This window comes from Pongo pygmaeus, chromosome 8 (genome assembly GCF_028885625.2).
Source record: "Pongo pygmaeus isolate AG05252 chromosome 8, NHGRI_mPonPyg2-v2.0_pri, whole genome shotgun sequence".
Taxonomy (NCBI): Eukaryota; Metazoa; Chordata; class Mammalia; order Primates; family Hominidae; genus Pongo; species Pongo pygmaeus.
This window is the reverse complement of record NC_072381.2, coordinates 63,572,463-63,716,641: the sequence shown is the minus strand read 5'-3', so window position 1 is coordinate 63,716,641 and position 144,179 is coordinate 63,572,463. Positions and strand designations below refer to the sequence as shown.

Below are 144,179 nucleotides of genomic sequence, written 5' to 3'. Positions count from 1 at the left end.
TGGCCTTGAACTCCTGACCACATGATCTGCCCACCTTGGCCTCCCAAAGAGCTGGGATTACAGGCGTGAGCCACTGCGCCTGGCTGAAAAGTTTTAAAAGGAAAATGGAAACCTCTTCCACCCATAGAGTCGTAATCATGGTTAATATTTCAGCACAGGGGCTACTGTGGATTTGGACACACCTGGAGTCACACCCCACCTCTGCCAGCCACCTGTACCATATAAAACTTAGTCCTGGAGCTGTGAGTAGGGAAGATAATACTCAGTCATAGGGTGAGAACTAATTAACTGAGGGTGCTCTGCAGTGAGTGCCAGGAGTGTTCAGTAAATACAAGTACTCACTGTGCGCTAGTTGGCAGCGTCACACCTTCATATATGTTTTTCCACCAAATTGGGATCATACAATATATGTTGTATTTATCCCGTTTATCTGATATTTTAACATGCACACTTTTAATGTGGGCACTCTTGAGTCCTTGGGGACACAAATTGAGCTGTGCCAGGCCAACTTGCAGAGCTGGTGGTGAGAGCTGTGTCCTGTACCTGCTCTGAAGCCATTCATGGCTCCCTGCTGCTGCCAGAATAAATCTAATTTACTTGGAGTCTGTCTGGGTTCTTCAGACTCTGGCCGTATGCTGGCTGCCCTGCCTTTTCCCCATCTGCTTAGCCTGCTCCCTTTGCATCCAGATTCCCCTGAGTGAGTCATCCTGACACCTCCCAGCCTCCAGCCCCATGCCCGGAACTCCACCTTTCTCCTTGTGTCCATTCAAACCCAGTCTCTCCATTGGGGCTCTTGTCCTCATTGTTCAGGTACAATAATCCCCTCAATTTCTCAGTTCCACACTTTCCAGAGCACTGGTGTGACCCAAACACTTTCGACCTCAATCAGTCAACTTCATTCACTGTTTGGTATTCATTTTTCTCTCCTCAGCTACATTGCATGTCCCTAAAGACTGGGGTGTTGCAATTTGCCACTTTTCTTTTTTTAATTCTAAAAGTTACCTAGGACTGTGCTGAACACATAGGAAACACCCAGATACGTGTTGGCTGGTGTTTTTGCACCAGATAATGAGTGACTGGGTGTTTTTTGTTTGTTGCTTTTCCTAGCCTCAGGAATGTCTCCTGGCTGGGTCAGCTGTCAGCTAAGAAACACAGACCTTGTCTCGTGGCATGGATATCTGCAGTTGTTATCTTTCCAGCAGCCATACCCCTGTTTTTTCATAACCCTTTTCCCATTCTCTGTCCACGTGTTTAGCAATGAAATGGGGTCAACCCTGGCTTAGGGATTGAGTCTCATTCCTGGTCACAGTGATTGGTTTAGGATGGACAGAGGACATATACAGTCCAACAAAATACCACCCTGGAACTTTTACTACACAAAAAGGGAGAAATATAAAGGACTCTCCCTCCTGGTCTTTGTTTTAGAAGATAAGGAATTCTGGGCCTGCCAGCAGCCACCATATGGAGGAATTTTACCTGAGAGCAGAGCCACTACTTGGGAAAACAGTCAAGATATGAAGGGAGTGTTGGATGTGTTACTATTAAGTGGTGGTGTCTGAACCCTGGATCCAGCCAAACCTGCAGCCAAATCCTATCCTTGTTATTTTTAGCTATATGACCCAAAATGTTTTTGGTTTTATTAAATCAGTTTGGCTTAGCTTTTCTGTCACTTATAACTCAAAGACTCTAGGCTTGCCTCAGCCCCTAGTTCTAAGACTTCTCTTATCTGAACTCCTTTTCCACAGAAACTGAACATCTTGGAGCAGCCATAACAGACCCCGGAGTCCAAGTCCATCCTCCTGGCTCTTACCTCCCAAGACCACACAAGGAGCTGCAGAACTGGAGCTGGGACTGAATGTCTCCAGGACAGGGCTGTGCTGCTCTCCTGAGCCTTTGAGAGGACTGTGGGCGCTCACACAACCCATCACAGCTGTAGGTCTCAGGAAAACAGAGTGGTAATTGTATTACAAGGGCTTCCATGGGAAGCTGCAAGGGACTTGAAGTGAGCAATGCACACAGCCTGCTTCCAGGTACCTTCTAAGAAGCCCAAGGAAACCACATTCTTCTTGCTTTTGTGATTACTGTAAGATAGCAGAGGATGTGCTCCTGGGTGTCAGGTGTGCTGAAACTGGGCAGAAAGCTCTCAGTGCCAGGAACAGCCAAGGGTATCTGCCTCAGCTCCACAGGGATACCTGTTAAACAGGCAACCCACAAGCATGACAGTCACATACACTGCAGGCACCTGTCCCAGTGGACAGCAGTTACCTCAGGGGGCCAAATCAGAGGGCCCCCACTCCCTAACCCCTGGGACCATCAACCATGCCACTCGTTCTTGCCAAGCTTGGACACAGCCTTGGTCTCTTTCTCAAGGCAGCTCTGGATGACCACAACCAATGTTGGAGAATTTGAAAGTGAGGTTAAACATTTTTATCAGCTATAGGAAAGGAATTCTGATATGAAACACTGCAATACCTACTATAGTCACTCAACAAACTCGAGCTTCTAATATCTGAACTGGGGAGGCAGTTAAACCAGGAGGCATTTAGTGTGACTACCATGTTTCATAGGTTATGGAACTGAGGCCCAGAGAGGGAAAGTGATCAGCCAAAGGTCACTTAGAGTATTCATGGCAGATCTGAGTCTGCAACTTGGGTCTCCTGACTCCCAATAGAGTGTCCTTTCTACTCCCCTTCAGCTTCTCAAACCTCACCCCTAACTCTGGTCCACAGCTGAACGGATTCTTCCCACAGATCCAGGAGTTCTTGAGTCATCACAGACCATCGCTATGGGAGAATGCACCATGTTGGTGGAGGCAGCCACACTCTCTTAATACAAAGGACAAGATGCATTAGTCAGTAATGGCCACAACAGTGCTATGTAACAAACCACCCTGGAACTCAGGGGCTTACAATAGCAAGGATATAACCTCACGTTCATGGGTCTGCAGATGAACAGAGAATTAGGTGACCCAGGCTGGACTTGGCTGGACAGGCCTCCTTTGGAATGCTGGTTGGCTGAGCTTGGCTCCAGGGTGAGGATTGGAATGCAAGTGGCTTAACATGTGTTCAATCTGTAGCTCAAGCTACAGCCTAGAAGGCTTTTATTGCAAATCAAGGAAGCACACAATAATGAGTGGAAATTTGAAGCCTTTTGAAGCCTTGGCTCAGAACTAGCATGTTATCACTTCTACCTACACTCTGTTGGTCAAAGAAAGTCATCCTAATGATATGGATCAGAGGAATAGACTCCATCTCTAGTAGGAACTACAGAAGTCTCATGACAAAGAGCATAGATATGTATTCTCATACACAGGAGCGAGGAAGACTTGAGAGCAAACATCTAATCTACCATGTGAAGTTTCAGTCTCCCCACATTGTCCTATCTCCATTCTTGAGTCAATGTGCTGCCATCATCCTACATCTTTGCCTCCACCTCCCTTCATTAGAGATGCACAAAGTTGCTTCTTGTAAGTGAGTCTCAGTTAAACTCCTGCATGTGCCATTTAATGCTCCTTCTAGAACAGAGCCAATGAAAGGGCTCCTCCCTGCTTTCAGTTTTTCTCAGCTCCAGCCCATCATGGCTAAAGAGCCAGATGAATCTTTCTGAGGTCTGGATTTTTATCAGTCCATACCAGTGTGAAAGGCTTTAATGGCTTCCACCACCCACAACATTAAGCTTTAACCCCCAAGCCTGGCGTTCTAATCCTAAAGCATTACACTGCTCTGTCCAACTATTGCCTACTGTTAGGTACTGACTGTCCTGGCCTAACTGGACAGAGTGTCCTTCATTTGTCTGCATTTTTTGGTCTCTGTGACCCACCTCATAATATCTCATGGCTTTCTCCCCAGCCCCTTACACTGGCTGAGCTCCATGTATTCTGTATCAGTAGGGTTCAACCAGAGAAACAAAATCAGTAGGAGAGACATATTAAAACATTTATTGCAAAGAAATGGCTAATCCAATTCTGGAGGTTGGCTAGACAAGTCTAAAATCTGTAGGACAGGCTATCCAGGAATTCTGTCTCTGGACTACAGCCTCAGAATGTGCCTGGTGTCTCCAGGCACAGGCTGAGGCTGTAGTCCAGAGACAGAATTTCTTCTTCTTCTGGGAAGCCTTAGCTCTCTTCTTAAGGTCTTTAAACTGATTGAACCAGGCCCACCCAGACGGCCTAGCGTAATCTCCCTTACTTAAAGTCAACTGACTATGGACTTTAATCACATCTACGAACCCTTTCATAGCAGCACCTAGATTAGTATTCGATTGAATAACTGAGGACAGTAACCTAGCCAAGCTGGCACACAAAACTGACGATCACATAAAACAGTCTACTCCTTGTCAACTTGGAATCTAAGTACATATCCTGAACCCATGCTTAATCTCCCAGTAAAGATAATAACAAAGTCATACTCCCATCCAACATAACACATCTGTCCTTCATACAACTGAAAACGTGCTAACCCTTCTGCAGAAGAGAATGTGATGTACTTGGGTGATGCCCACTCTTCTCTTGTGATATCCTGTAACTTAAATACTATGACATAAACCTAACTACTATTAATATATATGTGTGATGATAAGAGGCTAAGAGAGAAGAAAACAAAAATCATTTAATTAATACATGTATATATATACATAAAGATATATTTATAACAAAATAAAGAAGTATACTCATAATTATAGTCCCCACTTCTGCAACCGGCTACATGATCTTAGCTGCTCTTTATAACTTCTTCCATCACCCATTTCCTTTGTCCTCAGCAAGCACCCCAGCTGGTCATGGTTCTTTGCCTGGTGAAGTGACCCAAATATTTATTCCTGAAGGATCTGGGCTGTTAGCAGTCCTGTCTGAATTGAGCGTCGTAGTTTTCCATTGACTTTGATTCCAGGACATGGTAATACTAAGACACATCCCAAGGGATCTCCTGTGTTCCAGACATACTCTTCCTAATCCCCATTGTGTGGTAGCAACCCAGTTTCCCCTTGGCAGTCAGGGCCCATCACCCAGCCAGCCCTGTAACTCCCTTTCTGCCTGTTGATTCAGAGGCATGAGGAGTCCAAGGTGGCTGAGAGACCATATTAACTTCCAGTTCAAAGGGATCATTGTTATGACTCCTGATGGAAGCATTTCTCCCTCTGGAACTAAGACTTCTAGGTCAACAGAGTATAAAGGGGCAGAGATAGAAAGCAAAGACTATGCTAGAGAATCACTAAGGATCAAGGAGAACCTCTTAGAGGATCTGGAGATCAAGGAGTTGGGGTAGCACCCCTTACTCCCATTGTAGTCCCATTTCCACTCCTTGATCCCTGGACCCATGAATCTCGGCAATGGAAGAAACAGCACCATGTACTGGATGCTGATTTAGAGTAATTTTGCCATTACTTTTAATGGCAAAAACCTCAATTACATTTTGGCAATAACCGCAATTTCTTTTGCACCAACCTAATATCAAGCCAGCTGCTTCAAAATGGCAGGAACATGGCAAGACCAGTGAATTCTGCAAGTGAGTGCTCATGCCTGTACTTCACTCGCTGTGAGGTGAGTTCCTTAACCAGAAGCAACTGTGTGGAATACCATGACAAAGAATAAGGTTGTCTCTAAGTCCATGCATGGTAGTTTTGGCAGAAGCATTGAGTGCAGGGAAAGCAAGTGTATATCCAAAGTAATTGACCATTGAGGAGTTCAGTCTCATCCATCACAGCCCAGGTCACGTTTCGTCTCCTCCATAAAGACTTTAGTAACCTCTCAGACCAATCCAGTGCCCATTCATTTGACCAACATTTATTGAGTGCTTTTGTGTGCTGGACACCCTGCTGGGTGCTGGAGGAAAAAAACATGATCTCTGCTTTGAAAGAACTTAGTAAATTGTGAAATTGAACAAACAAGTTGCTTTTCTGTGTCCTTGCAACCCAGGAGCCATGGGTTTGACCTCAGGACTGGGCAGTTTTCTGTGCCTGGCAGACTGTGGGTGTCCTGAGGGCATGCTCCACATTCTCATCCCCAACTTGCATAACACTCAGGTCATGAGATGTGCTGGAGAATCACTGGCAAGGCCTGGAAAACATGCAACTAATAGTTTCACAGAAGCCACTTCTTGGGATGTGGCCGATGGGGATTCTGCCCTCTCTAGGGAGGTAGCAAATGTGAGTGGTGCTGTGGGCAAGGCCCTTCCTACCGCCTGCTTGCTGGGTCAGGCTGCACTGGCACTCAGCTCATCAGTCCTTCCACTCAGGCAAAATCTACCTCATCTTGTTTAGGACCACATTGTTTCCAGCCAATGCACATAATCAGAGCCAGTCTCAAAGAGGGCAGAGAAAGCCGCATGACCCCACAGGCCACCTACAAACCATACCCTCCTGTCCTGGCTCCTGGAGAAAGTCTTCCCAAAGCCAGTGTTGGTTCCTGCTCCCCCTACCATGCCACCTTTCCTGCCTCTGAGCAGCCACCGTACTTTATTGATTAATATTGGCACTATCCATCGGGCATTGCATAGCTACTATATGCCAGGTATTACAAATTTGTCATCTTCTCAAATTCTCATAACAACCAAATATGTAGTCATCCTAAGCTTCATTTACATTTGATTTCCATTCACCTTTAGTCCCTGTACTTTGTCTCAGAGGTGTAGCAAGCCCAGCTGACCTCTGGCACTGCAGGGGAGGAGAAGGAACATTGGGTCGAGAGCTGGATCTAGGCAGGGTAAGCTTGGGCAAGCCATTTCTCCTTTCTGGGCCATGGATTTTCAGACTGTGAAATAAGATAATATTTGGGCTGAATGATGCCTGAGTCATTTCCCAGGTAAGTTATAAATTTTTAGGTACAGCATAAAAGCCAAAGTGCTGATGCTGTGCCCAGCAAAGATTAACACAACCAAAACTTCTGCATTCTACAGAGAGCACTGGTTTCTTTATGAGCCTGCTTTTGAAACAATGTTGTTTGCTTGGAAGCTTCCCACTTACTCCTGTCTTTGCAAACCTATTTTGTGGGTGTGTGTGCAACAAAACTGACATAATAGCCATGTGGTAGACCACAGTATCGGACCCAATTTTTTTGCCCTTAACTGTGTCCATGAGAGGCGCAGGCTTCCTTGTCTCTTTGGGTTCATCCATGGGACTTGCTTTGGGCAGTGGGCAGAGGCAATGGTGTCACCAGAGGCCATGCACTCTTCTGCTTGCATTCTTGCTCCTCTGCCATCACAATGAGACAAATAAACCCAGGCTTATCGACTGGTCCCAGGAGGAGGATGAGGATCTTATGATACAGAGCTACTCTTAGCCAATCCAGCCTGGACCAGCTGCCCCAGCCAACCTGCAGACGCATGAACCAAATCAGTGCTTTGTCATACATGGCTGAGAATATCTGATGGTTTGTTACTCAGCCTTTTTGTGGCAGTAGCTCACTGAAATGGACACCTAGAAAGGTATTTATAATCCAGCCCCTCACATCCAGATGAGCTTTAGTGTGGATCTTAGCAATAACTCCCCCACATCACCAATCTAACATGTAATTCTGTCTGTTGGCCCCACTTTGCATGCCTGCAAGGGTGAGGAGCTCACTGTTTCCTGAGGCAGCTGCACATTTGGAAATATAACTGCTGAGCTTCTTCATAAGAAGTCAACTCACTCTCTCTTAACTTCTGCTTGTTGGCCCCCAGGGCCACACAGAATTGAATACTCCTCTTTTCTTCCTGACAGCTGTTCAGAGGTGTGAAAAGTGCTCTCACATTCTCCCATATATTTGCTGTTAGTGCTAAACATCCCCTTGTTGCTGGCCATCTCTCACCCCTGTTAAAAAGCTCAGCCCTGGGCCATTCCTGCAGCTCCACCAAACTGGGTCGGCTCCATCTTTCTCCTGCTTCACATGCCCAGAGAAAAACAGAATAGCACAGGTGCATCCATCAGAGCAGAACAGCAAAGGGCTGTCCCTGCCCTCTCCCTGGACACTGCTGACGTCCCGTGCAGTAAGAACTCTTTGGACTGCCACAGAACATCAATCACATCGATCCTGAGCTGGCCCCAGACAACAAACCAAAGGCATTCTCACACATGCTGTCACTACACCATGCCTCTGCCCTCCTGAAATTTCAGATTCCCAAGTGTCCAAGGCATTTGGAAGAAAGAAAAGTCTACACTTTCTAACCACTCTTATCTGCCAGTGTTCCTAGGAGTGGGAAACAGTTGGAAATCATCTCCAAAGCAGGCAGCAGGGATTGAGCCATTTATGTAGGAGCCCTCCAGTCCCTGGGAAGTGGGAGCCAAGCTGGGCCCTCTCAGGTCAGTTGTATACCACTTGTCTCAGAGCCTCTCGCCCCTGAACTGATGGAGAAGGATCCTCTTAGGACCTGTTGGGGCTTAAGATTTGAGCTGCAATGAGCTCAAACCAGTTTCAGGGAGAAGTTTTCTCAGTTTAATTCCTGACATTCAGGGCCTTGTCATCAATTACTTGGCCACTTGGCTGGAGCATGGCAGCACTGTAAATGTGTGCAGACCCTAGGTGCCTGCCTGGAGGCCTACAGATCACAAGGCACAGGCCATTTGGCCCACAAGCCAAGCGGAGCCTTGTTTACATAAGCGCCTGTGGGCGAGTGGGCATCCCATGTCCCAGTGGCCTAGAACCAGGAACCCAGTGACTGCCTGGCCCAAGATGGCCCTCTTGCCTTAGCAACAGCTTGGGTAATTTCATTCCTTTGCCGTAGTGGCTGTTTAATTATTCATTATCCAACTTGGTCAGGGAGGGGTAGCTTCTTCTGCACCCAGGCTATATCTGTGAAGTCACAGAATCCAGGGCTGGAAAGGAAGTGAAAGATAGTCTTGTCTAATTCAGGTTGGATTTTTTTTTCTGCAAACTGTCTCTTACATTCCTCCTGTCAAAGGAAGCTCATGACCTGCCCAAAACAGCTTATCATGACGTGAAATCTCCTTCCTATGGCTTCTACCCACTGTGCCCATATCTGCCTCCTGCAACCCATAAACCAAATCCCAATCCTGTAAAGAGCCCATTGGTGAAAATATTACCCACTGTTCTATACTTGTCTTCTTTAAGCCAAATAGCTCCAGTCCCTTCAGCTATCTGCACTGTCCTCCGTGGCAGGGTTTCTGGCCCACCATACCCAGGACTCTCCTCTGTGGATGTTTCAGGAGAAAATAGCATCACCCAAATGCATCATGGAGACTGGTGTGGCATGTAGATCATCAGACAGGGAGCAGGACAAGGCAGCTGTGTTGCCCACAATCTTTCTTATGCCATTTGTCTCTTAAGCCTGTCCCTCCACCTGGAAAATGAATGGTCCACTCACTGTCAGTGACATAATTCAAGTGAGATGACCAGCATGGGGGTGAGTCTCAGCACACACCAGTGACTTTGTTGACACCAGGATCCCATGACTACTGTTGAACAAGAAAACCATGCTTTTGTGAACAGTGCCATGAATACGGGGCTGGCCAGTCTTGCAGACCTGCTCTTCCTAAGAGTCACAGCCCAATACAGGGAGCCAAGACTAAGAGGAGGGGTCTTTACCCAGCGCATTAGTCAGAGCACTTCAGAAAAAGAGAAGCAATAGCACGTGTGGGTATATAGAACCAGATTTATTTTAGGGAATTGGCTAATGTGATTCCAAGTCCAAAATCTGATCGGGGAGGTCAATAGGCAGGAGACTCAGGAAAGGTTGACAGTTTGAGTCCACAGGCAGTCTGCTGGGGAGGAAGGAAGACGCAATGTTGTAGAGGAGGAACCAAGGCCTCTGCTGATATAGTTCTCCCTGGAGATCAGTCTTCCATTCTACCCAGGCCTTCAACTGATTGGATAAGGCTCACCCACATTATGGAGGGTGGTCTGTTTTACTCAAAATCCACCAGTTTAAATGTAAATATGATCCAAAACATCCTCACAGGAAGATCCAGAATAATATGTGACCACATATCTGGATCCAACTAAGTTGACACATAAAATTAACCATCACACCCAGGAAGCCTCTTATCCAGTGACAGCGCACACAGAATGCAGGAGGGACTTGGGATGTTCTTGCCAAGAACAACAATAAGAATGCCACCAAAAGCCTTATCAAATGGCAGTCCGTTGTGTCACGTTTACATTATCTAAAGACAACACCTGATGTTCACCATACCATTGACTACAATAAAAATGGTTACAAAGTATAGCACTGCCATTCAGCCATCAAAATTGATATGGTGTAGTATATGAATACTTAGTCAAGTGGGAAGATGTTTATATATGTATATATATGTATATGTATATATTGAAGCATCACAAGATATATATGTAATTGATAGCCATGTATAGTAAAGGTATTGATTTTATTCACCAAGATGGTAGCAGCGTTTCTTTCCAGATATGTAAATGATGGGTTTCTTCCTTTTTTTCTCTTGCATGTATTATGCAGCATCCCCATTAATATCCTGCACCACTTGCCAAAGAACACAATAAATACAAGTTTTTGAAGTAAACAAAATGATTTTATGTAGTCATTTCTGTCAACTAACAATGCAGAAAACTCCAATATATTTATATAGCATTTGTCTGAGTTATGTTCCGGCAAAATTTAACTAAACTTTTACATGCCACAGCCTGTCGGTTTTGTTGTTGATGTTGCTATTTTGGTTAAAAAATGTTTTTGATCAGATGTAACAAAGCACTCCATAAAAGCTATTAAGTACTGTGCACATATCAGTTATTTCTAGAAGACATTCTATCCTTAAACAGTGGCTGTCTTGTTCCACTCCTGCTGCTATAACAAAACACCTTAGACTGAGTAATTTACAAAGAACGGAAATGTATTGCTCACAGTTCTAGAGGCTGGGCAGTCCAAAATCAAGGCACTAGCAGATTCAGTGTCTGGTGAAGGCTGATCTCTGCTTCCAAGAGGGTGTCTTATGACTGCACACTCTGAAGAGGATGCAGCTGTGTTCTCACACGGCAGAAGGAATGGAAGGACAAAGGGACAGATAGCTCCCTAGACCTCTTTTATAAGGTCATTAATCCCATTCATGAAGGATCTGCCCTCATGACTTCATCATCTCCTAAAGGCCCTACCTCTTAATACCATCATATTGGTGATCAAGTTTCAGCATATGAGTTTAGGGGTAACACATTCAGACCACAGCACTGGCCATAGTTAACTCCTTCGCAGGCATATTTACAAATAATCATCCCACATTTTCTGCTCTTAGCTGTCATTTCTGGTGAATCTTCAGGGCTCTTATCTTTAATATTTTTTGCAACAACTGTGTGTCCATGGGAAGAAACATCTCACCTCTTATCTGGAGTCACATGCATGGTCTTTATAAATGCTGTTTCTCAACTTCTGGTCACTAAGGCCTCACCGTGTATGGGTTTCTCAACCTTAGCACTGTTGACATATTGGGTTGAAGAATTCTTGTGAGGGCCGTTCCTGTGCACTGTAGGATCTTTAGCAGCATCTCTGGCCTCTACACACTAGACTCCAGTAGCAAACTTCAAATTGTGACAACTAAAAATGTCTCTAGACATTGACAAATGTCCCCTGGGGGAGCAAAATCACCCCTGGTTGAGAACCGCTGCTGTATTTTATTAATGATCCACATACTCTAGAGCAACAAGGGAGGAAAGAATGATCAGATAGGCATGCAGAAGGACATAGAAATGCCTTTGCCCATGTAGCACCCCCACTCCTCCCTATGCCCATCTGATTGGATCTGACTGACCTGTGCTCTCTGCAGTCCAGCTCAAAGCTCTTTTGGAGAGACCCACACTGCTGTAACCAGGGCCACCTAGGCCACCTACCTGCTAGCAGCATTGGTCTGAGGCCATATCAGCACAAAAGCCAGTGGAGAGAGGGTGCTGGGAAGAAGAAACCATGAGCTCATGGGGGAGTGGGAAGATGCAGACACATTTACAAGGCATTCAAACAGCCAGAGGAAACTCGAAGTAGACAAGAAGGCCATGGGGATGGGGATGTCTCTCTTGCTGGGTCTGGATCTCAGAGGGTCTCGTCTCCTAAGTCAGCCAGATCACAGGTCCTCCTTCCCCCTGTTCCCTAAGAGCTGGGCCTGCAGGCGGGGATGCCATTTTAACCATACAGGGGTTGGGGGAAAAGGAAAGGAAAATTCCATTCCAGATCTCCTTCACACCTGCCTCTGTAACTTTTGTGCTATTTTCAGTTTTGGCATGGAAAAAAAAAAAAAAAAACACCCTGATCAGAGCCTAGGGAGCAGATGAAGGGGGTCATGCTTGACATGTAATCAGTACAGCTTCATGGCTCTGAGCTGTACCCTTGATCTGGCCTCTAGCTTTTCTTGGCTCATTCAGAGCCTGGGAGCAGTCCATTCCACATACAATCTCAGAACACAACCCCCTCAGCTTGGAGCTCAAACACCTTCAGTGGCTCCCTGCTTTCTGCAAGATAAATCTCAACTGCACGGCATGGTCTTCGTGTGAGATTCCTGCAGCTGCTGTAATGAATGACCAACAGCAGTGTGGCTTAAAGCAACAGAAGTGTATTCTCGTACACTTCTGGGGGCCATAAGTCTAAAATCAAGGTGTTAGCAGGACTGGCTCTTTCTGGAGGCTCTGTGAGAGAGGGATCCAGGCCTCTCTCTTGGCTTCTGAGGTTGCTGGCCATCCTTGGCATCCTTAGCTTGCAGCTGCATCACCTGACCTCTGCCTCCATCCTCACATGACCTTCTCTCCATTGTTTTGTCTTCTCTCCTCTTTTTCTTAAGAGGACATTAGATTGTCATTGCATTTGGAGCCCACCTGGATAATCCAGGATGATTTCATCCTTACCTTAGTTATATCTACAAAAACCTTTATTCCAAATAAGGTCACATTCACAGAGTCTAGCTGGGCATTTTTTTTTTGGCAGGGGGCACTATTCAACTCAGTACAGTCTTCAAGGGCCTCCAAAGGAGGCTTCATTCATTTGTTCACTCACTGATCCATTGATTCAGTTGATGACCCATGCTTGGCACATACCCTTCTGGGCCAACCTCCTGCCTGCTTTTCATGGATCCTGTTCCATTTCCCTTTTCCCCTGTTCTCCACCCCTTCTCAGGGCTCAGCTATATTCCCATCCCCTCCAGGAAGTCTTCCTTGACTTTTAGCCGACACTGACGCACCCTTTAGCAACATAACTCCATTCAGATCCCTGTCTAGCTTACTGCAATCTGATGACTGGCTGGGCTGTCTTTGCAAGGCCTCCTGCAAGTCACTCACCAGACATGTATTGACCTCAGCTTAGCTAGAATTAGAAATAATCCACTCTGAAGTACAAACTGTGCCTGCCCGGGTGTGTTGGGGGGTAAGGGACAGTGTGGGGAGGAAGGTCCCTGCCACCAGTAACTTACAAAGCATAGCCACTGTGAGTCTCTCTTTTCTCCTCACCACCCTGCAATTCCCACTTCACCTATGAGATAACAGGATCTGCAGTTCCTTGGCTTATTCAAATTCATGAAACGAGTCAGCAGCAGCCCTAGGACCAGAGACATGTTTACATGTAATCCCATCACCAGACCTCAGAGAGGATGGCTGGGACAGAAGTCCCTGCACACTGACTTCAGTTATTGGCACTTGTCACGCTGTTTCATTTACGAACACTCCTCCTTCCACATAGATTTCCTTCCATCTTCTGAGTCTGCTGTCACTGTTTGTTGGCAAAGGCCCCCGGTCAAATGCCAGTGACTACAGAAGCAGCCCCCAGGTAGCCTTGAGTGGTCCTCGCAGTGTGGTTCATGGGCAGGGCTTCAGATGGGACAGGCTCCTCCACTTACCAGCAGAGGGACCTCCCACCCCCAGAGGCTGCACAGAGGCATAGGAAGACCTTCCCACTCCTGAACCCCTTCCTTCTCCAGCCTCCTCGCATTGCTCGCCAGGGTTCATCATTGCACCATTCATTGCTGCCATGCTATTCCTTCTGCCCAGAAAGCAACCCCTCCCTATCAACCCTACTCACTGTCAACATTCATAGCACATGCCATCTTCACTGCCATCCCTGCCTGTCCCAGGTTCCCTCCACTCTGTGTTCATGCTCCCACTGTAAGCACTCAGCCCATTGTGTTACAAAAGGAGAGTCCCTTCTCGATCTCCTTCACACGTGCCTCTGCAATTCTGTGTTAGAGCTGACCCCTCAGCCACACCTAGCACCCAGAGAGTTGGACGATGCTCATTCATCTTTGTTACCTGGCCCCAAGATGGGGCCAACAAGCCATAGAGGTGGCTCTTCTTGTTTCCGGCAATTTACTTGTTCCAGGCTATGACTTCATAGCGATCTCTGTTTATCAAAATCATTCGTGCATTTATTACAAGCACCTAGGGTCTCAAAATAAGCCTCGGCTGCAGGCTCCCTCCCTTCCACCTTCCTGTTCCTAACTGTGGCTAAAGACAGGACAGTTGAGGAAAACATGAGGGATACATGTCCGCAATAATACGTCTTCCCAGACACATTCTTTAATAGCAAAGTCAAGAAACACTTCCACCAGTTTCACAAAAGACTGAATCTGCCCCTTGACTCTAGCTCTGTGAGTAGTACCTTTACTTTATGGATAAAAATGTGGATAGACTAGAGAAGATTCCAAGAAAAACAAATGAAATTTCAAGAATGCATGATGGTAACCAAAAGCATTTACTTATTTGCTTACCTATTTATTTATTTAAACAGTTTTTTTGGGGTAAAATTGCCACACAGTAAGCTACACAGATTTAGAGTAAATAATTTGATAAGTTTTGACAAACGTACACACTGTAAAGCCATCAAGATAGTGAATATTTCCACTGCTCTCCCACCAAAGTTTCCTCTGGCTCTTCCATAGCCCTCCTAATCCCGCCCCCGCAACCACTGAAGCACTGTGACTACAGATTAGTTTGCATACCTTAGAATTGTATACAAATGGATCATTGAGTGAATACACACTTTTGTCTGGCTTATTTTAATCCTCATAATTATTTTAAGATTCATCCAGGTCATGGTGTGTATCAATTATTCATTCCTTTTTATTACCGAGTAGTATGCCATTATAAAGATACATCATTGTAAAGATATACCATTCATCTGTTGATTGACATTTGGATTTTTCCCAGTTTGGGTCTATAGTTAATAAAGCTGCTATGAACATTAGTTTACAAGTTTTGTAAAAACATGTGCTTTAATTTCTCTTGGGTGAATATCGAAGACTGAATGGCTGGGTCACATTGTGTGTGTATGATTAGCTTTCCAAGAAATTTACAAACTGTTTTCCAATGTGATCGTGCCATTTTATATACCCGCCACTGTGTATGAGGGCTCTGGTTCTTTCCCATAGTCACCGACGGTGTTTTAGTTTTACCTACTCTAATAAACAGCAGTATCTTATTATGGTTTTAATTTGCATTTCCCTAGTTACTAATGATGATGAGCATCTTTTCATGTGTTTGTTTTCCTTCCATACATCTTCTTTGGTAAAGCCATTATTCAAATAGTTTGCTCAGTTTTTTTATTGGGTTGTTTTCTTATTATTGATTTTTGGAAGTTCTTCAAATATTTGGATACAAGTTCTATATTTCCTCCAAGTGAGTGCCTTGTTTTCCTTTCTTTCATTTTCTTAAGAAAAAGAGCAGAAGTTTTTAATTTTGCTGAAGTTCCATGTATCAGCTTATTACTTCATAACTGTAAGATTATTGATTTAAAACAAAGAAAGCTGAGTGGCTTAGAGTATCTAATAATTAAATGTTTATGCCAAGCCTACTATGTGCCAGGAGCTGCTTGGCCCCAAAGAGAAAAAAGTACAAGACATGATGCCTGATTACACAGAGCTCAATGCACAGTAGGGGAGGTGAAGGGAGAACCTGATTAAATTCGATCCACATTATCAGCACCAGGAGAGAGGGACAAAGAGGGTCATGGAGTTCATGGGAGGCAATGGAAGGAAAAAGGTATGAGAAAGTAAAGTGGGCATTTTTAGCTGGGTCCCACCCTAAGTTTAGGCTTTAGGAAGAAAATTTTCCTTGGCTTTTGGTTTGTTTCTGGGAAGGCCATCCTGATCATTTGCTTTGTTCATTTCCAAGGAGGATGAAATGTTGAGCAACAGACCTCAATGAAAACAAGAGAGGTTTGGACCAAATATGGAGCAGAGCTTGATAAAGAGGATGTCAAGACAAGGGGAAAAAAAAAGACCAAGAAAGAAGGGGGAAGAAAGATTAGTGGCAAAGAAATATCAAGGGAAGTCTCTACTCATAAAATAGAAATTAATGGATTACAGAGCAAGGACATTAAGAAAGATCTTTAAGAGGTTGCAGGAAATGGGGGAATTAGGGCAAAGCTGAGCTGTCATGTGGAACATTTTACATAACAAACTACTGGTTAAAGCTAATATAAGCTTTATATTATAAAGGGTAAGAGACAGCATGTGCCCAAGAGAGGAGAAATGAGAGACAGGATAATAGTCAGGATCCAAGCCCTGACTCGGAGGCAGCTCACTTGGCTGTGTACTCAATACTCCTAGAGGCCAGGCTATTGTCATCTGGAACTTGGGTCTCTTACATGGGCTTGGAACAGAATCCACCAGTCCAGGATGATTTGGTGGATGGAGGGCAGATTTTTTTTACTGCAGCACCTTCAGAAGGCCTTTTCAGGTAGTATTTACCTTGGAAGTTGCTTCTTTCCCAAGAGGAAACATAAAAAAATCAGGAGCTACAAACATCTTATCTTCTGCTGTAATGTAGCTCGGAACTGCAGCAGAGTGCCAGTGGAGAATGGAGAGGGGCTCAGCCAGAGAAATTGCTCCTCGCATATACACTCAGTGAACTGTGTTGCAAAGGGTAAGTCTTCTCAGTTCCAGCATCTGATGGTCATGACGCATGCTGACCGGTAGGAATGGGGAAAGCCAGGGTTAGAGACAAGGAGTTGGTGGAGAATTTCCACCTAACATGTAAACTGTGTGTGATAACAGCTGAAGACGCCATCTGCAGTTGGAATAAAAATCGAGACATGGCCATTCCAACACAAGGCATTGGGGAACATGGGACAGCGAGGGGTACAGGGGATGAGAAGATGACACCAAACCAAAGATGGGAAGCAGACAATCCCATGGCCCTCCTGAGGTCTTTTGTTTTTCTGTCTCTACAACATTAACCCCGGAGCTGTCAATGTCTCTGTTTCCTCTGTGCAATTGAACACAAGGGAACACATACTCCATCTCATGCAGCATCCTCCATCATTCTCAACTATTTTAGTGGGGATTAAAACTGCAGCTAACTGGAAGGTAAAATAAGACAGTGGCTTAAATAAGAGAAAAGCTTGTTTATTTTTTATATAAAAGTCTGGGCAGGCAAATCAAGGACCAATATTGGGTCCCATTGGGTCAGGGACCCAGGAACTTTCTAGATCTCTATCTCGCCATCTCTGCAGTGCGGCCCTTGCTCTCATAGTCCAAGGCATTTATGTTCCAGGAGAGAGAAAATGACGAAGAAAGAGGTAAAGGGTGCACTCCAGGTCTCTCAAGGAAAGGACCTGGAAGTTATCACAGGACAAGCACTTCTGCTAACCTCCCACTGACCGGGACTTAGTCACATGGCCATGCAATGTGACTGGGAAGCATAGTCCTGATTCAGAGCAGCCACGCACCCTAATAAACATTCTAATCCAGCGGGAGAAGGGGAAATGGATCTTGGACAACTAGTAGTCTGACATGTTGACTAATCAGTCACAAAGTCCTAAATAAGGGAAAACACAAAGACATCATCATGTATTGACCTGCACGCTAATTGGCAATTGCCTTGAAGTTTCTGGCACCCAGAGTGGGCACACCAAATAAATAATTCCCCATTAGAGGGGTCTGGGAGGGCAAAGCGGAAGCTAGGACTTGAAAGGGAGTTTATAGGACAGAGTTAAAAAGGAAAGGGGCAAAGCGAGGGTGGAATCATGCTCTGGGGGCTATGTTCTCCAGTGTAGCTGAGAAGCTGGGAAACCTGGGGGAATAATGAGGAGAAAAGCAGCAATTTGAGTGTGCACATTGGGAGAAAAGTCGAGAGAGAGAAAGAACAGAATTGGAGTATGGCACATGAGCCGAGTGATGGGTTGGGGTTTTTGTCTTTTGATGGTAGGGAAAGAACTTCACATTGAATAAGTTCTTCTTAAATACTTGCTCTATGCAAGGTCTCATATTGGGACCATGAAATAAAGGAGGAGAAACAAGACAGAGTCCCTGCCCACAGGGAAGTTCCAGTCTCAGCATGTAAACTTGTATACCTTACAATCCTAGATAGTACTTTTGAACCGACCTCTTCAAAAATTTCATCTCAGTTTATAAACATGGTAGCTGAAATATTTACCAAACAGATATTCAATAGATATTAATAGCTCAAGATCTGACATCAGACACTGGCTTTTAACTCATCCTCTGTGTGGGAAAGTCATGGTGACTTTCCCAATTTTAGCACCAAAAGTTCCATATCCTGGACAAACTGAGATGGTTGGTCACCCTTGCTATGTATAAGCTTCATGTTCTTGGGCAAGTTACTTGACCTCTTCTGATCTCAGTTTCTTCAAGTGGAAAATGGGAATAATAATCATTTTGACCTTTCATGACAGTCGTGGACATTAAATGGGAATATGTTAATCGGGCTTAGCAGAGTGCCTAGCACAAGTACTAATATTATCCTTTATGGTTACTCTTAATAGAACTGTTATGGAGCTGATGGAGTCACATACATTTTACCCACAACCTTCTGGATGAAAACTACATGCTGCACTGGAATAAGTGAACTTGAGTATTTATGATGGTTTTGTAACATATTTCTCAGGAATGGCAAGGAGCTACTGTTACTGGAAAACTTTCTTTTCAAATTTAATATACATCTCCAATTTCCCTTCTTTCATCTTCTCTGTATACTAGTCATTTTTCCCATTGTCATGGGATCTGAAATAAGAATATCTTGTGAACTTCCATGTAAAGTAGTTGTCTGAAATGTTATAATAAATTTGCTTTTAAAAGGCAATTTCAAGTAGGTTATAGGAACAATAGGAAAATCTTTTTTAAACTTCCTGTTTTTATTCACTCCTTCTTTCAATGAGTATTTAATCGTGCTATTATTTGCTGTCAAGCAACATGCCAGGCACTGGGTACACAAGAATAAAAAGCCCCAATCTCTGCTTTTAAGGATATCCCCTGAAGAGATGGATCATATATTGCATAGGAGCAATAAATACAGAGATGCAGGTGCTCACCAGCCTGATGAGAATCCCTCAATGTACTTGACAGAGTCAGATAGAATTTCTAAAAGAAGTATTGGATGAGCTAACTCCTGCATTCCAGGTGAACAGAGAAGGTGCATAATGGGAAAGGCACTGAAGTAAAAAGCCCCAGTGCCATTCAGGTGACTATTGGGGTTCAGATGATGCAGAAGAGGGTGGTGGAGACTTTGTTGGCAAATTCATCCAACAAATATTTGCTGAGCACCTATTATATGAATAGTATCATTGAATACGCAAGACACAGATGGTGTCCTTGGAAAGCTTAGGACTTAGAAGGGGAAATAAGATGCACACGCAAACAACTAATGCAAGATACCTGTTATGGACTGAATGTTTATGCGTCCCTCAAGTTCATATGTTGAAGCCCTAACCCCCAGTGTGGCTGTATTTGGAGACAGAGGCTCTAAGGAAGTAAATAAAATTAATTGAGGCCATAAGGGTGGGGCTGTGATCCCATAGGATTAGTGTCCTTGTAAGAAGAGGCACTAAAGAGTGCTTCCTACCCCACACCCCAAACTGAGCATACACTGAGGAAAGTGAGAAGGTGACTGTCTGCAAGTCAGGAAGAGAGCCTCACCAGACACCAAACTGGCTGGAACCTTGTTCTTGGACTACCAGCTTCCAGATGTGAGAAAATTAACCCCTGTTGTTTAACTCATCCAGTCTGTGGTATTTTGTTATAGCAGCCTGAGCTGACTAATACCAATAGCCATGATGTGACACAGGGGGAAGGAAAAAAGTAGTACTGAACTCAGAGGAGTGGAGATATCTGCTGCCTCGGGGAGCCAGAACCAACTTGCAGGTGTTTAGGTGAACTTGATAGTAGAAGAACATTCCAGCTATTGGAAGTGTCCTGGGCTAGTTGGTAGCACGAAAACTCACAGCTTTCACTTGTTTGGAGGATCTGGCATGTGTGATGCAGAAGCATGCAGGACACACTGAGGTCGTGTTGTGAAGGGCTTTGAAAGTCAAGATGAAGAATCTGGGCTTCCTTGAGGGGCATGAGGGCACATTGGTGGTTTTAAACAAGCAGAGTTTCATTTAGCACTATTCCTTGGGCAGAGTAACCTGGAGGTTCCTGGAAAGGCTCAACCCTAAAAGTGATTGCAGCAACGCAGGTGAGGATGCAGCATAGGGCAACAGAGGTGGCATGTGACAAGAGAGATCCAGGAGGTCGGATAAACTACATTTGGCAACTTTTAGATTTGGCCCAGAGAAAGGTGGAAAATAAATGTTAATAATAAGAGAGTTGAAAACAAGGTAAGCTCATAAAATCAACTTGCTGACTTGTCAATTTGTAGATCACTTACTCCTAGAGTAGTCCATGTGAAACTTAGGCTGAATGGTTGGCACCAGGCAAAGACTTCACTTCCTTCTGTTATGCCTGGCTGTTGTCCAGTCTGGAACCTGAGCAATGAGGCTACTAAAAGTGAGCATGCAACCAGGAGTAGAATGAGCTCTAGGGCAAGGGTGATGTTTTCCTTCTAGATTATTTCAGTCTGAAGTGGGACCAAGCAGTTGAAAAGTACCACTGCCTCTCAGAGAGATGGAAGCCAAGAGAGTGGATCTGGAAGTCCAAGTGCTTAGAGGAACACTCTTGTGATGGAGACAGAAAAAGACAGCAGAAGATCTGGGAACAGCCTGCATTTAGAATGTTAGAGAAGGAAGGAGAAACATAAAAGGAGACTGAAGCCTTTAGAATAATTGGGCTACCAACCAGGATAATGTTTAGGGACCATTGGAGGAGGGACCCACTGGAGGAGGGAATTTCAGGAAAGAATCATGGTCAGTCATTTGCAGTGCCAATGACTGCAAATTCTAGGAAATGAGGAAAGGAAAAATATTACATTTATGATGAGACTCAGCAGCCCCATTCCTGGAGAAGAGAATAAACAGCTCTCTGTACTGGACAGCTGAACTCTCCCCCTGCTGAGGAAGAGTTTCGAACAGACAAGCCCCAGGGCCCCTGGGCTGAGCCCACACACTTTGGTCTCTCATACTCTGATGGGACTTTTTTCTTTCCTGGATTCAATGAAAGGTGTACACAGGAGGTACAGTGAGCAAATCCGTACTCAGAGAAAATGCTAGAGATATCTCAGCCCATTTCAAAGACCTTGAGGGTTCATTGCATTGCCTCCCAAACTTCAAAATGCATAGGGAGAATCCAGTTTATGATTTAGGGGATCTGGGGCAAAGGCTGAGAATCCTCATGCCTCGCAAGCTTCCAGCAGCTGCTGCTATACCTGCTCACCCAACTGCACTTGAAATCACAAAAGTCTAGAGCACAGCAACTAACTGGTGGTCCTGGCACCACTTGCTTCATCCAAATGTGTTTCTTTGACCAGCATAATCTTCTAAAAAATTAGATTTACTTGAAAACATCTAAAAATGTGCAGATTTCACGTTTTAATAATTCAAAATTCTGTCTTCTCTTGAAACCCTCAGGAGCTGTGGCCATCCTGCCCCTACATGCTGGAACCCAGCAAGTGCTGGAGCTGACCCGTGGTTGCCCATTTTAGATAGGTTCAATGCCCTCCAGCCTGCCCAAGTCCTCACGCCCAGGCCCACTGCACACCCCCATTGACACTGTCTCCTGGCCCACGAGACCCCAGAGTTCCACTTCTCATCTAGAGCCAGCCCCCCACTCAACAGAGGAGAAATGAACCCTAGAGAGGGCATGGGATGAGCGGGTGCTGCCACTGTTAAAAGCAGCACTGTGTTTCTGCACCCCGGGGTTTGTGAGCTCCAAGAGGTGCTCAGTAACTGTTTACTGAATGACCAAATACCCTTTCCCAATATTGTGCTAGGGTCAACAGCTGATGCTGGTGTCCACCCACGGTGCCCTCCTACCTTGGCCACAGCACACCCCCCCCTTTATCCATCTCCTTGATTAATAAACAGTCCATGTCAGAGAACAGGAACCTAAATCATACATCTCTTTGTGCTCTTCTCCAGATTTCTTCTTTTGTTTCTTGGGGAGAGGCTGAGGCAAGTCAACTCACAAAAATGTGCTTCCACTGAATGGGATCCTGGAGTTTATCTAATAGGCAGGTTGGGAAAAATGAAAACGCTAATTACTTCAGGGAAAGATGGAAAATGAGTCAGCTGATTGGGCCACCAGGCAGCCAGTAGGAGCTGATTTTTCTTTTTTTTTTTTTTAAGAGGATAATGACTTATTCTAGGGGATTTCAGTTGTGCACACACAACAAAAATAATTCCAAGTGTCTGCTAGCAAAATCCCATGCTGCCGAACATCACGTTTGAAAATTAATGTGACAAGCTGGAGGCCTGTTTGCCCCAAGATCAGAAGACAATGAAAGCTTCCTCCCCAGGAAGTTTCAGGGTAGAACCAGAAATCCGGAACTGGAGAACCCAGAGGGCAACGCCCCACAGGGGCCAGTGGACTGGAATCAGCTAGGACACCATGCTGCCCTCCTTTGTCTGGGAGATCAGGCCCAGCCTCCCGAGTTACTGATGATCCATATGGAAGCTGGTGGGGCTGCACAGTAATTGCCTTGTTCATCCCATCATTAAAATGATACGTCTCGCCTTCGGGAGCGGTGCTGGCTGGCGGCGAGTTGGGCACACCTCCTGGGTAGAGAGGTCTCCCAACAGGGCCCTACACACGCTTCTTTCTCAAGAGCTGCACGGTGATTTGGGGTTCATGCGGGTGCCATTGGACTCTAGGAACCAAGGACCCCAGGGCCCTTGCTCCCACTCTCCTTTCTAGCGGGCAATGGAATTAATGAACCCCGGGCAGCCCTGGATGCAGGGCACACTCGGTGCTTTACAGCTCTTTGTCTGCAGCCAGGCTCTTGTCTTTCAGAGCTGGCTGCCGCCCCGTCTCTGGGGCTGATGCGGCAGCCAGATAATGAACAGTGTATCAGCGGAGACGGCGGAGGGGGGCGACGGGGAGAGAGGCGAGCGCCCGAGCGAGCTGGACTGACTTATTATTCCTTCACTCTCAAACAAAACAAAATCATTGGCCTGCCAGGGTCATTAAGGACCCCGGGGTTGTCATAGAAACGACCTTTGGGGCCTGGTGGTTGTTAATGCATGAGTGACTGCCTGCATTGTGTGTGTGGGGAGAGGTCAGAGTTTTGTTGGTGGCTTAAGAAAGAAAGAAAGAGAGTGAGGAAGAAAGAGAGCCAGCACAAAGCCCAGGATTGGGCGGCTGACATTCAGAAAGAAGGTTGTCCGCCGTGGCATTGATTAGATGTCTGGGATGGTGAACGTCCTGTGCCCGGCACATAGTAGGTGCTCAGTAAATGTCTGCAAAGGTGAATAGACACATTTCTCTGGTTAAAAGTGCCCTCCTATGCCCACTCGGAATTCCATCTCCCCGTACCCCAGAAGCCACTCTGCCAATGCTCTCCCTGAGAGTACTTCGACAGGTAATTGCCCCATCATTGTTCCAGCCGAGAGTAACAAACTCACGTACAAGTTTCAGGAGGCACTTCTATGCCTTCAACTTGGACAGGACAATTTTCATGGCTCCCAGGGACCCAGGAGGAACTCATTGGGGTGGGTGGGCAGGGGCTTTTACAGAGGAGAAATATAGGACAACAGGGCCTCCTCTGTCAGCCTTGGATTTACAGATGCGCCTTCAACCCACTTCCTAACCAGGGCACTGTGTCCCCTGCCAGGAGACACTGAGCACCACCCGTGAGACGGAGCTCCCCCTACTGGCTGGTGTTCAGAGAGCTCAATCTCCAGGGGTTGACTCTCCAGCTTGTCGGGTTTCAGAACCAGCCCTGCTACTAACTCACTGTGTGTCCTCTTGCAAGTCCTCCTTCCTCAGTTTCCTCACCTGGAACATTAGAGATGGTCCAGATGACATCTACAGCCCATCCAAAGCCTGCTGTTTTGATGCCTTTGGGTGGGGCGGGGTTGGGGGGTGTGTCTTTTCTGAATTTAGGATTTTACTTTCCAGGTTGGAAGAAAACATTCTAGCCACCTTTTGGGGGTGATTATAGAACCATTTGATCTCCGAGATGTCTAAACCTGGTTGCCTTCTCTGGTGTCACCGTAGAAGTGAGGAGGCCTGGGCCTTTCAAGATCCTCTAACACTGTACTGCTTATGTTAACTGTAACACCATGTCCCCTGATAGCCTCTTGAAGTCTCCTTGTCACATTTGGAGGCCAATCCCAGGACCTGCCCACTGGAGACACACTCACTTAGCATTTACTACTAGAGTAGCTTCTTCTTAAAAATAGTTTCAGGAATCTGTCTGAAACCTTACCTGGCAGATTCTCGGATCTTTGCTCAAACAAACCAGACTATCACTCACAGAATCCCTTCTTCAGCTCATGGACCCCAGAACACAATGGCTGCAAAACCCAGGTCTCTGATGTGGGCCCAGAACAAACAAACACCTCATCTCAGTGAATCGCAAATGCCTGCATTGCACACCTGTGCTGTTTTGCAAGGATTTTGCTGGAATTCATGATGAGCACACCTATTACAGAATCTGGAGTGAGAGTGCCCAGTACAGCAGGGATGGGGGCGTCCCTTGTGGGCAAAGGACCATCACATTCATCTACAGCACTGAGCCTGGTTCCTGCCCTGGAGTAGGAATAAGATATTGGAGTGAATGTTTGGTTCCAGTCTTTCATTTAATTTTTATAAAAAGGCAAGCAGCTATATCCCCCACAGAGCAGAAGAGGAATCAGACAGGAGGAAGTGTGACTTGTCCAAGGTCACAGGAGGAGCAACTTTAGAAGCCAGGCCCACAAGCTCCAGTCTGTTATGGCTCCACCCACAGTGCTGCCCAAGCTGTCACCTGTGTGAGTACCAGAGAGTAAGAAGCGAATAATCTTGTTATTTATGCTCATGTTGCATAAAATGTTATGCTCAGATAGAGTCAGTTTACCTTTGTTTTTGTTTTTAAAATCTGCACAACTGATTTGCATAACTGTCAGGGCCATGGCCTGGCACCTGTTCCCCTGTGTGTACAACAGAAAGGAGAATTTCGCCTACAGTCGAGCATGTTTTGCTTCTTTTCTCATTAATTGCAGAAAGAGAGAGGTCTGTGCCCAGCTTGGACTCCAGTTCAAACCCCACTCAAACATGCTGAATCCTCTGTTTGGCATAAAACACCCAACTCAGATTGTTGACATATATTCTCTTTTCAACAAACTGCATCTTCTCAAATAAGTGAGAAGACAAAAATCCCTCAGAGTTTCCTGGTTTCCAGGGGTAAGAGAATTCAAGAGCAAACACTTCAGCATGCTGGAGCTTAAGTTTCCAAGAAAAGAAATGAGGAGTTGCTGATTTGGAGAAAAGGCCCCAGGCTAGACATGACTAGCTTACCTGGGGCTGCAATTGCTTCTAGCTCATGTGGTAACCTTTCACAAGTCACTTCCCCTTGTAGAGTCTATTTCTACTTTTCTAAAACATAAGGGAGCCCAAACTTTGAAATGCTCTAATTCTGAAGCTTAGGTTCCTATAAAGGATGATAAACTCCAGAGTATTTGTATTTAATGAAGTTTAACACTAGGTTATAAAATAGAAGAGCTTCCTGGGAGAACGCGGCATCATCTAAACCAGCAGAATTGAACAGTGTTTTACTTTGCATTAATATGTTCCCTTAGGGAAAAGGACAAAACCCATCATTATAAAAAATGTCTTGAATATTTGCATATTGCATATAGAATATTTGCATGCAGTATTTATGTAAAGCATGATGCTTATTTTTCAGGGTGGGAAGGCGGAAATCTAGTATCAGTTGCTTTTCATACAGCATTGAATCTTCAGGTTCAGGTTCAGGTTGCTCAGTATCAGGTGCTTTTCATACAGCATTGAATCTTCAGCAACCCAAAGATGCATGGTATTCATTGAACCTCTAGAGAAACTGAAGGCCAGAGTAGGGACTTGCTCATAGTTACCTGGTAAAGTGCAGGGATTTCCTTATTCCTTTACAGCAGTTTTCTCTCCTACAACTTAACGACATTCACAGTGTAAGAGATATGCCTGGAATAATGTCAAAGAAATGAATTTAGCTCAGTGGGTTTTTATTCATATTCCTCTCGAGGTGGAAGTTTAGACAAGGTGGCCTCTAAGATCCATTTCACATTTTTTTTTTTTTTTTTTTTTTTGAGGTGGAGTCTCGCTCTGTCACCCAGGCTGGAATGCAGTAGTGCGATCTTGGCTCACTGCAATCTCCGCCTCCTGGGTTCAAGCGATTCTCCTGCCTCAGCCTCCTGAGTAGCTGGGATTGCAGGTGCGCGCCTCCATGCTCAGCTAATTTTTGTATTTTTAGTAGAGATGGGGTTTCACCCTGTTGGCCAGGCTGGTCTCGAACTCCTGACCTCGTGATCCACCTGCCTCAGCCTCCCAAAGTGCTGGGATTACAGGCGTGAGCCACCGTGCCTGGCCCAATCCATTTGACTTTTAAACCCTAACTTTCAGTTACTCATTTAAACAGTATTTACCAAAATGAATTCTGAAACATAACACACCCAAGAAATATTCCAGGGAAATCATATTTTGTGGTCAAATATGTTTGGAAAATATTACAAGTTGTATCCTCAATGAGAGACTTACAGTGCACATTACAAAATATCAAAGGCTCTGATAAGACCTGCAACAAAAGCTTGCATAACTGTTTGATCCATTTGCCAGAATTATTGCATTCTGAACCCACATAACACTTATTAACATTTAATGAAATGACTTTGCTATTTAACACACTTGGAAAGCATTAGAATAATTGTAAAGTTTATGAATCTGCATCTCCCTCGCGTCTTGCCTTCTATCCTCTCTGTGAGCAGAGAAACAGTGGCCCTCAGGAAGGGTCATGGGCAGGGAGAGGGGATGAGGGGAGAGAGTCCATTTAAGGTTAACCAGGGCTCATGTCCAGCTTCTGCTCGGAAGACCGACTCACCCGCTGCTCTTAAAATGCTGGCAGAGTCCACTCATGAAAGCAAGAACCTGGATCAAGTCTGATTTCCTCCACGAGAAATAGTCATTGCTCCAGCAGTTTCGGAAACTTTGGTACGATAAATATTTTGATGTTCTCTGTATATTTATATAAGCCCATTTATTGATGAAAACAAACTGTGTCACATTTCTGTTTTGATCAGCCCTTTTAAGGAATTTCCCCACTCCTTTACACTCTAAGCTGGAAACACCCAAATCTATACACAATAGAGTCTCACTGGACATGTCATTTATAGAAGTTGTTCCCTTGACTTGACTTAGTTAATTCCAGTGCATCCTTTATATCACAGCTTATATGTCACTTCCTCCTGGACTGGTTCCCTCCCTGCAGACTAGATCTAGTCTGCTTTTTCTGCTTCTAGGACAGCCTGGGATAGTCCATGAGAGCAGTCATTAGGGCTGATAATTATATAGTCCTAAGCGTTTCTTTATAAATGTCTGATTCTCTCACTAGACTGTCAACCTCATGAGGACAAGGGCCATGCCTATTTGTTCATACTGCTTGCCAAATACTTAGCATGGACTGGCTAAATAGGCACTAACTAAATATTTGTTGGATGAGTGAATGAATGAACAAATTTCCATGTGAAGAAACGGGCTTCATCTGCCTGGACCCTACATCAATCTCTTGAGCTCCTGTGCTACCAACTGTGATGTTGCTCTTCTATTTAAACTCTATTTCACCCGTCAAGTTTGATACACGATCTTATGTCTCTCAATGCCTGGCCTTGCCTCCCTCTCTTGCCACCTCTCTTGGGCACATCACTCACCAGCTGCTAGGCAACGCCCACCCATCATAACCCTTCTTCTACCCCGTTGGGCTGACCCCAATCAGATTTCCTGCCCATAGGAAGACCACCAGAGGGGTTTATCATTTGTTACCTACAAATAAAATCATTGACTTTTCAATATCAAAGCTACCTTAAAGGACACTTGTTCAATTTCACCTTTTGTCTGATGAAGAGAGTGGGAATCAGACAAGATAGGTGAATTGTCCTTGGACAGAGAGCGGGAAGAAAAAGGAGTCCTTGGGATCCATTCCATGTCAGCATTCATTTCAAAACAGTGTCTGCTTGTTCATTTTTTAAAGTAAAAATTTAAATTGGTACATGCATGACATTCAAGAAGGATTCTAAAATGCTATGCAAAGAGTGCTCATTATACCACATGTTTATACTGTCACTTACTCCCATTTTACAGATGAGGAAACTGAGCCTTATAATTAGTAAGTAGTGCCTCTAGGACTGGAACTCAAGCCTGCCTCTTCAGAGTCCTTTACCTTACTGAACCCTAAACACATGTAATTGGTTCAAGCTAAAGTGGCCTTCTATAAGCTCTATACCCTGAGCTACTTAGAAACAAGATCACAGCCTGGCACGGTGGCTCATGTCTGTAATCCCAGCACTTTGGGAGGCCAAGGCAAGTGGATCACCTGAGGTCAGGAGTTCAAGACCAGCCTAGCCAACTTCGTGAAGCCCTGTCTCTACTAAAAATACAAAATTTAGCCAGGCATGGTGGCAGGTGCCTGTGATCCCAGCTGCTCAGGAGGGTGAGGCAGGAGAATCACCTGAACCCAGGAGGCAGAGGTTGCAGTGAGCCGAGATTGTGCCACTGTACTTCAGCCTGGGTGACAGGAGTGAAGCTCCATCAAAGAAATAAAGAAAGAAAGAAACAAACAAACAAGACCACATACGCCTTATTTATCTTTGGCAACACCAGTTCCTAGCTCAATATGTTGTCACATAATAGGTCCTAAATAAACATTTAAAGGATGAATAAATTAATGAGGAAATTCACAATAATTAAAAGGTTGAAGCAGCAGTTAGCATAGCATGATTTTCATGAAAGACGGGCAGGGCAAAGAAGACAAGGCTATACATTTATCTCAAAAATTCATAGTGGCTAGAGAGAAACATTTGCCTCCTTAAGCTGAATGAACTTGTAGAGAATAATTTGTTTTGCTGCAAATGCTTAGGATATAAAAAATCTGTATATATCTTGTTGAAACAGCCTAGATATGAGCATAATTGCAGTAATGTGTTACTCTCCAAATTAGAAACTAGAAATGGTGGTGGAAGGAAGGTAGGAATCATGGAGGGACACATGTCCTCTTCTTACCATTAAAGTTGATATAACCATTAAACTCTATATAATCATTACACACATATGTATGTATGGTGTGTATGTACAGTATTAACCAACTGCTTTGAGAAAATTGTGTGAAAGGTTACACTGTTGAGAATCTGCATGCATGAATTTGAATATATGGGAGGAAGTATGATTTTAATGCTTTTGGATATATATCTTAACCCTGCCTTGGAGGTTTTCAAGAAGTGGTTTCAATAAATGTAATTTGCCTTGTAATTAACACATTGAGTGCTTCTAAAGTGCCCTCTTTGTCTTTTTTTTTATAGTTTTAAGCCATCCTTTGTCTTGACATTTGTCACTTGCTGAAATAATCCCTCTTTTCCATTTATACCACAAAGGTGAACCTCACCCAAGCCCCGGCATGGTGAAACTCAGAAATTCCAGGAGGAGAGGATATTTCAAGTGAAGTCATGTGATATGTACAATTGTAGCCCCTGCCCTGCAGGACTTTGCAGACTATAAATGTTAAAGTATGATATATGTCAGCTAGCAACTTGGTTGGCATGCAGTCCTTGCTCAAAACCCAGCAACTATGTATTGAAGCTGAGTGGGGTGGGGGGTGAACCAGGCTGAAAATGGGGAAGACAAGGTGGAAGAACGGGCTGTTGACCAGATAATGTTCATTTTCCCCAGGGCTCCTGGGATTGTTTTGGTAATTACTCCAGCTTCTTCAACAGCTTGTGATTTGTCCAGTGCCAGGGAACCTGAATTTGCATCGCACAATGCATAATTCATATGGCACGGACAGCAATTATGAGCTAATTGAGGGGTGTAATGTTTAAAGAAAGGATTCATTATGAGGAACATAAGGGATGTTGGGAGGGGAGAAGCTCTGGAGTCCATGGAGGCTCGTTCCCTCTAATTCCGCTTTCCTTAAGATGACTGTAATTGTCTCTTGAAGGGCACTGAAGTTCTGTCCTAGAAGAGGTTCTGGAAGCTGGGCAGTGGTAGCTGCTCCTCCTACTAGAAGAGGACTGAAAGTGGGCTAGGATGGGCTCCTCCTTCTAGTGCTTTTGTTTGCCTGGTCTTCCACTTTGCCATGTTGACACAGTTATCTGGATTAATGTGATTAGAGGGGTGTGATGTTCCCATAACTACAATTTCCACTTCCTGGGGGTAGGGACAGTCTGGGAAATATAATTTGGTGCAGAACTTATGGAATTTCCAATAGAAAATCATCTCTTCCAGAAATTATAGGACAGTCCATTTAAATAGAAACTTCATTGGAAAATCCAGGAGCTGGGCTATGAAATTATAAGGAACCCTGGGCTGGTAGCAATAAGCTTTGAATCTACTCATGACTAGGTTAACCTCTCACTGAAAGACTCTTAGGACATTACCACCCCTCTCTGGCCCTCAGTTTCTCCATCTGTACAATGAGGAAATTGAGTGAGACGGCTTTCTATGATCCTCCCAACTCTGATATGCTGTTTCTGTGCATCACACCTCATCCTTCTGACTCAAGGTTTTAAAGTATCTTGACAGGTCAGCCTTTTTTCTTTGGAAACCAACTGTATGCTCTTTAAAACTCAGAGGACACAGTGTGATTGTTACATGCAACAGAAACATTTTTAAGTTGGTTGTATAAGAATATAACCAAACAAATCACTTTCCATTGGCTTTCATTACAAAATTAGATATGGTGCATATCTCAAAATACTGAATCAAAGATATTTTAAGTGTTTGTATCAGCATTTACTCCCTCTGGTGTGTGGGAAGTTGTGGTAAGTTGAGTCATGGTGTGCTGTTTATGTTTTGCCACCTTTTCAGAACTCCACAGATCTTAGCATATCCCTCATTTAAGGATTGTTTCAGCATAGACTTTTTGGCCTTTACTTTTTATTCTCAACCAAATGTTTTGATATCCTATGAAGTACTCCCCTTAACACGCTTGCTGTAATTACCACAACTACTTGAGCTGGGCTGCAATATCATACCTCACCAGTAGAGGCCACTTTCTGATACATGATACACACAGCCTGAAGTCCAAACAATCATGGGCTAATACTGAGGGTAGAAGAGGTCTTTAAGATCATTTTGTCCAAATAAGCCTTATAAACAGTTCCATGCCTTATCACATCTGAAAATTAGACATTTTGTAAAACTAACGTGCTTAAACTGAAGAGTGCCTGTCATTGACTTTCATGTAGCTTGCACAGTGTCTCTTCATTTAAACAGAGCACCTGGCCAGTTTGCATGCCTTTTGAATAATGAGAACATTTGGCATATTCAAGGTGGAGATTGTGTTATTCTCTGCCTGTGGTGCTAACGCAGCTATTTATACTAGGAGCCAAAGCAGATCTTTCACCGGAAAGTTGGGCTGTCATGTCTGTTTAAGCATTCAAACCAGCTCCACAGCTTATTTGAGAAGACTTTCAAATGGGTTTTTGCCCAGGGTAATTGATCACCTGCAGGCTAAGGATTTCTTTCTTTTCTTTCCTTTTTTTCTTCAAATAGCTTTTCCAACAGTTTAAGAAACTCTTCCTTAAACCTCAAGAAAAACAGAAAGACAACCTTAAGAAAGTGAGTGTCTACTTACAAGGTCTAGTTTTGGGAGCTTCAGGGTCAACAGTCAGGATACATCAGACAAAGGAAACTCTTATTTACCTTGGAGAATGGGCAGCAATAAGTTCACAGCTGACTTTTCAGATCATCTTTCTCCACTGCAATCATAGGCAGCAGCTCCAGAAAACAAACTCATCCCCTTAGCAAACAGCAGAGATGTTCTGGTTGGCCCCAGTTGGCTTCTTTGGGCAGGAGGATTGATGGCCTCTGCTGTTATATCCTGGTGAGAATAACCACTCATGAACACCCCATATTTAATCTTTATTTTGGAGTCTTCCTAAGCGAGAAATTGCAGTAAAACAAAATTGCCATGTTGCTCCAAGGGTTAATTAGACATAGCCCAGAAAAAGCGATTTCCCTCTTTCTGCCTTAAATTTTAGGCTTTTCATGCTGAGTGACTGTTGGCTTCTGCCCAATGGAATAAGATAAATGGGAGCTCCTGATTCGGATTCCCCTCACTCTATTCCCAGCTGTTATTTCTCAGTTTTCTAAAAAGGGCGAAACTCTTTGAACCTGCTGCTATTCACAAACCTGGGACTTGACTCTCTCCCCTTTTGGTTTAGGTCCCGTTATCTTTCGGAGGAGATGATCAGGGTCCCTCTCTCAATGGACTTCTCATGCTGATGTTAAAATAATTTCCATCTCCTTTCTCCCTTCCTCAATCAGGCTGAACATTGTAATTATGAAATTGGCCACTGTGTTCTGGCTTTTTCATTGAGTTGTGAGTTGTCCAAAGTGACATCAAGATCTTTTCTCTTTTTTCCCTCAAAGGTTATAACTAATTCAAATCCATCAGTTCTTGCAAACACTTTGAATTGTTCCCTTAAACTTAAAACAAATTTACAAGAAATAAACAACCCCATAAAAAAGTGGGCAAATGACATGAACAGACACTTCTCAAAAGAAGACATTCATGAAGCCAACTAACATGAAAAAAAGCTCATCACTGATCATTAGAGAAATGCAAATCAAAACCACAATGAGATACTATCTCACACCAGTTAAAATGGTGATTACTAAAAAGTCAAGAAACAACAGATGCTGGCAAGGTTACAGAGAAAAAAGAAAGCTTTTACACTACTGGTGGGACTGTAAATTAGTTCAACCATCATGGAAGACAGTGTGGCAATTCCAGAAAGATCTAGAAGCAGAAATACCATTTGACCCAGCAATCCTATCACTGGACATATACCCAAAGAAATATAAATCATTCTATTATAAAGATACATGCATGCATATGTTCATTGCAGCACTGTTCACAATAGCAAAGACATGAAATCAACCCAAATGCCCATCAATGGTAGGTTGGAAAAAGAAAATATGGTACATACAGGTGGCTAGCAAGATGACTGAGTAGGAACAGCTCTGGTCTCCAGCTCCCAGTGAGATCAACACAGAAGGCAGGTGATTTCTGCATTTCCAACTGAGCCTCCACTGGTGATACCCAGGCAAACAGGACCTGGTGTGGACCTCCAGCTAACTCCAGCAGACCTGCAGCAGAGGGGCTTGACTGTTAGAAGGAAAACTAAGAAACAGAAAGGAATAGCATCAACATCAACAAAATGGACATCCACACAGAAACCCCATCCGAAGGTTACCAACATCAAAAACCAAAGGTAAATAAATCCACGAAGATGAGGAAAAACCAGCGTAAAAGGCTGAAACTTCCAAAAACCAGAATGCTCTTCTCCTTCAAAGGATCACAACTCCTCGCCAGCAAGGTAACGAAACTGGATGGAGGATGAGTTTGACGAATTGACAGAAGTAGGCTTCAGAAGGTGAGTAATAACAAACTCCTCCGAGCTAAAGGAGCATGTTCTAACCCAATGCAAGGAAGCTAAGAACCTTGAAAAAAGGTTAGAGGAATTTCTTACTAGAATAACCATTTTAGAGAAGAACATAAATGACCCGAAGGAGCTGAAAAACACAGCATTAGAACTTCGTGAAGCATACACAAGTATCAACAGCTGAATCGATCAAGCGGAAGAAAGGATACCAGAGATTGCAGATCAACTTAATGAAATAAAGCATGAAGACAAGATTAGAGAAAAAAGAATGAAAAGGAACAAAAAAAGCCTCCAAGAAATATGGGACTATGTGCAAAGACTAAACCTACATTTTATTGGTGTACCTGAAAGTGACAGGGAGAGTGGAACCAAGTTGGAAAATACTCTTCAGGATATCATCCAGGAGAACTTCCACAATCTAGCACGACAGGGCAACGTTCAAATTCAAGAAATACAGGGAACAGCACAAAGATATTCCTCGAGAAGAGCAACCCCAAGACACATAATCATCATATTCACTGAGGTTGAAATGATGGAAAAAATGTTAAGCACAGCCAGAGAGAAAGGTCGAGTTACTCACAAAGGGAAGCCCATCAGGCTAACAGCGGAGCTCTTGGCATAAACCCCACAAGCCAGAAGAGAATGGGGGCCAATATTCAACATTCTCAAAGAAAAGAATTTTCAACCCAGAATTTTATATCCAGCCAAACTAAGCTTCATAAGCGAAGGAGAAATAAAATCCTTTACAGACAAGCAAATGCTGAGAGATTTTGTCACTACCAGGCCTGCCTTACAAGAGCTCCTGAATGAAACACTAATTATAGAAAGGAAAAACTGGTACCAGCCACTGCAAAAACATACCAAAGTGTAAAGACCATCGACACTATGAAGAAACAGCATCAACTAATGGGCAAAATAACCAGCTAGCACCATAATGATAGCATCAAATTCTCACATAACAATACTAACCTTAAATATAAATAGGCTAAATGCCCCAATTAAAAGACACAGACCAGCAAATTGGATAAAGAGTCAAGACCTATCGGTGTGCTGTATTCAGGAGCACAATAGCCATCTCACTTGCAAAGACACACATGGCTCAAAATAAAGGGATGGAAGAATATTTACTAAGCAAATGGAAAGAAAAAAAAAAAAGCAGGGGCTGCAATCCTAGTCTCTGATAAAACAGACTTTAAACCAATAAAGATCAAAAGAGACAGAGAAGAGCATTACATAGTGGTAAAGGGATCAATGCAACAAAAAGAGCTAACTATCCTAAATATACATGCACCCAATACAAGAGCACCCAGATTCATAAAGAAAGTTCTTAGAGACCTACAAAGAGACTTAGACTTTCACACAATAATAGTGGAAGACTTTAACACCCCACTGTCAATAGTAGACAGATCAACGAGACAGAAAATTAACAAGGATATTTAGGATTTGAACTCAGCTCTGGACCGAGTGGACCTAATAGACATCTGCAGAACTCTCCACCCCATATCAACAGAATATACATTCTTCTCAGCACCACATTGCACTTAATCTACAATTGACCACATAATTGGAAGTAAAATACTCCTCAGCAAATGCAAAAGAACGGAAATCATAACAAACAGTCTCTCAGACCACAGTACAATCAAATTAGAACTCAGGATTAAGAAACTCACTCAAAACTGCACAACTACATGGAAACTGAACAACCTGCTCCTGAATGACTACAGGGTAAATAACAAAATTAAGGCAGAAATGAGTAAGTTCTTTGAAACCAATAAGAACAAAGATACAACATACCAGAATCTCTGGGACACAGCTAAAGCAGTGTGTAGATGGAAATTTATAGCACTAAATGCCCACAGAAGAAAGCAGGAGAGATCTAAAATCAACACCCTAACATCACAATTAAAAGAACTAGAGAACCAGGAGCAAACAAATTCAAAAGCTAACCGAAGACAAGAAATAACTAAGATCAGAGCAGAACTGAAGGAGATAGAGACACGAAAAATCCTTCAAAAAAAATCAGTGAATCCAAGAACTGGTTTTTTGAAAAGATTAACAAAATAGATAGACCACTAGCCAGACTAATAAAGAAGAACAGAGAAGAATCAAATAGACACAGTAAAAAAAATGATAAAAGGGATATCACCACTGATCCCACAGAAATACAAACTACCATCAGAGAATACTATAAACACCTCCACGCAAATAAACTAGAAAATCTAGAAGAAATGGATAAATTCCTGGACACATACACCCTCCTCAGACTAAACCAGGAAGAAGTCGAATCCCTGAATAGACCAATAAGAAGTTCTGAAATTGAGGCAGTAATTAGAAGCCTACCAAACAAAAAAAAGCCCAGGACCAGATGGATTCACAGCCAAATTCCACCAGAGGTACAAAGAGGAGCTGGTACCATTCCTTCTGAAACTATTCCAAATAATAGAAAAAGAGGGACTCCTCCCTAACTCATTTTATGAGGCCAGCATCATCCCAATACCGAAACCTGGCAGAGACACAACAAAAAAAGAAAATTTCAGGCCAACATCCCTGATGAACATCGATACGAAAATCCTCAATAAAATACTGGCAAACTGAAATCCAGCAGCACAAAAAGTGTATCCACCATGATCAAGTCAGCTTCCTTCCTGGGATGCAAGGCTGGCTCAACATATGCAAATCAATAAACATACTCCATTACATAAATAGAACCAATGACAAAAACCACATGATTATCTCAATAGACACAGAAAAGGCCTTTGATAAAATTGAACATCCCTTGATGCTAAAAACTCTCAATAAACTAGGTATTGATGGAACATATTTCAAAATAATAAGAGCCATTTATGACAAACCCACAGCCAATATCATACTGAATGGGCAAAAACTGAAAGCATTCCCTTTGAAAACCAGCACAAGAGAAGGATGCCCTCTCTCACCACTCCTATTCAACATAGTATTGGAAGTTCTGGCCAGAGCAATCAGGCAAGAAGGAAGAAATAAAGGATATTCAAATAGGAAGAGAAGAAGTCAAATTGTCTCTCTTTGCGGATGACATGATTGTATAATTATAAAACTCCATCATCTCATCCCTAAATCTCTGTAAGCTGATAGGCAACTTCAGCAAAGTTTCAGCATACAAAATCAGTGTGCAAAAATCACAAGCATTCCTATACACCAATAATAGACAGAGAGCCAAATCGTGAGTGAACTCTCATTCACAATTGCTACAAAGAGAATAAAATACCTGGGAATACACCTTACAAGGGATGTGAAGGACCTCTTCAAGGAGAACTATAAACCATTGCTCAAGGGAATAAGAGAGGACACAAACAAATGGAATAACATTCCATGCTCATGGATAGGAAGAATCAGTACCATGAAAATAGCCATACTGCCCAAAGTAATTTATAGATTCAATGCTATCCACATCAAGCTACCATTGACTCTCTTCACTGAATTAGAAAAAATTACTTTAAATTTCATATGGAACCAAAAAAGAGCCTGTATAGCCAAGACAGTACTAAGCAAAAAGAACAAAGCTGGAGGCATCACACTACCTGACTTCAAACTATACTACAAGGCTACAGTAACCAAAACAGCATGGTACTGATACCAAAACAGTTATATAGACCAATGGAACAGAACAGAGGCCTTAGAAATAACACCACACATCTACAACCATCTGATTTTTGACAAACCTGACAAAAACAAGCAATGGGGAAAGGATTCCCTATTTAATAAATGGTTTTGGGAAAACTGGCTAGCCATATGTAGAAAGAAAACTGAAACTGGACCCCTTCCTTAAACCTTATACAAAAATTAACTCAAGATGGATTAAAGACTTAAATGTAAGACCTAAAACCATAAAAACCCTAGAAGAAAACCTAGGCAATACCATTCAGGACATAGGAAAGGGCAAGGACTTCATGACTAAAACACCAAAAGCAATGGCAGCAAAAGCCAAAGTTGACAAATGGGATCTAATTAAACTAAAGAGCTTCTGCACAGCAAAATAAACTATCTTCAGAATGAACCTACAGGATGGGAGAAAATTTTTATAATCTATCCGTCTGACAAAACAGCTAATATTCAGAATCTACAAGGAACTTAAACAAATTTACAAGAAAAAAAAGCAAACAACCCCATCAAAAAGCGGGCAAAGGATATGAACAGACACTTCTCAAAAGAAGACACTTATGCCACCAACAAACTTATGAAACAAAGCTTATCATCACTGGTCATTAGAGAAATGCAAATCAAAACCACAATGAGATACCATCTCATGCCAGTCAGAATGGTGATCATTAAAAAGTCAGGAAACAACAGATGCTGGAGAGGATGTGGAGTAATAGGAACGCTTTTACACTGTTGGTGGGAGTGTAAATTAGTTCAACCATTGTGGAAGACAGTGTGGCGATTCCTCAAGGATCTAGAGTCAGAAATATCATTTGACCTAGCAATCCCATTGTTGGGTATATACCCAAAGGATTATAAATCATTCTACTATAAAGACACATGCACACATATGTTTATTACAGCACTGTTCACAATAGCAAAGACTTGGAACCAACCCAAATGCCCATCAATGATAGACTGGATTAAAAAAAAATGTGGCATGTATACACCATGGAATACTATGCAGCCATAAGAAAGGATGAGTTCATGTCCTTTGCAGGGACATGGATGAAGCTGGAAACCATCATTCTCAACAAACTAACACAGGAACAGAAAACCAAACACCACATATTCTCACTCATAAGTGGGAGTTGAACAGTGAGAACACATGGACACAGGGAGGGGCCTGTCAGGGAGTAGGGGGTTAGGGGAGGGGTAGCATTAGGAGAAATACCTAGTGTAGATGATGGGGCAATGGGTGCAGCAAACCACCATGGCACATGTATACCTATGTAACAAACTTGCATGTTCTGCACATATATCCCAGAACTTAAAGTATAATAAGAATAAGTAAGTAAATACATAAATAAATAAAATATGGAAAAAAGAAAATGTGGTACATATACACCATGGAATACTATGCAGCCACAAAAAAGGACAAGATCATGTCCTTTGCAGGGACATGGATGGAACTAGAAGCCGTGATCCTCAGCAAACTAATGTAGAAACAGAAAACCAAACACCACGTGTTCTCACTTATAAGTGGGAGCTGAACAATGACACCATATGGACACATGGTGGGGGAACAACACACACTGGGGCCTGGCAGGGGGCATGGCAGCAGGGACAGCATCAGGAAGAATAGCTAATGGATGCTGAGTTTAATATCTAGGTGATGGGTTGATCTGTGCAGCAAACCACCATGGCACATATTTACCTATGTAACAAACCTGCACATCCTGCACTGTACCCCCGGAATTTAGTTGAAGAAAGGTAAATAATAAATTGTTCCCTTATACCAAAATTCAAATGCTGCCATGTTACTCAGTTTTCCAAGCCTCCTCTTGGTTTCCTCATACATAAAATGCCCTCCCCTTTGCTATCTTACTAATGCTGAATCATCAGCAAAATTATGAGCTGTGAGTTAACTGCGTTATGCAGGGATGTCTTTACAATTTTGTATTGGTTTCATCCATTCAAGCATTCACTCAACTTGTAATGAGCATCAGTTACAAATCAAGCACAAAGCAAAGAGCTGGGCCGTGAGTGGGTGAGGCATAGAGCTGCCTTCAAAGAGTTTGTGGTGTCGGAACAGCAAAGCTGTTACCGTTGTTATGATCCTGACTGAGGGCTGGGACGAAGATGGACAGGGACTACAAGTGGGCAGAGAAGGGAGGTGCCAACAGCTCTGTCCTTTGAGGGAGGTCTCCTTCCAGTAACCCTCTCCTTGCCTACCTTCTACTTTTCCTCATTTTAAAAAATTTTGTTTTCCCCTGACACCATGTGAGCCAACTAGAAGTTGTGTTTCCTCTGAAAGCTAGATAGTGAAAAGGAGCTCATTCCAACAGCTTCCATTGAGAGTAAATGCTGGGAGATTAAATAGGCTCCCTTTTTTAGGTCACCTACTGGCACCCATCTTTGGGATTCATATCTTTTTCCAGCTTTGCAAACACAGGGGGCTTCTCAGCAAACTGCTTGTTAGGTCCCCCTTTAGGGAAACCCACCCTAAAGGTGGAGAGAAGAGATGGATAAGTGTGGCCAGTTCCTTTCTAGCCAGGTTCACAGGTGTCTCTAACTACCTCTGAAATATGTCTTAATTTATAAAATAAGCCATTTAGTGCTTTGCGGTTTAAAAAGTGCTTTCATATATGTATATGCCTCACAACAAGCCTGCCAGCTGTTATTAGCCATTTTTTCATCTTTACCATGCTAATAAGCACAGTGGCCAAAGCCACACAGTCAGCAAGCAGTGGAGCTGGAACCAAAACCCCAGCCTTTTCCCTGACCTACCGATATCTGACTTTCAACTGCACCTTACTGCATTTTCCAAGCTTATCTGTGAGGTGGATGTTATACCCATCTCACTACATCAAAGACCGAGGCTCAAAGAGTGGTGAATGGTTTACAGAGGCCACATAGTTATATATAAGTAGAGGAGGGATTTGAGTCCTGCCAGCGTCACTACATGGACATTCTTATGCTGGGGTTCTCAGATGCATTCTCTGGAATCCATGAGTTCATAATGCGAAGGCTTTAATTTTTATGATAATCTGTAGCAAGTGAATATAAGCTTATTCCGATCATTTAAGTTGATGGTTCTCAAAATGTGGTCATCTGACCAGCAGCATCAGCATCACCTGGAAGCCTGTGAGAAATGCCAATTGTTCAGGCTCCCCCACCCCCAAAACTACACAATCAGAAATTCTGGAGCTGGGGCCCAGCCCTCTGAGTTTAAACACATTCTCCATGGGTTCTGAGGCATGTTTAAGCTTGAGAAATGGATCTAGATCATTTGCTCTCAACTTGGCTGCCCCTCAGAATTACCCAGGGAGTGTTTTAAAAGATTCCAACTTAATTGGTCTGGAGTATGGCTGAGTATGGCATTTTTAAAGTCTCTCCAAGTGATTCCACTGTACTACGGAGTCTGAGAGCCACTCATCTAAAGGACACCTTGCCCCCAAAGTGTCCCCTTACACATTCATGTCCTGTTTGTGTTACAGTCATGCTGGCACCAGATAAGCTGCTGCAGACTCATGAAGAAAGAGTCAAGACAGGCTCTTTGAAGCCTCCCTCTCCAGGCATGCCACGTGAACAGAAGTTCCAGGAGACAGAAGAGAGGGGTGACAAGAAATTTCCCTGGTCAAACTGCCACAGTGACATGCCATGAAAAACACACAGAGATTGGCTCTATGGCGATGGCATCATACCCAGGTCACAGGTGCAAATTTGGTGCAGCAAAGCAGCATTAAATATTTTGCATTAAATCGATGTTAATTTGCTTTTGCTGGTTTTGTGGCTTATTTTTATATCTGGAATGATGTTTTTGTTTCCCATTATATATAAACTATAAGCAAAGGAAGTTTATTCCTACCTTTGGTTTGTAAAAATTTAAGTAGTATTCAAATACAATCATTAAGTCAATATTGGGGTCTGCAGGAATCAGTTTCTTTTAAGGTTCCTAGGCTGTTCTAACTTTGGGGAATTATAGCCTAATGCCTTCTGCGCAAGTTGGTTTCCTGTGCCCAGACTCGAGTCCATAGATCCCCTCTTGATATGTGGGAGTTTAAGGGCTCCCTCTTTGGGGGTGCTGACAGGCCCAAGGCACCTCACCCCTCTTTAGGGCACCTGGGGACTCGGGCCTGTCCTCCATCCCCTGGACGGAAGTAGAAGTTATCTTTGAAGATTTCCAGGCAATAATTAACTGTAGTTTCAGGGGAAGGAAATTTGGTCAGTTTCTAGGCAGTGCAAATTGGCCTCCCCTATCTATCTTAGAGGGAGCTTTGTGTTCGGCTCTGTTATCGGGCTCTTTCCTGGAAGCATTGTTTCCTGTTTCAATATAATTGCTTCAAAATAATGTGAAGAGATCAATTGCTGCTTGTCAGCTGTAATTTTCTGCCACTGAAAAAAAAGAATGTGCGGAGGAAAGTAAACTATGGGCTGGCTTATTAGCCAAGATGGAGGGAGGCAGGATGCCTGCCGCTGCCTCAGAGGGCGGGTCTACCTGGGCAGAGGTGCCTGGCTCCTGCTGCCCTCCCTGCCTTGAACCCTTCCTTGCACCTTCTCTTGCTAGCCAAATTCCACCCATCCTGCCAGGGCCAGCTCTAGTTCCAGACCCAAATGAGAAGACTTCTTGGTCACTCCAGCCCAGAGAGACTGCTCCTTCCTCTCATCTCATTGGTTCATCAAATCCTTAATGCATTTATTCAACAAATATTGATTGAGCACCTAAGTAAAGGTAGGAAAGCTTTGGGCTGCAAGGAATCCAAAACCTCATTTGCAGGGGTTCAAACAAATAGGTGTTTATTTTCTTCCTATAGCAAGAAGGTGACTTCTGGCTGGGTTAGAGTCAACATCTCAGGAACTCTCTTGAACTTGCCAACGTATTTGTTACTCGTGGTTATCAGGGAGCCACCAGACTTCAGGAATTCTGTGAAGCTTCCTTTGATTAGGAAAACCAGTCTTCCCCAGAGACCGGGCAGGGTTTTTTAAAACAGCATCATTGAGATATAATTGACATACAACCAACTGTACATATTTAAAGTATACAGTTTGATCAGTTTTGATACACATATGCACACATGAAGCCATCACCACAATTAAAATGGTGAGTGAATTCTTTACCTCCACAAAATCTTTGCCAGAATCCCACCCCCAACCCTGCAGATTTTTTTAAAATTTTTTATTTATATTTCATTGGCCAACACTTGATCCTGCAGCCACTCATGGCTGCAAGGGCAACTAGGAAAGGCAGGGCTTTGATTTCTTTTTTTATTATTATTTTTATTTTTATTTATTTTGTATTATTATTATACTTTAAGTTTTAGGGTACATGTGCACAACATGCAGGATTGTTACATATGTATACATGTGCCATGTTGGTGTGCTGCACCCATTAACTCGTCATTTAGCATTAGGTATATCTCCTAATGCTATCCCTCCCCCCTCCTCCCACCCCACAACAGTCCCCGGTGTGCGACGTTCCCCTTCCTGTGTCCATGTGTTCTCATTGTTCAATTCCCACCTATGAGTGAGAACATGTGGTGTTTGGTTTTTTGTCCTTGCGATAGTTTGCTGAGAATGATGGTTTCCAGCTGCATCCATCATCCCTACAAAGGACATGAACTCATCATTTTTAATGGCTGTGTAGTATTCCATGGTGTATATGTGCCACATTTTCTTAATCCAGTCTATCATTGTTGGACATTTGGGTTGGTTCCAAGTCTTTGCTATTGTGAATACTGCCGCAATAAACATACGTGTTCATGTGTCTTTATAGCAGCATGATTTATAATCCTTTGGGTATATACCCAGTAATGGGATGGCTGGGTCAAATGGTATTTCTAGTTCTAGATCCCCGAGGAATTGCCACACCGACTTCCACAATGGTTGAACTAGTTTACAGTCCCACCAACAGTGTAAAAGTGTTCCTATTTCTCCACATCCTCTCCAGCACCTGTTGTTTCCTGACTTTTTAATGATCGCCATTCTAACTGGTGTGAGATGGTATCTCATTGTGGTTTTGATTTGCATTTCTCTGATGACCAGTGATGATGAGCATTTTTTCATGTGCTTTTTGGCTGCATAAATGTCTTCTTTTGAGAAGTGTCTGTTCATATCCTTTGCCCACTTTTTGATGGGGTTGTTTGTTTTTTTCTTGTAAATTTATTGGAGTTCATTGTAGATTCTGAATATTAGCCCTTTGTCAGATGAGTAGGTTGCAAAAATTTTCTCCCATTCTGTAGGTTGCCTGTTCACTCTGATGGTAGTTTCTTTTGTTGTGCAGAAGCTCTTTGGTTTAATTAGATCTCATTTGTCAATTTTGGCTTTTGTTGCCATTGCTTTTGGTGTTTTAGACATGAAGTCCTTGCCCATGCCTATGTCCTGAATGGTATTGCCTAGGTTTTCTTCTAGGGTTTTTATGGTTTTAGGTCTAACAAGTAAGTTTAATCCATCTTGAATTAATTTTTGTATAAGGTGTAAGGAAGGGATCCAGTTTCAGCTTTCTACATATGGCTAGCCAGTTTTCCCAGCACCATTTATTAAATATGGAATCCTTTCCCCATTGCTTGTTTTTGTCAGGTTTGTCGAAGATCAGATAGTTGTAGATATGCGGCATTATTTCTGAGGGCTCTGTTCTGTTTCATTGGTCTATATAACTGTTTTGGTACCAGTACCATGCTGTTTTGGTTACTGTAGCCTTGTAGTGTAGTTTGAAGTCAGGTTGCGTGATGCCTCCAGCTTTGTTCTTTTGGCTTAGGATTGACTTGGCAGTGCGGGCTCTTTTTTGGTTCCATATGAACTTTAAAGTAGTTTTTTCCAATTCTGTGAAGAAAGTCATTGGTAGCTTGATGGGGATGGCATTGAATCTATAAATTACCTTGGGCCATTTTCACGATATTGATTCTTCCTACCCATGAGCATGGAATGTTCTTCCATTTGTTTGTATCCTCTTTCATTTCACTGAGCAGTGGTTTGTAGTTCTCCTTGAAGAGGTCCTTCACATCCCTTGTAAGTTGGATTCCTAGGTATTTTATTCTCTTTGAAGCAATTGTGAATGAGAGTTCACTCATGATTTGGCTCTCTGTTTGTCTGTTATTGGTGTATAAGAATGCTTGTGATTTTTGCACATTGATTTTGTATCCTGAGACTTTGCTGAAGTTGCTTATCAGCTTAAGGAGATTTTGGGCTGAGCCAATGGGGTTTTCTAGATATACAATCATGTCATCTGCAAACAGGGACAATTTGACTTCCTCTTTTCCTAATTGAATACCCTTTATTTCCTTCTCCTGCCTGATTGCCCTGGCCAGAACTTCCAACACTATGTTGAATAGGAGTGGTGAGAGAGGGCATCCCTGTCTTGTGCCCGTTTTCAAAGGGAATGCTTCCAGTTTTTGCCCATTCAGTATGATATTGGCTGTGGGTTTGTCATAGATAGCTCTTATTATTTTGAGATACATCCCATCAATACCTAATTTATTGAGAGTTTTAACATGAAGCGTTGTTGAATTTTGTCAAAGGCCTTTTCTGCATCTATTGAGATAATCATGTGGTTTTTGTCTTTGGTTCTGTTTATATGCTGGATTATGTTTATTGATTTTTGTATGTTAAACCAGGCTTGCATCCCAGTGATGAAGCCCACTTGATCATGGTGGATAAGCTTTTTGATGTGTTGCTGGATTCAGTTTGCTAGTATTTTATTGAGGATTTTTGCATCAATGTTCATCAAGGATATTGGTCTAAAATTATCTTTTTTTGTTGTGTCTCTGCCAGGCTTTGGTATCAGGATGATGCTGGCCTCATAAAATGAGTTAGGGAGGACTCCCTCTTTTTCTATTGATTGGAATAGTTTCAGAAGGAATAGTACCAGCTCCTCCTTGTACCTCTGGTAGAATTTGGCTTTGAATCCATCTGGTCCTGGACTTTTTTGGTTGGTAAGCTATTAATTATTGCCTCAATTTCAGAGCCTGTTATTGGTCAATTCAGAGATTCAACTTCTTCCTGGTTTAGTCCTGGGAGGGTGTATGTGTCAAGGAATGTATCCATTTCTTCTAGATTTTCTAGTTTATTTGCATAGAGGTGTTTATAGTATTCTCTGATGGTAGTTTGTATTTCTGTGGGATCGGTGGTGATATCCCCTTTGTCATTTTTTATTGCGTCTATTTGATTCTTCTCTCTTTTCTTCTTTATTAGTCTTGCTAGCAGTTTATCAATTTTGTTGATCTTTTCAAAAAACCAGCTCCTGGATTCATTGATTTTTTGAAGGGCTTTTTGTGTCTCTATTTCCTTCAGTTCTGCTCTGATCTTAGTTATTTCTTGCCTTCTGCTAGCTTTTGAATGTGTTTGCTCTTGCTTCTCTAGTTCTTTTAATTGTGATGTTAGGGTGTCAATTTTAGATCTTTCCTGCTTTCTCTTATGGGCATTTAGTGCTATAAATTTCCCTCTACACACTGCTTTGAATGTGTCCCAGAGATTCTGGTATGTTGTGTCTTTGTTCTTGTTGGTTTCAAATAACGTCTTTATTTCTGCCTTCATTTCGTTATGTACCCAGTAGTCATTCAGGAGCAGGTTATTCAGTTTCCATGTAGTTGAGTGGTTTTGAGTGAGTTTCTTAATCCTGAGTTCTAGTTTGATTGCACTGTGGTCTGAGAGATAGTTTGTTATAATTTCTGTTCTTTTACATTTGCTGAGGAGTGCTTTACTTTCAACTGTGTGGTCGATTTTGGAATAGGTGTGGTGTGGTGCTGAAAAAATGTATATTCTTTTGATTTGGGGTGAAGAGTTCTGTAGATGTCTATTAGGTCCGCTTGCTGCAGAGCTGAGTTCAATTCCTGGATATCCTTGTTAACTTTCTGTCTCGTTGATCTGTCTAATGTTGACAGTGGGATGTTAAAGTCTCCCATTATTATTGTGTGGAAGTCTAAGTCACTTTGTAGGTCGCTAAGGACTTGCTTTATGAATCTGGGTGCTCCTGTATTGGGTGCATATATATTTAGGATAGTTAGTTCTTCTTGTTGAATTGATCCCTTTACCATGTAATGGCCTTCTTTGTCTCTTTTGATCTTTGTTGGTTTAAAGTCTGTTCTATCCGAGACTAGGATTGCAACACCTGCCTTTTTTCGTTTTCCATTTGCTTGGTAAATATTCCTCTGTCCCTTTATTTTGAGCCTATGTGTGTCTCTGCATGTGAGATGGGTTTCCTGAATACAGCACACTGATGGGTCTTGACTCTTTATCCAATTTGCCAGTCTGTGTCTTTTAATTGGAGCATTTAGCCCATTTACATTTAAGGTTAGTATTGTTATGTGTGAATTTGATCCTGTCATTATGATGTTAGCTGGTTATTTTGCTCATTATTTGATGCAGTTTCTTCCTAGCCTTGATGGTCTTTACAATTTGGCATGTTTTTGCAGTGGCTGGTACCGGTTGTTCCTTTCCATGTTTAGTGCTTCCTTCAGGAGCTCTTTTAGGGCAGGCCTGGTGGCAAATGCTGGTGGCAAATGCTGACAAAATGTTTCCATGTTTAGTGCTTCCTTCAGGAGCTCTTTTAGGGCAGGCCTGGTGGCAAATGCTGACAAAATCTCTCAGCATTTGCTTGTCTGTAAAGTATTTTATTTCTCCTTCACTTATGAAGCTTAGTTTGACTGGATATGAAATTCTGGGTTGAAAATTCTTTTCTTTAAGAATGTTGAATATTGGCCCCCACTCTCTTCTGGCTTGTAGAGTTTCTGCCGAGAGATCAGCTGTTAGTCTGATGGGCTTCCCTTTGTGGGTAACCCGACCTTTCTCTCTGGCTGCCCTTAACAGTTTTTCCTTCATTTCAACTTTGCTGAATCTGACAATTATGCGTCTTGGAGTTGCTCTTCTAGAGGAGTATCTTTGTGGCGTTCTCTGTATTTCCTGAATCTGAATGTTGGCCTCCCTTGCAAGATTGGGGAAGTTCTCCTGGATAATATCCTGCAGAGTGTTTTCCAACTTGGTTCCATTCTCCCCGTCACTTTCAGGTACACCAATTAGATGTAGATTTGGTCTTTTCATAGTCCCGTATTTCTTGGAGGCTTTGTTCGTTTCTTTTTATTCTTTTTTCTCTAAACTTCTCTTCATGCTTCATTTCATTCATTTCATCTTCCATCACTGATACCCTTTCTTCCAGTTGATCACATCAGTTACTGAAGCTTATGCATTCGTCACATAGTTCTCGTGCCGTGGTTTTCAGCTCCATCAGGTCCTTTAAGGACTTCTCTGCATTGGTTATTCTAGTTATCCATTCATCTAATTTTTTTTCAAAGTTTTTAACTTCTTTGCCATGGTTCAAACTTCCTCCTTTAGCTCAGAGTAGCTTGATCTTCTGAAGGCTTCTTCTTTCAACTCGTCAAAGTCATTCTCCATCCAGCTTTGTTCTGTTGCTGGTGAGGAGCTGTGTTCCTTCGGAGGAGGAGAGGTGCTCTGATTTTTATAGTTTCCGGTTTTTCTGCTCTGTTTTTTCCCCATCTTTGTGGTTTTATCTACTTTTGGTCTTTGATGATGGTGACATACAGATGGGTTTTTGGTGTGGATATCCTTTCTGTTTGTTAGTTTTCCTTCTAACAGTCAGGACCCTCAGCTGCAGGTCTGTTGGAGTTTGCTGGAGGTCCACTCCAGACCCTGTTTGCCTGGGTATCAGCAGCGGTGGCTGCAGAACAGCGGATATTGGTGAACCGCAAATGCTGCTGGCTGATCGTTCCTCTGGAAGTTTTGTCTCAGAGGAGTACCCGGCCGTGTGAGGTGTCAGTCCGCCCCTACTGGGGGGTGCCTCCCAGTTAGGCTACTCGGGGGTCAGGAACCCACTTGAGGAGGCAGTCTGCCCATTCTCAGATCTTTGTTTACCTACTCAAGCCTGAGCAATGGCGAGCGCCCCTCCCCCAGCCTCACTGCCGCCTTGCAGTTTGATCTCAGACTGCTGTGCTAGCAATGAGCGAGGCTCCGTGGGCGTAGGACCCTCCAAGCCAGGTGCGGGTCCTAATCTCCTGGTGTGCCGTTTGATAAGCCCATTGGAAAAGCGCAGTATTAGGGTGGGAGTGACTCAATTTTCCAGGTGCCGTTTGTCACTCCTTTCTTTGACTAGGAAAGGGAATTCACTGACCCCTTGCACTTCCTAGGTGAGGCGATGCCTTGCCCTGCTTCGGCTCATGCACAGTGCGCTGCACCCACTGTCCTGCACCCACTGTCCAGCACTCCCCAGTGAGATGAACCCAGTACCTCAGTTGGAAATGCAGAAATCACCCATCTTCTGCATCACTCATGCTGGGAGCTGTAGACTGGAGCTGTTCCTATTTGGCCATCTTCAGGGCTTTGATTTCTAACCCATATGGGAAAAAGGAATGGAGAGTGAATTTGAGCAGCTATTGAATAGTGTCTCCCAGCCCACAGCTCCAGGATTGGGGAAAGAAGTGTGAGCAGACAGCCTGGCTTCTCTCATCGTGCAGTTAGCAGTCAGTACTCTCAGCCACTTAGCTGGCATGATCTGGTTACATCTGGGTTCTGATGCTGTCAGTAAACGGATAGGCTGCCCTCCTCTCTCCCTAAACTTAAAAGAACTGACTCCCTCCCCTGCCCCAGCTGCCCAGAAACTAAGATGAAGAAAGGGAACAAACTCATTACATTTATTGTGCCCCTACTGTTTGCTGGGTGTCTCCTGTGTGTCTACTCCTCACACAGATGTTGTGTGGTATGTGAAGTGTGCATTCTCTCAGCCTTTCTCCACATGTGGGAAATGAGACCCAGAGAGAAACAGCAGAGCTTGTAAGTCACCAAGCCAGGACTCAAGGCCAGCCTGAGGCCAACCCCTGTGCTTTCTTTTAAAAGAGAGCACAGCACCAGGTTTGGGATAATGCAGGAAAAATGGATTCAAGCTCTGACTCCAACAGGCTCAGAGCGGTGCAGCCAGAAATCCACAAATCTTAGGCCAGAATCCTCTCCTGCTGGTCTCCTGATCCTTGTTCATTCCACCACGTCCAGGACAGGTCATTCTTGGAAATGTGATGCGGGAGGAATGGAAGGGAAGGGGCAGTAAGTAGAAAATCCTGGGGAAAGAGGACTCTACCATTTAATATAATTTGGAGGTATGAACTAGCTGCAGGACTTTGAGGGCCCTTCAGCACTCTGACCCCAGAGAGTCACTCTCCAACATAGGAATCCCTCAGAGGCTCCTGGAGGCCGTTTGTGCCAAGGTGGTTCCTGAAACTGCTTCTGGAGAGACAGCAGTGCAGAGAGTTGGAATCAGAGTGGATTCCCTGAGTTGGAATCCTGACTAGCTGTGTGACCTTAAGCAAGCCATGCAACTTCTCTGTGCCTACTTTGTCCATCCGTGAAATGTGGAAGAAGTCCTGTTGCCTCGTGGGTCTGCTGTCCCATGGGAGGTAATGCATTCATGCATGTCTGCTTTCTCAGTACAGGTGAGCCATTGCAGTGAACCCTGGTGAGTAAGAACTCCCCTGGTGAATTGGGGAGCAGTTCATTCACTGCTGGCTCTTGCTGGAGGTTAAGACACCACTGATCTCCACAGGTGGCCAGGTCCACATATCCAGGCACCCTCAAGTGACTGTCCTGGGGCTCTTACTACTCTGCTGCCACAAAACCCTATGGCCATTACTTGCCTAGGGAGTCCCACCCCACCTGGGTTTTCTGGTCATGACCAGCCAGCACCCTACTACCCACTGGCTTTAGCCTGAGTCTAAGGACAGTGGCCTAGGCCCTGAGGCCTTTGGGCACAAAAATCAGAAGAGTATAGACATCCCATGAGCTTCAGGACATGTGTATATTGCCAGCAACTGTGCCTGCCCATCCACTGGGGTCTTTTTAGGAAATCCAAGATTCTCAAAGAAGATAAGCCCTTAATAAAGGAAGACAGGTGGAATCTCAATCTCTGAACAGCCTGTAGAAGCAAGAAATTGCTCATGATGGGAATAGTCAGGATACATCAAATGGGGGAAACTTTCCAGGTTGGTAAATCCCACACTTTGCACAAACTAAAATACAGAATGTTGATTCTTTGAAACAGACCAGGTGTTGAGATGGAGAGAGAGAGAGAGAGGAGATCCAAGGTCAAAACAAGTTTGAACAGATTCCCTTCTTTCTCAGGGTCTTTGCTATGCTAACATGCCATGACTTTTCAATACTGTGGAGCTAGGGGGTGTGAGGGGGTGTGTCAGGTGCAGCAACCCCTTTAGGGGGCCATCTCTCCACACTAGAGTTTGGGGGACACTGATGTCTCATCAGCCTCCGGTCATCAGCCGGCTGGTTGGTGAGTGAGACTAATGAAGGCATGTTCGTTCTCTGCCTTCATTTGCCCCTCTGGATAATGGGGGTGGTCTTCATGGTGGCCAAATTGAGCCCAGGAGCCTGAAGCAGAGCCCTTAATGAGGGCTGCTTGGTGATGAAAGGCCCCCTTAAGCTCCAGCCACCATTATTGCATGATGGAATAAATGTGACCAGCCTAGGAGACGCGTACGAATAAATTTGAATAGCAAGACACAAATGCCGCCCTTAACTCCGACGAGCAAATAGAGTTTAATAAAGAGGTAAACTGAGACCGCTTTTATTTATTGCTGTGTAAATGTATTTAAAAAGGTATTGGCTTTCTGCAGCTGCAGAGGCCAGTTCCTCTGCAGCCTGGTGCTTTAATGCCTGCCGCTGTTATTAGAGCCGTAATGAATAAGCTGCTGTGAGTGCGCTCTTCAGAAGGACTGCAGAGGTACAAGATTAATGAGATGAGAGCATTGAAAGGTACAGATGGCCCCTGTTTCCCAGCCGCCGCGCGATGTCTGCAGCAGCACCTCTGGCTTTGTTTGCACCACAGTGGCTGGGAGGCTGCAGCATGGAAACGTCCAGGGAACCTGGCACAGGGTTGTGAAGGCATACACCTCCCGCCAGCTTTCATCCCTGAGCCCTCTACCTTCTCCCTGTTGGAGGGGGCCCCTTTGCCTGCCCCCCAGGGCAAGCTTTCCGTGCAGCTGCCTTCCCATTCTGGCTTGGATTTGGTCCTGGAGCCTCCTCCTTCTGTTGGGGTTTTATTCCAACCCCATCACCACCCCACACAGCCTTCTTTGGGGAGGTTGTGGAATCCTTTGATTGGATCCCCAAACCCAGAAGCCACTTCTAGGGTGGGAAATCAACCATGCTATAGGACAGCTTCTAGGGAAAAGGCGTGGCACTTTTCTTTGCCTGCTAAATCCCCATGGGGCTGTAGCGCAGGGTGACTGCCTAGTAAAGCAAAACAAATCCTGGGGGGTGATAAAGGGTCAATTGGTGAGTTGGAGTTCCCTGAGTCAGGAATTTATAAATTATTTACAGAAAGATTATTTGTAGGCTGGAACAAATCAACTATGCTGTTTCACAACTACCTTGGAGGTAGATATTAACCCCATTTTATAGATACGGATACAGAGGCTCAAAGGGTAAAACAATATGCCCCAGGTCACATGGTCAGGAAGTGGCAGATGAGAGATCCTCTTGTGAAAATCCACTCTTCGGTGGGATTGAAGTCTCTCCTCGGGTGTCAAATGTGATGATGCTCTCTTGGCCGACAAGCAGGGCGTTTGTGCTTATGACTCACACTTCAGACATGGCCTAGGCTGGTTGCAAAAAACTGGGTGCTTGCTACGAAATAGAGATCACCACCCACTAGGGAGAGAGGGTATAAATAGTGCAGGTGGTGGGGTCTAGCAGAAAGGGCGCAGGAAGGTAGAGGCTGTGTGACCCAGGTGAGTCATTTTACCTCTCTGAGCTTCAGTTTGCTCATCTATCAAATAAGGATAAAAATAGTACCTATTTTTACCTCTAGAAGGCCTTGTAGACCCCCCCCCCACACCCAATCCAGGAGTCACAGAGGCATAAGTGGAAGCTGACCCAGCTGATGCCTAGGTTGGAGCCCACTCCCAGCCCTCCCGGCCCCACATGAGGGCTAATTAGCACATCTTCTAACTTCATTGCATTTTTTGTGAGCAGCAAATCAGATAATGCATGTAAAATACTTTAAGAGCACATGAGAAGTTCAATATGCTCAATAAAAAAGAAATCTGGGTTTGTTCTCTGGGTCAACATGCAGCAAGAACCCTCAACACATGTTTGGAGTACAAAGGAAAAAGCGTTCAGCTCCTTTTGCCAGCCTATGATGGACTTAGAAATAGGCTGTTTTGGAGATGGGCTGGGAAGTGGAGTAGCTTCTAAGTCCCTGGTTTCTGTCAGGTTCAGGAGATACAGCAGTGACCGAAACAGCCCCAGCATTTGCCTTCCTGAAGCTCACTCTCTAGTAGCACACACAGTGGATGTGGGTCAGGGTCAGGGTCAGGTGGTGAGAAGGGCTCCAGGGGAGGATGTGGAAGGGCAGGAACCAGGGGCAGGGTGCCAGTTTAAACAATGTGGTCAAGCATAACCTCACGGAGGTGACATTTCAGGGATGACCTAGCAAGGTGGGAAGTGAGGCATGTGGACAGCTGGGTGGAGAACTTTCCAGGCATTAAGAAGAGCAAGTGCAAAGGCCCTGCTCTGGGGGTTTGCCTGGAGCATTTGAGGGCAGCCAGTGTGGCTGGAGCAAGTGGACAAACAGGGACAACACCAGAGGCAACTCGGAGCAGCCAGGAAGCCAAAGCCATTAGGCCTTGCAGAGCCCCATCCCGCAGGTACATGGACCCCTCTTCCCTGCAGTGGGAGCTAATGGAGAGTGTGGAAACTTCTCGGATCCACTGGTGGGTAGGCCAAGGTGCGGGACCAGGGCAAGCTCAGGAAACAATGACCAGTGCTGTTGGATCAGCAAAGAGGGTACAGCAGAGAACTAGTGGAAGTTGATGCTAGACAGGCTGGCCACAGAGAAGAAGCCTTAGCACCAGACTGAGAAATTCCTGCTGAATCCTGTAGGCCATATGTTGTCTCAAATGCTTCTGCCCATGGAAGGTTTGGGTGTTGTCAGAGGAAAGAAGTTCGGGGTCAACATAGACTCTCTGGAGAGAGACAGGAGGGTCTGGACTGGAATGAGGTGGCAGTGCCTGGGGAGAAGAGCATGCCAGGGTTGGGGAATTGTGCCAGTTTGCTTGTCAGAGACTGGAGACGGAGGAAGAGGAGGATCCAGGGGTCACAGAGGCAAAAGTGGAAGCTGACCCAGCTGATGCCTAGACTGGAGTCCACCCCCAGCCCTCTCGGCCCCACATTAGGGCTCATTAGCACGTCTTCTAACTTACCAAGAAATTCAATTTCCTACAAAATAACCAGCCGAGTCCCAAGGGAGCCAGAAGCCCTATTCAACACAGCTGGAGTTTCCAAGGACCTCACTGTCTGTCCTGTGGATTTCATCCTGTGAAGAAGCTGGCCCACCATGGGAAGAGAGACTAATTGGTATCTCCATAGCTTGGAGTATTTTTTCCACTGGGTCTGCAGTTTCTGGGTAAACAGGCATCAAATCAGCATTCTGCATGAGCCAAAGGAAAGTTTGCACACTCGCCATGTGGCTTAAATTAAGTGAGTGGTGCAGTCAGTAAAGCATGTGTGCTAAAAAATAAACATTTAAGATGTCAGGGTTGAAGATACTCTTGTGGCCTTTTAAGGAAGGAGATGTCAATTTCTTTTTTTAAAATTCCAAATAAAAATGTCACTAACAATATTTCTGATATCACTTCACAAGTGTCAGCCCATGCAAGCAATAGTGTGTGTGCTTGTGTGTGCATACATACAAGGGTGCGTGTGTGTGAGAGAGAGAGAATGAAAAGGCATGTACATACACATGCACAATAGATATGTGGATTTCCGTACGTTTGTGATTGTGACAGTGAGTTAGTGGGTATGTGAGTGCATGTGCGTGTGTGTGCGTATGAATGTGAATGTGAGCATTTGAGTGTGTGCCTTTTTATGTATTGTGTGTGAAAGTGTGAGTGTGTGCACGTGCACATGGGTGTGTGTATGAGTGGGTGTAAGTGTGGACATGCTCCTGTGGGTATATTGTGTGTGTGAAGGTGTGTGTACACATGCACATGTGCATTGTGTAGATGTGTGAGGGTGTGTGTGTGAGGGCAGGGGCTGCACGCCTGTGTCCCTGAGAGTATCTGCACACCTATGTGTGCATGTGTGCCACTCAGGACAGCATGCACACATGGCTGCTCTGTCTCCTAGCAGCCTGCCTATCAGCTCCTCCCTGCATTCTTCCATGGCAGGCCCCAAGGCTGTGGCCAAGAAAGCAATCAGGCATCCCATTTGTATCTTGCCTGTCATCCACCCAAGCAGCGGGCAGGCAAGGGCAAAGGGAAGGTGCCAGCCCTGCTCCTCAGATGCCCAGGCCTCCCCTACAATGGAGGAGGACTTGGCCAGGCTGGGGGGCTGGCCCCACTCTTCTACTGCACTCCCAATTACTGGCACTTTCTGAGTGGCTTATGGAAAAGGCACTGGTTGCCATGAGGAAGATATTCCACTGGAGCATTCCCATTCTCCACAAAAAGAACCTTCCGCATATTATACACATTTCTCAATGTGATTATCCCCAGCCCACACACACAGCTTGCAGGATTAAAACATAAAATACAGTCTGCTCCCCACACATGAGACCAACACTACAACTAGCATCATAATAAATAAATGAAGTGGCCTCTCCTCCTCCTTTCCCTCTCCTCTCCTTCCTCCTCCTCCCCCTCTTCCCTCCTCCTATCCTCTCCTCTCCCTCCTCCCTGGTTCTCCCTCCTCCCTTCTCCCCTCCACCTCTGCCTAGTGCTGGGCTTGTTTTGCTTCTTGTCTTCCGGATCCCATCTATCCCCTCCTGCCCCTCCCCACACAGCCTACGGCGGGCAGCATCACCGCAAGGGATGTCACCCCATGCTGCTGCTGCCACCATGGAATGAGGGCTTTGTTCAACAAGCCACCCAGGGTTCTGTTTGCTGCCTTTGCCACGGAGGGTTCACTGCACTAAATGCTGGCAGAAGGGCGGGGGTGAGGGCAGGAGGAGGGAGGAAGGAAGATTTTATAAGCAAATGGCTTTGTGGATCATTGAAGGGACATTAGGAAGCATCCCGGAGCACCTAAAACCAAACGCCTCAGTGCAAATGGATGGAAGGGCGTCAGCTGTGGAAACTGGAGCTATTGTGAGCAGCTTGGGTTGCTAGGGAACAGCCCTGAGAACGTTTTGTCTTCAGGCTGCAGATCCTGGATCCTCCTGGGATTTCCAGTTCTAGAGCCACTGCCAGCCAGTGGTGCCAGCATCAGCAGGCGATGAGGCTAGGAAATCTGTGCAGCCCCAGGCGGCTGTGGGCCAGGCAGAGGGACCCCAGGCTGGCTCTGAGATTGAGTGTGCATTAGGGGACAGGTTTGGGGAGCAGCCCATGCTGGTGATTTTCTTTAAACAAAAATGCTGGTGCCCAACTTGGAACAGAAAGCCTGGGCGACAGGGGTTTCAACTTCCTGATAACAGTCCTCCAATTTGGAGCCCAGATCTGGTTAGTTCTGAGCTCAGCAACCCCACCCTGTGCACACTGTCCCCTCACATTCCTTCCTCTGGGCTTTCTCTCCACCAGCCCAGCCCCAGGACCACTCTTTTAAGAGCTCGTGTCAAATGCAAGTCAATCAATTGAAAAAAAAAAAGAGCTCATGTCAGCCCAACCGAATTGACCTCAGCTCTTTGGGGAGCAGGAGACTTTTTTTTTTTTTGAGACTGAGTTTTGCTCTTGTCACCCAGCCTGGAGTGCAGTGGCGCAATCTCGGCTCACTGCAACCTCCGCCTCCCAGGTTCAAGTGATTCTCCTGCCTCAGGCTCCCAAATATATGGGACTACAGGCACTGGCCACCACGCCCAGCTAATTTTTGTATTTTTAGTAGAGATGGTGTTTCACCATGTTGGCCAGGCTGGTCTCGAACTCCTGACCCCAGGTGATCCTCCCGCCTCGGCCTCCCAAGGTGCTCAGATTACAGGTGTGAGCCACCACACCTGACTATGGCACCTTTGATAGTACTTATACACCAGATAAACAATAAGTGATGTGCAGTGGTTCTTGTCTGTACAGATTAATTAGGCTGTGGGGGAGGGACAAGGGCTGGCTCTGTTCTCATTGCTTCGCTAGCTATGGATAGTTCTAGGTTTTGGCTCAGAGTCCAGTTTTTGTTAAGGTGCTGATGGAACACCGGCCAATGGCCTGGTTCAGTGCTGAATAGGAAGAAGAGCCGGCCAACTTCAGTTATTACATCTCTGCCACTCAAGGTGATGTCAGGTAAGCTGTTGACTCCAGCTGATCCTCAGTTTTTCTATCTGTAAAATGGGCTCATGATTAGCCAAAATAGCGTGCAGAAGGTACAGAGCACAGTAAATGTTCCCACCCCTTGCAGCCTGGGCCCCAGGGCTGTTTAGAAACCCCATGAATGGCGCTGATATGTTTCATGCACCGCTACCTGCTCACCTAATTTCTGCCCCACCAGGCCCCACCCTCAAGCCTTCAAGCCCAGGAAGCTGCCTAGATTTTCCATTCTGAACTTGGGCCACATCTTAACCTGCTGGTAAAGCACTGGCTGAGGGTTTAGACTTTCAAGGAATTTGAGGCTGTTTTCCCTGCCTTATTGCAACCCAGTGGCTGGCTACTGAGACCAGAGGCTTGGGCCACTCAAGGGATGCCTTGCCTGATGGTGCTGGCCTGAGATTTTGCTATGTACACTTGCTCTTGTGGCAGTGGCGCCAAAGCTATGCTGGACACAATTTCCCCTCCAGCACTGTCCAGAAGACCAGAATGCAGAGTCATTTTGTCAGCTCCTTCTTGCAATCTCTGTAGTCTTTTTTGTATGAAAGGAAGGGACGTAGGAAAGCAAATTATCAGCTAGGTACCTACTGTGCTCCTGGCTCAGGACCTGGCATGTAGAGCTGCCCCAAAATATTGATTAAATAAAAGAGTAGACACCTTTAGGCCATAATTTCGTCTAAGACTCTTGGTAAACAAAAGAGGTGAATTAGCAGCCCCACTTTGCAGATGGGAAAACCAAGATTCAGGGAGGTAAGATGTCTTGCCCACAGTGTACAGTCAGCTCCTGGGGCTCAAATCTAAGCCATGGTGACCCTTGAGTTCCGATCACTCCTATGGGTGTCTTCATCACACTGGGCTGTTTCCCTGGCACCAAAGTGACACAGGGGTCAGGAAATGTAGTTTTGGGACATCTGCCAAATGGCCCAGCCTAAGGGCCTGATCAGGACTGGGATTGCCAGGATTGGAGCTTTTCCCAGCCATGTTTGATATTGTCAACAAATCCAGGAGGACCAGCAGGGTAGAGTGGGTAGATGGAAGATGGAGTGGGAAGTAAGAAGTAGGGAGGAAAGGTACAGCCTCGGGTCAGCTGGCCTGATTCAAAGGCTCAGTCAGAGAGGGCAAGGCCACTTCAGCCATTCTGAGACTACAGGGAGGTTTGAAAGCCAGGCCAGCTGGACAACAGCATAGAGTGCCAATCTATGAGGAGCCCTAAGCCATCCCTGGCAATGCAACAAGATACAGGAAATACTGCTTCCTGGACTTCTCCCTGGGGCTAGTGCCTGTGGTTTGGGAAGATAACTTTGAGCACCTGTGAGCAGTGGGGAGTTGGAGCAGAGAGAGCCCCCAGGGTAGGCCTGGGTAGTCACATATCCTCGCTCCCCTGCCTTCTAAGGAGGGCCCGCACAGCATTAGCAGCAGAACTTATGACTGCTAAGGGGAATGTGCAAGTTTGGACTAGAGCTGAAAACGAGGCAAGAGAGTTCAAAAAACTAATGCAACCTCTGTCTTCTTCCTCTGCATTCTCTGCCCTACAGAGTTCTGCCTTGCCTCCAAATTCCCATTAGGTCAATATTTGAAAAGCACTGGTGTGAAATTACACTACTTATGATCTGCCTGGATTTCTCAATTGGCTCAGGGAGGTGTTTGGGGAATCAGGCTTCCATAAGATCAGTCACCCCCAGACTCCCTCACATATTCAACCTCTGCCTATGAGACACTTATGGTTATAGTAAATAGATGTAACGAAGGTCTGTGGCCAACCCAAAATATCTGGGGTGGCAACACACAAGGGAACAGAGGCATAGACCTCAAACCAGGGCCCAGCTTCTGCTGCTGGTAATATAGGTGACAGCCCAGCAAAGTGGTAAAATTTGTACAACGAGCTGTCCCAGAAAAACAAAAAGGCTGGATTCGTAGCATTTGCCAATTTCTGTGGTGTAAACACTTTCACTATTGGGCTTTATGTTGCTGACTATGGAGTTGAAAGAAGTGCTCTCACAAATCTGTATGAGCCAGCCCCATCACACACCTGCAACAGGACTGGGTCCTGTCCCCACTATCTGGAGGGAAACCAGAGAGAAAGAGGGAGACACACACAAGGAGAGAAAGAAGGAGAGAGAAACAGACAAGTACACTCTGCTGGGAGGATGTACATCTGAAAATGAGTTGTTAAAATGGTAAAAAAAAAATTTTAAACCCAACTTCATTAGGAGATAGAGGTGAGTTGGTGATAAAGCATTGTAGCCTTCAATTCCAACTTCAATTTCAAGCTTTATTTGCTTAAGGAAGCTTGGAGAAGAAACACCATGCAAGGTGCGTGTGCATATTTGTGTCTGTGCACACTTGCACACATAGGTGTGGGGCGCTGTGTTCTGCAGGAAAACTTGGTATTTGACTTCTACAGAGAGGGCTTGCTTTTATTGACCTGCATGAAGCCTCCGTGCTCAGGGGTGAGAGGCATATCAGAATGGATCCATGCAGCAAGCTCTCTACCAAGCACCTAGAACCCTATGCTACCTGTTTGCATAGGCAATTTATACAAGCGTCTTCTGCACGACCCATGAGGAGGGCTGCATGGTCCACGGGTGAGTCCTCTTCGAGGAGCAGAGGTCAGCTCCCCCACCTGACCCAGACTTCTCCCCTGCCCCACTGGGTCCCCACTTGGGGACTTTGAATCAGGAAGAGAGTCCCAAACCCTGACTGCCACACTGGGGACCAGCTCAGAATTTTCTAGTGACCTGTAGCAAGACCCTCTGATGCATCCTTCACAGCTGAGGGGATAGGAGAGTTTTCAAGGCCTAGCTCCAGTGCAACCTTCCAGGATTCTACCTCCTCAACTCTCAGACCTCTTATCTGTGCCCCTCCCTTTCTCCTTGTCAAAGATGGAGCCTATATCTGAGTCTTCTCCACATCCATCACACTCACCAATGAAGAATGAACAATGTGTCAGCAGGGAGATCAGCTGATTCAAACATCCCATGTGCAGATGGGAAAATTGAGGGCCATGGCTCCTCCCTTCTTCACACCCTATTTTAGACCCTACAGTTTCCCCAAGTGTTTTAACTCCTTCTGGTTCCTGGATGCTTGTCTACCTGGAATGCCCTTCTTCCTCTTGTCTATCTGGCAGGTTCCTGTACACCCATCAAAACCAATCCCAACAATCCCCTCCTCTGTGAAGCCTTCACTGATCTGCTCCTTTCCCTGACCTCCTGCCAGTAGAGTGATTTCTCATCCTCTGGGTCCCAAGTCACTTAACACCCACCTTTGCAAATGACCCTGAGACATGAACTGCAATACTGCATCTCTGTCCACGCTGAGGTATCCCTCTGGGAGGACTGTGCCTGAGCCTGGAAAGAATGGTCCTGGAGCCCTGGGATGGGGGAGTCAGGGGAGAAGGAGGCTGGACTTCTGAATCCCAGATTTTATGTGCTGCCTGGAGGAGTTGTTCCTCTCTCCACCAGTCTTCCCTAAGCACCTCACTCCTCGATACCACACACATACCTGGCAGGGCCTGAGGAGGAAGGAGGGTGAGCTAGTTTAACTTGGGACCTCCTGGGTAGGACCTTCTAGCTGGAACCTAGAATTGGAATCTTCCTGATTTTACCCTTCACCTTCACAGTCTTTTCAGTTTAATTCTTTAAGAGAATAAAGGTTGGAATATTCATTTATGAAGAAAAAAATGGAAATGTGGACCTCATAAAAATGAAACCTTCTCCTTATCAAGAGACACTATGAAAATTCTGAAAAGCCAAGCCATGGAGCAGCAGAAAGCATTCACAATAAGCATATCTGACAAAGGCCTTCTATCTAGAATATATAAAGGACTCCTCCAAATCAATGAGAAATGATAGCCCACAGAAAAAACTGGGCAAAGATTAGAATAAACACTTCAGAAAACAGCGCATTTAAATGGCCAATAAACATAAGGGGCTCACTTTCAATAGTCGTTAGAGAAATGTGATATAACCTAACAATAAGATACACCTGTTAGAATGACTAAAATTCAAATGGCTGACAATACCAAGTGTTGACAAGGATGTGCAGCAACCAGAATGCTTATACACCACTGGTGGAAGGATAAAGTGTCCAAGAAGCTTGACAAATTGTCAGTATCTACTAAAGTGGAACACATGTGTACCATATAAATCAACAGTTCCACTCGTATGAATCAACACAGTGTAAATGTATACCTTGTTCACCAAAAATGTGCAAGAATGTTCACAGCTACATCATTCATAATAGCTAAAAAGAGAAAACAACCAAAATGCACACCAATGGGAGAACGGATACAGAAAAAATGGAATTCTGTATAGCAGTGGAAATGAACAAATCCCTTCTCTACACAGAAACACAGATGAATCTCAGAACTGTAATGCTGAGCCAAGAAATCAGATATAGGCTGGGCATGTTGGCTCACACCTGTAATCCCAGCTCTTTGGGAGGCCGAGGCAGGATGATCACTTGAGGTCAGGAGTTTGAGACTAGCCTGGCCAACATGGTGAAACCCTATCTCTACTAAAAAATACAAAAATTAGCCAGGCATGGTGGTGCACACCTGTAATCCCAGCTACTCGGGAAGCTGAGGCAGGAGAATCACTTGAACCTGGGAGGCAGAGGTTGCAGTGAGCCAAGATCATGCCACTACACTCCAGCCTGGGCAACAGTCAGAGATTCTGTCAAAAAAAAAAGAAAGAAAGAAAGAAACAAGATACAAAGATCTTGTTTGTGTGATCTTTGTGATCTCATTTAAATAAAGTGTGATCTCATTTAAATAAAGTCCAAAAACAAGCAAAACTGAAAAAGCTCAAAGAAGGAAGATAACCTTAAGAAAATAATAGCTGGGATGAAATAGCCTCTCTCTTTCTCTATATGTGTATGTGTGTGTGGGGTGTGTGTATGCGTGTGGTGTGTGTGTGTGTATACATATATACAATTTTCTGAACTATTTGAGAATTTGAGAACTCCTGACCCTTTACACCTAAATATTTCAGTATATATCTAAATATTTTAATGTTTATTTTCTAAGACAACTGTGTCTTATATAACCACAGTTCAGTGATCAAAATCAGAAAATGTAACATTAATATAATAATATGATCTAACCCACAGCCCACATTCTAATTTCATCAATTATCCCAATAATGTTGGTGATACCCATTTTTTTCCCAGTTGTGGATCCAGTCCAAGTTCAGTACAGGTTTATGCATTGCATTCCATTGTCACATCTTTTAATCTCCTTTGATCTGGAACAGTTCCTTAGTCTTCCTTTTTGTTTCTTGACCTTGACATTTCTGAGGACAGGTCAGCTGCTTTGTAAGAGGTGCCTCAGTTGAGTTCCTCTGGTCATTTCTCGAGGTGGGTTTCGAGCTCCACGTCTGTGGCAGGAGGGAATCCCACTGCAGTTCTGCTGTGTCCTTCTCAGTTATCTCATTGCAGGGCATGTCATGCAGGTCTGTCCTGATGTCGGCCCTGTTTGCTTTGACCCCTTGGTTAGGGTGGTGTCTGCTTGGCCTCTCCACTGTGAAATCAGTGGAGACTCGTAGACTCGTAGAAATCAGTGGAGACTCGTAGACTAACAACGTGTCCTCCTGAGCACCTGCTGTGTGCCTGGCTCTGTGGGGAACAGAAGCCAAAGGTTTGCCAGGCAGACACAGCCACATCTCTCACAGGCTTAGCCCACAGAGGGAACCCATAGAAAACAGTGATTGCAGAACCAACTCGGTGCCAGGGACTGTACTCAATGAGCCCAGTGCATAAGCTCATTTAAACCTGACTGCAACCCTGATAGGAGAAAACTGAATGAATATGTTACTTGCCTACAGTCAGATGTTTCAGAAACAGCAATAATAATAACAACAATAATAATAATGGCTAACATGCTTTTAGCACTTATTTCCTATGGCCAGGCTCTGTTTTCAGTGCTTTACATGAACTTCTATCTTATAGAAATTATTTCTACCTGGACCTCCCAGAGGAGAAATCCAAGGCACAGAAGTCAGTCATTTGCCATGCCATACAGCTGGTAATTAGGATTTGCATCCAGGCAGTCTGTCCCCAAGGCCACCTTCTTAGCCACTCCTTCATATAATCTTTCTAAGGTGATGCCAATGGGGCGGGGGGTGTGAAGGGGGTGGGACTGGGGGATGGGGTGGGGGTACACTCACCTGAGTTAGTGTTTCTGGCCTGTTTTTTCCTTTGTTTCAAGAACATGTTCCTTGGACCCATTCAAGCCTGCTGTGGCACACTGAGAAGAGTTTGTGCCTGGACCAGAGGAAAACATAGAGGAGAGGTACATGGGGGACAGGTAGGAGGTGGCATCGTCAGGGACCAGTGAGGGTGCCCCAGGAGGGAGCAGCAAGGCTGTCCCCACCACCTACAGCCCTTCCCCATAGCACACTTCCCCTGCACTGGACTCCAGGACCTCATCCCTGACCAGTGCAGGAAACAGCCTTGTGTCTAGAAGGAACTCCTTGCCCTTCATCTGGGACTCTTCCAATGAGCTCTTGGGTTCTACTGAAAGCCCCTGGGTCACAGTGCCAATTCCGCGACACTCACTACTGGCCTGTTTGCACCACCCATGCCTGCAACCATCAACACCATCACCCTAATTTCTCCTGGTCACCAGCCTTTTAGCATCATTCGGCTGAACAGAGGGAAGGCTGTGTTTACAGGCTGGCATGAAGGGAGAACATGCCGATCTCTGTTGCCAGGCTACAAATGATTCTTTCCCCCCGCCTATAAGAAAGAAATAATGATTAAAAAATACTCCGTTGCTTGGCAGTCATCTGGGTGGCTTAGCTGTGAATATTCTGGGGCCAGGAGGGACTCTGCCTTTTACAGAGCCTGCTGCTTCTCTGGGCTCCTTTGGTTTTGGACCTGTGCTTCATCCATCTTATGAAAGAGAAGGTGCTGACCTGTGATCAATGCAGAAAGCAACATGCTTTTTTTTTTCTTTTCAGGGATACACAACCCCTTGATTATTTGATTCCTCTCCTTGAATGGAGGAGACAGAGTTCTCAAAGGACCAGAGGCAGCAGTATTCCAAGGGGCAGAGCTGAGGTCAAGTACAGAGAAGGAAGGGGACATTCAAGGCAACAAGGCAGAGGGTCACAAATGGAAGACAGCAGCAACTGGCTGAGAAGTGGGGACTGGGAAGCAAGAGGAAAAAGACTTCAACCTGGAGGCTGGGGAGCCCTGCCAAAGAGCCTGAACCTGTTCTGATTGCTGCCTCTTCCCTGAAGCTAGGCAAGATTTTCAGGTGTAAATGCCCAGGGCCTGGTTGCACCCCAGTTTGGCTCTGCTAAAGGTGAAGGCTGGCTCACTTATGTCTGAGACACTGGTCTGAGAGCACATGGCCACAGCATCAGAAGAGTGGTCCATGTGGGCTGGGAAGACCTATGTGTCCTGGATCTCTGAATGTTTTGTAAAGCTCTGTTATTTTTGATAAAAATAACATGTTCAATGTGAGTTCATCTGTGTACCTCTATAAGACTTTTCCTACAAATGTATTTAGAACCATTTTCTAAAATAGTCTTTGTCAGACTACATATGCCTTTTGTTACTGTTGCTTGGGTTTGCCTGATGGGTGAAGACTTTAGCATTCATTCAAACCCCAAAAGGAGGAGACATAGGCATCTTGGCATAGGATCCCATCCTACAAAAACCCTAAGAGTTGGGTAGTTATTATTTTCCCCCTTGAACAAATGAGGAAACAGAAGCTCAGAGCATTTACAGCTCTCTGTAAGGTCACGCAGCTAATAGGTGGTAGAAATAGCGTCAAGCCTGGGCCTAGGAGAGCCCAACAATTATGCATTTGCCCTGACATAAAATCGCCTTGATGGGAAACCTACAGAGTCTTTTCCACAGGCTTCCCCAACCCCTGAGCACAGGAAGTAGAATTCCTTTAGCTTTTCTTTTTCTTGCTTTCTTGTCTTTGTTCTGCAGCCATTTTCTTCTCACAAAGTGTGTTTCCCCGCACAAAAAAGCCTGGCTTTCCAGGAGCGGCACCCACTTTCTGAAGAGTTTACTTGCACTGGGTGTCGGAGTTTAGGATAACTCCATTCAAGGCAGATTTCTCTCCCAGAGAAAGCAACCTGAGGAATCAGAAGGGATGTTGTGGCAAATGCTATCAGATGCCCCGCCACCCCACTTCAGCAGAGAAGGAAGCTTCTGCTCTAGTCTGCACCATCCTGCAATCAATCAGGACAACCTGTGCAAACTCAAAGGAGAGGTGAGTAATCAGCACCATTGCTTTGCCCCAGACAAAGTCCCTCCATCAGGTTTTCCAGCTTGATGTGGACCTCACTACACAAACTGTGATGCCTTCTGAGTCAGCACAAACCTATGTTTAGCACGCCCATGTGTGTTGTTCAGAAAACTGTGCAAATCTCTCACACTAATCCCCCATGAGTTGATGCATGTGGTCACTGACGGTTAATTCACTCTTAGACGTGGGGAATGCATGTAAATCGATGGTCTTAGCTGTTATTTTAAAATGTGTATTATTGCATTCCCGTGGCACTAGGTCTTAGGAACAGAAGGTTTAGCCAGACAGGTAGAAGAATTGTTGGGCACATTCCCCTACACTGGACTCCAAGACCTCACCCCCGATTCTTTGTTGAAATGTGTTTTCAAAGAGATAAGTTGGCTTTGATATTAAAGTTAAGTTTCCCCTGAGTCAAGGGTTTATTCACTCATCCTTTGAACAAATATTTAGTGAGAACCATGTACTATACCAGAGCATTGCTAGACATTGGGGAGGCAGCGGTGAAGAAGACATAGCTTTCCCTCCTGTGGCGCTGGCATTCGAGACCCATTCTGAGGTACAGAGAGTCTGTTGACATCACTCTCAGGAGAAAATCAAATGCTTGAGAGCTGGTTGATTTTTCCCATGGATGAACAGATCCCAGCACCCATGATATGAGTTTATCACTTACCAGAAATCAGCCTTGTAACTTGTTGTCAGTCAGGGGAAAATGTCACTGTGGAAAGAAACAGATGACCATAAGAGGGGTACCCAGTGTGTGTTGTTGGGACGGCCCCAGAGAGGGAGGTGGCTGGAGGGTACAGGTGCAGCTAACTTGATGTGAGGTCCAGGTGGGTCAACTTGAATTCCATGCCTTCCACTTCCTAGTGGTGTGAACTAGGACCTTACTCTGCTCAATGTTATCTTCTGAGCCTCAGTTTCGTCAGCCATAAATTTGGGGCAATACTGTCATTCCCATAGGATCGTTGTTAGAACACAGTAAGAGACCTTATCCCAATCACCTGGCATGAAGCACAGCCTCTGCACACACTGATCTCCTTGGACCTTCTCCTTTTAAGGTTTTTCCTTGGCTGGGGCAGTTTCACTTATGTTGCCCGTGACAACAGCTTATACGCCTCCAACTTCCTTCTCCCCAAACAGCCTGGGACACTCTGGAGAGCAGCTGCTTCCTTTAACCCCAATGACAATATACTTTTTCCTCCAATCTGGTTCAGTTATGAGAGTGAAAGGGGGTACTGTTGATAATCACACCCAAAAACCAGGCGTAAACCAGGACTATGTAAGCCAGCAGGGACATATGGTCACCCTTCCGCTGCTGGTCTTGTCAGCTGTGAGGGTGGATAGAGAACAGACAGCAAAACCCTCCTTCATGGAATTCTGGCGTCATAGCACAGCCAGAAAAAACAGCTTGATAACCCTCTGGTGCATAGAATTACAAGAGGGCCGCTTCCCCCTACCTCCCAACCCCCCGGGTACACAAGGCCTGTATGATCTCCTTTCTTTCTAAAAGAGACCCTGCGAATACGTTGGGATCTTACTTCTACAATTAGGCCATTTTTGGCTAAGGTGAATGGATTTTTTTTATGTAATCAAAGTCCCAAACCAGTTGACTTTGTGTTATTCAAAAGGGAGATAATCCTGGGTGAGCCTAGCTAAAGCAAGTGTAGGTGCTTGCTAGAAGGACTTGGCCCTTCCTGAAAGAGGACGTGAGTAAGAAGAAAGGAAGAGGTTGGCTGCTCTGTTGGGAGAGAGACATGAGACTAGAATCTAATGGCAGCTTCTAGGAGGTCAGAGAGATCCCTGGCCAGCTGCCAGCAAGGAAATGGAGACCTCACTTCCAGAGTTGCAAGCAGACTTTTTCCAACAACCTAAGGGCAGTTGGAAGCAAATCTCTCCCAAGTTGAGCCTCCAGCGGAGAATGCATCCTGGCTGACACCTTGATTTCAGCCTTATGAGACCCTTACTGGGAAGCTCAGCTGAGCCCTGTACAGACTTCTGACATGTAAGTATGAGATTTTGCAAACAAATGTTGTTTTTAGCCACTCAGTTTCTGGGAGTTTGTTAAGCAGCAACAGCAAATGAATAGAATACAACTCCCAACTCACATGGCCATTTTCTTCCATCCTGTACCCACTCCAACTCACCCCACAGAGCCCCTCCTGCTTTGCCATAGCCCCATTCCCTGAGCCCAGCTCCAGACTCCCACCTCTAGGGCACACTCGTTGCCCACTGCCCAAGGTCCTGGGACCTCCTACACATACACCACCTCTGCTGTCAGCACCCATGGCCTTGTGAGTATTCTTCTGCTTAACCAACTTTCACTGGATGTCACCGGGTGCCATGCCCTTTGCATAGGCTGTTTCTTATGCCAATACGAAAAGTATAAATAGCTCCTTCCTACAGTTGTACAAATGAAGGCTGAGAGTGAGCAACTCACCCAGGGTCAATCAGATGCTGAGTAGTGGAGCCAGAATTTGAAACAGGACCTTCTGACTCCAAAGTCAGCTCTCTCTGTACCATGCCTGTTGCCTGCTATCCTGTTCAACTGTTGGGTGTCTCTGATCCCAAGAGAGCTGCATTGCTGTGTTGCTTGACATTTTAAAACATGCTTTCATATAATTCATCTCATGTGATCTTCTAAGGAACCATGTGAAATATTGTTCCTGCAATTTACAGGTGAGAACACTGAGATATGAAGAATATTCATTCATTTACTCCTTCCACATACATGAATTGAATATCTAAGAGGTGTCTTACAGTACTGGACTCCAGGAGACAGAGAAGAACCAACCACTAGCCCCTTCCTAGGGAGCTCACAGTCCAGAGTGGGAAGCTGATGTGTAGAGAGTCATGTGCTACCCAGGGTAGAATCTACTGAAGACAGTAGATTTCAGTGCTGACACAGATGGACACTCAGAGAAAGGATTTCAACCCAGGTATGGGGAGAGAGTCAGAATGAGAGGGCTTCCAGGAGGAGGTAGAGAATGACATGAGTTGAACCTTTAAGAATGAGTGAGTGAACTTGTGGTATCAGGGGTGAGGGTACAGAAGGCCTTGGCAGGACACATGACTGGTATGAGGCAGAACAAAACTCAGAGTAGGTGGCTTCCAGGGCACCCACTGCTTCTCAAGGGAGGTTGAGGTAACTGGTTGAGTGGGGCATCCCGATGGGCATTCCTGGGACCCACATCTGGCATTTAGTGGAAACAGAAACAAATGCACATGCACACACACACACATCAACACATTTAGGTAACACACATGTATACTTACACATACTTGTGCTTCCAACACAGACACACCCACACACTGACACACACAAACACATACATGCACACTCACACACACAGGCACATGCATAGCCATACACACACATGCCCACAAACACATACTTACCCATACCCACACATGTACATACATATACAGGCACATACATGTCTCCCCACACACACAACCCCTTTTCAGGAAACCCAGCAGCAGCCCCAGCTCAGCAGAGCCACTGAGACGCCCCAAGAACTGGTTCTTATTATGCAGAACAGAAAGGCAGGTGAGAAACTGTCAAACGCAGTCCCCAACCGCCCATTGAGAACCAAACAGACAGCACTGTGGTTTCCAGGCAAATTCCAGCTGCTTCCCTGGCGCCCAGGGTACATAAACCCAAGAATCCAAATGATGATTTTCCCCTTCAGAAGAATAACATTGTCCAGCCCTCCCTCCTCAGGCCAGACAGGTTCTGTAGCCCTCGCCCTCACCCCTGCAGGCCAGGAAATCCCACCAGGATGAAGTGCCAGCCAAGGGACCAGCCAGCTCCATCAATTTCTCCTGAAAAGCTCAGAAGAAATTTGGTCATAGAAAATCCCTTCCCTCTTTGCTAATAAAACTTATCAGTGCAGGGCAGGAGGCGGGGAGGAGAGGGACCGCAGACACTCGCCTTGCTAAATTACTTGGAGAAATGGCCCTGATCAGCCATCCAGAAGCAAGAAAGGAAGAAAGCAATATAACATTTATCGAGCCCAATTTTTTTTACCTAGATTTTCTCAGTCCTCTAAGCAGCTCTGTGATATTGCATCAGCTCCATTTCATAGATGAAGAAACTGAGGCACAGCTATGCACCAGAAATAACGTAGAGAAAAAACGTGGAGAAAAACCAATGTGGGTCTGAGCCCCTGGCCTGCTCCCTTGCTTGCTGTATGGCTCAGGCTTGTGGCTTCATCTCTCTGCATCACAGTTCCTCCTTAGGACCCCCAGGCCAGATGAGCTGATGCAGGATCGAGTGGATAATGTAGGAAAGACACAGGCACCGATCTTGGACACAGGAGGCACTCAGACATGCTCATTCCTCACCTTGTCCTGTCTGGCTCCTCTCTCTTCTGAGGTTCCTTCTAATTCTCCCTTGCCTTCCCTCTAGAGTGACGAGGGAAGCCCCTGCAGCCCTGGGGGCTGGCTTTCCTGTGAGCTTACCAAGCAGGCACTTGGCTGGCACCTGTACCTTGCCCTTCTTGCTGGAGCCTGGGGAGAACTAGAACCCCAGTTTTCATACAACAAAGGTTGGGGCACATCATTCTTCCCTAATCTGCAGAGAGGGCTCTTCCAGTTTTTGGCCAGGAGGGCCTTGGCTCCAGGGTTTCTTTGGATTGGCCACATTTGCTCTTGGCTTCATGAGCCTAAGGGGGCCCCATGTCAGCCTTCACCAGAGACCTCCTCTTCAAGCCCACATCTATCAAACTCAGAGTTTACCCAACAACCTGGAAATAATATGACCTCTGGGGTGATGAAATATGGGAATCCCAAGTAGGCAGATCAGTCTGGAATGGCATGGTCCTGAGGAAGCAATGGACTTAAACTTAAAAGGAAATGTGGGCTAAGTAACAGGGAAATTCCCTTAGGAAGATCTATTAGACTGTGAAATAGTATTCCACAGGAAATGGCAGAGGGGGTGCCCTGAGGTATTTAAAGCCTTGCTGGACTAAGTAATAGAAAACGTGTGGTGTATGGAGTGGCCGAGAACTGGCCTCAGGGGAGCAGCTGCTGTGCCCTAATAGGTCTTCTCCATAGAGATGTTATTTCCAAGCCTGCCTTAACGTTACGGAGCTGCACTGCTCTTGCCAGGCAAAGAAGGCATTCACTTACAGCACAGAATAAGCCGCAGGATTTAAAGTAGGCACCGCCATCATTTCCTTCACAGGATGGTGATCCCTAACAAACAGATCTGCAGATTCAGTGCAATCCTTATCAAAATCCCAGCTGCCTTTTTGTGAAAATTGAGAAGCCAATCCTAAAATTCACATGGAATTGCAAGGAACTCAAAATAGCCAAAAAGACCTTTAAAAAGAAGAAACAAGTTGGAGAACTCTCACTTCCTGATTTCAAAAATTACTACAAAGCTGCAGTATTCAAGACAGTGTGGTATTGGCACAAGGATAGATATATAGATCAATGGAATAAAGTTCAGAGTCCATAAATAAAACCCTTACCTTTATGGTCAATTGATTTTTGACAAATATGTTAAGACAATTCAATTGGGAAATAACAGTTAAATCAACTAACAGCGCTAGGACAACTGAATATCCACACGCCAAAGAATGAAGTTGGCCTCCCACCTCACGTTATATGCAAATGGATTATGGATGAAAATGTAAAACCTGAAACCATAAAACTCTTAGAGGAGATTATATGAATAAATCTTCAAGACTTTGGGTTAGGCAATTGTTTCTTATATATGACATCAAAAACACAAGCAACAAAAGGAAAAATAAATAAATTGAGCTTCCTCAAAATTAAAAACTTAAGTGCTGTCAGCAATATTATCAAGAAAGTGAGAACAAAACCTATAGAATGGAAGAAAATGTTTGCAAATAATGTATTTGATAAGACATTAGTATCCAGAATATATAAAGAACTCATAGAACTCAATAACAAAAAGACAAATAACCAGAATATATAAAGAACTCATAGAACTCAATAACAAAAAGACAAATAACCCTATTTAAAAATGAGCAAAGAATTTCAATAGACATTTATCCAAACAAAATACACAAATTTTCAATAAATAAATGAAAAGATGCTCAACATGGCTAGTGGTAAGGTATTAGGAAATGCAAATCAAAACCATAATGACATACATTATGTCCACTGGTATGGTTAAAAAGACTTCACATCCACTGGTATGGTTAAAAAGAAAAAGGAAGATAATAACAAGTTTTGGCAAGGACATAGACAACTTGTAACCCCATTTTTTACTGGTGAGAATGTAGAATAGTGCAGCCACTTTGGAAAACAGTTTGACATTTCCTCAAAATATTAAACATAGAGTTACTAGTAATTTCTCTTCTCAGCATATGCCCAAGAGAATTTGAAAACATTGTACATCAATGTTCATATCAACAATATTCATAATAGCCAAAAAGTGGAAACAACCCAAATGTCTATCAACTTATGCATGAATAACCACAATGTGTTATATCCATACAATGGAATATTATTCAGCCTTAAAAAGGAATGAAGTACTGATACACACTTCAACATGGATGAACCTTGAAAACATCATGCTAAGTGAAAAAAGCCCATCACAAAGGGACACATATTGTATGATTCCATTTATATGAGTGAAAAAAGCCCATCACAAAGGGACACATATTGTATGATTCCGTTTATATGAAATGTCCAAAACAGGCAGATTTATAGAGACAGAAAATACATAAGTATTCACCAGGGGCTGAGTGTGGGAAGAATGAGAACAACAGTGAATAGGTACAGGATTATGGGATCTTCCTAAAACTAGAGAGTAGTGATGATTTTACAGCTCTGTGAGTATACTAAAACTCAAAAATATTACACATTAAAAGGGTGGAATTTTTGGGTATGTGAATTATATCTCAATTAAGCTGTTATTTTAAAAATACAATACCCATGAAGCTACCATATACAATTTTGGTCTACATCTCTCTTTCCATAAATATTATTTTACATAAATGAGTTATAACTTATACAGATGTTTGTATCTTGCCTTACTCTCCGTTAGGTTTTAAGGCTGTTCAGTGTTATTACAAACACTTCATTGATATTATTGTTCACAGTTGCCTAATATTCCATCATATAGTCATAACTATAACTTAATTCTCCATTACTGTGTTACTGGGTGTTTGAATTCTTTTCCCAGGTTTTGTTGTTATAAATAGCATCTTTCTTGCACATCTCTTCATATAAACTCTTATCTGCTGTGTTTTTTTATTTTTATTTTTGGATTGCCTTTTTTTTTTTTTTTAGGATAGATTCCTAAAATTGAGATTTCTGGGACAAAACAGTCAGCTTTAAGATCCTGCTATCTGTGAACTTGCCTATTTGCTCCAAATTACTCTTTTTGAGATACTTGTTGAAGATACACTTAGTTTGCTGGAATAAGGAGTCACACCCACCAGGTGTGAGGGAGAGAGATTGCAGCTATTGAAGTCAGGCTTACCCAGTGTTATAGTTCAGCTCCGCCACTTAACACTTTGAGAGATCCTGACCAAGTGACCCCACTGAAGCTCAGTTTCCTCTCCTGTAAATATAGGAGGTAATATAGGCACAATAATGCCTAGCTATTGTCAAGAAGATAATATGCATTAAATGTCCAGTGGCCCTCCCTCAAAACTAGGCACTTGTCTCATTTCCACTGTTCTTCTTCCTTGTCTTCATAGCCTCCAACTCCATCATAAATATGCACCTTTGGCTTCTGAGTCCTGTATATGTCTGACTCCTAGGATGTGAGTCACCGATCTGGCAGCATGACTAGGTGACATCATGATGTTGTGGACAGCAATGGGCCTGTAACCTGAAGCTCAGGATCCGGGCCCACCCCTCATTAGCCTGTGATCTCAGGAAACCTCTCAACACATTTTGAGTCTGGCCCTCATTAAAAATGGAGGCAAGGAGGCTATTTTACATCAGCCCAGGGGTAGGGGTCAGGCAAGAGGCTGGATGTAGCAACGTGCGATGTACTGCCATCGTCTCTATAAACATCAGTTGGTTTTATTGTCAGCAACTTGCTTTAAACATACTGGGGCTTGCTTGTGTGAACTAACTCATTTCATTTTCTCCTACCAGATTATAGGCCCATAGACTGACTGGGTAAGCCTCGAATCACTACATACTATAGTAATTACTAATTACATGTTTCTGCCTTCTGTGGCTTATTAGTAAATTGCATGTAGATGGATCTAAAAGTAATTGCCCTTCTTTCATAACTTCAGCAGCCTGCAGAAATCACAAAGAATTACCTTATTTACTTCCTAAGTGATTCCCAGTGGTCATTTATCAAATATACAGAAGAAAAAAAATCATACAATCATCAAATATTCTTCTGCTTACTAATGATAGAGAAGGTCACAAGAAATCTTGAATGGAAAAGGCTGTTAAACAGCTGCCAACTAACTGTATGTAAATATCCCCCTGTGGGTAATAGCTTAATTTTGATCACTGTTCAAAAGAGCAAGCACTTTAAATTATTAATAGGTGTCAGCTACAAAAGAATGTTTAACTGGAAACTTACAAGAAGAGAGCTTGATCCGTACAAATGACACTGTGTCTTTCACCCCCCTGGTGTGTGGGAAAGAAAGAGGGGTGGAAAGAAAAGGATAAAAAGCACAATAGGCCAAAAGTCTGCCTCATTTTTTCCCAGAGTGGGGTTTTGTGGCTTGTGGGTGTATTGCTTTACCACCTTGGAAACTGGGCTGGGCTACATTCATTTATTAGGTTGGCTATACATAGGTTTCCTCTCTTTAAGCAAAGTTGACTCCAACTAAGCCAAAAGCTGGAAGCCACTGAGATTACCAGGTTGTAATACAAGCCTTTATACTTTCGCTGTGATAAAAACTTCTTCACATCCAAACACATGGCATAGACACTTTTCATTGTGAGCAGTGCTGATGTGATTCTGCTCAAATAAACTGAAGATCCCATTTCGAATGATTCATTTGATAGAAACATCAGGATCACTGATACGTGGATTGACCTCTGTGATCCTTTCCCTAAAAACACACACAGTGGATCATGGGATTGTTGAGTTAATAAGAAAGAAGAAATGGCTTGTTTTTCTATTTCCTTTTCTTGGTTTTTATGGCAGTGTGGACTTCTGGCACTTTGGGTAAGCCATGAGTATTAGAAATGAAAATGAAGGACGAGGTAGGGCATGAAGGATTAAGGAAAAGGCTCAGGTGTGTATATTATCATCTGCCATGATAAGAAACTCCTTCCTGGTTCTCCTTCCTCCTTCTGTATGCACACCCTCCCTGTCCAGACCTGTAGGATGAAGAGTTAACATGCCCAAGCAGCAACACCACTGAGCACTGAGGAAGCTTTGAGACACAGTGAGGGGCGGGGGGCCGCCTCCATCCTTGCCACATTGCTGTTACATTTCTGATGTAGGACAGAAATCATAAGAATGTTGCTAATCAGAGATGCAAACTGCTGATGCCAGAGCCAGAGCTGGAGCCCAGTAAACAAAGTCCATGGGGATTTTTAACTAGGATTTGTGCTCTGGCCATGTGGGATGGGGTTGGGGGATGTTGCAGGAATAGGTGCCTTGATTGCCCTGAGGCTGTGATAAGAGTCTGGGACAGCCTCACTGGGGCACAAGGCCAAGGCTGTCACCATTCTGTGGGTCCCTTCCCTGCCCTCTCTTGGGCTGTCCTGTCTTCCTGGCTGTGCCGACTCCTATCCCACCATAAATGCATCCATCCTTTGGCTGCCCAACTCCTCTGACCACCCAGGTTGTGAGCCCCATCATCCACAGGGTACTGATGACAGGATTGAGGTCCTTTGAGCCCAGGCTGAGGTCGTAAGCACCATACTGAAAGCTTGCTGTGGTTGTTTTGTAGGTCAATTGAGGCTCCTCCAAAGAGATATAACACTCCTTAGAGAAGGAGAAAGACCACCAGCTTTGCACCCTCCTCTGTGCCAGGCCTTGGGCTAGGCCCAGGGAGCTCATAGTCTACTGCTGAAGACAGATGGGTCAGCAACCATGGCACACAGTGCAATGAGGCTAAAGCAAGTGTCAGAACGAGGGGCAGAGGAGACATTGAAGCTGAGTGACCACTCAGGACACAGGGACAGCTTCTGGAGAGAGAGAATGTCTGGATTACATTTTGAGGGATGAAGAAGAGCTTGTCAAGCAGGCAGAAGGGGTCTCCATAGAGCAGGTGTCTTTGTTCCTTGGTGGCTTGTTCCTTCTCTTCCCTAACACACACACACAAGGAGATTGCCTAGAACAACTTTGGGCAGCACATTGAAATTTCTTATTTGGGTCCAACTGGCTACATCAGGCAACTTCAGAAGCCTCTAGACACATTATGTGAGCCCCCTTATCATCTTCTGCTGATTGCCTCCTAGAAATGAGGCAACTGAAACCAGAACTGACCAAGTCACTGCACCTGTTTGCTTGCAATACTTGAACGGTTGTCAGAAACCAATAATAATAAGAGCCAGCATTTTTAGAGCCTTACTATATGGCAAGCATGGTGCCAGTATTAGTCTGTTTTCACACTGCTGATAAAGACACACCCGAGACGGGGAAATTTACGAAAGAGAGAGATTTGATGGACTCACACTTCCACATGGCTGGGGAGGCCTCACAATCATGGTGGAAGGTGAAAGGCATGTCTCACATGGCAGCAGACAACAGAAGAGAGCTTGCGCAAGGAAACTCGCCTTTATAAAACCATCAGATCTCATGAGATTTATTCACTATCACGAGAATAGCATGGGAAAGACCTGCTCCCATGATTCAGTTACCTCCCACCTGGCCCCTCCCACAACACATGGGAATTCAAGGTGAGATTTGGGTGGGGACACAGCCAAACCATATCAGTGCCTCAACTCACATTATCATAAGACTGATTTGAAAGCTATTAATATTCCCAACTTACAGATGAGAATAGTAATACTTAGCAAAATTAGACAATTGGCCCAAGGTTGCACAGCTGGTAACCAGGCAGAGCCAGGATCAAATACTGTTTTGTCTGATGTTCACAATTAAGCTCTTGGCCTTGGAATTCCTTACATAAGTTTAGATGTTTGGTGGCCATTCGGATGCCTTATTTATGAGCCACTGTTTCTATAGGGCTTTTTATTCTCAGGAGGGTGAAGGGTATACAGATGAAAGACATTATTTCTAGGGGAACTTCATTCATTCAAGTAATCTCCAGTATGGGCTAGCTTAGTGCTGGGCACTGCTCTAGGAGCTGGGTTATGAGGAGAAGAGCAGGTGTTTCTGCCCCCAGAAGCTGAGTCCCAGACAGAGAGATGTACCACGATGATGCAGGGTGTGGTTTGGCCATTTAAGGGTTTCACAGGAGAGGGGCAGATCCCTGGTTCCTGTCACAGGGAGTCAGGGTGGAGTTCTCAGGAAAGATTCACCTTGAAGGATAAGTGGATGAACAAGATGGGCCAGAACTCTAGCAAAGGCATAAATCCATGAAATCAAGGTTCTATACGGCCAGGGAAAAAGAGATGCCAGGGATATGGGGGAGGCTGGAGCTAAAAGATAGGCTATGGCCAAGAAAGCCTCGTGAAGAAAAGTGGGGTTTTATTTTGTGACTGCATAAGGGCTATTGCTGAGCTTTTCTTAGCCGAGACATATCAGCACCTTCCAATTCAGGCTTTTTTGTTTGTTGGCTTTTTTGACTTTTCCAAGGCAGAGGTTCCCAAATTTTAGCCTGCACCAGAATCACCTAGAAAGCCCCAACCCCAGCAACTCTGATTCAGTGGGTCTGTGGTGGGGCCAGAGAATTCTCATTCCTACAAAGTCCCCAGGTGCTGCTGGTACCACTGGTCTGTGGCCACTCTTGGAGAATACTACATGGAATTCCCACTCCACTTACCAGTGATGAGATTAGGATGGGCACATGCAATGAGGGAAGTCTGCTGCAGGCTTCTGGAAAGGATCTCTCAGTATTAAAGAAGAGAACCCAGGAGGAGATGGTGCTTTCTCCCCGCTGGAGATTTTCATGTCTGATATAATATCTGGAACTGCTAAAGCCATCTTGCAGCTGTGAGGGGAACAAACAGGACTAAGTCAGCTCACTGAGCAAAAAATCTGGAAAGCACCTGGATCCTTGATGGTAGCATAGAGACATGAAATCAGCCAACCCAGCAAACCCCAGCCCACGGACTTAGCATGGGAAGCAATGACTGTGCCTTATTTTTCAAGCCCGTTCAGACCTTGTTTTCTGCTGCTTGTAGCTGAAGCCATCCTCATAGGCACAATATGCACTCTACGGTTTGCTTTATTGCTGCTTAACCACTGCTGCTTTATTCTGTGTCCTCTTCTTTCTTTTCACCCCTTTCTTGGTCTTTCAAATATCTCTGCCTCCCAGTGGCTATTTACAGGCTGCTGGCACTATATCTATCTATCTGACCTGGGCCTCTCTCCTTGATATGGTGTGGCTGTGTCCCCATCCAAATCTCACCTTGAAGTGTAATAATCCCCACATGTCAAGGGGCAGGGGCCAGGTGGAGATAATTGAATCATGGGGATGGTTTCCCCCATACTGTTCTCATGATAGTGAACAAGTCTCATGAGATCTGATGGTTTTATAAATGGGAGTTCACCTGCACAAGCTCTCTCTTGCCTGCTGCCATGTAAGATGTGTCTTGCTTCCCCTTCACCTTCTGCCATGATTGAGAGGCCTCCCCAGTCATGTGGAACTGTGAGTCAATTAAACCTCTTTCCTTTATAAATTACCCAGTCGTGGGCATGTCTTTATTAGCAGCATCAGAACAAACTAATACTCTCCTCCACTTATCCAAGTGTCCACTGGACAACTCCACTGATGTGGCTGCCAGCACCACTCATTCTATATATACAGAGTTGAGCTCACCTCTATGGAAAGTTCTCTTCCCTCTCTGCTCCCTATTTCTGTGAGCTTCTCCATTCCCCTTTACCCAAGGTGGACATTTGGGGGTCATCTTCGTTTCCTTTCTCAGTTTCCATAGCTAATCCTTTGACAAGTCTAACTGCCCCTGTCTCTAAGACAGGAATCTTCCGCATGCCCCTCAGTTCATGCCATGGCCTGTATTCTGGTTTGCTTCTCTTTCCCCTCACTTTGAACCTTGTGATGGTGGCCTCTTATCTGGTTTTCCCACTTAAAGCCCTTTCCACCTTCTAGCTGTCCTCCATCCTTGCACGAGAGTGATCTCTCTAGAACATGATTTGCAAAACATGACCCCGGTGCTGGGAAGCAATTTGTGTTATAATGAGCCCTCGAGGTGTGTCTGAGATCACTGAAGTTTGAGAACCATGAGTTCAGATTTCTCTGGTTTTCCCCCAGGCATCCTCTTCCCTGATGTGCAGAGCCCTTAATATCTCATCTAAATCAGGTTTTATTTATAAGCGAGAAAGGGAAAATGATTCTTTTGTAGACAACCACAAGCATCAACTTTGGCACCATTGGTAAAAACATTAGCGAGAGATGGGCATGGAAGAAGCGTATCATGGATGCCAGTGGTTTTTAAATCATTCACCAGAGATTTATGGAATAACTACTCTATGTCAGATACCTTACAAGCACTGAGGTGCTCTTGTATGTTTTTTTGTTTGTTTTTTGTTTTTGTTTTTGCAACTCAGCATTTATTCTCTTTCTTTCAGCAGCAGTCCCCAAATGATCCTCTGGAAACCCGCCGTACTCGGTTCAAGTGGAGCTGGCCCTTATCCCAGCTCCAGGAGTGGACATGTGACTCTTCCTGGCCAATCAGAGCTTAGCACTGCCTTGCAAGAGTGCTTGGTTCAGGAGCAGGCATTTGACCCAAGCCAAGGCTCCGATCAGTGCTAACCCTGGAACTTTCACTTACAGGCTCTGGAAGGAGGCTTTTCTTTTGTGCTCTACAGCAGTGAAGAATATAAGCATAGGGCTTCTTGGAGGCCAAAGATGCTCTCTAAGAATAAAGCCAAGGAGAACAGATAAATAGAATGAATGATCGGTTGCTGATGATGATGTGTGCATCCCTGAACAAGACAATTTCTGAAGATGGGTCTGTCCTCGGACTTTTTAGTTATGAGAGCCAGTTAATTACCTGTTTTGCTTTAGCTAGTTTGCATTTGGTTCTGTATCATTGCAAATAAAAGAAACCAAATACACTAGCATCAGAAGGGCCACAGCCCAGAGTAGAATGAGATCTGGAGAAAATGAATTTTATTTTATTTTATTTTATGTATTTGTTTTTTATTTTACTTTTTTTTGGGGGGGACAGAGTCTTGCTCTGCCGCCCAGGCTGGAGGTGCAGTGGTGCAATCTTGGCTCACTGCAAGCTTCACCTCCCGGTTTCACGCCATTCTCCTGCCTCAGCCTCCCCAGTAGCTGGGACTACAGGCGCCTACCACCACGACCAGCTAATTTTTTTGTATTTTTTAGTAGAGACAGAGTTTCACCATGTTAGCCAGGATGGTCTCGATCTTCCGACCTTGTGATCTGCCGGCCTCAGCCTCCCAAAGTGCTGGTATTACAGGCGTGAGCCACCACGCCTGGCCTATTTTATTTATTTTTGAGACAGTGTCTTGCTCTGTTGCCCAGGCTAGAGTGCAGTGGCACAGTCATGGCTCACTGCAGCCTAACCTCCTGGGTTCAAGCAATCCTCTCACCTTAGCCTCCCCAGTAGCTGGGACTACCGGCGCACACCACCACACTGAGCCAATCTTTTGTACTTTTTTAGAGATGGGGCCTCACTATGTTGGCCAAGCTGGTCTTGAACTACTGGGCTCAAGTGATCCACCAGCATCGGCCCCTCAAAGTGCTGGCATTACAGGCATGACCACTGCTCCCAGCCAGAAATAATTTTTAAATTTATACTAAGAGCAAGAAGGATGAAGAAGAAATTAACCTGCTTTTCTAGATCAACAGGTTAATGCAATCGCGATGATGGAAATGACCTTTGTCTTTCTAGTCCAGATGATGCCGTTTGAACTAAAAGGAGAGCTCAGCATTCTGGAGAGGTAAGAGGAACCCAACTGACAGCCTGATGTTAATTCGAGACCTCCAACCACTGGGCAAAAGGAGAGCTTGAACATGGAGTCACTCATCCTTGGCTGGAGATATTGAAGGAGTTGTGAAATGAGAGAGGAAGGAAGACACTGAGTATCACGATGCAGGCCCATGAATTCTCTTTCCTCCGAACCCTGGCTGCTGGCCTAGTGCTAGGTAGAGAGCAGGTCCCTGAAAAATTTTGAGGGATGAATGGACATGAGCCAACCTATTCTAGATTTCAAAAATGACATGAGGGCAACACTTAAACAGCCATGTCAGATGTTGTTCCTGAGCAATCATACAGCAATTAAAGGAATGGTTTGCATTGTCCACGACCTTCTATTGGTTTCTAGCAATCATAGTGTCCATGTAAAGACTAATCCTGGTGCAGAAATCTGATTTTCTCTTCCTTCCTTATTCCTTTTGTTCTTTCTTCTTTCCTTCCTTTTTTTGCACATGCACAAGTGTGTGTGTGTGTGTGTATGTGTTGTAACTATCACATAGAGCAGGAAAATGCAATTGGGCACAGACTACTTGGATTTCAAGAAGGTATATAGTAAAGTTTTTATGATATCCTTTTGGGTAACATGAAAAATTCTAGCTAAGGTAATAATACATTCAGGAAGGTGGACTTATAACCACTTCAAGAATCGTACTCAGGGCTTGCTGATTAATTCATTCCTGTTCAGCTTGTCAGTTCAGGAGCTCTCCAGGGGCCTGAGATAATGCTTTGTCCTTGACTCTCTCCTGTTAAAACAAATTTTACGAATACTTGAATGAAGGCATAGAAAGCTCCTTATCAAATTTGTGAATGCCACTGAACTGGGAGGGGACAACAAACCAGGCGGATGGGAGAATTCCAATCCCAAAGCCCTCAGTGGGCTGTGGTGATGCAACAAAACTTATAAGGAAAAAAAAAAAAAAAAACGTAATGGGGAAAAGTGTCTGCAATTGTGTCCAATAACCTTTATTATATAAGCACAGGGTGAGAGAGCTATGTCTTGGGAGCAGCCTGAGCAAGAGAAGAGAGTTTTGGTCATCAGCTGTTCAGTACCTACAAACATTGTTCTCTAGCTTTTCCTGGGGTGGAAGCAACTTGAGGTTGCATTAACAGAAGTAGAGAGTGCGGAACAAAGAAGGTCAAAGTTCCATTAAAGGACTTCCTAGTCAGGCCTCACCTGAGTCTTGTATTCAGTTCTCAGCTCTAAGATTGAGAAGGAAAACTGGCAATCTCAAACATACTCAGATATAATTACAAGAGTAGAAGGGAGCTTTGCTGCTCTGCTTGAACAAAATTCAGAAGGTTCACGATTCCTATTTTCAACTCTTTAAAGGACTGTCAAGTGAAAGGGAGTAAACACAGTGTCTTCTGCCCAAGGGTTAAAATTAGCATTAAATCCTCCTTATTTTGTGTCTTTCCATATTTTGAGCCAAAGAACCACAGTATAGCTGCCCAGAGTTGGAACAACTGCATTGGAAGGAAATGCAGAAGTGAGTTCCCCACAAGCAGAGGTATCCCAGCAGATGTTGGACACCAGCTTATCAGAGGTTTTCTCAAGGAGGCTTGAGCATTGGCTGAGTGATGAGAAGTCATGACTATACCAAGATCCCATTTGCCTCCACACATCTGAGTCTCCATGACAAGCGCATTCCCAGAAGACCCAAGGTGGGAGGGGGAGAGATGACAGTAGGAGGAGGAGACTGCCACAGTGTCCTGTGCAGCATGGAAGTGGAGGAGGAAGTAGAATGAGACTGGTCCACCGGTCTGGCATCTCAGGGGTCACTGGTGACCTTTGAGAGAGCAGCAGGGTGCTTTTCATTTCAAGGGATGCCACTCCCACTATCTCTGAAGTCTTCATCGTGATACAGAAAACCATTTCCAAAATTAAACCTCCCTTGAGAGCACACATTAATAACACGCCAAAGGACACATAAATTACACCTACGAGTCATATCCCATTGCAGATGAATACATTGAATAATGTCACATTCCAGCCATATCAAAAGGCATGCCATAATTAAGCTACCACTGGTGGCTTGAAAAGCTATTTTGGAAATGCTATGGACACACACAGCAATCTAGATTAACAAAGCCTGGAAAGTCTCCCAATTTGGAGCTGCACCATTATAGTGTAGGATTAAAATTGTGGGTACTGGAGTCCTGGATTTTAACCCTGACCCCACCATATACCTGTTTTTAAACCTTGAGCAAGTTACTCAACCTCACTGAGCCTCAGTTTCCTGATCTGTAAAATGGGAAGCTAACATGGGGTTCTCAGTAGTGTTCGTTCAAATAATGTATGCAAAATGCTTTGCACAAAATAAACACCTAACACAAGTCCACTATATTCTAGCTCTCACAGGCATGAGTCCACGTGTTTGACTACAGCTTTATGTCAAAAATCACCCAACTGGTACTACCTGTTAGCTTCACACTTGTCACATGTTTACTTCAAGTGGGCATTCCCAGTTATTTTTATGCTGAAATGTGATTGCTGCATTGACATCATGATTATAGTGCTCGTGGTTGATTGGGTGAAACTCTCCCACCTAAAGAGAGGGGATTGTCATCTGTTTTGATTCACGCTCTTAGCCTGAGAGGATGACTAATAATCAATGTCCCTTGTTCAACAAGTCAATCACTGAGCTATGTCTGGTTCATGATTATTTAGCAAGGCAGTTGCAGCGTGAAGGAAAAACATCAACTTGGATGTCAGCAGACTAGAATTTAAGTCTTTCATGTCCTCTCACGATGTGACTTTGGACAGTTCTCTCATCCTGACATATGATGACATCATCTGACCCTCATGACAACCCTCTAAGACAGGCATTATTAGCAGCCTACTTAGGAGAGTCACATTTTATCAAGCATTCTTTCATCCATCTCTCTGTGCTTATATACATGCAAATTCTGTAACAAACATGCTGTTTTGCTTATGGACACCTTAATTCACTTTTCCCCTTTTACTTATTTCTGTCTCCCACATCTCTCCTTTCCTCCTGCTTTCTGACTTTGCCTTGCAATACATCTTTCCAAAGCCCAGGCCACCAGTACTAATAACCTGAAGTCTGTCCTCCACATGCCATCCTCAAGGCTCATATATCGTCATATATAAATGTACCTCTACTCTTGTTTTTGTGAAATGGGATCATATTTTACACCCTTCTCTGCATTAGAAACCCCTCTCCCCAGGTCAACTGGTGCATGCTTTTTGAATGGTAGCACAGCCTTCCACACTATAGAATAGAGGTTCAGCTGGGATTACACCCACTCCCCTTCTGCTGGGCACTCACCTTGCTATCTCAGCTCCCACCCCATGACAGACAATGGTGTAATAAGCATCCCTGAACACACACACACACACACACACACAACACACACTTCCTTTTGGGTGCTTTGATTCCACAAGCTAGATTTTAATATCTCTATTATTCAGAGAGGAAAACCAAGAGATATAGATGTTAGGGGTTTTGTCTAGAATCACACAGCCAGTAAGTGTCAGAAACTGTTCAAATGACTGGGCACTGCATTGCATGCAATTTATTCCATCTCACACTCTTCTTCTCCCTCCAACTGTTTACTGATAGAAATAAGTTTCTTTCCATCAAACTGAGTCAAGTCTTCCTCTGAATCCCCTCATCTCCTGGACAGAGATGTCCAAGCATGTAGGAATCAAAGAGTATCCCAGTGACTTTGGATGGAGAGAATTCAACGCGGACAAGCAGGAATTCAGTGCAGCTGCCAGTGCTGGCATGTGGCAAGGACTTAGGGAAGTCATGCTAAAAATATTTCATTTGCTCAATAAATAAGTATCGAACACCAACAGTGCTCCAGGCTAGCGGGGAGCCGACTTTGTTTCAGCCCTCTCTGAAGGTGGCATGAGCAGCCTAGGGCCTAATTCATTTCCATGTAGGGGACCTTAACAGCAGGCTTGGGGTTTCTGAGTGTGCTGTCAAGGGACTTCAAGTTCCCTGTGATTGGTTGGACCAGATTGGCCCCAAAATTCTGTGACCCTGTTCCTGAGCCAACTGTCTTCATCGTTGGACTGGGGAAAGGAGAAGGTTACAGGATTGGGCCTAAGGGGTCTTATATGTCAATCTACCGTCTTACTAATGAGAAAACGAAGGCAGCAAAGGGACTCTTGTATAGTGTTCCAGGGAGCTGGTGAGAGGGTGGGGATACGAATCTAGGGCTCCAGGCTTTATTGTTCTTTGTTCTTGATTGTCGTTATTGCAGTTAATGTGGACCTGCATTCTTTTCCTCTCTACAAATCCTGATGATCTCTATGTTCTGAATGCTTGTCTCCCTCCAAAATTCATATGTTGTAACTGAATTCCCAGTGTAATCATATTAAGAGGTGGGAACTTTGAGAGGTGATTAGGAGAATGGGATTAGAACCCTTACAAGGAGGCCAGAGGCAGCCTGTTCCCCACTTCTGCCAGGTGAGAACACATAGAAAGCACCACTTTTGGGGAGGAAAGTAAGTGAACCCTCACCACACATCAAATCTGCTGGTGGCTTGACTTCAGACTTCCCAGTTCCAGAACTGTGAGCAATGCATTTCCATTGTTTATAAATTCCCCAGTCTGAAAGATTTTGTATAGCAGCCTAAACAGACTCAGACATGAGCTGCACACAGATTAAAATTACGGGCTACAAGGCCCACTCAGGCCTGAGTTTGATTTTCAGCTCTCCTACCTATTGGGTGGCCTCAGGAGACTTATTTACCCTCTGTGGGTTAGGAAGAGTAGCCAGTCCCCTAGGCTCCTGAGGCTTCAATGAAGCAGTGACTTAAAAGGGCTTAGCAGGAAGCCTACCTCATAGTATGCACTCAATTAACGTTGGCTGCATGCTTTCTTTCCTATGTCCTACTTTAAATTCTTGCAAAACCTCTCTGTGTTTCCCAAAGCCTCTGATACAACTTTTTTCCCCAAATAATACTTCTTTTGACGTATGTGTAGACATGGGCCCTGTCTATGAAGCGATTCCAAACCCTATTTTGCAGCCTTTCATCCACTGAACCCCTGAGGAGTTGCTAGTCTGCACTTAACTTCTCCAGAAGCAACATTCTGCTGACCACTTTCTGGTGAGCACAGCAATGAACTTGTCAAGGAGCCAGCCAGGAGGAGTGGGAGCCAGGGAGGCAGGTGTGCACAGGCCAGGCAGGATGGGGCCATCCGTCTCCACCCTTTTCTCCGTGTCCAAGTATAAAGGGATCATGTCTACAAGGCTGTCTCCGCCAGCCTCGGGGAAGAAGCCAAGTCATTTCATCTGAAATTTTTACTTCCACCACAAGGGAAGGTTCCAGGGCAATTAGAACTATTGTAATTTCTTATTAAGGTCAAGAAGAAATTGTAGGTATAGCCCATGAGTCACCTTCCTACACAGAAACAGATGAAATCTTCTAAGCGAATTGGTGAGCCTGTGTGTCCCACCCTTAATAATTGGGGAAAAGGGAGGGTACTGCCACCTCCTTCCTGCCTCTGAAATGCTCACTTTTTTTTGAAACCCAATAAATTAATTCAAAGCATGGATTAATAATTCATCTTGATATGTAAATAATTCATCGTGAAAGTAGCCATATCACATTTTCACATTTTGAAGCCTATGCACTCCTTTATCGTGGGAGAGATGGATTTCCCCAGCTGACCTGCCGAAGTGGGTAGGGACTGGGTACTCAGCCGCCCACACCTCAAGGATGCCAGAGCCCAGATCCAAGCCCAATGCCTACTTCGAATCCAGCAGCAAAGATGTATGTGGCTGCAGTGACCTAAGGTGGCCTGCTGAAGTCAGGATGCTTTTTAATGACCAGGAGGACTTGCTTGCCAGGTCTGTGGCCTCACCAGGATGTAAAAGGAGTTCCTGTCGTGATCAAGCTCGCCACTGCTGATTACATTTTGGTCCTCCAGGAGGGCCTCCGAATGATGGCCTATCAATTATGCATTCCCCAACACACCTCACAGCCTGGCTTTCATGAAGGTCCTGTCTGAGTGGGTATCCCCCACATCATTTCTGGGGAAGAGAAAAGAAATGGGCACTGTCACCTGACAACCTCCTAAAAGCTGGGTGCAAAGGCCTAAGTGAGATGAGGGAGAAGTTGAGTTGGTCTGGAGGCTTCTCTCTCAAATCCCATGGGGACCAATAAGGGGCCTGGACCACCCTCTGTTGCACGTATGTGGCTCTGGGGTGCAGCAGCCTCTCAATATGTGCTCTAAGCTGGAGTCTGAGCTTATAAAGGACCCTAGAGTGCAGGCAACGCCAGCAGAGCTGCCCTCGTTTGACAGATGAGCTATCTGAGGCTCAGAGAGGCACAAGCCTGGGGAATGTTGGCCTGGTAGGCTCTGGCTGGGCTTGAAATAGTCTGCAATCTGGTTGGAAAATCATTCCTGTATCTACTATTTCCCCATGATGGTGGATCCCCACTGATGCTGTGCATTCATTCATGGAGGTCTAGTTCAGAGCCAGACCCAGGCTCAGGGCTGGGGGCTGGGGGATGACGCAGAACCCCTTTTTGTGCCAAAGGAGCTTCCACTCTCAAGTTGGGGGAGGACTCCTAACAAAATCTGGGTGGTGACGGGGTTGTGCCACAGGATGGACAAGACCAACAGCCACGCTACAAGCTGGCCTCAGCATCCCTCTCTGATCACCCTCATTACCCTCCCTCACTCACTGCACGTCAGCCACGGGGGCCTGTGGTCAGTCACTCCCCAAAGGCCCTCCCATGTGGCATGGCTTCTACGGCGCTTCAGGTGGCTGGGTCACTTCACCTTTCAGGTCCTCCTAGTTCAACTCATCTGACAGAGCTCCCACCCGACTGCTTTTCCTCAGAGCACCTATCACAATTTGTCATCTAGCTCATGTTCCCTCTGCCACTGGACTGCAAGTTCCCTGAGGGCAGGCACTGTGCCCACCTTGTACACTGTTGTAGCCTGTCCCATAGCACAGTTGAAGCTCAATGAATGTTGAACAAAAGAATGAACGAATGAATGCAAGGCAGACCCTGAGGCAAATCAACAGAAAGTTAAAACTAAACAGCCCCAAGAGGGCTGAGATGAGATCCTCCACCTGGGGGATCTGAGAGAGCTTTATGGAGGAGGCTGCTTTGGAGCTTTGGGGATTCTCTGACTCTTTTAGAAGTCCAAGGACTATGTATTCATTCTCAGTGGGGAGCAGAATTCCACAACTGTTCATGTACATTATTCAAATGTCAAAAAACTTGGGAAATACAGAAGTAATTGGTAGGTTTCTAGTTGAGCTTGGAATGGGAATATGTGATTGCTGGGAGGGGGTCTTGGGTGTAGACAGGTGCAGGCTAGGGCAGAGTTTGGTGGTATAGCCCCTGTCTCTCCCTACCAGAGCATATGTCTCAGAGATCATGATATTTGTCAAGGATGTGGTCAATGTCTTTTCTCTGGGCAGTCCTGATGGGGACCAACACAGGCTTGCTACCTTCCTTTTATATACACAGGCTTACACGTGCCCTCATCATGCCCACATCACATCCTTCCCAGCAAGGGAAAAGAGGGCAGCCTGATACTTCTTGGCCTCAATATGCATATTTATAGTTTGGGGACTTAGGAGTCCTGGCTCTGCAGCCTCAGGGAGAAAGGCTGGGATAATCATCAGAGACCATACATAGGGAAGGCAGATGTGGGATTACTCGTGCCCCTCTGAGATGAGGGTAATTGTCCTAACACAGTTTTTTATGAATATCCTAGTGTGTTTATGGTGTATTTCACCCCCCGAGCAACCTCATCATTCCTCGGAGGTGAGCCATGATCTGGAAGGAGTACTGGCTTTGAATCCAATCCTAGCTCATGTAAGTGTTACCAATTCCCTTGCTTTGTGATGTCTCTGAACTTCAGTATCTTCATCTGCAAAATGACAACTCCCTGAAAGTACTGCTGTGCCTTCCAGAAATTAGCATTAAAAAATTTTGTCAACTGCCCCATCTTAGAAACGAAATGAGATGATCAAAACCAGGGTGGGGGTGAAGGGAGTGAAGAAAATGGAAACCAACAAAATAGAAAAATAAGTACCCAGTTAGCCCAATTAAGAAAAATAATAAAGACAAAACAGTACTCAAAATTAGGATTGGGAAAGGGAATATGACCATTGGTATCATATGGAGGATGTTATAAGACTAATATAAAACTATATATACCAACAATGTAAAAAATTTGAAGTCAAAATCAAATGCACAATTTTCTATGAAAATATAAGTTGTTAAAATTAACTTTAAAAAATAAAAATTTTATCAGACAAAAGTCTGGAATAATTCGGGGGAAAAATTCACTGAATTACAGCTCTAAACAATTTTTATCTTTTTAAAAAAGCAAAAGGCTCAAATAGTTTTATATAGAGTATTTTTTTCCTTCAAAATTTCAGGGAATAAGTAATTTTCAAACTATATAAACTATTACAGGATATTTTTAAAAAGATGAAACCCAATTCTTTTTTCAAATTAGAATATGATTAATGACCATTGGTATAGTTTGGACCTGTGTCCCCACCCAAATCTCATGTTGAAATGTAACCCTCAATGTTGGAGGTGAGGCTGGGTAGGAGGTGATTGAATCACAGAGGCAGATTTCTCATGAATGATTTAGTACCATCCCCTCGTACTGTCCCCAAGATACTGAGTTAGTTCTCAGGAGATCTGGTTGTCTAAAAGTGTGTAGTACCTCCCTCCCACCCACAGCCTTGCTCCTGCTTTCACCATGGAAAGTGCCTGCTCCTGCTTTGCCATCGCCATGAGCAAAAGCTCCCTGAGGCCTCCCCAGAAGCACATGCTGCCATGCTTTCTGTACAGCCTGTGGAGCCGTGAACCAATTAAATCTCTTTTCTTGTAAATTACACAGTCTCTGCTACTTCATTAGAGCAATGCAAGAATGGCCTAACCCAACCATGTTTGAAAAAATCATAAATAAAAGATAAATCGGCCAGGCACAGTGGCTCACGCCTGTAATCCCAACACTTTGGGAGGCTGAGGCGGGTGGATCACTTGAGGTCAGGAGTTCGAGACCAGCCTGGCCAACATGGTGAAACCCCTTCTCAAATAAAAATATTTTAAAAATTAACCGGGCATGGTGGTGGGTGCCTGTAATCCCAGCTACTCAGGAGGCTGAGGGAGGAGAATCACTTGAACCCAGGAGGTGGAGGTTGCAGTGAGCCGAGATCATGCCATTGCACCTCAGTCTGGGCAACAAGAGTGAAACTCTGTCTCAAAAGAAAAAAAAAAAAAGATAAAGATAAATCTGTAGGATAATATCATCAGTGAATTTACATTTAAAAATGCTAAATAAATATGTATGTATTTCAGATTTCAGAAATATATTAAAAATCATGGAGTATGATTAAGTAGGGTGTAATCTGGTAATGCTAGGTTTGAAATCTATTAACATAATTTATCAAGTTAAAAATAATAAGAGAAAACATGATTGTACATTTGCAGTCCTATTAAAATATATTTACATAAGACATTCCAAAAAGAAAATTGTTAAACTGGACTTCACAATAAAAAACTTTTGCCCTTCTAAAGACCATTGAGAAAATAATATGATCCACAGACTAGGAGAAAATATTTGCAAGTCACATATCTGATAAAGGACATGTATACAGAGTATAAGAAAAATTCTTACAACTTAATAAGAAGGTAAACAACATAGTTTTTAAAAAGGCAAAATATTTTAACAGACCCCTGACCAATATAGATATATGAACTGTCAATAATCATATGAAAATAGGCTCCTATCATTAGTATTAAGAATATATAAATTTAAATTAAAAGATATCACTACACACCTGGCTCTAATCAAAAGGACTGACAATGCCAAATGGAAAGAATGTGGAGAAACTGGAACCTCATCCATTGCTGTGGGAATATAAAATAGTACAGCCACTTGGGAAAACAGTTTGACAGTTTCCTAAACATGCATCTGACATGCAAACCAACAATTCTGTGCTTAGCCATCTACCTAAGTGGGATGAAAACATATGTTCACATAAAGACTTGTCCAAGAATGTTCACCACAGTATTATTCATAATAGCTCAAAACTGGAAACAACCCAAACGTCCATCAACTAGTGAATGGATAAACGGGTACATTCATTCAGCGGAATACTTTTCAACAATGAAAAAGGAATGGATTACTGATACATGCAACAATATGGTGACCCTCAGAAACTTCAGATGCCAGATACAAAAGTCTCTATGTCTTATGATTCCATTTACCTGGAATTTCTAGAAAAGGGACCAAAGAGACAGAAACCAGGTCAGTGTTTGCCTGGGGCTGGGTGTGGGAGCTGAGACTGACTACAGAGGGACAGACAAAGAAAGTTCAGAGGTGATAGAAGTGTTCTAAAACTTGACTATGGTGAGAAGTTACCAGCTGTGTCAGTTTACTAAAACTATCCAACTGTACCCTTAAAATGGGTGGATTTTATAGTATGTAAATTATACCTCCAAATGCTATTTTTAAGTGTTTCTGAAAGGTTACTGTAGTAGTCTGTTTTGTGCTGCTATCAAGGCATACCTGAACTTGGCTAATGTGTTAGGTTGGTTCAAAAGTAATTGCATGGCCCTGGCATCTGCTTCTGGGCAGGATCTCAGGAAGCTTCACTCTTGGTGGAAAATGAAGGGGAAGCAGGTGTGTCACATGACAAGAGAGGGACAAGAGAGAGAAGGGAGGAGGTGTCAGGCTCCTTTTAATAATCAGATCTCGATCTCATATGAACAAATACAGCGAGAACTCACACATTGCCATGGGAGAGCACTGAGCCACTCATGAGGGATCCACCACTGTGACCCAAACACCCCCCGCCAGATCCCACCTCCAACACTGGAGATGACATTTCAACATGAGATCTGCAGGGCACAAATATCCAAACTACAGCAGATCTATAGCACGCGGATAAGTTGTTTTCTTTAATCCTAAAATGATTTGTTTATTTTGTTGTTGGGTTGTTCATACTTTTTCCTCTCAGTGAGCATATACAATTGTAACTTTTTTTTTTAAATTCCCCCAAAGAGAATACCATGAGAATGACAGGAGATACAGTTCCTCAAACAGTTTCTGCCATGAGGTAGAGTGGATGCTTGATAAAGAGAATGTTCCCTGTTTATACAAAAATCCCCTTCATTCCAGGCAACACTATAGCTTTCTGATCCACCCTAGACACACCAGGGCAGCATTAGAGGCTGTAGCCCACCTGAGTGACTGACAGATGCTTATGCCTTCAGAGGGACGCTCTTTCCTCGCCACCCACCGTCTCATCTGCGGGATCCTTTATGACTGCTCTTAACAGGCTAGCCTGCCAAAGACGCTCCCTTCCCCAGTGATTCCTGGGCTCCTACCACCCATTCCCCGGCCACAGTCATAAGCTACTGTGATAGCAGAATTGTTTGCCTCAGAAAAAAACAAAACAAAACTACAATGTCACAACAAACAGAAGCTCATGGGTTTGGCAGGTAGAGTGCAGGCTGTGCAGCAGCAAACTAGATGGAGGAGAGGTTGCTGGGATCTTCTGTCACAAACACCCCTGGGGATGGGGTAGAGGATCAGAACCAGGGACACTTAAGTTTTGCTGGTAGCAAATCCTAAAGCACAGGCTCTGGGATTGATTAGTCAACCTTGCCACTTACTTGAGCAGGAGCTGAGCCTTTCTGAGCCTCTGTTTCTCAGTTGCCTTCCAAACCTTTTGTGAAAACCACTTTAGAAGACGAGAAAGTCTGTTGTAGCATGCTGTTCAGATTTTTAGTGACAATCCTTGCTCTAACTCTTCCTGGGAGTGTGGTGAACTCTGGGAATCAGACTATAGCTCAGGTTGGGCATAACCCTCCCACAACGGGAATTGTCCCAAAAGATGGGGTCTCCAATGATGTAGTGTATTTGAAGTCACTGGGGGGAATGATTGGGGGACAGGGTAGGTAAAGTCCAACAAGAGCATTCTAGCCAGAGGGAATATTACCAAAACCCTGTCATTGCGGGAGGATGGAATATTAGGGACTAGACTTAATCTTCTGCTGTAAACAACTAGGAAAATGGAACAAATATATGAAACAACACTTTCTAGGATGAGACAAGGGCACCGATTCCTGAGAGTAGGGCAGAGGAGAAGTGAATCCCATAATTATCCAGGCCTTCTGGCTGTGAGCCCCTCGCTCTCTGCCTAGAGATGAGTTCCAGATCAGAGGCACAGGAGAAAGTCAGACTTCATAGCCTCACTGAATTGAAGAGATGGAAATGGAAGTTCAGGAAGGCTGAAATGGCTGGAAGTTGCAGGACATATTTCCAGAAGAGAACTAACTCAAAAAAAGCTCCAGAAATCTGCAGAGCTATCCCCTTGATGTGTACTAGGCCTGCTTACATAGAATGAAATGCCGCAAAACCAGGCAAACAACCAATGGGGAGTCGTAAACCACACAACTCCCAGAGTTCACACAGGGCAGAGAGACACTGGAAGTCTGGCAAGGAGAATGGAGAGTCCTCAGTGATCACCTGGGGCATTCAGTGGGGCCTCAGAAGAATTGCACCTAAACATTCAGCCTAAACCATCCCAAGAGTGAGGGCGACTCCAGGCCTGCCCTGGCAACTCCCAGAAGCAGGCTGGAAGCAATCTAATAATCCACGAGCAGCTCAACTGCTTTCCGGAACAAAATCCAGACACTCAGCAACACGCAAGTCACCATGTCCATCATCCACTACCAATTACCAGACATACCAAGAAGCAGCAAAGTGCGGACTATAACCAGAAGGAAAATCTGTCAAAAGAAAGAGATGAGAAATAGCAGAGATGATGGGGCCGGCAGACGAGGACTCTGAAACAGCTATTGTGTTCAACCATCTAAAGGAAAACAGGGACACAACAAAGACAAAAGTAGGAGAAATCAAGAAAAAGCATCCAAAGATAAAAATTGCTGTATCTGAAATGAGTATTTCACTAGATTAAATTAACAATGGATTAGATCCTACCAGGAAAAAGCTCAGTAAATTTAAAGACTCAGAGAATAAATTTATCCTAAGTGAAGCACAGATATTGAAAAACCAGCAGAGCCTCAGTAAGCTATGGGACAATACCAAACAGCCAAACATAAGCATGAAAGGGAGAGAGGCAAAAAAAATGCATAAAATAATGGCTGAACATTTCCAAATTTGATGAAATGTATAAGCTCACATACCCAAAAAGGTCAATGAACCCCAGGAAGGATAAACACAAAGGAAACCAAGCCACAATGCATTATAAACAAATTGCTGAAACCAATGATAAAGAAAAAAATGATAAAGCAGCCAAAGGGGGTAAAAAGATAATTTACAGAGAGAGGGACAAAAGCTTGAAATCATTCTGAAAGGCCTGGGAAGTAGTTTCCAGAGAAAAGATGGAGGGTTGGGCAAAACCCAATCATACTGGCCAGATGGAGGGGCTTGGACTTGATTCAAAGGGTGGTACGGGGCAGGAGGGCTTTAGATGGGGGGTGGGGGGTGCTGTCTTCAGATCTGTATGGAGGGAAGTGCACTCCAGCCTCAGTGTGAAAAACTGTCGGAAAGCCCAGGCAAGGCATCCATGGAATGGGGCAGTGACAGAGAGGACAGCACAAGTGCACCAAGACGTATTTAGGAAGTGGGGTCCTCTGGACTTGGGGTGGACAACAGAGAGCAGGAGGAAGCGTTGCCTCTGGCTGGGCCCTAAGCAGTGGGTGGACATGGCACCATGGAGACAGGAACACAGGGAGGAGAGAGTTGGGGAGAGAATGAGTTCAGTGCTGGGTAGCCCCCATTGAATGTGCTGTGGTGCAGGTCCTGCAGAAGTGTCTGGTGGGCTCACAGCTGTGCGCTTGGCAAAGATGGCAGAGACCAGGGCTTCTCCAATGGAAGTGCATTAGACTCACCCTGCCACCTGGACACCTTGTTAGGAAACAGATTCCAATTTAGTCCGTCTGTTGCAGGATAGGATCTACATTTCTCTAAGGCGCTCCCATGATGTTGATGGTGAGATGCCACAGTTACAGGAGCAAAGGTAGAGCACACACCACACAGAAGATGTATTTTGTTGTTAATATTTCTCTTGTTCTCACCCCCACTCTGTATTTCCAGAGGCAGAGATGTTCTCTCTCTAAAGAAAGCAAAAAACAAAAACAAAATCTCTATCCTCTCTATCAGCCGCCACCCACCCTCCCCCTCCAAACAGAAAAGTGTCAGGCAACTGGCTGCTTTCCAAATTTCCCTGCCTGGCTCACTCGCTCTTAAAATACCCTCAGTCATAGATACTTCTAGAATGTGAGCTGACCTGGAACACTGCGTCAAGGGCAGCAAAGCTTTCAAGCAGTTTCCTGGAACAAGAAAAAGAAAGAGAGAGAGACAGGAGTGTTTCTGAAAATTAGACTTAGCATATCGCACAAGGGGCAAAGAATAGACAGATTGGATTTGTTGGAAAGAATGCCAGCTGCCTGCCTAATGCACCTCGCTGCATCTCAGTCTTTTCACCCATAAAACAGAGGCCGTGGCACCCACCTTGCAAAGTGCTTGTGAGGAGGAAGCAAGATTTCATATGTGAACTGGTGTCTCTTCAGAATGGCCTGGCCTCAGGGTCAGCTGCACCTAGGCTCCAATCCTGGTCCCATCGCCTATTATAGAAGCAGTTCTTGAACATCTGTATAAACTTCTCTGGGCCACTTATCAAATAAGGATAACAAAAGTCATCACACAGGTGTGTGACAATGACAAAATGAGTCCAGTCCACAAAGTACCTAGCACAACATCTACGCATAACAGGAGCACAATTTGTGCTAGCTGCTTCCTCCACCTTCCCCTGCTGGAGACAATTTGTTAAGAATTCACAAAGACCCCTGTTTATCCCTCCGGTTATTTTTAACATTGCATAAATTGCTTGCCATTCTCTCTTCTCTTTCTCCCATTCCCCCTTTGACAGGCTTCCCACAATCCCACCTACATGGGGCTGAGAAATTCAAAAGGAAAAATAACCCTTGGTGTAGATTAGCAGATGACAACACAATGCCAAGTCATTTTCTCATCAGGCGTTCCTGATGGCATCGGTGCTGTGGCTGGCTGCCCCTGCCCATCACCCTTCTCTGTGTCAAGGCACATCTCCCACCCTGGTGCCCAATTAAACTATCCAGTTTCCAGAGTCCACTCACTGGGACCCCTCAGAGCCCAAGGCAAAGAATGTGCCCAGTTTGTGAAAAAGGAAATCAAAGCACAACTACAAAATGCTAGACGGTCTCCAGAACCAAAGGTGACTTAAGGGCTCTGAGCTTCCAGCCAAATTAGCCACTGGATCCACAGGTAGGAAGATCCTTAAAATACTTCAAATGGGCACGTCCCAAGCTAGATACTGCCTGCCTCAGTGGCTGCAGAACTGCAGAACGTGTTTCTAGTTCCCCCACAGGCCCTAGTTTAGATAGGAAGAGATCTTCCTTGGACACAGCCCCTCGAGTTGATTCAGATGGGTGGAAGGCAGGGAGGGCCAGGAGAAAGCCGGTTCCAGAGACCAAGTTGTGGGCTGCTGAGCCCGTGCCTGCAATATTGGCTGCTGCCCTGCTATGGAGGATGGGAGGGAGGATAAGAGGTCTTGGAGATAGGGATCCCATGGATGACAAAGCTGCTTCAAACACCCCTGCAGGAATAAGTCACCTGGGTTTAGATGCAAAGGAGGCCAGGCATGAAGGGTGGCTTTAGACAAGGCATTGAGCTGCTCTGCACCTTGGATTCCCTTCTGAGAAAGTGGCCAGTCACCATTATGAGCACTACTGACCTGAACTGCAGAGAGAGAGAGAGAGGTCCCTGGGCTGGTGAGCAGTGACCGGGTTATGCCTATGTGCTTGAGTGAGCAGGAACACACAACAGGGCACTGTCTCCCACCAGCAACCTCCACTGACATGTTGAACAAGGCCTTCAACCCCTTCCCTGAGGCCAAAATGACACTTGTCCTCCAAAACCAGCCCCTTCTCAGTATGGAAACCTCCCCAGGGGGTCACAAGATGGGTAAATGGCACATGATTGAAACGCTTGGGTTCTTTGTCCTGGGAGGCAGTCGTGTCCTCCTCCTGGTTTTTGGCACTTCGTGACCTCAGCCACCAAAGAGACTCTTTGGTGACTCTTCAGTGAGTCCATATGGGCTGAAGCTTTACTAAAGAGCTTAGCCTCGAGTCCTTCTCCTTCATCCAGCATTAACAGGTAGAAATATCTAGAACAGTATAAATTGTACAAATTGCCAGGAAAGAGAGAAGTGGCATTTGTGGTCTTTGAGTGTCTAGCAGTCCCTCCCCTTTCCTAGCCATGCCCTGATGTCTTTTTATTTTTAGTGTAACTCCCATAGCGAAAAGTGAGCAAAGTCACGAATGAGCACAGTGTCCCTCCTATGTAAACACCACCCAGGTCTCAACTTAAAAAAAAAAAAAAACAGCTTTATTGAAATACAATTCACAAGCCATATAATTCATCCATTTAAAGTGTAGAATTCAATGCTTTTCAGTAAATTCAGACTACTGCAATCACCACTACAATCAATTTTAGAATATTTTCATCACCCTAAAAAGAAACTCCAAACCATTTAGCTCTTACTTCCTCAATCACCTTCATCCATTCTGGCCTAGAAAACCACTAATCCACTTTCTTTCTCATGGATTTGCCTATTCTGGATATTTTATAGAAATGGAATCACACCATATATGGTCTTCTGTGTCTGACTTCTTCCATTTAGCAGAATGTGTTCTGTGTTCATCCATGTCGTTCATCCATGTTGTGGCGTGTATCAGTCCTTCAATCCTTTTTAAGGTTAAGTAGTATTCCATCATGTGGATGCACATTTTATTTGTCCGTTTATCAGTTAAGGGACTTCTGGGTTGCTTGCACTTTAGGGCTTTTGTGGATTATCCTGCTAGGAACATTTGTGTACAAGTTTCTACCTGGACATATGTCTTCATTTATCTTGGGTAGGTACCTAAGAGTGGAGTTGCTGGGACAGATGGTCACTTTGTGTTTAAGTTTTTGCCAAGTCAGATGGTAACTTTGTGTTTAAGATTTTGCCAGTTTCCTTTTGAGGAACTAGTTCTTTTCTACCAGATAGAGTCTCACAGGGCGGGTACAGATCCAAATCAAGGCCACCTTTCTTGGTTCTGGCCAATTTCCAAGTCTGCATCCCCGGCTTTTCTATTGATCCTGAGAGTCCTAAATACCCTTCCACAAATTCCTCGTTGGCGAGGTGAACCGGGGCTGCTTTCTGGGGCTTGCATTCAAAGAAACCTGTCCGATGAAGCTTCTCACTCAGAGCCTGTGGACTGTCGGTGGGCAGCTCTGTTTAGAGGGTGCTGCGGCACAGCAGGCAGGCCTGACATCACACAGGGCGGGGTGGCTGTAGTACTGGATTGCCAAGGTTTAGAGAAGGAATCCATAACAATCGGCCAGGTCCAACAGGGGACACCTTAGTAAAAATCCTTGTGGGGGCTGCAAGGTTTTGTATCTGACCCTGGGGGTCCTCTATCACATCCCTTTGGCCCACCTTCGATTTCAGCTTCTTGGACAGTTCTGCGCATGCTCAGACTCACCCTGCGCTGTGAGCATCTCCCCTCCAGCACAGCCAAGCAACTCTCCCTATTCTGTCCCTTAACCTCCCCAAGCACTGTAAGGGATCACTCATCGAGGTATAGGGAGTTTGGGGCCCAGAGTCAGTGCATAAATGTCCCAGGCTCTCAGACAATTCAGAGGAGTCTCCTGTGCTTCCAAGAAGTCCTAGTGAAACTGAGCTCTACTGTCTATGGCAGTGGCTTCATTTGAGTGCCCTGATATTGGCTTTCTCCTTTCTTAATGTATTTTCCTGCTTCTCAAGATCACTTCCTAAATAAACCACTGACACTCAAATCTTTGTGCCAGCATCCACCATTTGAAGAATCCAAACTAAAACAATATGCAAAACTCTTTAAGAAACAGTATGGCTCCACAATACACACAGGAGACAAGAACGCTGGGCCAAGAGTCAGGATCCTGGGGCCCAAACTCTGGCTCCATGGGGCTCAAGCAGGCCCTAAGATCCCTGTAAAACATTCTCCTTGGAGAAGTAGTCAGTGAAGGCTTCTGCTCCCCATAAAGTTCTGAGTCTTAAGAGACAGTATCTCTGACCCTGTCTTGGGCATTGCAGTGTCTTCTTGGGTCTTAGGTCTCAGCTATCTATCACTCTGCAGCCAGACACCTCTGCATCTTGCCGAGGACTCCAGCTGCTTAACCCATTTCCAGAACCTGTGGCTCTGAAGGAAGACAGGGCTAAAGCTGGGATGGCTTGCTGTAACCATTTCGAGTCTTCACTGAGGTCATTCTTTGCAAAGGCCATTCGCAGCCCTGAGCAGTGGCCATACTCCACAAACCAGCCTCCCAGATATTCATATCTTTCAACTCGGTAAACCCCACCTCCAGACCTGGCTCATTTTCAGATAATGGGACAGGGTTCCTGCATATGATAAACTGGCCTTATCATAGTCCAAAAGTTGTGAAAGCACTGGATTCAAAGCCTACCTCTGCCTCATTCATTCATTCATTTGTTCATTAAATTATGGCATTTATTTAAACCTAGCCTCTTTCAGCCGCTGCATGGGTCTAGGGTACATAGCAAAGGATAACAGATTCTGCTCGAAAGGAGTTAGTCCTGGGGGAAGGCTAACTTGGGAATTGCAGTACAGGGTGGCGAGTGAAGGGAGGGGTAGGGAGGGGTGGGCAACAGAGGGGACCGAAGAGGTGCAAAGTAGCAAACATTTCCATGCCTCACTCCGCATCTCCCTAGCCCATGGTGTGCTCCAGCCATTGCTGCAACCATCAGTTGCCCATGGATGTGGCCTGACAGCACCAAAGCCCAGCTGCACCATGTTCTGCTCCCTGTCCCAGAGCCTCTCTGCCACCACTGGGTGGATGGAACCGCCGAAGGAGCCCACTCAGCCATGCTGGCGCATCTGAAAGGTCAACATCCCCGGGCGGCCAGATGCAGTGGCTCACACCTGTAATCCCAACACTTTGGGAGGCTGTGGTGGGTGGAACACCCGAGGTCAGGAGCTCGAGACCAGCTTGACCAAAATGGTGAAACCCCGTATCTACTAAAAATACAAAAATTAGCTGGGCGTGGTGGAGGGTACCTGTAATCCCAGCTACTTGGGAGGCTGAGGCAGGAGAATCGCTTGAACCCAGGAGGCAGAGGTTGCAGTGAGCCGAGATCACACCACTGCACTCCAGCCTGGGCAAAAAAGCAAGACTATCTAAAAAAAAAAAAAAAAGCCATCCCCTTGGCAGCCATGGGCCAATGAGGGGGCATGAATGAACAGCTGGAGAAATGTTCCCATGTTTGTTATCTAGGGTGTAAAAATTCTCAGGCACATTCCAGAAAGTTCTTCAGAGCATCCCCAGTTGCTCGCAGCTGTAACTGGTTGGACAATACCTTCTTGGACTGGCTTCTTCTCCTCCTCTTTCTGTTTCATTTTTTCAGTCTACCCACCCTGGGATCACTTCCCAAAATAAAATACCTGCATGCAAGCCATTGACCTAGGATCTAGTTGTGGGGCTGGAGTGGGAAGGGGAAAGTGGAACAAGCTAAGACAGGCAATTAATCCCATCTTAAGGTGGTCAGGAAGAATTCCTGGAGGAAGTGACTCCTGAAGCCTGTGTAGGGGTAGGCTAAGTGAAGAAGGAGGATGCCCAGGGCTTCCCAATCCCAGCTAAGGGTCAGACACCAAGAGCAAAGCCATAGCTGTGACAGACAACACTGCGTCTCCTGCGACCTGTGCACGGTTCACCCAGGTGTGGGGGGGCCATGGTGAGAGGTGACGCTGGAGAAAAGGGCATGACTAGGTCTTGAGGACTTTGAGTGCACGCCATGGATATTATTGTGGAAGCAAAGGGGAACCATGGAAATAATCATAAAAAGGCACAGCCTCCCCATATGAGACATGCATCTGTGTCTGCCTTATACAGCACTAACTAAGCACCATGCACCATTTAAAGTACTACAATCCACATGGAAGCTAGTTAAGGGGCTGCTAGTGTCTTCCCCATATCTAGATGAGGAAACTGAGGCACAGGCAGATGAAGTCACCTGCCTGTGGACACGCCGCTAATAAGTGGTGGAGATAGGCTGCTCTCAGCCCTGCAACAGCACTGTCTCATTCAGCTGCAGAGGGACAGCGAGGTTTGTGCCTCTCCTCCTCTCACTTTGTGCTCCTTTCCTGGGTAAGAGCTCCTCCACTCAGGGCAATTTTGCCTTCAGGGAATAGTTACCAAACTCTGGAGACATTTTTGGTCACAACTAGGGGAGGAGAGTGCTGCTGGCATCTAGTGGGTAGAGGCCAGGGATGCTGCTCAACATCTTACCATGCACAGGACAGCCCCCATGGCCAAGAATTATCCAGCCCCAAATGCCAATCAGGCTGAGGCTGACAAACCCTGCTCTGGGGAATGCATTGGCACCCAAGCTCCCCTCCCTGTCTCTCTCCTCCTCCACTGGCTGAGAACTGGGTGATGATGAAAGCTATGGACCAGGGGAAAGAGAAAAGGAGGAGGCAGGAGGTAGCTTACTGGCCAGAGGAGATGGCACCCCACATTGTGGGACTTGATGCTTTCACATTACTGGTGGTGGTCACGGCAGGGTATGTCCTCTGTTAATGAGTTAACCTCTCTTAATGAACCAACATGAGGGGTGGGTTAATGAACGCAAGATTTCCGTGCTGGTCCTGTGTAGGTGGCAGGTGAGAGAGAGGTCTGGGACACCAAAACATTGAGTGGAACAGGACATTTTGAATTTTTGGAAACAGAACTTCAGTGGAAATTCCACCATGGGGCCTTCAGAGATAGAAAACCCAGAGCCAGAAGGCTAGATCCCAGTGCAGACTTCCAGCTCGAGGAACAAAAAAACCTCCAATTGACTTTTTGTGAAGCTGACATTTTTGACATTTACAGCAAGGCAAAGACAACCAACCAGAGCCTGGGGTGGGTACTTTAGAGTATTAGACCAGGCAAAGTGAAAAAGGGTCAGTGGGGTTAAGGTCATGCCCTCAGCTGACAAGTAAGCTGCATGAGCCCTGCCATTTCTCTTGCAAGTGCCCCGAAATTTTTCTTCTGCTAATTCTTATTACATAGGGGGGAAAATATGATGGGTTCCTGGAGAACCCATCTTGGGAGTGAGTACCTGCACCCCACTCTGTGGCTGTTCCTGGTGTGACTGGACTCTGAGATGAGCCTGCAAACCCCTGCCCCACCCACCTGCACCACTCACCTCCGTGGGGGCAGGGTTGGGGGGTGGTCCTGGCAGCCACGGGGCCAGCACTCCCTGGCCCTCATATTTACAGTCCCAGAGCCCCAGTTCTTATCAACAAATCCATGTTCTTATGGCCTGTCTTCATTGCCCATAAGCTACCCAAATATCCTGAACATCCTACCATAGCGACATCATCTCTCAGACTTCCATGCATTCCCGGAAATGGCTCCAAGTCAGACCACACAGGCTACTTTTTGTTACCACATTGACACTGGTTCCTGTAATCCCTGTGGTCCAGTGGTCAAGCCATAGGGCTCCCCAGGCCTCGAGGTTCATGCTAACGGAAAGCTTGTCTACTCAGGAACCTCTGTGAGACTTGTTGGGAGTCAGCCTAGAGTTAAGCTCCTCTTATACTGGCTCTGCTCCAGGCCGAAAGAAATTCCACCTCCTTTCCATGCTAAGCCCATCTTTGCCCTTCTCCCACAACTTGCTCAGGGGGGACCTGCAAATCAGACTGGTGCACATCCAACACGCGGACTTGGGCGTGGTCCAGGTGAGCAGGCTAGCCATGATAAAAAGCCACATCTCTACCTGGCCTCTCTCTTGTACCTCTTGCTGCAGGCTGAAAGAGGCTGTGGCCCCTTGGGATTGGTCACTCCTTTATCTCAAGCATCCTGTTTTCTGCATCCTCGGGTCTGGCCTGAATTTGTATGTGCCTGTCCTGTGGCCATCTCTCCTCTTGTAGTGATGTCAGTGTGCTGATTAGCCAAGTATCAGACATATAAGTAATGGCCCCTTCATAGATAGTTTATTTCTTTCTTGTATTACAGCTGGAATATAGGAAGTCTGGAGATCTTACAGGGGGGTTCTTTCCATCAAGGCTCTTTCAATCTTTTCATTTCACCATGCATGGCCGCTACTCCTAAGAGAACCTCAAGTTCCCATGGTCCCATACAGCTGCTGCAGCACCAGCCATCATGCCTGAATACCAGGTTGCAGGAGGGAAGGAGAGCTGAAGAGGGAGCAAAGGGTATGAGTCCAGTGTCTTTTAAAGAAGGTACTAGAGGTGGTCACTTCCATTTGCCTGTCATTGACAAGAACTTAGTCAAGCATCACAGGAAGCTGTGAAATGTGATCTTTCATTTTGGTGGGCAGATAACAATTAGGGTTGTATTAGCGAGGAAACAAAGGAGAAACAGTATTAGGAGACAAATAACAGCCTCTGATATAGTGGGCAGCTTGAGCCAGGGTCTGCCCCCACGGAGCCTGCCAACTTTCTCCCTGTGCACAGCTAAGTACATATTAGCACCAAAATTTGACTTCCAAGGTGAGGGAAGTAGGAGGTCTCACTGCGGTCTCCTTGCCTAAACCCTATGTTCCCAACAGCCTTTCCTTTTCTGAGTTTCCAGATGCTGCTGCATCACCAACCAGCTAGATGCTGGGGAGAAATGGCTCAATCACTCCCAGCCCTAGCTTGCACACCTGAAGTGGAAGAGTAAGCTACTGTGTTCACCTAGTCATTGGGAGGGGCTTGGAGGTCAGCGTTTCCAACACTAGGATATGGTGGCATTTTCGCATTTTTTCCCTCCTTCTCAATGCCGCTGAGACCAGCCTTCATCCCCTTCATGACGAAGTTTCGTGACTATTTATCTAAGGGTAAAGGCCCTGCATGTGCCAGAACTATTGCTTAGACTCTCAAGCAGGGACGCTGGGAAACCCTTCTCCTCCTCACCTCATGGAAGGAGGGTTTAACATGCAAGATCTATGAAAGTATCCAGCTCTTGGTGTAAGTAAAACAAAACAGATCTTCCCACTCATGGTAGGACCCTTTGCAGGTAATTGCCAACCCTGGAAATTCACACCCACCCAGCAACATTCAGCACAAATGTCCTCTCTCTCCCCTTCACCCTTGCTTGAACTAGTTAGAACTCCCTCTTCCTCTGATGGCATTTTGTACATTCGTTTATTCCAGCACTTGTCTCACTGTCTGTGGACAGCTCTTCAATTTATCTAACCACCCATCCATCCATCCATCCATCCAATCAGCAAGTACTTAGTAAGCACCAGATACTACTGGGGAGACAGAGTCAAACAAGGGCACTGTCTTGACTTCCATGGATCCCCACCCCAGCCCATAGAAAGCAACATCCATGAGGTGGAGGCATTTTGAGGAAGAAGAATGGGCTTGCCAAGAGGGGCACTGATCTCAGTCTTCTGAGGTCACTGGGAAGATCCTCCAGGGCACTTGGGCTTCGGGCTCCAAGAGCCTAGCCATGAGGAAAGCAGGGGAGATGGGCCTGGCCAGGGAGAGAGTGGCAGGAGTGGACATATGGGAGGACATAGGGTGTGGCACAAGGCAGCTGCTTCATACACAGTCATCATCCCTGAGTGGAAGGGTGAGTTCAATAGGGTGATAACAGTAATATCACATATTATTGAGAAAAAGTATTGATTACATGCCAGGCACTGTAATACATGCCATGAACCATTGTTTCACTGAATCCTCTGAACAGTCTTGTGAGAGGAGAACTGTTATCTCTGCTTTACAGATGAGGAAACAGTTTAGCACCTTTGAGGAATGTGTCAGGGCCACACAGCTAGTGAAAGGCAGATCTCAGCCCAGAAGCTACTGACTCTGCAGCCTTTGCTGTCACTCCTGGGCTGCACCCCCAACCACCAAGGAGTCCATCATGGAGAGGAGGGAGAGTAGGGGGAAAGGGGCAGTCAGCCTTACATTGCACCAAGCCCAAGGCAAAGGGGAGCCTCTGAAGGCCACTGAGCAGAAGGATCACATCTCACTCTTAACCTGGACTGGGAGCTCTTAGGTGGCGCAGTCTGAGTGTCATTCGTCATTAAGCCCTTGACACCCAGCACACTGCCTAGTACACAGAGTGTTTGCTGCAGCATGGCTGAAAAAAAATGAGTCCTTCAATGAATGAACAAACCAACATGGTGTTGCCAGACTTCAGAATCAAAGAATATCTGTTAGGATTCGATTTAGCAGTGTATGACAGAAAACCCATAATCGTGGCTTAAATAAGATGGCAGTTTTTTTGCTCTTTTGCAAAGAGGTCCATAGGCATGCAGCTCAGGATTGGCATAGTGTTTCCATAGGCTCTGGGACTAATTCTATAATCTCACTGCCCAATCATTTCAGCACATGGCTCCTATTACATAGGTCACCTGAAGACCTAAAACAGGTGCTGGAGCTCCAGCCATCACATCTCCATTCCAAGTAGTAAAAAGTAGAAAAGTTAGAAAAGTAAGGAGTAAGGTCTCCACCACCCATTTTAAAAAGACTTCCCAAAGTTATCACTCAACTTCTGCTTATATCTCATTGGCCAGAACCTAGTCACCTATTCCCCTTCTGGTTCCCAAAGAAGCTGAGAGTAACAGTCCTTTTATCATGGGCATTGCTGCCCTACATACATGTTGTTATTAAGGAGGAGAAGGAGGATGCATGTTGTGGAAAGCAACCTGCAACTTCTGCCACTAGAAGTGAATGGCTTTGTGCAAACCTGCGCACAGATGGAATCTCTTCCTGGTGAAGGAAATGCCCCTTCACCTCCTGGGTAAACAGTTACCTTAGGGAACTCCAGGAAGAGAAGGACTTGGCAGCTATTTGAGAAGATTACATCTGCCTGATAAAAAGTGCTGAACTCCCATGATTGCCTATGAGAACAGAAGATAGGAGTGCTTGGCTGGCTCTGGGCTGCTGTCCCCAGCAGTGGGGGCCCCCTTATCATTGCCAGAGGAGAGTCGGCTTGACAAGACCCATTAAAGGGACCCAGCTGGGATTCCACTGGCATTCTGGAGCTGGATGTTCAGAACCACCTGCCTTCAGACAGAGAAGTCCTGGGCCAGAGCATTCCTCCCTGGGCAACCACGTGCCCACTGGAGAGTTTTAAAGTTGATAGAGAGAGTGAGTCGATGGGCCATGCACGCCAGTCAAGTTCAAAGGCACCTCCACAGTAGAATAAAGACATTGTGAAAAAGTCACAAAGAGACGCTAATTCTCTCTTACCTCACACCTAAAGCTGATGCAGCCTATGGAGCCATGGTAGGAAGCCCCACAAGCCACTGAGCCACAGCCTGTAGCTGGAGAAGGCATGCAGAGGACATGAAGAGGTGGCTGCGATGCTCTCAAAGGAATGGGGAGATGGAACCAGGGCCTGGACCTGGCTCCTTGATGGCACCGACTCTGTGTTTCCCTGGGGTAATGCCAAGAGAGCCATCGCAGGGCAGTCTCAATGCTGCTTTCTTCTTCTCCCTTGGCCCTTGGTCCCCTACCATTTTGGCAAGTGGCCATGTTTTGTCTGTCTGGCAGGAAAACCACTGTACACTTAAACAGAGTTTTGAACAGTCTCTCATTTGTTACCAATAGGGAGGCCAAGTAGGTCTTATTATTGTGCCCATTTTGCAGATGATTGAGGTGAGAGAGAGTTAAGATATCTGTCCAAACTCACCAGGGCATGAAGCTGAAACTAGGCTCTGTCTGTCTAACATTTAAGGAGGAGGCTGTCAGTAAGACAAGTGGACTTGGGAGGAAGAGCCCTTCTCCCAGCAAGGCCCACACTCATTGACTGCCATCTCCTAAATTTGAAACTCAGCTGACATGAATAACAAGATATAGTCAGCACCTGCTCCTCCCTGGTCTCAGGCGTTTCTCCAGCTTTCCTGCCTGGGGCTCAGGACTGGTGACACCCAGAGATGGACACCTGTGGAATCATGTGCATGGCCAACTTTGTGGTCAGCCGGTGTGAGCCAGCACCAGCCTCTGTCCCTAGCCTCTCTGCCAGTAGCCAGGGGAATGACGGGATGGCATCCATCTCTGTCCTGACAGGGCAGGCGAGGAGCAGAGGCAGATGGCAATAAAGGTCAGTGCTAATTCCCACATGCCTGCAACTGGATTGAGGAGGATGGGACCTCCCAGATCCTCACAGCCCACTGTACCAGCAGCAGCACAAACACAGCAGCCAAATCTCCACTATCAGCAACCTTAGGTTCTCAAGAGCCCTTTTAAATGCAAATATTTCTATAAGAGGGAATAACCTGGAGTACCAGAGTCTTCAGTTTCCACCTCTATAAAATATGTATGAAAACCTCTCCAACTCAGGGCAAGGAGGCTGAGATGCTGGAGAAATTGCCAGCACAGAGGCTGGACAGTCTGTAACCCTGAAATGTTTGAGTTCATGAATCTGTGAAACGAGCATGGCAGTTTTGGGGTCAGGGCAAGGAAGGATGCAGGACACCTGAGGTAGGAGAGCTGCCAGTCCTCTGTGCAGGGCCATCCTGTCCCCATGCCCATCCCCAGTGCCCACCTGATACCCCCCACCCAGTCTGTCCATGCAGGGTTCTAGAGCAGGGATTTCTTCTTTGGGGCTGTAGTTTTTGGGGTCAGGGGCTGGTGAGGAGATGGGGGAGGGACTAGCCAAAGAGCTGGGAGTGGACATGTGGGAGCAAGAAGGACGCTGCCCTGGAAAGGAGTCAGAGAGTGAGATCCAACTGGCCTGATGCAGAAACCAACAAACCAGCCCCCTCCCCAAGCACCAGCCTCCACCATCATGAATGTGGAACAATGTGCTTTGGATTTTATAAAGCATTTCCACATATTTGATCTAATTTGATTTACTCTAAGGTATATATTATAATCCATTTTGCAGATGAGGAAAGTGAGGCTCAGAGAAGACCCCATAGCTGGTGATGGATAAAGCAAAGCCAGGTCTCCTTCCGCCCTGTGCTCTCTACTTGCAAACTACAATCTCTGGTTCCAGGAAACAACAGACCACACCTGTAAAGGGATTGTGGAGAAGAAAGGAGAAAAAGTCTTCCAAAGGAGCTGGATACCGTGTATGTGTGTGTGTGTGTGTGTGTGTGTGTGTGGATGTGTGCATGTGTGTGTGCATGTATGCATTTTATGAGGTAGGGGGCAGGGAGCGCAAGAAGCAGTGATTAGCTTCAGCTAGAGATTTTATTACAAATGTATTTTGTGCTTCTGTGTCTTCCACATTCTGACAATGTTACTTCTGTAATTATATATGTATATTTATATATATATTTATATATGTATATTTTTATATATATATTTATATATATGTAATTTTAAATGAGGGAAAGCCATTGGGTTATGGAGAAGTCCAGCATGGATTTGGAGTCTGGCAGCTTGGCTCCTAGCCCTGAATCTTTCCCTGCCCAGCTATGTGACCTTGGCCCTGTGGCCTCCCCCACTCTGGGCTTCCATTCCCTCAACTACAGCTCGAGCTTTGGGATGGAAGCGCCTGCAGATCCTTTCTCCACTGGCCTAAGTGGTTTGTGAAAAGTCACTTCTAAGGAGAAAGCAGCTCAGAGATTCCCAGTCTGAAGCCCTAGATTCCAGATGTTCAAACCCACTCCCTTTCCCTTGAGGATCTAGAGTCAGGGCATGGTCACATTCATCCCTTCCCCACCACAGGGAAAGAGTGAGAAGAAGCAGGTCCCTGTGATTCTGACACATTGTTTCCATCTGCTGCTAACCTGTTATTAGGAGGATTTTCCTAAACCTCACCTCTATTTTCCAAAGTCACACACCCTGGGCATAGTGGTTTTCTTGTCCTCTTCCTTAGCTCTCCAGAACTCAGAACGTGGAGAGGAGAGAATGCCACTCCAGTTTCTGATCAGAGCGCTGCCTCTCCTAGCTGGCTCCTCACAGGTTACAGTTTGGAAGCCTCCCAGAGACGTCTGGAAGCGCTGATGCCTGCATTCGCTTTGGGGCTGTGTCTCTACTACTTCCAGATGTTTACACAGCTGGCTGGATTACTTAACTGCATTGACATCATACACCTTGATATTTCCTCTTTACAAAAACAGTTCAGATGGGAAAGAAACTGGCTATTGAGAATCTGTATACCGCAGAACTAACCAAAATAACATTCCACCTCTCCAGGAAGGCTATGGATGCATTCACTCACACGCGCTGCTCTTGCACAATTGCACAGGCCTTGGTTTCCCTCTCTATAAACTGAAAAGGTGGGTTTGGACAAGCTGAGAGTTCCTTTGGGTGCAGAGAATGTATCTGAAGTTGCCTTGGAGAGGCCATTTCCTTCCTTTTTACAGATTTGGACCTGAATCCTAGAATGGGGAACTTACCTGATTCAATTGATAACTAATTATAGAGCACCTACCATGGTTAGGTAGTGGAGTAAGACTAGAATGACACAAAGGTGGAAATAAGATCATGCTGGTACATGGCTCCCTGTGTGCCAAGCACTGTGCTGAGCCCTTTCTGGCTAGCATCAATTTTACACCTCATAACAGTTCCAGGAGGTCTGTATATTTCTCTCAGCTTTATAGATAAAGAGACTGAAGCTTAGAGTTGATAATGAGTTCACCAAAGCTCACAAAATCTGCTGTATCCAGGAATTCCAACCCACATGTGACTGATTCCAGAACCTTCATCCTTAAACAGCACCCTATACTACTCCCCAAACATTTACTGCCCTCACAAACCTTCTAGTCCAAAATGAGACACAGTCAAGGAGAGAACTGACATTTACGACACCAGAATTTGGCAAATGCCACTACCAAGACCTGCACCAAGAGCTAAGACGGCCCTGGCCATGTGGGATAAGCTCCCCAGAGAAAAGGGCATTTAAGCTGGGCCTTGAAGGCTGAGCAAGAGTCTGTTGGGCAGAGGGGGCTTGCAGGAAGACACACAGTGTCTCTAGCTGACGACAGCGCTAGGTCCTGATGTTGTTCAGTGCTCCTCCTTGCCATCCCTGCTTTCACAGCCTTCTCGTCTTAGGAAAGGCCCAGAGCATTCTGGGTCTAGATGTCACTCTGCAGCCAAGGGTGGCTTCCTGGCACAACCACTCCCTGACTATCAGCTCCGTAAGGCCAGGGTCAGGGCCTGTCTGTGTTTGTGCCCTTGCACCTGGCACAGAGCAGGGCACAGTCTGTATTTGCTGAACAAATAAACATTTAGTCTTTCAGGAACTGTTTCCCAAGCAGCGGCAGCAAAATAAACAAGGAACATTTGTTGAGTGTTATGCGCCAGGCAGTGTGCTAAGTCCTTTTCATGCATCATCTTATTTAATCCGCCCAAAGCCACACTCTGAGTGAAGAACTATTATGTTCCCTCCTTGACACATGAGGTTAAATAACTTGTCCAAGGTCACACAGCTAGCAAGTGGTAGAGCCCGGATTCATGCCCAGGCCTGTGGAACTTCAAAGCCCATACTCTTAACCCCTCTGTCACCAGCATCTCTGTTGTGGCCTTGGCACCCCTCTTTGTTCCCCAGGGGGAAGGACTGTTTTGCAAGCAGGCCTGAGATGCCACAAACCTTCCAGCACATCCTGCCCCTTTGTCCTCTGACATCTGTTTGCCATTTCCCCTACTCCAGAGAGGCCGGGCTCTGCCTCCTGCCTTGCCGTAATTCAGATGTCAGGGAGGATGGAAGCCAGTGCCTGGTGTCTGAGCATCTGAACTGGCAGAGACTAAGGACAGCCTGGTGCACACTCGCATTTGTTTTGTCAGCCTGCAGCATGGCATTTGTCAGAGGCAGGGACACACGGATGCCACCCATGCCTCCCCAGGCTTCTCACTGCACCCCACCAGACAGTCCCGTACCACCTTCCCTTGGCACCCTACAAGGTCACGGCTCTAAGGAAGGTGAGAGGAACAGGCACCTAGCTCCCCCTCCTCCCCCCACCTCCTGCACTCCCCAGTATCCTCTTAATATCCGCTGCACACCTCCACCAGGATAGAATTCCTTTCTTTTTTGAGCAAGAACAGGGAAAGCTCTGAGAATTTTTGAAAACAGCATTTTTGTTTCAAAATATAGTTTCCAAAACGTTGGCCCTGAGAGATGTCCTGCAAAAAAAAAAAAAAAAAAAAAAAAAAAGTGTTCCATGGTGCAACAATTTTGGGAGATGTTGCCTACTCTGCCCTGGTCTCACAGGTTCCCAGCGTACACTTCAATGATGCAGGCACTGAGAAGTCCTGCAGCATTTTCCAAATGTATCCTTCATCCTCAGAGCATGTGTTCCAGATGTAGAAACACTTTGCAAGGCTGGAGAGAAAACAGGTTCAAGTGGGAAACACATCCACTAAAAGGACCCCTCCATTCTCTGCAGATTTGTGTAGCAGGGAGCTGCCTCCTTACCTTACTGAATGCCCTCTGGGCTTCTCTCAGTGAGTGAGCCTCCGCACCCTGCCAGGAATTCCCTGACTCCAGAATGGACTTTTCCTGCGAGTCCATTCTGAGAATGATGCCAGTGTGGGACAGCTCCAGGAAGACCAGGATGGACTTTGCGTATGCAGAGTTACTTGGGACCACGTGAGCTCTGTGGCACTGAAGGTCCCAAGGCCAGGTGAGCTGACTACTTGAGGAGTCAAGCCTCAGCAAACGGGCTGGCCACTCCCCACTTTCCATTTCTGAAACACTGGGATTGCACTCAGGGAGAGCAGGCACACCCTGGTCAGGCCCTCCAGGAGCAAATCCCTGTGCCAGCACCCACCACCTTTCGGCATCAGGCTCCCCAACCAGAGGAAAGCACAAGAAACACAGCTCATCCAGATGTCTGTTCCCAGCACCCTGCACATGTCTGGCCCAAAAGGAAACTAGAGGCAGATTTATTGAATGAGCATGAGTTTGAGGTCAGCCACTGTTGCAGGGTGGATTCCCTGGCAAATTGACTCTGAGCCGGAGGTCAGTGTGTAGAACATTAATGAGGGGTGTTCCCGGGACCCACACCCATGGGAAAGGGAAGAAAGCAGGGAGAAGCTGAGGGAGAAATCCAGCTACAATGTAGTCACAGCGAGACTGCAGCTGACCCTGTGGGGAGCGCTGAAGCAGGATGGCCCTTCAGAGTGGCCCTGAGTTCAGGCAAAGGGATTGGGCCTTTCTACCTCCCAGTTGGCCAGTCACTGGATGTGGGCTTTCCCAGGGAGGGGTGTGACCTTGGCAGTGTAGCTTTCTTTAGTCCATTCCTGAAGAGGGCTGACAGCTGACATGGAGGGCTCTCCACTCACAACTCCCAGCAGCTGGGTGACAGCGTCCTCCAGTCCTGCAGGGGAGACCTGGGTGCCCAGCCCACCTGTTGGCTGTCCCACACTGCTCCCTGTGGCATCGCCACCCACTGTTCTGGGCCTTCCTTTTCTCCTGGTCCCCTTCCCAGGCCAGCTCTTCTTTCCCTTCTTCCAGTCTCCCTCAGAGACTGCTGTAAGGAACGACACTTGCAAGGGGGTTGGAGCAGAAACTGGTCACTCTCCATGCTCAACTCCGGACCTCCAGGGACCTCTCTGGGAGCTGAGAGGGTGCCCCTGGCTGCCCCTGCAGAATGATGTCCCCTGAGTTTGAGGCTTCTATATGCAGGAAGGCACATTTGAGTCTGTCCCTCAACCAAGTCCTGACTCTCTGGGCTGTGGACTCTGTCTCTCAATGCATTTTCTCCTTTGCCCTCCTCCCAAGTGGACCTCCAGCCCTGCCCTGACTCTCCTGCCTCAGATTCTAGACATAGCCCAGCAGCCCTGGTAGAAATTAGGTGGGTACTGCACTCTTCACAGAGAAGCAACTGGGCTGTATGGGACCTCTGGCTCACATTTCCTGGTAGTAAATGATTGTCCACCCTCATACGGGAGCTTATGTCCCGGAATATCAGGTCCTTTATCTGTAAAACAAGATTAGTGAGAGGCACAGCAGAGGCACTGAGTAAATGTTTGTGGGGCAAAGGAGTAAGTGCATGGCCTGGGGGATGCAGCTGAGGGACATCAGCCAGCCAGTGTCAGACCAGGTCTGGGCTTGGAGCATGTCCACAGTGTGGTGGTTTAAAACCAGGGCAGAGTGGAGCAGGCCCTCTATCCATCACATGCCAGCGTGTACCTTTGGCAAATTGATGCACCTTCTGATGTTAGTTTCCTCTTTGTGAAGCAGAGATAATAGTACTCACCTCCAGCGGTGGTTCGAGGGTTGAACTAGACTGAGCATACAGTGGAGTGCTGGGCACACAGTCAGCCCCCAGTGCAGGTGTGTTTTCATTCTCGCCGTTATGTCAGTTCTGCCTGACTCTGTGTCCACAGAACTTTCCATCACCTCGCACCCACCTCGATCCCCTCTGGGATGAATATTCTCCAAATCATCTTGCAAATAAACTCCCTGGCCCAGACCTAACAATACAGCCTGCCTGCTTTAACTTGGAGTCTGAGCTCGTCCCTCCTGTATCAAACCCTTTAGAGAGCCTGTGAGGCTCCCAAGAGGAAGAAATGAATTGCTCAGCCTGCAGCAGCCCCCTGCTGTTCTTCTAGCTGGCTGGGGTCCCCATTAGTGAAACAGCCCAGCCTTCCCCCAGCAGGAGAGGACACTAGCTTCGCAGGGCAGCATGGAGCTGCGGGAGTGCCCAGTTCCTAATGGAGGGGGATGGCAATCCCAAACACTGCCCATTAGCAGTGGCTGCCGTGACCCCAGCCGCTCCCGCAGAGCAAACCTTCATCTCCACGTGTCCTCTCTGTGTGCCTGGTGGATGTTTTCCCCTCCCAGGATTGGTCATTAGCACTGAAGGGCATGGCTGCCAGGCTCCAGGGGGCTTTCTCAGCAGGTTGGGGAGACGGCGAGGAAGGGGCATGGAGTGAACAGTGGTCTGGTCCCCCAGAGGTTCGCTGTTGGCCAATACGCTGTGACCCATGGACTTCCTTGGCCCAGGCCACAAGGTACCTTGCACGCAACCGCAAGGTAGACATGCAGGAGCAAGAGTCTTTAGTTAATGGTGCTGTGTGGAGTTAGAGAGGTCACAGCTCCATGGTTGGGGGTGGGTAGAGGCTAGGAGGAGTCTGTTGAATTACACACTGAGTCCAGCAGTCAAGACCTAGGGATAAAGAACAAAGGCCAGGTCCCGGATAGCGGGTATATGCAGGGCATGAGGATTTCTGGCAGGAGGGGCTGCAGGCTCAGAGCAGGATTGAGGTAGTGGTTGGGAGCTATTGTTCCAATCAGATCCAAAGAAGGGCCCAATAGTGGTGCCTAGGCAGACCCACAGGGTGAAGGAGGAAAGAGGTCACACCCCCAGTACAAGGCTTAGAAAACCCTCAGTAAGATCTTTCAGAATCACTCATCAGGTGGCATCATTTCCCTGCTTCCCATCTTCCAGTGGCTGCCCCCGGCCCAGCCTGCACTGGCAGGTTTTTCACCCTATCTCACCCTCCTTGCTTAAGAGTCTTTGAAAATATTCCCCAGCCTTTCCCCACCCCAGGGCCTTTGCTCATGCCACTCTACCTGGCAGGAAACCTCTACCTGCCTCAGACTCCAATACCAGCTCCCATCTTGCCCTTCTCAAAGCCCGGACTTCAGTATTTTCTCCAGGGAAGGACCAGCCCTGCCCACCTTACCTAAAATTATACCCACCATCCTGTTATCCTCTACTTCAGCATCCTATTTTGTTTCTTTTAGGCCTCTTATCATAATTTATTCTTACAGGGCTTCTTTGGTAGTTTGTTTATTGTCTGTCTGTCCCTCCGGTTGAAAGACTCTAGGAGGGCAGAAACCACCTCTCTCTCTCTCTCTCACCATTATCTCCAGCCCTAAACATTCCAGAAGCCCTCAGTAAGTGTCAGCTGTTATTTCTACCAGTTTATTGCTGCCGTGATGGTAGTTACTGTAGGCTAGCAATAAATATCACTTGAACACTGAGTGAGTATCAAGACTCACTCCAGCTCCCACTCACTTGAGGGGCTGTGATAGCAGATGTGCCAGGCCCCGGACAGGCAGGAAACTCCTGGCTGTTCACTCTGCCCCCTGGTCCTCACAGGAGGTCAACTCAGCCCCAGAGGTGAGGCGAGCAAGCCCCGACGCCGTGATCCCTCTGCGTCCAACCTGCCTCTTCCAGGCCTGCCTAGCTCCTGGAGTCACCCCAGAAACTCCCCCCAGCACACATACTGTCATCTCTTCACCGTGAACTGTATTTAAAATGTAAATAAAAAAAGGCTTTTAGGAGATTTAACTGTTTCCCTTGGTATTTAAATTATTCAATTATAACTAAAGCTATTAAAATACAGTTAATTAAAATTGTTAGATTGTTTTCCTTTGCACTGATCGCAGCATTGCCGACTTCTCCCTCTAGCTGTTTAATTCCTATTAAAAATGATAATGCCTCGCTTTATTCATAAATGCAGCAACCTTCCCGCACATTCTTCAAGTGATCTCCTCAACACGAACTGCGCCGTGTTCTTTTCTTCTAGCAGTGAAGCGGAAATTCTGCTGTAGTCTTTAGAGGTTTAATCAGCAGTAAAAGGCCTCAAAATTTAAACATTAGCATTACCAAGTCACAACAAATAATGCAGCCACCTGTAAAAAAAAAAAAAGTCTAATTCTGATGCAACGTAATGTCATTAGAGACCAAAGGAGAACCCTGAAGTTTAATAAAAGGTGGGACCCAAATAAAGATTTCATAACTCACAACATAAAATCACCCGATCCACATGTTAAATATTTTATTTGAAAGGTTTCACAGCATTTCCAGTAGGAATAGCTCTGCAGTGGAAGTACAGATGGGTAAGTGCTGCCGGAACAGAAAGCAAAGGGAAAAAAAAAAAAAAGGAAGAAAAGAAGGCTTCGAGGACCAGCTCTTAGCTTGTTGAGTTTGGCATGTATAAGATGGCGCACCCTGAGAAACTAATTGGTTCTAGTGTTTAAACTCCTGAGCTATGTGTTCCCACAAGGATAATGGCTCTTACAGGTAATGATGGGCAAGGTGGCAAAGGTATTTAACTTTCTTGAATGTAGCAGGTGCCACCTCTGCATTTGGAGTGATTTGTGAGTCACATGTGGTGGAGAGGGTGAGCCTTCCAGTCCCCAGATGGAGAAACGGAGGGTATAGTGATGAAATCAGCCCAAACCACCAAGGGTGACCAGTTGATGAGGAGCCTTTTGTGCTCCAAGCCAGGCATGAGTAATAATTATCCCGCCCTCATGGAACTCGGAGTCCAGCAGGGCCCTTGTAAACCGCATATAGGGTACAAGTTCAGACAGTGTTTGCTCCAATAAATTATTCCTGTGGGGAGGTGGAAGACTTCAAAAGAGAAGGAAATATTGGTGCTTTGGCTGGCTGAGAAGATCTCTAGTGGCCCAGAGAAGAAGCATAGGAGAAGATCAAGACAAAGAGGCGGGAAAGAGATGGTGAGTTGGGGCCAATGAGTCATTTGTTAGGGCTGGAGCACGGGCTAGTGGGAAGGTTATGGTGGGAAAATCTAAAGTCTTAGGAACCCCTTCAGGAAAGGTCTTGACCTCATGCTTAGGAGTTTTGACTTTACTCTGAAAGTTGCCTACAATTTAGAGACCAACCAAAGCCCATTAACTACTTATGCCTGTCACAGAACTGGGTCCTTGGGAGGTAGTTGGTGGTGTTGAGTGTATTAGTCTGTTCTCAACCTGCTAATAAAGACATACCTGAGAGACTGGGTAACTTATAAAGGAAAGGTTTAATTGACTCACAGTTTCACAATGCTGGAGAGGTCTCACGATCATGGTGGAAGGTAAAGGAGGAGCAAAGTCAAGTCTTACATGGCAACAGGCAAGAGAGCTTGTGTAGGGGAACTCCCCCTTATAAAACCATCAGATCTCATGAGACTTATTCCCTATCATGAGAACAGCATGGGAAAGACCCGCCCCCATGATTCAATTACCTTCCACTGGGTCCCTCCCACAACGCATGGGAATTATGGGAGCTACAATTCAAGATGAGATTTGGGTGGGGACACAGCCGAAAAATATCACTGAGTAAACCAATGAAAGACCCAATGCCTTTTGTGCACTAATTACCCGTGGGAAAGCCATAGGTTTCACCAATAAGCTGCTGGGTACCCTATCCAAAGGATGGTCTCTGCCAATCTGAGCTCTTGGGCCTTGGTCTGCAAGAGTCCTGGGCTCTCACACTGGGGCTATGGTCTTCCATGTGGACCCATCCACTTTCATATTCTCTGTTGGGGACATGGGCTTTCTCCTTTGTGCAGCTACAGAACCATAATTGCTGAGCTGCTTAGGTTCACCACATGTGCCTCTTGGCCCAGAGAGGCGCAATGCCCAGGGAAGTATAGAGAGGGGATGACTTGATGTTCACATCAATAGTGTTCTTCATTAGGAAAATGCAAGTGAAAACCACAATGACACCCACTGTGCAGCCACTACAGTGACTGTAAGCAAAAAGGCAGCAATGCCAAGTCTTGTGGTGAAGATGTGAAGAAACTGGAACCCTCACGCACTGCTGGTGGTGTGACCACCTTGGAAGACAGTTGAGAAGTATCTTAATGAGTTAATGCATACCTCCTGTATAATCCAACTGTTCCATATCCAGGAAGAGAAATGAAAGCCTATGTCCATACAAGACCTGAATAATTGTAGCAGCTTTATTCATAATTGCCAAAGAATGGAAACAGCTTTAGTATCCATCAACAGAGGAATGGATAAATTAACTCTTCTATATCCATTCAATGGAATATCACTCAGCGATAAAAAGGAATGAGCTATCAATACATACCACAGCATGGATGGATCTCAGAAGAATGATCCTGGGTGAAAGAAGCCAAGCAAACAAGAGTGCTTACTGTATGATGTCATTTATATTATGTTGGTGCAAAAGTAATTGCGGTTTTTGCCATTACTTTTCATGGCAGCTTTGTTGTCATTTATATAATGGTTGGTGCAAAGGTAATTGCGGTTTTTGCCATTACTTCTAATAGCAAAAACCACAATTACCTTTGCACCAAACTGTATAAAATTTTAGGTAATGCAAACTAATCTGTAGTAACAGAAAGCAGGTGTCTGGGGGGTGGAGGTGGTTAAGAAGGAGACATAGGAAGGAGTTATGAAGGAGCAGCAGACTCAGGCATGACGATTGTGTTCATTCTTTGATAGTGGTGATGGCCTCGTGGGTATATACATGTGTCAAACTTACAAAGGCATACACTTTAAATAATTGCAGACTGTTGCATGGCAACTGTGCCTCAACAAAGCTGCTTTTTAAAAAGTTAAAAGAGCCAGGACTTCAGAGTTTTCTTTTTCATAATTTTAATTTTGGTATGGTTTCACATGTACAGAGAGGCAAGAATAGTTCAGGACCCCCCACATGCCCCCCACCTAGATCCACCCACCACTCACATGTTATCTCATGTGCTGTATTTTTCTCTTTCTATTTTGGTTCTCTGAACTATTTGAGAATTAAATTGGAGTTGTTGTTCGCCATTCATCTTAAATGCAGTAATGTGTCTCTCTTTCTTTTCTTCTTTCTTTCTTTCTTTTTTTTTCTTTCTTCTTTCTTTCTTCCATCTTTCTATCTCTCTTTGTTTTGACAGAGTTTTGCTCTTTCACACAGGCTGGAGTGAAATGGCACGATCTCAGCTCACTGCAACCTTCTCCCCTGGGTTCAAGCGATTCTCCTGCCTCAACCTCCCAAGTAGCTGGGATTTACAGGCATGCACCACCAAGCCTGGCTGATTTTTTTTATTTTTAGTAGAGACGGGGTTTTGCCATGTTGGCCAGGCTGGTCTCAAACTCCTGCCCTCAGGTGATCCACCCGCCTTGGCCTCCCAAAGTACTGGGACTACAGGCACGAGCCACCATGCCGTACCTAGTGTGTATTTCTTAAGAACAAGCCACTCTCCCACCCTCCAAAGTATGGTTATCAAAATCAGAAATTTTAACATTGATGCGATACTAGTATTATCTGATCTGGACTCCATATTCAAATGTCCCCAGTTGTCCCCACAATGCCCTTTATAGCTGTCTTCTCCTCACTCTGGGATCCACTCCTCAAGCCCACAACTCATTCTACTCTTGTGTCCTAGTGCCCTCTGAACTGAGTTCAAGTCCTGACTCCATCACTTATCCCATGACCGCACGGACACTCGCCCCCTGCAGCCTGAGGGAAGGCTGAAGGAGAGGACATCTGTGCAGCGTCTCCAGCACGGTGCTGTGCCGAGGGAGCTTTTGGGGAGTGGGCAGCAGCATGCACAGCCCAGTGCATCCAGGGCCATTGTTCCAGACACTCTTCAAACACCTGCAGTGTGCAGGCTGGCCTCATCTCAACCAGAGCCCTGTGGTCCAGCTTCTCCTGCCCAGCCTCTCCTTGCCCTCCTCTCGCGTCCTCAATATTGTCACGCTGACCCAGAGCAATAAGCATTTCCCAGCAGCTCATCAAAGGCAGCCGTCCTCTGGCAAAAGAGACAAGTGGGCTGCAATTGTGACTTTTCAAAAGCTTCAATTGGTGAAATAATTCCCTCTGGAGTTTTTTCAAATATAACATTTTTCTTCTTGTTTAAAAAATGTGTCGTTCTTTTTCCTTCTCCCCTTCCTACCATGTATTACTCAATTCTGCAGGAAGTTCAGCCTCAACAGTGAAGATGCCCTCATCCGGGCAGGAGGTGTCCCTGGTCATCAGCCCCATCTCTCAGGGCCTCTTTCCCAAACTGGAACACATGACCTGTACCTCCCTGGACAGAGCTGACCCATGAGGGTGGACCATGACCAGGAGGAGCAGGGCCAGGGGCTGCTGCCTGGAAGGTAGCCTGGAGTGAAAGCTTTGCCCATTTGGGATAATGATAACTAAATCATCACATCATCTCTCTTGGGTAGTTTAAATGCAGTGAGAACTCAGCTACTTGGCTTGGCATATGTAATACAAGTGAAAAGATCACCAACAGAAGGGCGCAGAGGAGCTCAACCTGCAGAGTCACAAGCAAATGGAGGCTGCGTGTGGACCTGAGATGGAGACATGCAGAGAAGATGGAGCGGTGGGCTGGAGGGAGCTCTAGGTCAGTGCAGTGACCGAGGTGCCAGTCTGGGAAGCAGAGTGCCACATGTGACAAGAGGGAGTGACATCACATCCTGGTATGCTCACCTCCCCTCAGCCCTGCAGACACCTCCCCCGGATTCTTACATTGCCTGGCTGTATCTCCTTTCTAGGGCTGTCAAGGAAACAAATGACCCCAAACTGATGGGGGTGAGAAGCCTGAAATCGGGGTTTCGGCCAAGTGGGCTCCCTCTGGAGGCCCTTAGGGAGAATCTATCCACACCTCTTTCCTGGCTCCTGGTGGCTCCAGCCATGCTCAGCACTCCTTGGCTGGCAGGCACATTCTCCAACCTCTGCCTCTGCTTTCACTCCGATCATCACACGACTTCTCCTCTGTGTCTTTTCCTTTTCTGTGTCTTGAAAAGACACCTGCCATTGTTTTTAGGCCCACCAGGGTCTAAATTCAGAATGAGCTCATCTCAGGATTCTTACATTATCTCTGCAAAGACCCTTATTTCAAATGCCCCATTCTGTGGTTCCAGGTAGACATGATTGAGGGTAAGGGGCACTGTTCAACCCAGTACACTGGTTGTGAGGGTGAAGGTTCCAGTCCTCACTATGGCTCCCTCAGTCCTTGCTACAAGACTCCAAAGCATGGGCTTGCTTGGACAAGTGGCTATTTCTTGCAACCTTGTTGTTTAAAACAAGAAGTCTCATGGGAGGAGTGTGGTCTTTTCTATGGGCTGAAGTGTCTCAGGTGGTCCCCAAGCCTCATTCTTCAGATCTCAACTTTCTACCAGCCCCAGCTGGTCCAAGATTATTAGGCAACTGGTAGAAATGATGTAGGGAAGGAAGGGTTTGTTAGAGAGAAGACCTGTGTAGTGCTGGAAACAGACACAATTTGTGAGTTGTGGATGGCACAGAGATCCCAGAGCAAGCAGGGATGCTGGGAGGGTGAGTGACAGCAGAGAAACCCTACCTGAGCTTCTTACCAGGCAGTAGCACTGGACTTATACTTACCGCTCTGAGCCTCAGTGTCCTCACCACTTACTCGATTTCACAAATGCCAGTTGGACACCTGTTAGGTTCCAGAACCAGGCTGGGTGGTGGAAACATGGCAGTGGGGAAGGCATGTCCCCACCGGAGCTTGATGAGCTCCCCGTGTGATGGAGGAGAAAGGCTCATGAAGGACCAAGGGGTCATCAGGCACTAAGGGCTGCAACAGCATTCGGTACAAGCACCCTGGGAACACTGGTGGTGAGGTAGGCAAGGAAACACCCCTAAAAGAGGTGATGCCAAGCTGGGTCTTAAAGGAAGCTTTAGAGTTGTTCAGGAAGACATCAGAGACTAGGGTCCCAAGCTAAGCTCATGGCAGGAGCTTATGGTATGGCCCTTGGAAGTGCTCTGTGTATTCAGAAAGGACATCATCACCTCCATGGGGTTGGAGGGCAGGGACTGTGGTGGAGACTGCTAGAGACAAGCTTGTAGAGAGAGGCAGAAACACTTGAATGCAAAGGAGTTGGGACTTTATTCTGTACCTGCTGGGGGCCATTGGAGGCTGTTAAGCCTACTGTATAGGATGAACAAATTTGCAGTGTAGAAAGATCAGTCAGGCAGCAAGAGGGGACAGAGGGCACACGCTGGGAGCAGGGAAACAGGCAGGAAGCTATTGCAACAGCCCCGTGAGAGATGACAAGGGCAGTGGCATGTGACGGAGAGGAAGGAGTGGATGCAAGAGGTATGTGAGGAGCAACCTGCACGGGGCTTGGCGACCTCACACCAGCCAGCGTTGCCGACCTGTCTGTGGGTCACAGAAGACAATGGATATGATGCACTTTGAAAGCTGCAGAGCACCTTGTCTGGGTGCCATGGCTGGTTTTCACTGGATCATGAAATGCAGCCTCTCTGCTCCTCCCTGGCTCATCTCTGCTGCTTGCTTTTGCCTGTAAGCAAGGGAGAGAGGGGAGGTGAAAAACAGAGACATTAAGTGCCAAAGCTTATGTTAATACAGCATTAAGGTTAAAAATGTAATCTCCTAGGAGTCAGGAAATTCCGAACAAGGGGTTTCCATGGCAACCCAGCCACACTGCTCCTCTGTCCATTCGGGCCCTGTTTTCCTTGTTAAATATGATCCCATCGTATATTATATTTTATCGAGTTAAATGTGCTACCCACAGCATGCAGAGCTCCAGCCAGCAGCCCTCAGAGCTGCAGGAAATGAGTGTGTGTGTGTGTGTGTGTGTGTCCAGGGGTGGGAGCCTTCAGAATTCGCCTGATATAACACAGCCACATCTTAGGTCCTCGTATCTAATAAATGAGGTGTAATTCCATTAAGAGCAGCTCCTGTGTACACCAATGAGCAAGGAGGCTGCAAGCCCTGTGTTCAGAAGGGGTCATTTAGGGTGCCTGCCCCTGCTTGGGGTGGGTAGGTGAGGGACATGGCAGATTCCATCACATCCCCCACAGGAGTGCCCAGCAGCTCCAGCAGGACCATCCCTGCCACCTGGGGCTGCTTCCTGGATGCAGTTCTGAAGAGGTGAACTGGAATTACCTGGCCCAGTGGTTCTTCTCACGTGCCAGCCAATTGAAGATCAGCTGTCACTGTTTGTTAGCATCCCAGGGTGCACTGGGCACCAGCAAACAGATGTGGAAAGGAAATTTGATGCTTCTCCAAACCCTGTCTCCCCACTAACACAGCACAGTGGACAAAAGCTTCCTCGGTGGCAGCGGGAGTTAGGAAGAAGGGGGAAATGACTGTCAGGGAGGGCAGCTAAGTAGTGGAGTGTGTGACAGAGAAACATCTGTAGGATAATACAGCGGAAAGAGCATGGAATGTTAGAATCAAGCTGCCTGAACTCAGCCATCTCCCAGCCATGCGGTCTTCAGCAAGTCCCTTAATTTCCCTTTGTCTTAGCTTTTTCATCTGCAAAATTGGGATAAAATTACCATTAACCTCACACAGGCTTGTTGGAGGATTAAATGGGATAATTGATGCAAAAGCTCACTGTAAACTTCTAAATCCCTATACAAATGTCACTCTTCCAGGGAGCTCTAGAAAACCATGCTGGATTCTGGACTACTAGAGTAGGCTGTAGAAATTTTGTGATCAGTTCTGTAATTCTGCATTGGGTTCCAGAATTCATGGATGGGTGTAGAACACAGACAGACTTTTTCTGTAAAGACTCAGATCATAAATATTTTGGGATTTGAGGGCCATGCTGTGACTACTCAAGTTTTCTGGAGATAAGAAATGAATGGGCATGGCTGGGTTCCAATAAAACTTTATTTACAAAAACAGAAAGTGAACCAGGTTTGACCTGTGAGCTGTACTTTGCCAGCCCGATTCTACAGTGATCTGTGTAGGAAAGCAATTTTGTGAGAATGCTACTCCTGTCCTCAGAATTTAACTCTCCCTCATTGACACCCTCCTATCCTCCCATCTCCCACCCACTGACATCCATACCTCTTTCTTTATCCAGCCAACTCAACCTTCCAAAACCAGTCAGTCATCTGCTCCACGAGCAAATTGCAGTCACTTTTGGCCCTTGCCTGCCTCCCTCACAGACTGTGAGATCCTTCTGGCAACTAGCTATGTTATACAAGGCCCTAGCCCTTAGTCAATGTTTGGTCAATGTTTGTAGAATAGATGGTATGAAAAAACAACAACGACAACAAATAAAACAAAAAACAAAAAACAAAAAAACATCCCAGGGAGCCAGGACATTGTCATTCTCAGGAAATCTGTGAGCTGGGATCGTTTCCAAAACCTCAGTTCTGGGCACCAATCCTCTAGTTATAAGCTGCTCCAACAAGGCTTCTAGAACCATCAGTAGGCAGCATCACCTTTATAGATGCAGGCCAACTTGTGTCCACAACCCAAGCCTGGGGCCAACCTGTTGTCTACATAGGCGTGGTGGTGCCCTGGGGCAGCAGGCCAGATGGGCAGGAGCAGGTCAGCTGAATGCTATAACCTTAGTGAGAAGGTGACAGCCACAGCACCCTTCCCTCTGAGGGAAGGCACCCCATGTGATCAAGCACATGTGTTCCTGCTCATGACAGCGCAGCAGCCTCCTCATGCCGCCCTTGGGGAGCCTCAGCCTCCTCCAGCATGATGATGTGGAAGCTTCCAGAAGTGCAGCAGCCTCTCAGCTTTCCCATTTGTGATCTTCCCCCATCCTCCTCCTGGGCACAGCAGACAGGCAGAAGCAAGTTGTGTAACTCACCTCTGAGTCACACTTCCCCTGTTTCCCCCAGCACAGCATCTGCTTTCTGCCTGACAGAGCTGGGCTTCCTCAGGACAGCCAGACAGGCGGCTATTGTTCAAAAGTCAGGGCCGGATTGATGGGCTCTCCTGCCCCCAGTAGATGAGCTAGGAAGATGTCACTTTTAATTACAATGGTGGGGGAATAGGTATAGGTGTGTGCGTGCGTGTGTATGGAGCAGGGTTCCACAGGCTTGTGCAATGTGCGTGTGTCTTCACATCGTGACGTGGGTGTGTCCTTAGTGCAGGCTTGTGTATTGCATAGGTGTGTGATGGGTACATGTGTGCTTGCACACGCAGGGCTTTGTGTGTGCACAGGCAGATGCTTTTGGGTACATGGGAGGCTGTTTTTTCTATATGTGCTGTGTGCCTGAGAATGTCTGCTGTGTGGCCATGTGCTTTCATCCGGGTCTGTGTGTGTCTTTAATTTAGGACTCCTTCTCCTGGAGGATTCGACAGCTTCCACCCTATAGCCTTGGCAAATGAATATTTTATTACTTTTCTTTTGCCATAGCATTAAGCAGTTTTCCTACGAAGAGCCAGAGCATGACACACTCCAGCAGACAGAGACGAGGCCTCTGATGTCAGAGCCCTGAAAAGCAAATCACCCCACGACGATGTCCCAGGAGGGCTCGCAGATGCTGGGTGTTAGGGCCATTAAGAACTGATGAGTCAGCCCTTTACCCCTTCCCCCGACAGCATTCTCTCAAAATATAAAGCCAGCACACCCATTTCACAGGAGGCTGGAGAGAGCTCCCTGCCACTCCTCCCAAAGCCAGCCCAAAGCTGTTTAATTTTTTTTCTCACTTCCTGGTCCTCCTGTTAGGCAAAAGGCTGAATCCTGGGAACAGAAGGTCGTCATATAACCCAGAGCTGGCAAGTGAAAAGTCCTGACTTCTCCCCAGGCTCAGGGTGAGGGCCAGGCAGCCAGGCTGAGAAGGAGCCAAGAACACAGGAGGCAGGAGGCCATGGAGGCACAGTGGGAACACCGGTATCAAGACAGTGAACAAAGACAAGCATGTAAAGGATGGATTCGTAAATAGGTCATCTTTATATTTCACTCCCCCTCGGGACTGTCTGCAAGGCTGGGGAGGACATGTCTCAGGCTGACCCGCTGAGGAATGGGGTGTACACCACTAACTCTAACCTAATTGGTAGGGGGTTGGCTGCCCCCATAGGCAAAACTAGCACCCTGTGCTGCAGGCCCAGGAAGCTTTAGACATAAGGCAAACTGCTGAGAAGGCCAACGGGGTAAGCTCTGCCACAGCACCCCAGAAAGGCAAGTGGCCTGTCCCACGTCTCCAGAGCTGCAGAGCCACGCCAGGCTCTTGCACTCCAGTCTCTCCATCCGCAGTGGCTCTCTCCATCCACAGTGACTCAGATGGTGGTAGAAGCTCCCAGCTTCCCTTCCTCCCATCTCTCTAGAAGTTGGCTTGGAGCAAGAAGTGCTTACTCCGGGACCTTGAGGCTGGGCCCGTGTGGGGCAGGGGCTGCTCCCCACTGCTGGCAGTGAGTCCGCCACCCAAGTTCTCTGAACCAGAGCAGCCAGGATGGGGATGAAACAGAGCCACATCTGAAACTCTGGAGCACTGGAGCTGGAGACGTCATTCCTTGGTTCGCTCCTTCCACAGATAGTCACTGGGTGCTGATAAGTGTAAAAGGCTCCAAACAAGAGCATTAGAAAAATAAACAGTGTAAAGGGGCTGGGTGTGGGGCTCACACCTGTAATCCCAGCGCTTTGGGAGGTCAAGGTGAGAGAATTGCATGAGCCTAGGAGTTCGAGACCACCCTAGGCAACATGGCGAGACCCTGTCTCTACCAAAAATACAAAAATTAGCCAGGTGTGATGGTGCATGCCTATAGTCGCAGCTACTGGGGGGGCTGAGGTGGGAAGATCATTTGAGCCTGGGAGGTTGAGGCTGCAGTGAGCTATGATCTCACCACTGCAGTCCAGCCTGGGCAACAGAGCAAGACCCTTAAGACCCTGTGAAAAAGAAAGAAAGAAAGAAAGAGAGAGAGAGAGAGAGAAAGAAAGAAAGAAAGAAAGAAAGACAAAGAAAGAAAGAAGGAAGGAAAGAAAGAAAGAAAGAAACGAAGAGGGAAAGAAAGAAAGAGGGAAAGAAAAGAAAGGGAGAGAAAGGGAGAAAGAAAGAAAGGAAAGAAAGAAAGAGAGGAAGGGAGGGAGGGAGGGAGAAAGAGAGAGAGAAAGAAAGAAGAAAGAAAGAAAGGAAGGAAGGAAGGAAGAAAGAAAGAAAGGAAGGAAGGAAGGAAGAAAGAAAGAAAGAAAGAAAGAAAGAAAGAAAGAAAGAAAGAAAGAAAGAAAGAAAGAAAGAAAGAAAGAAAGAGAAAGAAAGGAGGGAGGGAGGAGGAGAAGGGGAAGGGGAAGGGGAAGGGGAAGGGAAGGATGAACAAACAGGAGCCTCCTGAGGCTTTTCCATGCTCCGCCCCTGCCCGCTTCCCACCCATGAATCCTGATAGCATGTTCTTGCTTTCCTTACACCTCTCATTTACCTGCTCTTCCCTGCTGCTGAACTCTGGCTGGAGTGGTAATAAGAGTCATGATTACTATTACTGCCAAGCTCCTGCTTTGTGTTGAGCCTTGTGCCTCCCACACATTGCTTTGCAATAATGTGATGAGTTAGGTTCTAGCATCTGCATTTTACAGATAAAGAAACTGAGGTTCTGAGAAATCCTGGTTCTCACCTCAGGTCACCCTGCAATGGGCATGGCAGAGATTTGACTGGCTCGGTGCCTGTGAAGTGGGTCTTAATACTCTTGTCATAGGTTTCCCACTGGTCTGTGAGCTCCTTGGGGACAGGGCAGTGCCTGACCCACTTGCCTTCAAATGTTCCCCAGAGCTTGGCATCTGGGCTTGCACAGGTGGCCGTCTAGTGGAGGCTCCTTTTGTCTTCTGCTCATCTGACCAGGAGTTCCTGAGTGGCATGTGCCTTAGCAATCATTTGAAGGGTCTGTGGCCAGGCCTGCCCTCAGGCCTCAAGCCACCCTAGTGACCTTCTGCAGCAGCCCTCCCAAAGAAAGAAGTGGAGTTCTTCCCCAAGAAACAGGCAAGCATTCAAACAGGCAGAACAGGAATTCAAAATGTATCCTCACAAGACCCAGCTTTGTGGTCTGGAGCAGGTTACCTAGCATCTCTGGGCCTCTGTTTCCTCCACTGGGGGATCCGGCCCCTCCCAGGAATGTTATGAGGATGGGACTTGAGTGATATATGGCAGGCCCCAGCAGCAGTGACCCTGACCTTCAGGAAGCTCTCAGCAGACTGTGAGCTTTCTGAGGCCAGAGAAAGGGTTTTGCTCATCTCTGTCTCTAGCATGCCCAGCCCAGGGACTAGCACCACGTGGAGTCCTGCTAAGCGATGCTGCTGTGAAACTGTCCTCAGCCTGGTGGCATTTATAAGAACTGGCCCTAACATGCAGGCTTGTGAGGTCTCCACCAGAAAACACACAAATGTGTGCTTCACAGCCAGGATGCAGGCCTGCAGGTGCTGTTCTTAGAAATCGTATCTTTCTTTCCCTTTGTTTTTCTTTGGCCACTGTCCTTGGTCCCACACCTGCAGTCACAGTCAAAGGCTATGAGAACAAAGTGCCCTGCCTGTGCTGAGTGAATATGCAGGGCAGAGGGCAAACAGAGGGATGAGGCAGGAGGGCCTGCAGACGTAAGATGCGCAGGGCGGGTAAGGGCTCCCTGTCCCGCCATGGGGCCACACCCGCCACCCAGCCCTGGACTCTCTGGCTGGCCTAGCTCTGTTGGGCTGAAGGTGCCACTTGCTACCACCAGAAACCCATGCTGGGGCTTCCACTGCAGCCCATCCCTGCTCTTCTCCAGCTTTCCTTTACTGCCAACCCGGCTCCCAGGTGGTGCCTGGGGCTAGTCTGTCTGCTTCCTGGCTGGCTCCTCTTGCTCACTGGCACTCCAAGTTCCAAGATGCTCATCCCTGCTCTCAGTTGTTTGGCACCATATTGCTGTCCTCTTGTCCCATTCCCCTCTCGGTAAAATCCTTGTTTTCAGCTTTATTTGGTACCATCTTTACTGCAGACAGCAAGTCTGCTCTCAGGAGTCCTGCTCATCTGTGGGCTACTGAGAAATCCCCACTTAGTACAAACCACCAGTCCATCAGAGCCCATCTTGCCTGGTGATCACTCAGGAGTGCCCACCTTCTCGCTCCTTCTCCTGGGCCATGATGCCTCTTCTGCCTTCACTAAGTCTAGGTGGTGGGGGAGCCACTGAGCCCAGCCCTTCCCTATCCACCCACTCTTCCCGCAGCTGGGGCCTCCCATGCCAAGCCTGGCACTGACAGCAGGCGCCATGGAGGGCAGACGACTAGCTGGGGGATGAAAACCTCCATTCACAACAATATCAAATCCCTGGCTCCAGAGAGGGAGACAGGTTTGCTCCCAGTTGGAGACATCGCGGGCGAGGGAAGCCGATACGAGAGGAGCGTCTGCTTAATGCAGGCTCTGTTCTTTTCACCTGGCAGGCCAAACACAGCAGCTCACTTGTGTCTTTGAAATCCTAACTGGCTTCCGACGGGGAGCTTTGGGGACTGCAGGGGAGACATGAGGCAGAGTGTGCCAGGCATGCCCCCAGCCAAATCCCAGCTCAGCCAGGGCAGGGACTCAGGGGAAGGCCTGGTGATGGCGGGCCACACCCACATCCAGGGAGGACTGTCGGATGAAGCGAAGCCACGTTATCCAACCACCCACAGCCCTTCAATTGCCTTTTTGTTTTCCCTGCCCTGCTTTCCAAGTGTACCCTGCAAAGCGGGTACAAAGGAATCATAGACTATCAGTGGTGAGGGCCTTGAGCAATTTTTTCATTCTGTTTTCAACTTTTGAGGGTAACCCTCGTAAAGGTAAGCCTCCTTATAAATCTGTATGCTAAATGTGTCAACATAAAGCCATAAACTCTCGCTCAAGAAAACTGTATGCCCCAAATTGAGCATATAATTATATGGAATTCACAGACCCTGAGAGTCCATTCTGTAAGCCCCATAAAGTCCATGTTGAGCATGTTTTCCAATGTCTCCTTCAATGGCTGGGAAAGCTGTCTCCAAATAGGGACATCTGACTTGCCAGGAAAACACAGTGTGCAGTTGACAGAGAAGGGATCATATTTACATTTATTTGGTAAAAAAAGAAGTGTAAGAAGTGTGACTATTCATGGAATATGTTTTGTAAATGAGAAATATCAAGCTCAGAGTGGCCACTGGGCTTGCACAACCTCCCTAGTTGTCCCCCCATAGCTCCATCCCCCACCATATTCCACAATGGAAGAATGTTTAGCTGGGCACTTGGCAGCCTACCATTTCCAGCATCCCTTACTGCTATGTATGGTCTTGCCTGTAAGCTCTACCAATGGAATGTGAACAGAGATGTGTGGAATTCGAAGTCATATCTTTGAGATGAATGAGTGCACCCGCCTCCCACTTTTCTTTCATCACCCCCCTCCCACTTTTCTTTCATTCCACTAAGTGGATTGCAGATGTGACAATGGGAGTTGGAACAGCCTTCTGGGCCACATGTTCAAGGCTGGGTATGACTAAAAAGTGGGAGGAACCTGGGGCTCTGATGTTTGTGGAGCTACCAGACCAACCTGGGACCAGGTACCTGGGCTTTTACTTCTTCAGGTCCCATTATTTTAAGTTTCTTTGCCATTGCCTTAGAGTCACAGTTTTAACCATAACCTCAGATTCCATTTGTCCCCTCATCCAGTAGGTCTCCAGGTGCCCTCAGTGATGGGCATTTCTATCTATCCTTTCTCTTATTCTCATCCCTTTTGCCGCTGCTCTATTCCTAGACCCTGGGGTGGTCCAAGGACCTCTAAGGAGACCTCCTTGTTGCAGGCAAACTGCCCTCCAGGCTAGAGCAGCTTTTCTGAAATGCACTCCTGAGCTGGACACTCTACTTCTTCATCCCTCCAATAGCTCCCTACTCCCCATAGAGCGAAGCCCACTCTCCCCTTCACCTGCCACCGGCCTGCCTCACCAACCCCATCTCTTGCTGCTTACTTCAAACTCCCTGTGCTTCCTATACAGGGAATTGTCTGCCCTTTTCCAAGCTCCATGCCACCTCCAAAGCTTCCCCATGTCTCCTGGACAGCCTGGTATGTTCTTCTCCAAGGTCCACCTCCTTGGCCAGCCCACCCAGCACCTCTTCCCGCATGCCCCACATCACCTTGGCCGTATCTCCATTGTAGCAGGGAACTCCAGTAACTGATGTCATCTGTCTCCTGCCAGGACAATCAATGCCAGAGTGCTAGAGTGGCTTCCCTAAATCCCTGGGTGCCCACCATGTTGCCAGGATCTTCTGCTCAAGACAATTCTGTTGAGTAGAAACGTATGACTGGAGTAGGAAATGGAACTCAGCTTTCTTTACACCTCTCTGGGGCCCATCGTGCTCTGTTGTGCCTTGTCATCCTAGTGAGGAATTTATTCCTTCACTCCTTCAATCTTTTATTTCTTCTTTCTGCAAGCGTAAGTTCAATGCCAGCACAGTGCCTGGTAGAAGGAGCAGAATTTGCTGAATGCATGAACGTATGCATTCACTGAGTGCTTTTTATTCTATTCTATTTTAGTTTAGTTTAGTTTAGTTTCCTTTGCCAGGCTCTGACAAAAGGAAGCTGAGCTCTCTTTCTGTGCTTGACACTGGGCACACAGAGCTGGAGAAAGCCCAAGCCTGCTCTCCAGGCCTTACCAGCCTGGTGGGTCAGAGGAGGCCAGGGCCGTGGGGGAGAATGGAGCCACTGGCTCCCCAGCACCTCCTGGGTGGGTCTCTGTAACATTTATTTTTGCCTAAATGATGTAACCAGACCCGAGGAACTGGTCTTCCCCGCTCCTGTGGGCGGGCTGGAAGAGGTGAGAGGCAGAGTGATCTGACGCTTCTGGCAACGTGATGAAGTCGTTTTCAGAAAGACAGTTTTGTTCTGACTTGAGTGTTTTTCCACATGACTTCATCCCCCGGCAGGCCTTGCTTGGGTCTTATTTTTTGATGGGCCCCAGCCCCATCTGTGTGGATAAAATGGCCTCTGAACCCTTCCCCGGGGCAGCTGTGCCAGGACAAGCAAGGTCTGTTTGCTGCCCCAGGCCGAGCACCTGGCTCTGCCACCCACTGCCCTGCAAATGGCCTGATTGCAGGCAGCCTTGCCCACAGCAGGAAGAGGCCCCGCAGGGCCCGGGAGTCAGGCAGGGCAGCAGGGCTGGAGCCAACCTGCCTACCATGTGGTCCAAAGGCTTCCCTCCTACCTGGAAAGACCTAACCCTGTCCTCTCTGACCTCAGTTTCCTCACCTGTAAATGAGGGTGAGCATCAGTCATGGTTCACAAGACCCCTGGGAAGATTCAGTGACGTAAGGACACATGGAGGGCCCTTGCTCCCGTTGCCAGTGATGGTTCCTGCATTCACTTCTTTGTCGGCTCCCTCACTCAAACCTCGATGAGCTCCTCCACAGGCCAGAACCTCCCAGTGTGTCTGCAGACAGACCCGGAAAATGGAGAATTACAAATCAGTGTGGTGGGGGCTACAAAGGACAGTGCACAGTGTGCTGTGTGTATGCAAAGGAGTGGGTGACCAACCCTGTAGTCAGGGTGGGATGAGGTGAAGTCAAAGGAAACTTCTTGGAAAGGGACTTTGGGTTAGGCCTTAAAAAAGGAGAAGCAGCTCACAAAGCAAAACCAGGGCACTGGAGTGAGATGCAGGGGCCCAGCTCGGGTACCATCAGGAAGCATTTGGTGCACACAGCAGAGGCCAGAGGGAGTGCTGAGGCAGGAGGCCGTGTGCTCTCCACTTACAGAAACTCCAGCACAGTAAAGGCCCTGGAGCCTTCAGAGGCCCAATGACCCCCCAGCAGACACCCAGGCTCAGCCTTCATTTCCACTTGGTCTCCCTCCATGTCCTAGCTTTTAGCCCTTTGTTTGTTGCCACATGGTCAAAAGATGGCTGCTGCAGCTCCAAGCATCTCATCCGTACGCAACTGAGGTCTAGGCAGGATGAAGGGCAAAGGCAAGACTCAAGGAAACTCTCTGCCCCCTTCTGTCCCCTAAGGCCTCAGAGAACCTCCCCTGGTTCTCACTGACTCAGTCATTGGACCTGCCACCCCTGGCTGTGAGGAAGGCTAAGGGAGTACCTGGCAAAGGGGTTTAGAATGACCATGATTGATCTACACTAGGGCTGGGCAGGGGCCGTGATACAAGAGCCTTCTGCCCACCGCCCAGTAACATCAGGATTGTAGCACCAGGGAGGACAGGTGGCTGGAAGGAAAAATAAGGAGCGGGGTGGTCACATGTGGGGTGAGTGTCAAGCAGGAGGCTTGGAGTGGCTTGTGTGGTGAAGCAAGGTGGGAGGAGGCTGGGATTAGACAAGAATTTAACTAGAAAGCTTAGAATCTGGGGAGGGCAATCCATCCACAGGGTCTGGACCTGAGGTTGATCTATGTCTCAAAATGACCACTTGGCCAGCAGTGGGAACTACCTGGAGGGGCAGTGGCTCCACTGTCAACTTCCATCTGTGCGAGGCTGTGGGGTCTCTGAGGGTGAGGGGCTGGATCTTCCTCATTTTAACATCCCTAGTTCCTTCCACAATGCTGCTCCTACCAAAAAAGATTGCTGAATGAATGAATAAGCGAATGAATGAGTGAAGGACACAGCCTCCCCCAGCATCAATTCCCTCCTCTGTATCATGGGGTCAAAAGTAACAGCGCCTACCTTGCAGGGCTGCTGTGAAGATCAGATGAGTTGATTGCTGGGGCGATGCCTAATAAACAAGAAGGCTGCTGCGGGCAGATAGGAGGAGGCGATGGAATATGGGTTGACTGGCACCCCCTGCGGCGCCAACATAGGCCCCCGCCTGTTGGAACCAACCACTCACGGCCTGACCACACCGAGCAGCCTGGAGGAGCCTGCGTGGATGCCCTGGATTTTCAGAAGAGGAGGCGAGGAAACACCTGGAGCAGCCCAGTGGGTCCTGCCAAAGACAACGATGGGAGAGTGATGAGGATAAACAGCTGTCTGTCTCTGGTAATGCAATTAGGAGCTAAAATATTAAACACTTTACGACAGGACATACATCTCCCACATAACGAGCTGACTCTTGCAAAGCCAGCATTGTCCGAGCCGGGAGACAGGCAGGCCTAGATCTTAGACCCAGCAGCCTCTGCCGAGGGCAACAAACCCGCATGCCATCATCATTTTGGAAGCTCCCCATTTTATTGTCGTGGTAATGGGGATTGTCAGCTTCACAATCACCATTTGCTGAGGTGCTGCTAGCAGCAACACTCTCAGGAATTTGCACATATGCTGAGCCACTTTCTTCTCAAGGAAGAAGTGTGGGGTAGAGGATATAGGGGGAAACTGAAGCCCACAGGTGTTAAGTAACTCACCCATGGCCACTCTTCTCACATGAGGCAAAACTGCCTGGCAGCTGCTGTCCTCTGCAAGAAGCCAAAGCACCCTCCTGGCTATGTGAAGAGAGAGATGGAATGGGTTAGTAGATGGAGCAGATGGGGAGTATGAATTTCAGCGTATCCTAGGATGGCCCACAGAGCCAGTGCACCTCTGTGGCTCTGGGGTCCCAGATGCTGGGACACATGACTGTTTACCTGATCTGGATGTGTAAACACCCAGATTTCTGGGCCATCTGTGTCTCAGGAAAAGCTCTAGCTGGCCACCTCTTGATTTTGATGGTGAATCATTGATGCTCTAATGAGTTTGAGTTGACACAGATTTGTGGTACTAACAGTGGAATTCCAGGAATCTTCAGTTAGGACACTTCATGGCACTTCCAGAAACATACTTCTTAGGCAACCGAGCACTTCTAGACACACGTTTTTGTTTTTTGTTTGTCTGTTTGTTTTGTTTGTTTGTTTGTGACAGAATCTCACTCTGTCACCCAGGCTGGAGTGCAGTGGCTCAATCTCTGCTCACTGCAAGCTCCGCCTCCCAGGTTCACGCCATTCTCCTGCCTCAGCCTCCCGAGTAGCTGGGACTACAGGCACCCACCACAACGCCTGGCTAATTTTTTGTACTTTTAGTAGAGACAGAGTTTCACCGTGTTAGCCAGGATGGTCTCAATCTCCTGACCTCGTGATCCGCCCCCCTCGGCCTCCCAAAGTGCTGGGATTACAGGCATAAGCCACCGCGCCCAGCCTCTAGGAACATGTTTACAGTGCACTGTCTGTGTCTCAATCTAGGCTGGCCCCTAACCTTATCAAGGATCTAAGAAGACCACACAGCCCTCACATAAGGTGAGAAGATGTTCGCCAAAGCCCTTTCCACATTCATCATCTCATTTTCTTCTCATAAGAGAAGAGATACAGTTTCAACCCATTTCATAGATATGGAAACTGAAGTCTGGAAGATGTTTAAGTGGCACGTGTGGCTTTGCTGAGCGCTTGCTACTCGCTAAGCTCTGACTGTCATAAGCAGGTCTCTATCCTCATGGAACTTCTGGTCTAGTTCAGAAGCAAATCAAGAAGTACCTACATACTCTATGAAAAAGAAGAAGAAGGTGTTTTAAAAGAAAATAACAAGAGGCCTAGGTGGGTGGGGACGCTTGTCTGAGGTTGAGACAGAGTCAAGGGAAGAGCATTTCAGGGAGATGGAATAGAGTGTGCAAAAGCCCTGTGGTGGGAAGGCCCTGAATGCTCCTGCTGCTGACAGGTGGCCCTGTGGGCAGGCCCATTCCCTTGCAGGAATCCCTGCGATGAACCATGCCTTCCTGCCTGGCACTGCGTTCCAACTCAGGGTTTCTGACTTCAGTCTCCAGCCCCCTCACTGCCTGGTCAGCCCCGGCTTTGGGTGGTGTCCCCACCCTGCAACAGGGAGCCCCCTCTCTGCCTGACCCTTCCCATCTGCTGGGATCTCCCCAAAGCAGCCCCCTGCTCCCTGCCCAGTGTGGTCCCTTCAGCTCTCGGGACCACCCCTTTCCTGGAGCCCACAGGCAGCATTCCTAGGAGCCAGGGGTGGGGGCAGCTGAGGGCGGCTGTGTGAACTTTCATGAGCATTACATCTGGAGAGGGAGACGGGAATGTTTGTGTCTGAAATTTAGCTAATATCCCAGGAATTTCTCCTGGAGTTTTGGAGGGTTCCTAGGGGGACTGCAAAGCCAGGATGTCTGGGTTCTGGGGGCAGACCGGCCACGCTCAAAGCTTCTTTGTCTCCCTGGCTCTGCCTCTGTGTCGACCTGGCAGTGTGTCTGTGTATTTTTGCGTGTATGTGTCTGGGTGTCAGAGTGTCTCCCTCTGCGTGTATCTCTTTCCGTCGGGGGTGTGTGTGGGTCTGTCTGTGTGCATGCTGGGGTGTGTGTGTGTGCGCGCGCGCGTGGATGTATGCGTCTTTTGAGTCTGGGAGGGGGTGTTGCTATGTTGCTATGTGTCTGTGGGTGTGTGTGCTGTACTGTGTGCATGCTGTGTGTGTGTCTGAGTGTGGATCTGTGTGTGTCTGTGTGTACCTGAGTATCTTTTCCTGTCTGACTTTCTGTCTGCATCATGGTGTGACTCTGGAATCTCAATTTCTTGCTGTGTCTGGAGCTCAGTCTCTCTGGGTGTCTGTTCCTGAGAGTCAGTGGTTTCCTGACCACGTGTGTGTGCAGCTCTGCCATCATCTTTGACACAGAGATAGGAACCCCACTGGGTGCCTGGACTTCTGCTTTTGTCTCTCCCTCACCACTCCTGGCTAGGACTGGGTCCCACCCTCCCTGTTAGTGGGGAATCCAAGTGAACTTGTGCCAGAGGTGACTGTTGGGGGGCGGAGAGAGTGAGTGAAAGGCAGTGGGAGGCGGAGGAGAGGACTGGGGGCATGGCTTCTCTGTATGTCTGTGTGTCGGTGCATGTGCCACTGTGCACGTGTGTGCTCCTGTGTGTATTTGCCTCTGTGCCTATCTGTGTGTGTGTGTGCGTGTGTGTGTCCCTGGGCACTTGGTCTGTGCATTTCTCTGTGTGTGTGTGTGTCTGTAGTTGTGCACGTATACCTGAGTCTCTGTATGTGTGCATGTATGCCTGTGGTATATGTGGGGTCATCTAGGAATATTTCTGGCCAGGGAAGGGTCCTGGCAGGCTAAGCCTTTCCTTCTTTCCTTCAGCCCCACCACAAAAAAAGATACCCTCCAGTGTCATGGGGGTTCTCCTGGGCTCCGTGCAGGAGCCATGCCCACTCTCCTGTGCTCTCCCCTCCACCCTTTGTGCTCTGGTCACAAAGCATTTTGTGCCACATCTTCCAGCTGTCTCCCCCTCGTCCTGCTTCCCAAGTCCACCATGCCCAGCTGGGCCTTCCTCACCTCCCCATAATGTACTGTTCTGCCCTGGCACCCCACTCCCAGTCCCACCTACACCTACGGCTACAGCACACTGCCCAGAGCGCCTCATTGATCCCCTGCTCAAGACCCATCCAGGGTTTCCCCTTGCTGAGTTAATGGAGTCAAACCCACCTGCCTCTGCCAGAAAGTCCCCCTGGACATCTCAGTCCAGGGGAAGGCTTTGTGCCTCTGCAACCAGCACCCCTTGGGCTGGAGGCATCAGCCCCCCAACTCTTCTCTCCCTGTATACTGGAAGGGATGGTGCAAAACTCAGCTCTGGAAACATCTCTGAAAACATCTGAAGTCAAAGGTAGGTGGGAGGTGGGAAGGAGAAGGCTGAGGAAATAGGCCCACACTGTAAACATCTCAAGCACTTGGATAGTCTCTTCAAATGTTTTATTCTTTATGCAGTGTATGAATTTTCTAGGACTGTTGTAACAACCATAAACTTAGTAGCTTAAAACAACAGAAATGTATTCTCTCATAGTTCTAGAATCCAGAAGTCCACAATCAAGATTTTAAAATCCAAGCACAGGGCTCCACTCCCTCCAGAGGCTCCAGGGAGAATTCTTGCTCCCTCTCCCGCTTCTGACGGTGGTGATCCTTGGCGTCCCTTGGCCGTAGACACATCACTCCAATCTCACCCTCCATCTTCTAGCAGCTTTCCCATGCCTTTCTGTGTCTCGAAGCTCTCTCTCCTTATAAGGACACCAGGCATTGGGTTTAGGGCCCACCCTCCATCTAGGATGATCTCATCTCAAGATTCTTAACTTAATTACCTCGGCAAAGTCCCTATTTCCAAATAAGGGAGTATTTCACATTTACAGGTACTGGGTGTTAGGACTTAGGCATATCTTTTGGGGGGACATAATTCAGTCCACCCCATGCAATTCTAGTGCTAGATACAGAATAGAAACTCAGAAACAGGTTTTTGGCCTAAGCAGCTAATGATGACAAGTACCAAAGCCACAAGAACTGTCTGGGTTAGAGGTCGCCTCCTACCCCTGGTGCTCGCCATCCCACTTGCTCTCCATGTAGTCTGAAGCACCTGCAGGGGCAGGCATCGCATCACTCCTGTGTATGTGGGCATGTGAGGGAGCTGGGGTGAGGAGCAAGGCTGTTGGGGAAATACGGGAGGATGATGTATGCACTCCAGGCTGCCTCTCGGCTCTCCTGAATACTTCTGTGTTTTAGGCATCTCCTGGTGAGATGAAGAAAACTGGGTCGGGAAGTAAAGAGTGAACAAGTACTTCCAGGCCTTCTGAAGCGAAGCTCCCTCCAGAGGACTAACAGTATGGTGGCAAAGTCCTGGCCCAGGGTCCCTGTCCTGGTTTCAAATCCTGGAGCTAACCCACACTTACAACGTAACCTGAAGTGAGACCCTCTGGCTCTCTGGGCATCCCCATTCTGTTGTGGAATCTCTGTTTGTTTGTTTGTTTGTTTGTTTGTTTTGAGACAGAGTCTTGCTCGGTCACCCAGGCAGGAGTGCAGCGGTGTAATCTCGACTCACTGCAACCTCCACTTCCTGGGTTCAAGTGATTCTCCTGCCTCAGCCTCCCGAGTAGCTGGGATTACAGGCATGCACCCCTACACCTGGCTAATTTTTTTATTTTTATTTTTAATAGAGATGACGTTTCACCATATTGGCCAGGCTGGTCTTGAACTCCTGACCTCAAGTGATCCACCCGGCTCAGCCTCCCAAAGTGCTCAGAATACAGGTGTGAGCCACTGAGCCTGGCCGTGGTGGAATCTCTTAATGTCTCAAGGTTACAGTGAGGCCTAAATGACCCTATAGTCCTGAGAAATCCTGTGCCTGTGAAGGCCAGGCCTGTTTTCCTGGCAAATAAAACAGCAACGTCTGGGGCACAACAAGAACAGCAGCCAGGCAGTTTGCTTTATATGAATTTTTAACCCCCAGGAAATCTAAAGGCAGGCAAGCAGCATTACTGGGTGCCTGCTATGTGCCAGGCATCGTGCTGGACTATGACCTACAGTATCTCATTCTCCAGTGCCATGGGGCCTGCCTGCATGGCACTGGGGTTAAAATACCCATGTTTTTTCAGAAGAGGAAAGGGAAGCACAAAAACTGGCCAAGGTCACATCTCTAGAAGGCTTCTGATTCTCTGCGAAGAAGTCACCAAGAAATGAGTTGAGGTGAGGGCCAGGGCAATAGAGGGGCAGGTTTGGAAGCCATTTGTACTTTATGAGACCTGAATAGAAGTTTTGGAGTCAAAATAAATAAGTAAGCAGCTGATTTCCCTGGAGGAGACTCAGGCCACCTTTTATTATTTCATTGGCTCAGGAGCCAAAACAGCTGCATTTTATCATTCCTCAGAAATCCATAAAAGGGATGGAAAATGCTGGTGCTTATGGGGAAAATGGATGAGCATTTAAATTTAATTGTGGCCCCCTGCTGCCTGTGATGGGGCCTGGAGATAATGCCTATGAGCCTTGGGATTGCCCCGGCAGAGCAGCGGAGAGGAATACTTTGCATCCAGAGAGGGCATCTGGCCTCCAGGCCCAACCTGACCACCCTTGTCTCTACCCTCCTGCAGCCTCCATCCTCCATTCCCCCCATTCCTAGGACATGGTCCTGAGTGTTTCTGTGTGTTGTATGCCTGGCCTTCTGCCCCAGCCTGGGAGCTCCATATAGGCTGGCCGGGTTTCCCTGGCCCCAAGTGGCCATTTCAGGCCTGCACAGTTGCTCACGTGGGAAGCTTCCCTTCCATCCCTGACAGTGGCCTTGCCTGGCCTCTCCTGCTCGTCCTTCTTGACAGAACAACCAGGGTGAGCTTGTATACTGGACTCTGGCCTCAGTGCTGACTTGGTGAGGTACAGGATACCCTCATTGTTGTTCATGCAAGAAAATCAAGGGTTGCGGGTTCTATAAATGTAACAAGCATGATTCAGGGGCCTGCGATCCGGCGCTTCCAACAAGCTCCTGGGTGACGCCCATGTGGATGCTTTGTGGACTGCAGCCTGACACTCACGGCTTCCTAGAGCCATATGCTTCAGTCAGAGATGGGCAAACTGAGGCCCAGAGGGGCAGGGAGTTACCTGAGGTTACATTATGAGAGGGAAGGGAGAGTGGGACTCCCACCCCTGCCCTGCCCTCTCTCCCAGGATTCCAAACTCATACGCTCCAGGGATTGAAAAGCAGAAATGCAAGGATACGGTCAGGCAGCTCCTACTTGGCTCCTGCCACTGTCCCCAGGACCATGCAGGCCTAGTGACAGCAGTGCACTTGATTCTCAAGAGAAGTTGGAAATGCAGAATGTCACATACCTCCCAGTTTGGGATCTTTTCTGGTCAAACCAAACCTATTGGCAAGTCGAGTGGCTCTGGAGTGCCCATCTGAATGCTGCTGTTTTCCATCCCAGGAGTGCCAGCAAGAACACCTCCCTCTCCCTCAGCTTCTCGCCCAGGCCCTCCCTGAATGGCCTCGCTCACTGCATGTGGCAGGTACCTGGCCTTCCTGCTCCTGAATGCTGGGGCTGGACCAGGTCACCCCAGCCCTATTCAGGAGAGAGGCCCGAGGCATGAGAGGCAGAATGGAGGAGGCAGGTTTAAGGGTCTGGCAAACGTGGCTGCCAGCGCTAGCTCTGCATGCTCTTAACCGTGACCTTCCTCAGCCTCAGCTCCCTTATATGGGAAGTGACGATGGTCATGACAAACCCCGCAGAACCTTTGTGCACATGATCCAAGATCAGAGGCAAGTCCCTGATGCAAGGCAGTGGCTCTGCCAACGGGGGTTCCTCTCTGGGTCCCTGCTCTTTCTGATCAGTTATCTGCACACCCTGCCCACTGCCAGGGGCTTTTAGGTGCTGTAGACACTGCCCATGGTCCACTTGGTACTAAAATCCCTTTACCCTGCCTGGGTCTCCTCCCTCACTCCCCTCCTGATTTCCTGTTCCATTTTCACCCAAGCTCCAGCTCTTCCTGGAGATGCCTCCCTCCAGAGCAACAGCTTCTCAACAGGCAATGTAGGGATGGAAAAGTCTTCATCTTAAACGCAAGCTCTGCTGGCCAGGTGCAGTGGCTCGTGCCTGTAATCCCAGCACTTTGGGAGGCCGAGGCAGGTGGATCAGCTGAGGTCAGGAGTTTGAGACTAGCCTGGCCAACATGGTAAAACCCCATATCTACTAAAAATACAAAACAATTAGTTGGGTGTGGTGGCACGCACCTGTAATCCCAGCTACTTGGGAGGCTGGGGCAGGAGAATTGCTTGAACCCAGGAGGCGGAGGTTGCAGTGAGCCGAGATCATGCCATTGCACTCCAGCCTAGGCAACAAGAGCTAGACTCCGTCTCAAAAATAAAAAATAAAAAAAACCACAAGCACTGCTATACTGTATGTGGCTGCCTGGGGCAGTGTGGACTGAGATGGGCTGACATCCTCACTCAGTAAGAGGAACGGCTGTGATCAGTTAGTGATGTCTGCTGTGGGTGCGGTGGTGAGGAGTGGCAATGGTGCATGTGCAGTGTGCAGGCTACTCACCATCCCTTGCAGGGTGCACCTATCATCCAGGCAGCTCTTCCCAATCTGCCTTCTTATTCACACTCCTTGAAGCCCCACCGTGAGCTTGGAAGCAGTGCACCACATAAAACATAAGAAAATCGGGCCGGGCTCAGTGGCTCACATCTGTAATCCCAGCACTTTGGGAGGCCGAGGCGGGTGGATCACAAGGTCAGGAGATCGAAACCATCCTGGCTAACACAGTGAAAGCTGTCTCTACTAAAAATACAAAAAAAAAAAATTAGCAGGGCGTGGTGGTGGGCGCCTGTAGTCCCAGCTACTCGGGAGGCTGAGGCAGGAGAATGGCGTGAACCCGGGAAGTGGAGCTTGCAGTGAGCCGAGATCGTGCCACTGCACTCCAGCCTGGGCGACAGAGTGAGACTCCATCTAAAAAAAAAAGAGAGAGAGATAAAAGAAAGAAAATCGGAGACACTGGGAGGTAAAGTGACTTGCCCAAAGTCCCAAGTCCCAGAAAGCCCAAAGGCTGGACCAGAGCCTAGTTTTGCCTAAGTCCCCTCCCCTTTCTTTGCCTGCTGGCTCCATTTCGCCACTTCCTGAGAGTAGCCAACGTCTGGGGACAAGGATATCACTCGGCATGGATGAACCTTTCCCAGGCAGTGTTTGGGCCCTGACTCTCATATCTTAGAGAGAACTCAGGCCTTGGTATCTCCAGAGCAGCCTGTGTGGCCCTGGTAAGCCCCTCCTAATTTGCAGACCTCATTCTCCCGGTTTTCAAAGGATAGGGAGTGGTGCCTCCCACCAAATGAATGGCCGAATGGAGAATCTGCCTGAAGTGCTTGCTACTCAGGAGACCTGATCCCTGCTGGTTCTCATAGCAGGACCTCTGACTCCTCTCCAGCTTCCCCGTGGGCCGTGGCTCATTTACAGTCCTGTAAACAGCCCCATGGAGATCATCCTGACAGTCTGCAGAAGGGGAGGAGAGTGGAGACTTCACACGGGCCCACCCCCACCACCATGGGATTCTGCCAATCCCACCACCAGCATGAAAACATTCCTGTCCCTGAGGCCACAGAGTGTGGCCAGGCCAGGCCCAGGCTGTTCTGTCCCAAGGTCCAAGGTCAGAGCCCTCTCCTGCCTGCCTGGTGACTCAAACCATAGCCTCTGCCCCTTAAGCCTCGGCTGGTGGCACCTGCCCCATGCCGCGTCACCTGGCGGGAGAAAGCTGGATGAGATAACGTCTGGCCTGGGATCCGGCTGTAGTGAAAGAAAGGCTCTTTGCACACACGGCTGAGCCTTCACTTATTTATTTATTTTTGTTTGCAGCTCTCAGCCTGACTCAGCAAACCAGGTCATGAGGGGGAGAAGCTCATGTCTGTCTTGCAGCCTGATTTCCCACGGAAAGGCCCCGTGTTTACAGTTCTGGGGTTTCCCAGCAAAGAGTAACACACCAGTTGGAAGCTCATGTGGCCAAAGAATGTCTCTGGATCAGAGAAAGGCAACACACCACCCAAGAACACAGCTCTGTGGGGGGTCCTAGGAACACGGTTGAAACAGCAAAGGAAAAAATATATAGCATTAATTTAGCATCTACTCTGTGCTAGGTAGTACGCTAGAGATTTCATCTCGGCTCATTTATCCTTAAAACAATCATACTGGGTGGGCAATTCTCAATCCTATCTGTATAGAGAATTTGTAAATGTCATCAGTGGTTCTGGCTTCATTTTTCTGGGTGGGCCCTGGGCATAGTATTTTTAAAAGCATCCCAGGAGATTCTAATGGGCAGCCAGAGGTGAGAACTGTGGGCTTAAGCAGTGTTTCTCAAACTTCAATGTGCATAGCAACAAATCTCTTGAATCTTATTAAAATACAGATTCCAATTCAGCAGGCTGGGCCGAGGCTGTATTTCTGCATGTCTAGCTAGCTCCCAGGGGATGCCCAAGCTGCTGGTCCCTGGACCACACTTTGAGGAGCAAAGGTGTAGCCTGTAAACTCCAAGGCAGTAAGACTTATTGCTGCATCCCAAGTACCTCCAACAATGCTAGGGCAGAGTAGCTGCAGAATAAATATTTGTCAAAGGCATAAAGAAATGAACAAGGCTCAGAGGCAGGTGTTGTGTGGCTGTCATGTGAGCTGGAGGACTGTGTGCAAGTTACTTAAATATCTCATTCACTCCAATTTTCATTTGAAAGATGGGACCAATCATATTTTTAATTCCAGTGGGTTATTTGAAGGATTAAATGAGATGATGTGCAGACTGGTCATTAGATGATATTAAAAATTATTGCTTACTTTTTAAGGTATGATAATAGATGTGTGGTTTCAGTTTAAAAATATTTTAACTAGTAGCAACACATACTGACATATTTACAGGTGAAGTGATACAATGTCAGGGGTTTGCTTTAGATATTCCAGCAGAGAATGATGAAGTGAAGAAGAAAAGAAGGCAGAAAAGAGGGGGAAGGAGGAGAAAAAGAAGAAAAGCAGGAGGAATTGATTAAAAAACAACAACAAAAAAAAAATGCCAATTGTTATTGAAGCTGGGTAGTGAGTATAAGGGAGGCCCTCGCTATTCCATTTTTGCATACATTTTCCATGATAAAAAGTTAACAATAATAAATTAAAAATGTGATAAAGCAGATAACATGCTTTACTTGGCTCCTGATTTATAGCAAGTGTTCAATACACAGTAGGTCCTGTTCCTTTGACGTGGCTGTGATCACAAGGCACCCACCAGTGCACCCTCCAACCCTCAGTGATGTGTGCTGCATCCCAGCATCAGAAAGAGCAAGGATGAGATTTAAAACGAGGTCTTCACAGTGCTCCACCCACAGCACCCCTCGGCTAAGAAGCAGTGTTAGTTTACCTTCCCTAACAATTAGCAGCCATGGCAATGGTAAAAATAAGAACCATTATGGAATACTACGTCAGGCCTTTTGCATGCATTATTTAATTACACGATTTATTTACATTATTTAATTACATTAATTAATTACATTGTTTCAGCCCTGCAAAACCCTATGAGGTAGACGCCATTCCTACCACTCCCCAGGTAAGCAGAAGACTCAGAGCTGAGGTGCCCTGGCCAAGGGCATCCTGTCTGCCCTGGACATCCCAGTATGCACAGGTGGCCTCTGCATTATTTAATCTGTGACCTGCTTTGGCATCTCAGTCCTGGTCTCAGCTCCTGAGGCACATCCTGCCTGCCCTCCTCACTGCTGCGTCTCTAGTGCCTGCATCCACAAGGTAGACCCTCAGGCAACAGCTCTTTCCTGCCCCCCAGCCGGCCCCTGGCCTGGGTACCCAGGCACATGGAGGGGACAAGTGGCCCCTCCCTTCCCCTCCCTGTCTGAACCCAGAGGGTGGGATTTCCGTCCTAGGACTGGGCTATTATAAGTACAAGGCCGCCTGCTCCCCTGGGCTGCACACCAAGTTCTGCTGCAAACTCCAGCATGAATGGCAGCCATTCTCTGCCCAAACTCCAGCTCACTTCAGCTGTGTAGTCTGGGAAGGAAGACCTCAGCCTTCCCCAGGCCTGTAAATACCAAAGCCACACACGCAGCAGGACTGCAGCAGCCAATAAATCTTGGCCCCAGGGTTCTCTTAAAGAGGCAGAGCTTGGGACCAACACCAGGCCAGGCCCTGCCTGGTGACAGCCAGCACTCCATCCACCTCCCCTCGTCCCAGCCCCAGGATGAGGACAGAGAAGGCAAACATGCAGCAGGCACTCTCCCCATAAGCTTGCTTCTCTTGCTTTATAAAATCTAACTTTTTCCCCCTCTGCTGCTCACCCTGGGGATAGGCTAACAAGGAGTCCAGTGGGAATGAGCGTGATACATTTTCTGGACATCAGAGCCACTGGGCTGGTGCAAGAGGCTGTGTGGGAAAGCAGAGATCCCTTGGGCTGTCCACATGGCAAGCTAGGGAATGCCAAGGTGGACAGGCAGAGTCAGGCAAGAGAATAAGCCCAGCACATTCCACCCCGAGCAGGCATCGTGGCCACTGGGGAGGACACTGAGACCTGCGGTGCTGAAGATGAGAGGTGGACGTGGCTGACCTCCTTTCATGCCACACCAGAGAAAAATGAGGCATGCGAAGTCCAAACGGGCAGGCAGCTCACCCAGGGGGCCCAGGGCAGTGCCAGGGCTAGACCCTTGCTCTCCATAAGAGGCGTCTTTGATTGTTCTTTGGATAGGATGGGTCTTTGTATGAGGAGGAGTCTGGTATTTAATTGCATCCTCCTAGAAATGAGATGTTCCGTTTCTCCTGGAGTCTGTTTCCCATGTGCTAACAAACGCCCCGGATAAACGCCTTTTGTCTTGGATGTCTTGCCTGGACACCTCGCTCTGCATGGCGCCCCTGCAGCATGCATCTTA

The 144,179-nt window shown here is 46.4% G+C and overlaps 2 long non-coding RNA genes across 2 annotated transcripts; both read right to left on the bottom strand.

The window, feature by feature from the left end:
* Positions 1–61,618: 61,618 nt before the first annotated feature.
* On the bottom strand, positions 61,619–110,239 carry LOC129006267 (uncharacterized). Its single transcript, XR_008491962.2, has 5 exons — positions 110,159–110,239; positions 76,634–76,801; positions 65,446–65,490; positions 62,674–62,770; positions 61,619–62,122 (listed from the first exon to the last, which is right to left on the bottom strand). It is a non-coding gene; the product is annotated as an uncharacterized LOC129006267 (long non-coding RNA).
* A 20,161-nt stretch (positions 110,240–130,400) lies between these two features.
* Positions 130,401–131,928, bottom strand: LOC134740214 (uncharacterized). Its single transcript, XR_010127511.1, has 3 exons — positions 131,746–131,928; positions 131,513–131,630; positions 130,401–130,513 (listed from the first exon to the last, which is right to left on the bottom strand). It is a non-coding gene; the product is annotated as an uncharacterized LOC134740214 (long non-coding RNA).
* Positions 131,929–144,179: the final 12,251 nt, after the last annotated feature.